The 144,179-nt window shown below is 35.4% G+C and overlaps 3 protein-coding genes across 6 annotated transcripts; 2 read left to right on the forward strand and 1 right to left on the reverse strand.

Annotated features, from left to right (window-relative positions):
• Window positions 1-31,621: 31,621 nt before the first annotated feature.
• Window positions 31,622-32,547, reverse strand: LOC146888368 (uncharacterized). Its single transcript, XM_085670076.1, has 2 exons — window positions 32,375-32,547; window positions 31,622-32,150 (listed from the first exon to the last, which is right to left on the reverse strand). Exons 1-2 carry the CDS (start codon window positions 32,545-32,547, stop codon window positions 31,622-31,624), a joined length of 702 nt encoding a protein of 233 aa, XP_085526202.1.
• Window positions 32,548-43,055: 10,508 nt separating this feature from the next.
• On the forward strand, window positions 43,056-103,723 carry LOC114173409 (DEAD/DEAH box RNA helicase family protein). Of its 4 annotated transcripts, XM_028057781.2 has the most exons (17): window positions 43,056-43,213; window positions 43,320-43,387; window positions 43,466-43,571; window positions 43,959-44,513; window positions 44,611-44,723; window positions 45,449-45,683; window positions 47,828-47,991; window positions 58,628-58,709; window positions 59,813-59,902; window positions 72,652-72,885; window positions 74,794-74,865; window positions 78,541-78,693; window positions 78,872-79,015; window positions 79,927-80,085; window positions 89,757-89,840; window positions 100,203-100,775; window positions 103,274-103,723. In XM_028057781.2, the coding sequence occupies exons 1-17, from the start codon at window positions 43,211-43,213 to the stop codon at window positions 103,364-103,366; spliced, it is 2,928 nt and encodes a 975-aa protein (XP_027913582.1). In that variant the 5' UTR covers window positions 43,056-43,210; the 3' UTR covers window positions 103,367-103,723. The 4 variants fall into 4 exon arrangements, with proteins under 4 accessions (XP_027913582.1, XP_085525938.1, XP_085525939.1 ...); XM_085669812.1 differs by lacking the exons at window positions 43,056-43,213; window positions 43,320-43,387; window positions 43,466-43,571 and having other exon boundaries at window positions 43,959-44,073; window positions 44,173-44,513; XM_085669813.1 differs by lacking the exons at window positions 43,056-43,213; window positions 43,320-43,387; window positions 43,466-43,571 and having other exon boundaries at window positions 43,959-44,073; window positions 44,206-44,513.
• Window positions 103,724-135,399: 31,676 nt separating this feature from the next.
• LOC114174492 (histone acetyltransferase HAC12-like) lies at window positions 135,400-141,252 on the forward strand. Its single transcript, XM_085670077.1, has 15 exons — window positions 135,400-135,602; window positions 135,738-135,837; window positions 135,966-136,317; window positions 136,584-137,086; window positions 137,241-137,522; window positions 137,607-137,846; window positions 138,393-138,521; window positions 138,607-138,807; window positions 138,915-139,057; window positions 139,201-139,501; window positions 139,755-139,894; window positions 140,164-140,221; window positions 140,306-140,698; window positions 140,772-140,998; window positions 141,104-141,252. The coding sequence occupies exons 1-15, from the start codon at window positions 135,400-135,402 to the stop codon at window positions 141,138-141,140; spliced, it is 3,309 nt and encodes a 1,102-aa protein (XP_085526203.1). The 3' UTR covers window positions 141,141-141,252.
• Window positions 141,253-144,179: the final 2,927 nt, after the last annotated feature.

A 144,179-nucleotide genomic window follows, 5' to 3' on the forward strand; every position in this document is an offset into this window, starting at 1 on the left:
GCCCTACCAAGATTAAAATGACTTGGTACAATTTTGCATAAAGGTAGAGCAACACATTTTTAGAAAAAGCTTTAGAAATAACCACTCTAGTTCTTATATCAAGAAAGATTTCAAGAGGGAGGGTATACAAGTCAAAGAAAAACCCACTAAAAGCTTCAAAGAAGGAAAAACCAAGGGAAATGACATCTACACACACTCGCACTAGTGATATTAAGTGTTTTAAATGTCTTGGTAGAGGTCACATATATTCTCAATGCCCCACCAAAAAGATAACGATTCTTAGGGGTGTTGACATCTATAGTAGTCAAGATAAAAAAGAAAGTGAAAGTGAGACTGATAGTGAGGAATCAAGTGAGTCAACTAATGAAGATTCTTACCCTTGTGAAGGGGAACTACTTATGATAAGAAGGGTCCTCAATAATCAACCTAGTCCACAAACACTAATACAAAGAGAGAATATTTTTCACAAAAAGGTGCAAAGTTTTGGAAAGTACTTGTTCTCTCATTGTGGATAGTGGATCGTGTTGTAACTGTTGTAGCACTAGGTTGGTTGATAAATTGGGTTTGACTATTTTACCCCTCTAAAAGCTTACAAACTTCATTGGCTTAATGAAGATGAGGATTTGATAGTTAATCACCAAGTGAAGGTCAAGCTTTCCATAAGGAAATATGAAGATAGTGTACTATGTGATGTAGTACCTATAGAAGCTTGTCATGTTTTATTAGGGGAACCGTGGCAATTTGATAAGAAAACTATGCATAATGGTCTCACCAATGAGATTAGCTTCACCCATAAGGAAAATAAATTTGTTTTTCATCCTCTTTCACCATCTCAAGTGGTAGAGGATCAAGTTCAAATGAGGAAGAGAAAAGAGGACAAAAAAAGTCCTCAAACTCTCCAAAAGTTAAGTAAAAATGAAACTCGGGAGGGAGATATTGGGGTTCCTTCTGCCAAGGTCATTCAACATGACAACATGTTAACTAGAAAATCTTTAGAAAAAGTTCTCCATGTCAAAAACATTCATACCTCCTGCTGTGTAAAGCAACACTCACATGCACTGCCACTTCTCTAGAGTCTAAGAAGTTATCTCCTGAGTTAGAAAAGCTTTTAAAAGAATTTAAAGATGTATTTCCCAAGGAAGGTCCAAAAGGAATTCCACCTTTTATGGGAATAGAGCATCAAATAGATCTTGTGCCTGGGGCTAGTCTACCAAATAGACTAGTTTATAGGACCAATCCATAATAGACTAAGGAGATAGAATCTCAAGTTCAAGAGTTGTTGAAGAAGGCATAAGTTCAAAAGAGTCTTAGCCCTTGTATCATGCATTTCTTGTGAGAATATGTTGTGACTGTAGAGCCATCAATAATATGACCATTAAATATAAGCACTCAATTCCTAGACTTGATGATATGCTTGATGAGTTGCATGGGTCCACTATAGTTTCTAAAATTTGGTGATGAGTGGAAAATTGTTTTTAAGACCAAATTTGGATTATATGAGTGATTGGTGATGCCTTTTGGCCTTACTAATGCACCTAGCACATTCATGAGACTCATCATGTTCTAAGGGATTTATAGGTAGGTCTATAGTAGTTTACTTTGAGGATATTTTGGTGTATAGTCGAAGTTTGCATGAACACATAGGACACTTAAGAGTTGTTATCTCCAGTTTAAGGGACAACCAAATTTTTACAAATATAGAAAAATGCACATTTTATGTAGATAGTGTAGTCTTCTTAGGGTTCATTGTTAAAAAAAATGGGGTTCATGTTGACCCCAAGAAAATCAAGGCCATTTAAGAAAGGCCTACTTCTAAAAATATTGGAGAGGTTAGCAACTTCCATGGATTGGCAAGCTTTTATAGAAGATTTATTCCCAACTTCACTACCTTGGCTTCACCCCTTAATTAATTAGTCAATAAATATGTGTCTTCTATTTGGGGTGAAGAACAAGAGTTTTCATTTCAACAACTCAACGAAAAACTCACCAATGCATCCATTCAAGCATTACATGATTTTTCAAGAACATTTGAACTAGAGTCTGATGCATCCAGTGTAGGCATAGGTGTAGTGTTGTTACAAGGAGCTCACCCAATTGCTTATTTAATTGAAAACCTTCATGGTGCCTTCCTTAACCACCCCACCTATGACAAAGAGTCGTATGCATTAGTAAGAGCCCTTGAAACAAGGGAACATTATCTAGTGTCCAAGGAGTTTGTCATTTATAGTGACCAAGAGTCACTATTTTAAGGGCTAACATAAGTTGAATAAGAGACATGCAAAGTGGATGAAATTCTTAGAACAATTTCCATATGGTATAAAATACAAAAAAGGCAAAAGTAATCTTGTGGACGATGCTTTATCTAGTAGGCTCAACTTGTTTTCAGAATTGAGAGTCTAAATTCTTGGATTTGATCACATATCCGAGTTGTATGAACAAGACTTTGAGTTCTCTTCCATTTTTTCTAGTTGTCAAAAGAAGGCACAATGGGGTTTCTATATTTCCCAAAACCAATTGTTCAAAGAAGGAAAATTTTGTGTGCCTCAATGATCTCATAGAAAAATCCTAATGAAAGAAACACATTAGGATGAACTTATGTTCAATATTTTTCCAACACCAAAATATAACCACTACAACATGTATTCAATATATATTTTGCACTTGAACATGAAACACTCAAAATGGAAAGAAACCTAATAGAAGAAAAAGGTAGAATATGAAACTCAAGCAAACATAATGGAAACCTAACTTTATGAACATGTTAATGACATAATAATAAGTATTTACTCAAAAATGTAAATTAAAAAAACTCAAAAAGACATATATGGTGCAATTTTGAAAAACACAATTGAACACAAATTTTTGAGATTTTTCAAACGTTAAACTAAGATGTAATGACATAAAAAGGACTAAACATGTGATAGACTCATCCTTAAGCTAGGTTGGGCCAAAGCATGAAGATGAGTCTCTAAGGAGATGGTTGGCGTGGAAGAAATGGGGAAATGGAAGAAATGTCTCAGTTTGGATGATGTTATGGTGGGATGAAGGTGTTTGATGGTTCTCTAAGAGGTTGGGCCAGATCTAGAGAAGAATGGCTAAAGGAGACCACATGGGATGCTCTAACATTGACTTATGAAGCAAGTATGATAACAAAATTTTGGCAGTGTACTATACTACACGGATAGAACCGACAACAATGAATACCCGGTCCTACCTGCCAACTTATAGTCCTGTTTGGATTACATCATTGATCAACAATATACAAAACTAATGCATACATAATGGCTAAAGTCACATATCGGCATAGACCGCCTACTCTAAACTTATGAAATAACAGCTAAATATACAAAATCAATTCATAAGCCTGATACTTGGGCCTTGCGTAGGCCCACATAAGCCCAAAGGAGACCCAACAAGCCCAATTAAGGCCCAACCCATGAACCAAGTAATTTGTGATTAATATTCTATAAATATCGGTGGAGCCCAACAATTGAAAACACACAATTCATTAATTCCAAAACTGTGATATGACTTTTGAGCTCTCACTGACTTGATCGTCGGAGTCCTTTTTTGCAGGTAATCTCTAAAACGTTCAATCTGGCAACAAGACATGAAGGCATGCCCAGCAAGATTGAAAAGTATCCGTCTCAAGAAATCTAGGATTGTGTAAGAAATAATTCATGCTCCCTGATACCTTATCATTGTTTTCCGCAGGAACAAGAAACATTTTATTACATGCCTCAAAGTGAATTTACAAGGGGGAGGCACCTTTATTTATAGGAGAAGGTGTCTCAAAAATGTGTAGACATAAAACCCTAAAAATCTCATCTTGGCCACCAAAGGTACAAGGATACATTTCTAGAAATCCTCTCCATTAAGAGGAGGACATGTAGCCATTACTTGTAGAAAATCTTCTCCATTCCTAAAGTGCCTAGAGAACTACTTTTATAAAAAACAACTCCATTAGGAAAGTAACATATGGCCTCTATCTTTGGAAAATAATTTTCATAAGAGCTTGCCACATGGCCAACACTCTTAAAGTGGGACACCCACCACCTTGGTACCAAGCTAGGGTTAGAAAACTTAATCACCCACGATTAGTCTTAAGCTAGGCGCAAATCTTGGGTGAACTTTAGGTGTTGACTTTCGTTGACCCAAGTTTGACCAAAAACCCTACACTAGTTATCCCTTAATACAAGGCTTAAAAGAAAATCCTACACTACTTGAACCTTAAACAAGGTCCACAAATTCCTACACTACTAGATATGCTCCAAAATGGCCTAAGAGAAAGAGTTTTGCTTCACCTTGCATAAATGACTCTAGCTCTTCTTCAATGTGCTTGGTCATGGCCAGGGGGTATGTCATCATCCCCTCCCTTTTCAAAAGGATATGTCCTTAAATCTTCAAGTGTTCATCTAAACATCCTTCCTCCTCTCGGAGGTGTTTGGCTTTCTTCCCCCATGGTTAAATACCCTTTTACAAATAAGAAGAGACAAAGTAAGTGTTTTGAGAATAATCATCTAAAGCATGTAGCTCCCAAGGATCATACATCTTTGATCAAATGAATGATCAAGGAATTGGAGTTGGGGGAGCATTGCCTTTTGAACTCTTATTTGCTTGTGTTGAATCTATGTGCTTTTAGAGTGACTTCCTTTTTCAACACAAGGTCTTATTTGATCTTGTCTTTCCATTCCACTTGAGGAAGATGGAAAGAACCTCTTTTGAATATCCACACAAGCCTTTGGCCCTTAACATGAGTACTATTTTGTTGATGTACTCATTGGACTTGTGTGCATTACTTTTACACTTAAAACATTTGATTTGACTTTTGTGTGTGTAAGAATCATGACTTTTCTTTTTATCTTTTTCCTTTTCTCTCTTATTTTTCATTTGCATTATCCTCTACCATTTGAGATGGTGTTAGAGGGTGAACCACAAAATTTCTATCCTTGTGGGTAAATGTTATCTCATTGGTATGTCCATGTTGTGTGGTTTTCCTTTCAAAAAGCCAAGGCCTTCCCAACAAGATGTGACAAACTTTCATAGGTACTATGTCACATAACACACTATCCTCATAATTCCCTGTGGAAAACTTAACATTCACTTGTTGATTAACTATCATGTCCTCACCATCATTAAGCCATTGAAGTTTGCAAGGTTGTGGACGGGGCATGATAGTTAATGCTAACTTTTCAACCAATCAAGTGTTACAGCAATTTGAACACGAGCTAATATCCATAATGAGAGACATGTATTTTCTAAACTTGATATCTTGTGTGGAAGATGTTCTCTTTTTGTGTTAGATCTTGAGAACTAGGTTGATTGTGGAGAGTTCTTCTTATCATTAATCTTGATGAGTCTCCTTGGGTGTGTGGGCTGGAATGAAGATCCTGATGAGTCTTCTTATCACACCCACACTTATCCTTTTTCACTCCTGGGCAAAATTAAATAATTTCAAAACTTTGTTATGGGTTAGCTTATTTCATATATACACTGGATCAAAGGAATGAACATAATTGGAAACAAATCAATCTTCTAGAAATCAAGTTATCATGCATATACAAACAAAAAGTTTCTATTTTTTACACATGAGTTAATCTTTTGAGTTCACAAAAATAATCAAATTTGAAAAAGAGCACTCAAGTTAAATGTATATTTTCTCACTAAAATTCGCTCAAGTGTTTTGTCTTGTGTTTTCACTCAAAATACTCATGCAAGTAAACACTCCTGATATTTAACAAGACTTTAAAATTCATAAACTTTCAGAAAATATGCAATCAAAGATCATGAGGAATTTTCATAGGTTGTAATAAGGTCAAGGTAAAGGTAGGAAAACTTAAAAGGATTCTTGGATTTTTGAAATAAATATAGAAATAATAAAGAAGCATGATTTCAAATACAACTATTTTTCTTTTTCTAGTCTCTTTTAGAAAGCAATTATTTTTCTACATTTTCTTTTTCAAAAATCTTTCATCATTTTGTCCTTCTTTTGCCATTTTTATTAATTTGTGGTGAGGTACTCACCCACACACTTTATTCCTCAAGCATTCCTAATACAATCCATTAGCTCCTTTCTTTCTTCTTAAGGTAAGTAAAAACATGGTCTTTTTTATTTTTAAGGATTTACAATGGGCTTAAAAAAAAGAGGTTTAAAACTCAAAGGGGCTATCAATGGATTAATATCAATGTGGAATTATTTGACCAAGTAGCTAAAATCAAGCTACTTGTGTTGCAAAACAAAAGAATCAAGCTAAAAAACATTTTGAGTATAAACAAACATGAGCAAGTCACTCAAGAAAAATAAGAATGGCACATGGTGTTCCATCCTTAATATTAAGGCTCAAGACTCACAAGGTCAAACTCTTTCACAAAAGATTTAATCAAGTAATTCTCAAATCAACTCAATTAGCAAATCTTAGAAACAATCCAGTCATATCAACACAAATTTTTATTTCTAAAAAATATGGTCGTCCCAGCTTCTAAATCAAATCCCAAAATCCAATTAAATATGTTTTATTGAAAGCAGGGAAATATTTTAGTAGATTTCTTATAAGACATTGTTTTAAAGTTTCACTAAGTAAACATTTACTACTTTCACAATTTTGTCAAAAAGAAATTATAGTTTTTTTAAATGAAAAAAAAAATAGATACGGTTTGTCTCTCTCACACTTATTTTAAAAGTTGTCCTTGATGGACTTATTCTAGGGAGGAAACAAAAAAATTTGTGACTTCTAGCTCAATCTGTCGATATGTCAAAATTTATTTTCTTTAATTTTACAAAGTACAAGTCAGCTTGTACAATTTTTTTAATTTTTTAATTTTTACTTTTAACAGTAAAAACACATTTTTGAAATTTTATAACTTTTTTATCTAAATCAAAAGTAGAAAACAAATATGCATGCATTTTAACTTTTTTTACCAACAATGTTATCAAAATAATTTGAATCTAACCTCTTTTCCTGTTGTAGCAACCTTTCCTCTTGCTCCACAGTAAAGTCAATAAAGATCACCACCGAAAATTTATTTTCATTGATCATATTCACAAACTTGATGTGTGGAAACTCAATTTCAGCATCATCAGTGATGAAGGCATGACCACCTCCTTAGAAGCTCCATCAAGAAGGATCACTAGAAGCATGTCTAGAGGGGAGTCTTCTATTCCATCACCTTTATCTTTGTTTTGCATTACTTTAGTTTGAATTCCCTAAGTTGGTTTCTAGTTGATTTATTTTGGTTGACTTGTTGACTTTGATCCAAAGTTGACCTTTGACCAAGATTAGATTAACTTAAACCAACATGCTAATCCTTGTTTGTCTTGTTTTGTAGGTAATTAAGAGAAAGTAGAGCATGGCTAGGTGGCACTTGGTGATTGGAGCACTTGGATGAAGTGGAAGAGAGAGGAAAGCAAAAAGCATAAAGCAAAAGCAAAAGTAGACATGTACCTTGTCTCCTTTTGCCTTTATGGTTTATGCCTTAGAAGGTCACTTGGTCTCCTTCCTCTTTTGGCCTAGAATCCTCATGGGAATGCCTCCACCAATCATCTTCCTTCACTTGGCCAAGACTCACTCTCACATTAGGTTTAGGGTTTGCTAGTTAATCCTTTTTCATGTTTTTGTATTTGCTAAAGGACCCCTATGAACTCCTATTTAAAGGGTGCTCCTTGTCTTGTAAAAGGGTTGATCATTTTGTTTCTAAACTATTGTGTTTCAACCTTTAAATTTTCGTGAGCTCTCCTTCCTAGAAGTGAACTCACCTTTGCCTTATCTTGCTTGCAAGTGGCGGCACCATCACTCATCTCTAGGGCTTGGTTGGCTTAGATCCCCCCCTATGAGTGGCGTGCTTCTTCCATGCTTCATCTTCTATGCTTTCCATTTTTAATGTTTCTTCTTTCATTTTGGTTCTTTAAGTGTTGTTAATGTTGTGTGAGTTTAAGCTTGAATCCAACTCTCTTCTTCCTTTCATGAGCTTGAGAAATGAACCTTCACATCTAGATAGCTTGCTATCTTAATGTCCAGTGGGAATTTTCAAAAAGCTTTCTTAAATAACTTCACCATATTCATAACTCTAAAAGGAAACAAGATAATCCTTCATCATTTGGTATCTAGAGCTTTGGTTGTCCTTGAATATGGTGTTTTCATGTTCTAACCTTGTCTTGTGTAGCTATCTTGAGTGGTCCACATAAAAAACAGTGCTGGCAGCAACGTGTGCGTTTTTGAAAAAAATACTGCAGCTAGCTCAGTGGTCCAAAAGTAACGTTCTTTATATCAAAAGAAAGCTCTGTGAGTCTAGTTTCCAACAAAAAAAGAATTAACGCATTTGGAGTTCTGTGGAGAGAGTTATGATCAAATGAGTGAGCAAAGGTCAGAGCTGCCGAGAATACGAAAAACAACGTTTTCAGGTTATGTTGTGGCAATTTTGGCTTCGGTTTTGTGACTCTTTTGCTCCTAAATGTGGTTGGATAACATGTCTTTTGATACTTACTCTTTGAGCCTCAAATCCATGAGTTTAAATGCATGATAGCTACATGTTTGTGTCTTTGTGTATGTCATGTTGAGTCTCTAAATGTGTCTAACTTTTGCTTGAGTCTCTTGTCATATGCTTCTTTGAGTTTTCTTGTTCTTGTTTCTAAGTTTTTGAACTATTGCATGAGATCTATGCCTTGTGTTGTTGTATGCTCCTTGAAATTGATTTTGACCTAATTTTAAGGAACTAAGTGTTCAAGACACCCTAAAACATCCTTCTCATCATTTGAAGTACCTAGTTTTGAAAAGAAAAAGTGTTTTCAAGACCAAAAACAGTTTGGCCGAGAGCTTTTACAATGCTTGGTGAATCCATTTGGCCATTTTTACTAGGTGTTATGCTACCAAAATTTATACTTGGATTTTGGGTGATATTGGCAAATTAGTTCCATGCTTTGACTTGGTTATGATCTTTCATGGTGTATGCATAATTTGAGGTATAATCTTGGCTTGTTCAAATGCTTTCCATAGAGTCCTTAAAAGTGCTTTTCATTGTTTTAGTCTTGTTCAAGTTTTGTCTTTAAAAAACAGGTTTCCTTAGAAGTTAAACTTTCTTGTTTTTTTTTAGCTTTGTTTGCTTGTCTTTAGGTAATCTTTGTTTTGTCTTAGTAGTTTTCTTTTCCTTGTCTTCCTAGAGTGTTGTGGCCGAGCCACTTGTTTGAGCTTTGAAAAGGTTTTCATCTCTTTAAAGGTGTTTTCACTTCTTTGGAAGGTTTTTGAGTGCTAGCCTTGCTTGTGTGCTTTGGGAGTGTGATCAAAAACACTTGGGTGCTTGAGAAGACCACACTTGGTCTTGGGTTTGGAATTATTTGTTAGCTAACCTCTTCCTTGTCTCGGTTTTTGGTGAGTTTTTGGTGTAGGAACATGAATATGGATCCAATCTTGGAGGTAGAAGAAGAGGAGGAGTCGGCCTCACCTTATTCCCCTCCCATGGTGACTCCTATGGCCCAAGAAAGTGGACAAATAACCCTTGCCAACATCTTACGTGAGATGGAAGTGAGTAGGAGAGAAACTTTTGACCAATTGAGGGCGGATAGGAGGCAAAGTGAGATCTTCCTACAAGAGCACATCCAAAGACTTGAACTTAGGGAAGATGAGAGGAGAAGGAGGAGGTCCTCTTCCGAGGACTCTAGCCATGGTGGAAGAAGAAGAAGACACGGCTATGATGGTGGTGGAAGGCGCAATCAACTCCCACAAAGACAACCTCCACCAATCAAGATTCCAAAGTTCAAGGGGGAGAATGATCCAAACCTCTACATAGAGTGGGAGCAAAAAGTGGACCAAATCTTCAATATTCATTTAGTTAGTAATCAAGAACAAGTAGATTTAGTAGTTTTAGAATTTGAAGATTATGCCATGACATGGTGGCATCAATTGTGTATGGACAATATTAACCAAGAGCCACCCGCGACCTCTTGGATGGACATTAAAACTTTGATGCGCGCTAGATTTGTTCCTTCCTACTATAGGAGGGAGACTCTTTTGAAGCTCCAAAGGCTTCAACAAGGGTCTATGTGTGTGAATGAATATTTTAAAATGATGGAGTCAATGCTTCTCAAAGTAGGACTCCAATTTGAAAGTGAAGAAGAAAAGGTAGCTAGATTTGTGAGTGGTCTTAGAAGAGAAGTTCAAGATGTAGTTGAGTTGTATGAGTATTCCACTCTTGACAAAATTTTACACTTGGCCTTAAAAGTTGAAAGTCAATTGAAAAAGAAACAAGAGGCCAAGAGGAATACTTCATACAATGAATACTACTCTAGAACTTGGAAAGGAAAAGAAAGAAAGGATGAGAAACCTCCTTCCAAAGACCACCCACCTAGGACCAATTCGTCTAGAACCTCCCATGAAAATGCAAACTCTTCTCAAAGTTCAAGAACTAGTTCCATCAAATGTTTTAAGTGTTTGGGCTATGGTCACATTGCTTCAAATTGCCCAATAAAAAGGAACATGATCTTGAACCCTAAAGGAGAGGTTGTAAGTGAACATTCTTCTCCCCCCTCCCCTAAAAGTTCTTCCTCCCACACTTCTTCCCAATCTTCAAGTGAGGATGAAATCAAACCTAATGAAGGAGGTTTGTTGGTGGTTAGGCGCATGCTAGGCCAAGTGCCTAAAGAATTTGAAAACCAAAGAGAAAATATTTTTCACTCAAGGTGCCAAATCAACAACAAAACTTGCTCCCTCATAATTGATAGTGGAAGTTGTGTTAATGTGGCTAGCACAAGGGTTGTGGACAAGCTTGGCTTGAAAACCATCCCTCATGCCAAGCCCTATAAGCTTTCTTGGCTTAGTGAGGAAGGTGAAATTAAAGTGGACAAACAAGTCCTTATTAACTTCTCCATTGGAAACTACAAGGATGAGGTATTATGTGACTTAGTGCCCATGGAAGCAACTCACATTTTATTAGGAAGGCCATGGCAATTTGATAGAAAAGCTTTTCATGATGGCCATGCTAACAAATTTACCTTTAGCTTCCAAGGCAAAAAGATCACATTACTACCTCTTTCACCAAGAGAAGTCAATGAGGACCAATTGCAAATGATTAAGAAAAGAAAAGAAGAGAAGGCGCAAAAGAAGGTGCAAGGGCATGAGTCCAAGAAGAGCATGATCACTCTCAAGGGGGTGAAGAAGGTAATGCTTGCCCAAAAACCCATCTTCCTAGCTTATCCTAGTGAATCTTCCCCCTCCTTCCAAAACCCTCACTCTAGATGTCCCTTAGACTTGTCATTAGTCTTAGATGAGTTCAAAGATGTTTTTCAAGAACCTCCAAAGGGTCTCCCACCCCTAAGAGGTATAGAACACCAAATTGATTTCATACAAGGCTCATCTTTGCCTAATAGGCCAGCCTATAGGACTAGTCCCGAGGAGGCTAAAGAAATTCAAAAACAAGTGAATGAGTTGTTAGAAAAGGGGTGGGTGCAACATAGCATGAGTCCTTGTGCAATGCCAGTGATCCTAGTCCCCAAAAAGGATGGAACATGGAGAATGTGCATAGATTGTAGGGCTATCAACAACATAACCATCAAGTATAGGCATCCCATTCCTAGGTTAGATGATTTGATTGATGAGTTACATGGTGCAACCATATTTTCCAAAATAGACTTGAAAAGTGGGTACAATCAAATTAGAATCAAAGAAGGTGATGAATGGAAAACCTCTTTCAAGACTAAGTTTGGATTATATGAGTGGTTAGTCATGCCTTTTGGCTTGACCAATGCACCTAGTACATTCATGAGACTCATGCACCATGTTCTTAGAGAGTTCTTAGGGAAGTTTGTTGTGGTATACTTTGATGACATTCTCATTTATAGTATGTCTCAAGATGACCACTTGCATCATTTAAGGAGTGTGTTAGAAACCTTAAGGAAGGCATCCTTGTATGCTAACATGGAGAAATGTGTGTTTGGGATGGATCATGTGATCTTCCTAGGTTTCAAAATAAATCAACATGGGGTCCATGTGGACCAAGAAAAAGTGATGGCAATCAAGGATTGGCCTCCCCCAAAGAATGTAAGTGAGCTTAGGTCTTTCCATGGGTTAGCTAGTTTCTATAAGAGGTTTGTGCCAAACTTTAGCACCATAGCTGCCCCTCTCAATGAATTGGTCAAGAAAGGTGTGACCTATAAGTGGGGCAAAGATCAAGAAAAGGCTTTTGAAACTTTAAAACAAAAATTGATCAATGCACCACTCTTAGCCCTCCCTAACTTCTCCAAAACTTTTGAAATTGAGTGTGATGCATCCAATATAGGCATTGGGGCCGTGCTTCTCCAAGAAGGGCACCCCATAGCTTATTTTAGTGAGAAACTCAAGGGGAGTCACATCAACTACTCCACCTATGACAAAGAGCTTTATGCTCTTGTGAGAACTTTGCAAACTTGGCAACACTATCTTCTTTCAAAGGAGTTTGTGATACATAGTGACCATGAGTCACTCAAATTTTTGAAAAGCCAAGGCAAGTTAAACAAGAGACATGCTAGGTGGGTAGAGTTCTTAGAACAATTCCCATATGTGATCAAACATAAGCAAGGAAAGGCTAACATTGTGGCGGATGCACTTTCAAGAAGGCATTCCCTCCTTTCCATTCTTGAAACTAAATTTCTTAGTTTTGATCATATTAAGGAATTGTATCCAAAGGATGTTGATTTCTCCCCCATTCTTAGTGAGTGCCACCAAGGGGCTTACAAAGACTTTTACCTTCTCAATCAATATCTTTTCAAAGGTAAGAGACTTTGCATTCCCCAAGGTTCCTTAAGAGCCTCACTCATTAGAGAGGCACATGAGGGAGGATTAATGGGGCATTTTGGGCCAAACAAGACTTTGGAAGTCTTGAAAGAACACTTCTATTGGCCTCACATGAGGAAGCATGTAGATAGGCATTGCAAAGGTTGCATAGCATGCATGAAAGCCAAGTCTAGAGTCCAACCCCATGGTCTTTACACCCCCTTGCCTATCCCTTCCAAGCCTTGGGTTGACATTTCTATGGATTTTGTCTTAGGTCTCCCAAGGACCAAAAAAGGTAGGGATTCCATTTTTGTAGTGGTGGATAGGTTCTCTAAGATGGCCCATTTCATTCCTTGCCATAAGATTGATGATGCAACTTATATTGCAAATCTTTTCTTCAAGGAAGTGGTAAGACTACATGGCCTACCTAGGTCCATTGTAAGTGATAGGGACTCCAAGTTCCTAAGCCATTTTTGGAGAACCTTGTGGGGTAAACTTGGCACCAAGCTTCTTTTCTCCACCACTTGTCATCCCCAAAGTGATGGCCAAACCGAGGTGGTTAATAGAACCCTAGGGCAAATGCTAAGATGTATGATAGTGCAAAACATTAGAGAGTGGGAGGAACTTCTTCCCCACATAGAGTTTGCCTACAATAGGGTTGTGCATTCCACTACTTCTCATTCCCCTTTTGAGGTTGTGTATGGGTTCAATCCCCTAACTCCCTTAGACCTCCTTCCCCTACCCACTCATGAGGCATGGACTTGCCAAGATGGTGAGACCAAAGCCAAGTACATCCAAGACTTGCATTCACAAGTTAAGGAAACCATTGAGAGGAGAGTTAAGAAACAACAAGAGGATGGTAATAAGGGAAGAAAGGAAGTCATCTTCCAAGAGGGAGATTGGGTTTGGCTTCACTTGAGAAAGGAGAGATTCCCTACTCAAAGGAAGTCTAAGCTCCTCCCTAGAGGGGATGGCCCCTTTCAAGTCATTAGGAGAATTAACAACAATGCTTATGAGTTAGACTTACCCCCAAGCTACAACATAAGTAACTCATTTAATGTTTGTGACCTTTCTCCTTTTGATGTAGGGTTTAAGAATTCATGGTCGAATAGTAGACATGTACCTTGTCTCCTTTTGCCTTTATGGTTTATGCCTTAGAAGGTCACTTGGTCTCCTTCCTCTTTTGGCCTAGAATCCTCATGGGAATGCCTCCACCAATCATCTTCCTTCACTTGGCCAAGACTCACTCTCACATTAGGTTTAGGGTTTGCTAGTTAATCTTTTTTCATGTTTTTGTATTTGCTAAAGGACCCCTATGAACTCCTATTTAAAGGGTGCTCCTTGTCTTGTAAAAGGGTTGATCATTTTGTTTCTAAACTATTGTGTTTCAACCTTTAAATTTTCGTGAGCTCTCCTTCCTAGAAGTGAACTCACCTTTGCCTTATCTTGCTTGCAAGTGGCGGCACCATCACTCATCTCTAGGGCTTGGTTGGCTTAGATCCCCCCCTATGAGTGGCGTGCTTCTTCCATGCTTCATCTTCTATGCTTTCCATTTTTAATGTTTCTTCTTTCATTTTGGTTCTTTAAGTGTTGTTAATGTTGTGTGAGTTTAAGCTTGAATCCAACTCTCTTCTTCCTTTCATGAGCTTGAGAAATGAACCTTCACATCTAGATAGCTTGCTATCTTAATGTCCAGTGGGAATTTTCAAAAAGCTTTCTTAAATAACTTCACCATATTCATAACTCTAAAAGGAAACAAGATAATCCTTCATCATTCAGGTGCATTAGGATTGTTATTTGGATTATCAGTAATCTTCATAATCTCATATTGTGAGCAAAAAATTGCACCTTAAGTAGTTGAATTTGTTGCTTTATCATTAACCAAGTCAGTTGCAATAGTAGATGCTTCAGATGCATCTTCCAATATTGTTGTTTCTTCTACTGCACTTGGTTCCTCCATTATATTATTCTCACAACTTTGCTTTTGAAAAAGATCATTTGTACTCATATCATCATTAATAGATAAAACATTATATTCACATTGAGCATCATCATTGTATCCATCAGTAGATATGTTAGTGTGAGAATCTTCAATTTCTTCATCTGTAGGTTCAATAACATCTTTAGTAAAATTGATATGTCCATTAGTAGACATATTAGTATGAGCATCCATGATTGCATCAATATATCCATTAGTAGATATATCAATGTGAAGTGATTCCGGTGTTGGTTGATCTAAGATTTGAATGTTGTACTCGTTCACATCAACGTTCAATTGTTCCATCCTTTGATTCAATCCCCTAACATTTTCATTATATCAACCTTATACTCAACGATCATCTTCATAAAATTTTCTAAAGTGGCTCCCACAACTTTGTCATTCTTTAACTGACTTAAATCAACATACGTTTGTTCTACTCCAATAGCCAACTTTAGAAGCATCTCTTCTATGTCATGACGAACTATTCTAAATTCTGCAGTTTCAGAAAATCTAGGATGGCATTGAAGGGTGGAGTTAACATATACAAGTAATTCTACAAAGTTGTTGTTACTTTCATCCTCCATCATGTCGTATAATACTTGATCATTTTCATACCATTTTTACTCAATATCTTTCCATCGTTGATTAACTTGTAACCTTTCATCTTTGACCTTTAGTTTACCACTCAATCGATCCATTAATAACATAACTTCCCTATAGGATGGTCCATTAGTTGCTACAACTTGTTGTTGCAATGCATGTTGTTGTTGTTGAGAACCAAATGGAACATATGATGGTTGGGGTGGATACTCATAATCTCGTTGTTGCTCATGGTATGGTGGTTGCTCATATTCCAAAAATGATTATCTAGGATATAGATCATTAAATTGACGTATAATTAACCTACTTATATCAAGTGTAGAAGTAGGTGTAACAATTTGCTGTTGATAACCATATGAATCATGTGGTTGTTGTGGATAGTAGTTATAATCCATTTAAAAGTTATGCTTTTGATTATTTTCATAAGAAAAATGATTTGTATCGAGGTCGTACCCGACCAAATAAAATAGTTAAATGTAATACGCAAGATTTAACCAAGGTAATCTCCAGTGACCGAACCTTTCATTCAAAGCTTTCCAAATTATAAATCAACATAAGATAGGGAGTTTGGCAGATTCAAATGCTTACGATAAATGAAATGAAATAGTGATTAAAACGTACTGACTTCCTTGATTCAAATAAAATTCCACTTATCATAGGCCGCCAAATTAACACCTTGGCCTACTCTCAAATCACTAGACAATAACCTACTAAGCGAAAGTTACAATCAAGTTTCATTATGCAATTAAGCAATGCATACATTCATGAATTCGTGACAGCCAAGGTACATACATTAAGCATGAACATAACCCAACCTAAACATATGCACTTAATCTATAAATTATGCATAAATGGATGAACCACATACACTTCACTCCACAAATTCAAGATAAAGAGATGGCAAAATTCACAAAACAAGCAGAATCTCAAAGCTTCACTGCATTTTTCATCAAGGAGTCAATACACAAATTTAACAAGCCATATAAATGGAGCAATTAAAAACTTCAAAATGGAAATGACCAAAACAGAACATCAAACCCTAACTCGGGTCTTATTGAAATGCAAATTCAAGAGCAAATGAGAATTCTAAAGTATTAATGGAACAAAAATGGATGTTGTCATATAAAAATCGAAAACCCCATACATGGGTGTTGTTCCAAGTCAATACAATGAAGAAAATGAAATGCCCAAGCTAGAAAATGAGCTGAAAACGTAAATCCCACGTTGGGTGCTGTCAATAATGCATAAAACCGTTAAAAGTGAGTGCTAAATCGTGAAAAACGAAAAAAGGGGCACTTCCATGGGTCACCAACCAAAGCTCAAGGATGTGAAAATGGAGAATGGGGGAGAAGAAGGTGGCTGCTACTATAAGGAAACCTAATTTTTTCGTAATCCCATCACTATAGACCCACTTATTTACAAAAATGTCATTCTAGTCATCAAAATTACAAAAATGACACTATGGGCTGAAAATGCTGGCCTAGTGCATGGACAGACTCATTGACATGATGTGAAAACTCTCTCTTCATCTTAAGATTAGTTTGCAAGCTCCAAAATTTGCTCCACAAAATACCTAAAAATAATCAGAAACAAAAATTAGACAATTAATGCCAAATTACTCAAAATTAGGAATAATAGCCCAATGAAGCCCAATTGAGAAAAATGCACTAACAAAAGACAATTAAGCACTAAACAAGCATCAAGATGGGCACAAAAAGGCAAAGGAATAAGGGAAAACAATGACTCATTAATTTTGCATTTTTTAAAGAGGTTTTCTAAAAAGAAATAAGTTGAAAGCTTGTTGATTAGATTTCCAAGAAAGAGAGGTACATCTCAATGACAATTTAAGTACCTTATCTTTCCTTAGCCAAAGTGTTCCCCAACTAGTTTCACAAATTGCCTAACAAAATTCCTCAAACAAAAATTATGCTTAAAAAATGAAAATGACTAAAGAAAATAAAATAAATGTTAGAAAAAAATAAAGACAAAGAAAATGGTAGTGATAAACAAAAATAAAAAACAATAAAAAAAGAAAGAAAACTATAAAAATTCTAACTGTGTTCCCCGACAACGACGCCAAATTTGATAATGTTGTTGTTGACGTTATCAAATTAGTACTACTTATCTATTCAGTATTGTTTAGAAAGTAGTCAACAAAATACAAAGGGTAAAGTAACCCAAAGTCGTCTCCCAACGAACACGAAATTGATTTCTAAGAAATTAGTTCTTATAAAAGCTATACAAAAGAGTTAATCAAATAAAATAAGGAATAAAGAAATAAAACTGGAAAAAGATATAAAGCAATGATAAAGAAAATAGATTGAGCCCACTCCTTTCAAAATAGATCCATCATTGGTAATCTAGAGATTATTGCTCAATTAATTATTGTTTTAGATTTGCAAACTAATCATTGTAAAGTCTTAATTAATTTGTTGACATTCTCACTTTTAACCAAAGTACAGTTTCATTCAAAAGTGATGAAGGATCGTCTCAGATTTGGGGTGAAATTCATCTAGAATGAAAATGGGTATGAACCCTAGAACAAATGGGGGAAAATGGAGGACGTCGATTTGGGGGTTTTCGAAACAGGAGGAATTCACGCCACTTGGAGGAGGTTCCAAGATAAGTGAGGAAGATCCGCCACTTTGAATCGGAGATTCAAAGATAAGGATCGGTGATTCTGAGGAGAACCTCGAGACATGAGAGAAAACTCAAATTTTCATATAACTTAAATCTGACTACAAATGTGATGAAGGATTATCTTGTTCCTTTTTTAAGATTATTGAATATGGTGTGAGTTGATTAAGAAAGTTAAGTGAAATCCCCACTGGACATTAAGATAGCAAGCTATCTAGATGTGAAGGTTCCTTTCACAAAGCTCAAAAAAAGAAGATGATGCATTGATTCAAAACAAAAAGGAAATGGAAAGCACATAAATCATAAAAAACCAAGAACAATTAAAGGAAGAAGAAAACATAAAATGGAAAGGAAAGAAATGGTAAAAATGTGAGAAGCACACCACTACAAGGCTAGGCTAGAAGCCATGACAACCTTGAAGATGAGTGGATGTGTGCCACCACTTGCTATGCAAGATAAGGCTTAAAAGTATTCACTCCTAAGGGAGGAAACTCTCACAAATGGTTGAGACACAAGAGTGTTTTTACTTCAAAATGTTCAACCCTTTTACATGTCTAGGAGCACCCTTTATATAGAAGAGTTTAGGGGCCTCTAAGCAAATAAAAGATACCTAAGGATGTCTCTACAAAAACCTAACCCTAGCTTCTAGAAACTAGGTCAAATAAGATTACAAAAATGAGAGACAAAAGACCTAACTATGGTGTATGCAAGGCTAATTTCGTTCTAGCACAAAAGGAGACAAAGAATGTGTCTCATATGTCTCCAAAAAGTGGCCAAAGTGTGCTAAAAACAAAGGAGACCAAAGGTACATAGGTACACTTGCTTCATGCCTTTTACTTTATGCTTTATGCCTTTGCTTTACTCTCTCTTCCACATCATTTATGCTCCCCAATCACCATGCGCCACCTAGCATTGCTTTCTTACTCCTAATTAACCTACAAAGCAAATAAACATAGATTAGCATGTTGGCTTAAGTCAAGTCAACTATAGTCAACAAGTCAAACCTAGTCAAAGGTCAACAAGTCAACTAAATTTGATTCAACTAAGTCAACTTAGGGAATCAAAAATAACAAACACAAATGAAAGGGATGAAGGATTAATGAACTTCCTTTCTAAACATGCTTAGTCTTCTTAAGCATGTGCCTCCATCCTCTGTTGGGGTCAATCCTTCATCAAAATGTGTCTCCCAAGAACTTATATACTATGGGCCGAAACACCAAAAGGCCCAACACAACTAAAGGTCTGATAAAGCCCGAACACAAAAACATTACAAAAATTATAAATGAGTTCCTATTCTACGATCTAAAGCTAATCCGAGATTGCTCTCTAAAGGTCCTTGGCATGATTCCATCAACTGCTCTGACGATCCCGAGCCATGCCTCCATCATTGCCTCCAGGTTGGAGAAAAATTCGACCTCGAATTTTAGCGTTTTATTACCTACAACCAAACACACATACATATGTGCTGAAAGAACACAAAACCTGAATAATCTAAAGATAGAAATAAAATGCTTTCAAAAAATGAGATTGAAATCGTGGGAGAGGTTAATCTCTTATTATCAAGGTGCTTGGAGATTGTCCTCCAAGAACAAAGATAAACCTGCATAACACATTAAAGAGTTTCAACACAACTATACTATTCACAGTGAAACACAAGGGAAAACAACCCATAGTAATCATAATAGAAAAAGAGTGTTTTTGAAATCCCTTAGGATTTTCAAGATAGGACAAACACCATAGAAGATGATTAAAGTCAGGTTCATGTGTTGCCCATGTTGTTGTTGCCTTTTCTATCATCTTGTCCTCACCTCATTGCTTATGCCATTGCTCCTTAATGTATAAGTCCTCCCTAGGCATTAAGACAAAAAGAGAGGGGTTAGTAAGTGTTCCCAATGAAAATGCAAAATCATGGTGTGAATGGGAACAATAATTTAACGCATTATCATCCCCCTTTAAGGATTTCATCTCAACCATGAATTTCAAGTGTGTGAGGAGAGACTTATTCTTGTGTTTCTCTCTTTGTTCTTCTTATTCCTTTGCTCTTTGTTCATTCTCTTCTCGCTCTTTTAGCTCTTGCTCCTTTCTCTCTTTTAGCTTTCTCTCTCTTGTCTTGCTTTTTCCCACATTTCCTTTAGTGCTCTTTCCGCATTTTCTCTCTCTTGTCTTGCCTTTTCACGCTCCCTTTTTGCTTGTTGCTCTTGTCTAACTTCGAGCTTTTGCCTAACACTCATTTTCACCTCTTTCAAGTATACAATGTAATCCTGGAGTTCTTGAAGAGTCAAGTACTTTGCGTTCCAATTAGGACATTGATAATTTTCGTGTCCATATCCTTCACACTTAGTGCACTTAATAGCACTTGTTTTGTTGCTTGGCAATGATCATCTATCATTTTTGTGCTCCTTTCTATGTTCCACAAGTTTGCTATTCAGCTTGATGATTTTGGACACAATGAAGTTGATATCCTCTATCAAGGTCGAACGTGTATTGTGGAGTGCTCAAAATTGTTAATTCCTGCAATGAAAGAGAGGAAACAAGAACTAGCACAAAACACAGTAAGTGATTAGCAAAAGTAATGTAGATAAAATTATCAAATGGGCCTCACCACTCCTTACATGTTTACACTCAATTTCACTCGTGTTTCACTCTCAAAGTGTATTCACTCGCTCTCAAGTTCTTGTTCAGTTCTTCAAAGAAGCTCCAATCAACCCATCAAGAATTCAACATCAAAGTGAAAGATGTAACGAATCTAAGCTCAACTCAGGAGGCCAAGGAAAGGAAAACTCCAAGACAAAACCAAGGAAATTTAAAGACAAACTAAAAAGCACCAAAATCAAGAAATGGCTAAACCAAAGGGAGTAAATATGTGACAAAACTAGGACTATGACAACGAGAAAATCACTTTAATAGACAAGAATAATCTAAACAATGTATTTAGAATTACTCGTGGAAATGTGAAACAAAGTGCTCAAGCTAAAATGTGACGAGCCATTCAAACTCCCACAAACAATATTTCCAACAATTTAGCTCAAGGTACATTGTTCCAGAACATAAGAATCCAAGGGAAAAATCAAACTCAAAGAGAATTGATGGACAAAAGAGTCAAACAAAGTTAGAAATTCAAGAAAAGGACTTATATTGACAAGAATAAATACCATATGCACAATGGAGAGTAATCATAACAGCATCCAAAATAGCCGCAAATCAGCTCAATTCATGTCCAAAACAAAGTGAGACAGTTGCAAAACATGAACAAAACAGCAAGCACGCTTGCTATCCAAACCAGCCAAAAACACGTTCCAAAACGTAGCAGCAAAACTGCACTGTTCAGCCACTGAAACAACACCAAAATTCACCTCAAATAGTGGCCCAAATCTACGGTCAAAAGTGAATGAGACAACAACAACACAACATTCAAGATGGTGGACGCAATGAGTAGAATTCTCAACCAAAACAACACCAATTAGCACCCTAAAAGGGTAATGCTGCTGTCCAAAAATTCAGAAAGGGGTTGCACCAATTTTAAATGTCTTGGATGGTCCACTATGAATAAACCAGTTTGCTTCAACCAAATCCTGCACCACAATCAGATTGATTGCTCCAACTTACTCCGGAAAGTAGTAATGATTGGTACCGTTGGAACTAAACTGGCTAATGCCAATTTCCACAAACAGAATTGGTGTTATTTGGTGGTATTTGACCAATTAACAATTGTAGTTTGTGTGCACCGAAGGAGGCACGAACGATGAGCTGCCACTACCTGAGACCAATTCCTGTCACGCAGCAAAGTTTGGCACTAAAATAGCATGCTAATTGACTGCAACCAATAAAAACCACTACCCCAAAACAGAATTGTGTTGTTATCCAATCAAACTCTACACGGAAGTAGACAAAATTCTGCTGGTGTGAGGATAAATGAGAGAGGCTACTATAATTGCAAATGTTGCCTCAACCGCTTGATGCAGCAAAAACAAAATCTACAGTTTTTAATTTCACCAATTAAACTAGGCCACCACCTTGGACTTGCATGGACTGGAACATGGTGTAGTTAATGCTAGCGATAATTCCAATTGGCTGCTCCATAATTACCACCGCATGAGTTTTAAACCACTTTCACTACACTAAATTGGTTGTTGTTCAATCTAATTTTGCATTGTTGCCACGTACATGAGTGGGCTTGTTCTAAAACAATGGCACCTAGTGAGATTGAAATTATTTTTAAGCACATGGATTGTCACCAGCGTTGGCTATAAAATCAAGTAGAACACGTTCCTCCACCGCACCAGAATGCTGCCAGCCAATTGCGAATCAGCCACACCAAAAACGCCAATCACCAACCATGCTACCACTTACACCGCTTGAAATAAATGTATGTTCTTGTCAATTGGTCCAATCCAACCAGCTGCTGCCACCGTTGGAACAACTGAATGGACTGAGCAAGTTGTTGTCAAGCATAAACCATAGGACGTTGTTACACACTCACGGCTGGACTTGTTGTTCCACCAATTAGATCAAAATGCTTGCATCAAACATCAAATTCTACACCACATGTTATTCTAGATTTTATGTGATAGTTAGCACCACTTCAGAAAAAAATTCCTGATCACGTTTTTCCATAACAACATGCTGACACAGATATGGCTGCTGCTCCCAAATTGGTCCAAGGAAGGTCAATTTTCCTGCACCAAGGTTTAATTCTCCACCACATTCTTTGATCCAACCTACACCAGAAACAACTAAGAGGCATGTGTCAAGATGACCTGCTGCACCAAATTGCATAAAAAGGCTGCCACACAACTACTTCAAACTCCTCAAGGCTGCCACGTAAATCAGTTTGCTTGTTCAAATTCAATTGCACCGAGTATACTAGAGAGGCCTTATGGTGAGGACACGTACTTGGCTATTGCCATTTGCTCTACCACGTGGAATTAAAGACAAAGATCTGGTGATGAAAGCAATATGCTACACTAAGCTCCTGCACCGAGAGGAATGAAACCAAGCTTCAAGCATCAAACTCTGCAGATGTGTCAATTAAAAATTTTGCACTAATTCAGAATTTGCATCACGTTTTCTGCTTCAACATACACCAACAACTTGAATTCTTAGCTTTGTTTAATTGCTAACACGAAGGAATTAAAGGTGGCTGCCAATTTTGTTGCACTGAATGGACCAAAAAGATTTGTTGTGATGGCACCGGGATTCACGCTGCAACCACTCAAACTTCAAGCTACCAAAAACAAAATTGGTTGTTGTTGCTTGATGAAGTCAGCAGAAGATAATAGATGTTACAGCAGTGTGCTTAATTGGATCCTTCTTTGCACCATTTGGCACCCCTTGGGTTGACGATTCCACAGGCTTTTATCACTTCACTTCACTTCGGAATCACCAATAACAACATGTAGCATTCACCGAACCAACTGCACCCTTTGTGCCACTAACGAATTGAACTAGCTTCTAGACTGATTTGTGGACTGCTACCACCGCTTGGACTGAAATTAATTTGCACTTGAGCCAACTTTCTTTTGACACCAAGGGTCGAATCCACGTTAAACCAGCAAACAACCTGCCAACAACAAAAAGAACGTAGCACACACTGGACAAATCCAAGTTGTAATCTCATTGAAGCATTTTCAAAAACACCTTGTATGCATCCCTAACTCCGCTTAGTTAAACTATATCCAAAACAATCCAAACCTCGAAACCGTATGTACAAATAGAATGCTTCAAGCAAAATAATCCAATTTTTAGAAAATGGCTGAATGGGTGTGAGCACAAAACGGAGAACAGTGGTTCTCCACTCCTACGCAAATGACCACAAAAACAACTCGTGACTTCAGTGCATGCCTTAAAAGAAGCAACAATTGTGATTTAGCAATATTGCTTTATAGCACAAAACCAAAGTTCAAAAAGAACGAACGACAACACAACAAACGAACAAGAACCAGAACCAATACGGAAGACCCTAAAACGCGCAACAAATGGAAGTACTAAACTCTGAAATGACGCGAATCAACCGAGCTCTGATACCAAGTGATGAAGGATCGTCTCAGATTTGGGGTGAAATTCATCTAGAATGAAAATGGGTATGAACCCTAGAACGAACGGGGGAAAATGGAGGACGTCGATTTGGGGGTTTTCGGAATAGGAGGAATTCACGCCACTTAGAGGAGCTTCCAAGATAAGTGAGGAAGATCCGCCACTTTGAATCGGAGATTCAAAGATAAGGATCGGTGATTCTAAGGAGAACCTCGAGACTTAAGAGAAAACTCAAATTTTCATATAACTCAAATCTGACTACAAATGTGTCTCACAAGAACTTATATACTATGGGCCGAAACACTAAAAGGCCCAACACAACTAAAGGTCTGATAAAGCCCAAACACAAAAACATTACAAAAATTATAAATGAGTTCCTATTCTACGATCTAAAGCTAATCCGAGATCGCTCTGTAAAGGTCTTTGGCATGATTCCATCAACTGCTCTAACGATCTCGAGCCACACCTCCATCAAAATCTTACTATGCCTACTCATGTATATTCTTTTATCTCCTCACAAAATATAAAGCTTAATTAATCAAAGTAAAGTCTTGACTAATTTTAGTTAGAGTAAATACCTTTAACCGAAGTAAAGTCTCAATTATTGGTAAAAACTCATTTAATAACATGAAAGTTTCTAAATAAAATCAAAGTAAAGTCTCAATTAAATTTCAAAACTCTTCAACTCATGTGATTAGCATGCACATAGATTTAAACACTTTGCATGCATATATATTTTAGCATATGTAATTAGGTTTGATACACAAGTAGAAACACATTAAACTATAAGTAATGGAGAAAGCAATTAAATTAACTATGCTATCTCATGGTGGAATTAGATGGCCTTTAGAACCTTCAAAACCTCACCAATTAAAGACAAATTACTTATGGTTAAGAGGTTCAAGTTAGGAGATGAGATTGAGCACCAAAGACTCCCCTAAGATGCGTAACAAGTCTGTGAGATACAAATTGAAAAGAAAGACAATTTGTATTACAACTTAAAAATTGTAATACAATCAAATGGTGCTTGTTCTCTCCAAGGTGTTTCACTCTTTCTCTTCTTGTCTCCTCCTCAAGTATTCAAGGTGCAAAGAGGTCTCCAATCCCCCAAGATGATATCTTTAGGTTTGGCCTTCATCCAAAAAGTTCCTACACCATAAGCCAAACCAAAATCGAGAGCTAGTAATCCAAGGAGAAATCAAAGAAAGGCTAAAATGAACAAAAGATCTTCAAAATGAATGTTACTTTGACAAAACCAAGAAATATTAAGGAGACAAATAAGAAAATAAAAGCTAAGAACAAAAGATTAGGTAAACAAAAGAAGCACCTATATAAAGACATTAGAATAGATCACAAAAATAAAACATAACTAGAGTAGAAATTGGTGCTTATTGTTTTCGCAAACAATGAGCTAATGGTGCACTATGGACACTCTTACACACACTTTTGCTTTTTTACTTTTTCTTTTGTACCTTTTATCTCTTTTCTTTTCTTTTGTTTTTAGCATACACAAGCACTGCAAATTTGATTTGAAAAAACTCTTTAGAAGCTCAAAAGTTCAAGAGGTACAAAATAGAAGAAAAGCTTGCTAAAATCAAAACATAGCATGAAACTCGGACAAACATAAGAGAAACTTAACTCTAAGAACTTGACAATGATATAATGACAAGTATGAACTCAAAAATGCAAAGTAAAAGCACTCAAATGGATGTACATAGTGTAGTTTTGAAAACCAAGTTGAACATATATATTTTTATTTTTGCAAAGCACAAACAAGGAGAAAATGACATCAAAATTACTACACATGACTCTAGAGAACATGGATGGATTTAAAAATAAAAATAACCCAACGCAACATCAAAGCCGAACCATATAGATGGAGAAAAGACTCAACAAAATATAAAAGTACATAACAACACAAATATATTAAAACTTAATGCAATAGCCAGATGGTTCAAAGGAAAAACAAGAAACTAGAACCATGAAAAGCATAAATATTAGAATAAGGAATGATGGCAAACACCCCAACCATTGTTCAAAGGAACCAAGAAGGTTGGGCTTCATTTAAGTTGAGCAGGCCCAAGTTTATGTTCATTTGGGCTAAGGAAGACCTAGCCTAGGATCCTTTGTAAATATTAGAATAATATTTTTGAGCCTTGTATTATAGGTTAGTAGTATAGGATTTTATTTGGGCTACGTATTTTAGCCATAGTTTGGACTTAAGCCTAGTATTCTAGTTTGGGCCTAAAAGGAGATGGGCCTAGTTTTGGATCTAAAAATGGTGTGCCTAAAATTAGGGTTTCTTAACCCTAGAGGAGTGCAAACTTGTCTTACAAGTCTCCTCTTGTGCGCATAGGAGCACGAAGCATGTGATTGCTTAGGTGGCAAGTCACAACTTGTGCATGCTATCTTTTTGGCTTCAAATACAACATTCTAGACAACTTTTCCCTCATATTTTTTGGAGACACCTTTGTTAATCTCTTTTAATTGCGCTTAGAATTTAGCAAACAAAACCAAAATCCCCCCAATGTAATATAGGGAAACCATATGTATTGAATCGAAGGAAATTGTGCTTATTAAGCCTAGCTTGCAAAATTTAATCTTATTAACAATAAAATCAAACATGCAAAGGGGGGAAATAAAATTAAAGTAAGATTAAGAAAATGTCTAACTATTTAAATTACCTTAAATGCATGGGATCCAAATGCATGTGTTACTTTTATAAGAAAGACGATGTGCAAAACCTAAAATGGAGTGAAGGAGGATCTAGGTGAATGGTTCATGCGTGAATATTGTAACACCCCGATTTAGGATGTCATGAAAGGTTCTAAATTATTCACGACTAACAGAGAAACGAATCCTTAGATATCATCATAGAATACATACAAAAATAAAACTTCATTTTTATTTTTAAACGTGTGGACCAAAACAAAATATGTCCAACAAAAAAACTGAGTAACAACAGCAAACAAAAATACATTGTCCTTAACATGGATTTGAAAGGAAATTGATGAGTTTAAATTTTTGCCCTCTTAATATTTAAATTTGGGGATTTAATAGAATTTTCTTGCTTAAGGATTGATTTAATTAGGATTTGTGATTATTGGATTTATCGAGTTTGTAAGTTAAAAATGGCGTAAAAAGTGATTTTAGTTGCATAAAATATTATTGGATATTTTAACGTTTGTTGATCCAGCTGAAGTTTAATTTGGGTCATCGAAAGTGCGAATCTAAAATATTCAAAGTTACAAAATAAGTCCAAATTAGTCAATTTTGGAAAGAGATAATTCATAAGCTAAATGCACCCCTAGTTTTTTACACACTTCTTCTTCAAGTGGACCACCTAAGAACCTATTCTGCACCCCTATTTTCTACTAAGTTGCACCCCTCCTACCACTTAAACCAAACCAACCAAATCATGCCATGTGGCAATCCTCCACTAATTAAACTGGACAACCAAAAACATGACACGTGTCTAAATCCAAGCACTCATAAACTAGCTAGTTAGAACTTGCCACCTCATAATCTTCCTCCATCTAACATATGAAACCCTAGCTTCCATCTTCAAGTTGTCGCCGTTGTCAACAACCAGTCCCGCAACCGTCAACCACCGTGCCAACATCCTTCAACCTCGCCAACAACCACTGCAGCGAACGTGAACCATCATCGTCTCCACTACATCCTTTAACTTTGCTGCCTGGTTCAATCATGAATGCATACCACCTGCCTCATCAGCGTCGTCAACCATGGAATTTCCTTCCATCTCATGCGCGAACCAGAACGCAGCGCCACCACGACCTTCAAAAGTGGCACTTGTTCGAACTTCCAACACAGAGCTTCATTCACGCATCATGGTAGTGCCTGCACCTGCAACCATGATGGAGAAGGGATAAAGATCTTCACGCACCACTTTCTGCATCTCTTCCACAAACCATATCGCCAGAAAATGACCAGGGCGAGGCCATCATTGCAGCACCTACGTCGCAGCAACTGTGAACCATGGAAGCATCACTTAGTAAACCCTAATTCTAGAAAGAGAGAGAGGAGAAGCCATGTGTTAGCCTATCATGGGGTAGTCAACTGGTCACAGCTGGTCAAATAGTTAATTCTAGTAAAAAATTTGGTCAATATTGCAAAAATATTCAAACAGGAGGGGCAAAATTAGATATTGGACAGAAATTAAGTTGCTAAATAATTCATTATAGATTTTTAATTAACTACAAAGAGATTGGAGGATAAAGAATCCTTTGTCAATTCATGTTTCTTGCTAACTAATATAATTCAATTATTATATCATTCCACAACATGATCACATGTATATATATATATATATATATATATATATATATATATATATATATATATATATATATATATATAAATATAAAATCACATAAATAACACATAAATGGCATACGTAGGACTTGAACCCAAATCCTCTCACACAATCAAAGTACTCTCAACCACATGAGCGAGTACCTTTCCACGTCATACAAATTAGAATTTAATACCATAAATGTTCTTCCTACCCGCATTTATTAATTAATTAATTAATTAAAAAATTCTACGAGTCTTGCATTCCCCCTACCATAAATGCTCTTCCTACCCCACCTTCTTACTAGGGAAAAAGGTGAGGATAAGATTTCCTCATGAGATCCTCCATCTCCCACGTCATCTCCTGGGTTGCCTCATCCTAGATAACCTTCACCGTTCGGATCTTCTTCCCTCTGAGTTGCTTGACTTGAGAATCCAGGATTCTCACTGGTTCAACTCCAATCGTCAGGTCCTCGCGCACCTGGACATCATCCTCCTCAAGTACATGTGTAGGATCCACAACGTACTTTCTCAGCTACGATACATGGAACACATTATGTAGGTTTGCCATGTGTGGTGGCAAGGTTATCTCATACGTTGCAGGTCCAATCATTCTCGTGATCTGGTATGGACCGATGAATCGAGGAGTCAACTTCCTCGACTTGAGTGCTCTCCCAATACCTGTTGTAGGCGTCACTCTGAGAAACACATGGTCACCTGCCTCAAATTCAAGCGGCCTCCTTCTCTTATCTGTGTAGGATTTCTGCCGACTCTGAGTTACACGCATCCTATCTTGTATCATCTTCACCTTCTTAGTAGTCTGTTGTAAAAATTCTGGCCCAAGTACAACTGACTCCCCATCTTGCTGCCAACATAAAGGAGTCCTACATCTCCGACCATACAATGTCTCGTATGGTGTCATCCCAATGTTGGAGTGATAACTATTATTATAAGTAAACTTCATCAGTGGCAACATATCACTCCATGTCCCCAGGTGATCCAGTACACAGGTTCTCAGCAAGTCCTCCAATGACTGTATAGTTCTCTCAGACTAACCGTCTGTCTGAGGGTGATACACTGAGTTCATCCTTAACTAAGTGCCTAGTGCCTTCTGCAACGAGTGCTAGAACCTCGATGTGAATCTCGGATCTCTGTCTGACACAATACTCGCAGGCACCCCATGTAGTCTAACTATTTCTCTGACATATAAATATGCCAATTTGTCCATAGACATCTTCTGATTAATTGGAAAGAAGTGAGCACACTTCGTCAATTTGTCTACTATTACCCAGATCGAGTCATGCCCCCTCACAAACCTCGGCAGGTGTGTAACGAAGTCCACGAAAATGTTGTCCCATTTCCACTAAGGAATATCCAGAGGCTCCAACGTGCCACCCGACCTCTGATGTTCAATCTTCGCCTTTTGGCATACCAAACAAGAAGCAACATAATCGGCCACATCTGTCTTCATGCTCGTCCACCAGAAGGTAGCTTTCAAGTCTTCATACATCTTTGTCATACCTGGATGTATGCAAAGACGACTCTTATGCCCTTCCTCCAAGAGCATCTTCCTCAATACCTGACTTCTGGTTACACACACACTCTCTCTGAAACGTAGGATGCCATCTTTACCCATCCTGAAATCCTTTCTCTTCTCGATGCCCAATTCACTGATGATCTATTGCAGCTCCTGATCCTTACCATGTTCCACCCGCACCTCGTCTAGGAACTCATTAGTGATTCGCAGCATGTTGCACCGTATATGATCCTTTATCATCATAGTAGACACATGTACCCTCTTTCTGCTCAGAGCACCTGCAACGACATTGGATTTGCTAGGATGGTATAAAAGCTCAAAGTCGTAGTCCTTCAAGTACTCCGTCCATCGCCTCTGCCTCATATTCAACTCCTTTTGATCAAACAAATATTTCAAACTTTTGTGATCGCTGAATACCTGAAACTGTGCCCCATACAAATAATGCCTCCACGTCTTGAGGGTAAAAATCACTGCTGCAAGCTCTAAATCATGCGTCGGATAATTTTTCTCATGAAATTTCAACTGCCTCCACGCATAAGCTACTGGTCTTTTGTCTTGCATCAACACACAACCCAGACCCTGGTATGAAGCGTCACAATAGACCTCAAATGTCTTAGTCGTGTCTGGAATAGCCAGTATAGGTGCGATTGTCAACCTCTTTATCATGTCTTCAAAACAGGCCTCACACTCATCGGTCCACGAGAAGGGCTGATCTTTTCGGGTGAGTTGTGTCAATGGACTCACCCTTTTTTAGAACCCTTCAACAAAATGCTTGTAATATCCTGCCAAACCCAGAAAATTATGCACCTTTGTAACTGTTTGTGGCCTCTCCCACTTCACCATCGTCTCGATCTTAGCCGGATCCACTACTATTCCTTGGGCTGAGATCACACGGCCCAAGAATTGTACCTCATCCAACCAGAACTCGCATTTTGATAACTTCCCATATAGATGATGTTCTCTGAGAATTCCCAGCACCACTCTCAAATGCTCTACGTGTTCCTCTTGACTCTCAGAATATATCAGTATGTCGTCAATAAATCCAACGACAAACTGATCCAGGTATGGTCGGAATATCATGTTCATGTAATCCATGAATATAGCAGGGGCATTTGTCACCTCAAACGGCATCACCACATACTTGTAGTGCCCATAGCGTGACCTGAAAGTTATCTTCTGCACATCCTCTAGCTTGACTAAGATCTGATGATATCCAGACCTCAAGTCTATTTTAGAGAACACTACAGCTCCCCTCAGTTGATCCAACAGGTCGTCAATCCTCGACAACGAGTACTTATTCTTTATTGTTAACTTATTCAGCTGTCGGTAGTCAATACACAATCTGGAACTGCCATCCTTCTTTTTCACCAGCAATTCCGGAGCTCCCCATGGTGATGATGCACTCGGTCGTATAAACTTCTTCTCAAGCAGGTCTTTAATTTGCTTCTTTAGTTCAGCTAACTCAGCTGGCGCCATCCTGTAAGGTGCCATAGAAACTGGTCCAGCTCCAGGGATGAGATCAATGGTGAAATCCACATCCCTGCTAGACGATAATTCTAGAATTTCATCAGGGAAGACATCTGTGTACTCATCCACCACTAGAATCATACTAATTTTCTTTGTAGTGCTCTTCTTCTCTGTTTGAGCCACTGTCATGATACAAGTAGCTCTAGCTTCTGCCTCATTCATCGCCCTCTAAGGTGAGATCAACTCCAGCCCTATTGTCTCTAGGAATACCACACCGCGTCGTCCGCAATTAATAACAACATGGTTGACCAACAGCTAGTCCATCCCCAGAATTACATCCAGACCCTCCATTGGCAAGCAAATGAGATTCACCTTGAACTTGCGGCCTGCCACCTCCATAGGACACGCCACACACATAGAAGTGGTGGATACCTCGCCAGAAGCTGGTGTCGTAACTATCAGCTCGCACCCTAGCTCTCGCATCACAAGTCCAAGCCTCCTCACGCATTCATTAGACACGAATGAATGGGTGGCTCCTGAGTCAAATAACACAACCACGTCATGACCAAACAACAAACAATTAAACTGCACCAGGTTACCTAACTGCGTTGCCTTGGTGGTCGTTAAAGCAAAAATGTGCCCCGGTGCTCTAGGCCGATCTCCCACTAGTTTCTTGGCTGACGCACCTCCAACTGGTTTCTTATTAGGACAATGGCGGGCATAGTGTCTTGTCTGGTCGCACACGTAGCACTTGCTAGTGTTAGGGCCTCCTCCAAAGCTGCCAGAGGGTTTTGGGTCGTCCCTCCTCAGATGCTCACCACCACAATTGAAGCATTGTAGTTTCCTGGAGGAAGATGGTGGTCGTTTATATGGTTTCTTCCACTGGCTAGTGTCTGTTGTAGTCTTCTAAAATCGCACCACCTTATTAGGACCCATCTCCAATTTTTCGACTGCCTTGGCTTGCTCCACCAAGACTGGGAACTCCCTGATGCAGAGTGGTACTATGAATCGGTACAGCTCATGTTTCAACCCGCCCTCGTATCTCTTGCACCTCTACTCCTCGGTGACCTCAAGCGAATAGAACCTCGCCAGATATTCAAACTTGTCTGCACAGTCAAGTTCTCCTGCTGGAATGTAAGGAATTCAGCTTCCCTCTCATGTTTTGCAGAGTCCGGAAAGTATTTCTCTAGGAATCTGGTCCTAAAGGAAGTCCAAGTGATCTCCTTTGCCTGAGTCCGCATCAGTTGCTACATTTCCACCCACCAGTACTCAACATCTGCCACTAGCAAGAAAGTGATGAAGGATAACTTATGTGCCTCAGTGCACTCTATGACTCCATAAATTTTCTCACACTCCCTCAGCCACGCATCTGCCTCGGCAAGAATGGCCTTGGCAGAGAATTTGGTTGGCCTGTGTCTCATGAAGTCCTCCATGGTCATAGGATGAACAGATGCCACCATGGCTCTAAGCTGTGCTGCGATAGGCTGCATCGCGTCCACCATGCGATGGATGGCCTAAGCGATATCATCAGCTCCAGCAGTATTTCTCCTCCTCCTGTTAGCCATGGCCTGAGCACGCCACATTTTGAGCTGTTCACACCAAACAGCTCCATTTAAAACTTAAACAACACAAAAGTTAATAATTAAGAATCAAATCAGTCTCGCAAGCGAAACACCGTAAGCTCACTCCCCTTAGACCCCAAAAATCATTTTGAAAACCTTTGCTCTGATATTAAATGTAACATCCCGACAGGATATTACGGATTTTAATAATAAATAAAGAAATAATAAAACAACTTCATTTAATAATACCTCATTTCCCTAAACGCGGGAAATTTAAAACTTCTATTATATCCAATATAGTCCAACAACCATAATTAAAACCATATTCTAATATCCAAAGTTGGAGTAATAAAGGATTACAACTTATTTCCAAAAACATAAAATAAAAATAAAGCTTCCCATGTTATCCACGCTCCGTAGCTAAGTCTCACCAAAACCACCTACAGCAACATCATTTGCTCCCGTGTACTGCGTACACGATCATCGCTAAACACAAGCAGATGGAGTGAGCTTAACAGAACAAACATATAATTATATTTATATACATATATAAATCACTTATATAATTCATGCAATCACACCAAATGAAATCCCTCCTTCAATTCCATATTACTTGGCGACAACCAGGTTATTCGTGTTCTACCTCTTTTAGTGATTACCTCAAGGTGACTTGCTGCCATACCTATCGGCCATAATCAATAGAGCACGTGCGGGAACCATTGCTACAGATCATACACCGTAACACCAGGTGGAGTTCCCAAATACGAACATAGTTCGTAACATCCCAATACTACCAAACTCGTCAGCTATTTACTGAGGAGGGTAATCTATCTGGACCCATCCATACTGGCCACAACAAGCACACTCATCAATTAAGTAGAACTTCATTTTTCCCTGATCAAAATCACCCCAAAACACTCAGAAGATCAAAATTGAGTCAATTCGACTCGCGTCGCCTAGCGAGTGTTCATCACCGTCAGGCAGTTCTTCAAGAAACCCAGACATTGGTGAAATTGGTATTTGTTCTACCGCCAGGCAATTCCTCATCAGGAACCTAGAAAAGGCCAAAATCGTATGTATCGCCTAGCGGCCAACAACGACCCGCTAGACGATTTCTGGAAATTCCAGAAACCCAGATTTCAATGCAAAACGGAAAAAAAAAAAAACCATACACATACATGCTATCAATCATACAATTATGCATAAAGATCTAAATAGAACGTGGTTCAGCACCCCTAACCTGGTTTCCGTGCTAAACTTGAAAATTCTCACCTCCTCCTTTGATCAAAGTATGGCTTTTCGTCCCTCACCCAATTCAGCTCTTGGATGACACACATCTTTCTCCCTTCAATTTGCCTTTTAATTAAGTCTTAATGAAGGTTAATTAGCCAAAAACGAAAATTAGATTTAATATTATGATAATTGTCATTCAAGGCCATTATGGGGTTGTTTTAAAGCCCCTTTGGCTGCCTTCACGCAGCTGTTAGGGTTTCTACCCCTTCCCATCATTGCCAAAACAAAATTTAGCAAAATAAAGTTTTAGTTTAGGTTCTCCAAGGCTTGAACCCACAACCATGAAAATGCCGAGTCAATGCTAAACCATCAAGTCAATTCATGTTTCTTGCTAACTAATATAATTCAATTATTATATCAGTCCACAACATGATCACATATATATAAAAATATAAAATCACATAAATGGCATACATAAGACTTAAACCCAAATCCTCTCACACAATCAAAGTACTCTCAACCACATGAGCTAGTACTTTTCCACATCATACAGATTAGAATTTAATACCATAAATGCTCTTCCTACCCGCATTTATTAATTAATTATTTAATAATTAATTAAATTCTACGAGTCTTACATTTAGGGTTCGTGCAGGTGTAGAAATCTAGGCTAGAACCCAGATTCTGTATGCACTGCCTAGTGGCGCGTGAATTGCTGCTAGGCGACACATCAGGATAGTGGGTGTTCTGAGCTGATTCTGTGAATTGGCGTGATTTGCGGTCATCAGGTGATGATATGCGTAAACTAGGAAAATGACAAATGCGGTATGAAGGGAATGTGTATAAGTAAGACCTCTAATTATATATGTGCAGCTGTGATGATTGGTATCAATTGCATGAAAAAGTAAAGGTTTATTAGATTGGGATGTGATGAGGTGACTACTTTAGTTACTATGGTTGTGTGTATTAGTGATGCGTGCAAAAATACAGTGGTAATAACTTGCATTTTGGAAAAGATAAGTGTATGGTAAAAATGCATATGTTAAGTATGAAATGCTAGTAAATGGATTTGTGCATTGTTATTCATTTGGTTAAATTATACTTTTAGTCCCTATTTTTGTAGCAAAATTTGAATTTGGTCCCTCAATTGTTTTTTTATCTCAATTTGGTCCCTATTTTGGGAAATTTGATCCAATCAAGTCTTTTCCGTTAGTGGTGTAGTAACGGTGTTAAATAGGGTGCCACGTGTTAGCTTCTGGATTTTTTCAATTTTTTTTATTTTTTTTTATTTTTTTTTATTTTTTTGAATTTTTTTATTTTTTAAAATTTTTTAAAAAAATAAAAAATTTGCCATGTGTCAAGATGACATCGTGCCACGTGGACACGTGTCACTATTATGGGAGGTGTGATTTTCTCATTCTCAATTTGGTCCCTGTATTTTAATTTTTGTCTCAATTTAGTTCCAATTTTTGTAAAAATTATGTAATTTGTATGTTCCGTGCTCACACTTAAGAGATGCTACGAGTGGGGAGGTTCGTAGATGGTGGATCACATGTGTTGGACTACGAGCGGGGACGTCCGTAGAGTTGGACTACGAGCGGGGACGTCCGTAGAGTTGGACTACGAGCGGGGAGGTTCGTAGAGGTAGAACCACGAGCGGGCAGGTTCGTGGGAGCATCATATATCCTGGATCCATGGTTAAAGTAATTGCTTGTGTGTTGTGGATGCGCGTGGTCTACAATGCTTCAATGATACCTTAAAGGTCGGCTTGTTGGTGTTCCTTGAGTTGTGGCTCAGGATAGGGGTTAAACATGTGGCATTCCTTGAGTTGTGGCTCAGAATCACATCCCTCGAGTTGAGGCTCGGGATGGCGGATGAACACGAGGAACTCTTGAGTTGTGGCTCGGGTTGGCGAGTGTTGTCGGTGTGAGTGTGTGAGTTGTGGCTCGTACGGCGGGTCTAGATTGATTGCCCTCCTTGGTATGAGACCAACGGGTTTGGTAGTCTTAGGACGTTACGAATGATATTCGTATTGGGAACTCCACCTGGCGTTACGGAGTGTGGTCCATAGCATGGTTTTTCACACGTGTTCTGCTAGTTGTGGCTGGTAGGTGTGGCAGCAAGACATCTTGAGATATTCATTAGAAGACGTAGAACACGAGTAACATGGTAGTGACCATGTGTTATGGAATCAAAGGATGGAAATTCCTTTGGTGTGTTCGTGTTGCTATAATTGTTTTATATTATATGTATGGTTTAAATTGTTAGCTCACCCTATCTGCTTGTGTTTTGGCGATGATCGTGTACGCGGTACACAGGAGCAGATGATGTTGCAGGTGGATCTGGTGAGGCATGGAACCAAAGCGTGACTATTATGGGAACATTTCTATAGAGAGTTTATTTTATGAATTTTAAGGTTTCTCTCTTAATCAATTGAATTATAGAAATTGGTTTTATTATGAGATGGTTTTTAATAATATATTTAATTTTATGATAATTGGTTATGAGTTGGTTTTTGTTATGAAATAAAGTTTTTATATTTCCCGTGTTTTGGAAAATGAAGCTTAATAAATGAGGTTTTAATATTAATATCCTATTTTATTAATTAAATTCGTAATATCTGGACGGGATGTTACACAATCCAGGGCTCCCCTCACAAAACCTAATCATTGCCTTTAAAAACCCTAAAAGAAAAATAAAAAAATCGAAAAATTGCTTAACCCATTTCCTTTTTGCTCAAAACAGAATCACGATATTGAACCCTATTCGTTGCACCCTTGATTTGCTTGACTTCTCCTTCGTTCGTCCATCTCAAATTTGCCTTAATATGCTCACCAAACATCCTTTCTCTCCCTCATATTATAATCTCACCTATCAGATTGCAACATCAGGCTCGCTCTCTCTTGGTCACGCATTAATCTCGCTCTCCCCTTGTGCATCAAGTTCTGGCTCTTGATGGAGCATCAAGGGCGTTCTCCGTTGCATTAGGTTCTACCCCGTGATGGAGTGCTTCTCATGCCTCCCCTGATTTAGCATCACCAATGATCAATCATTTTAAGTAAAATGTGCGTTTTAAGGAGGGAAAGGCTGGTCAAAGATTTTAGTTAACCCTCCAAGGACTGCTTTACAAATAAGAAAAAATTAGAGTAAAAGGTTCAAGACTTAAAATAGCAAAAAGAAAGGTCTTTTTGGAAAACTAAACTATTAAAATGGGTAGTTTAAAAAAACAAAATTAAATCCAATGAAATAATCTTAAAATTAACCTTTTTTATCACAATTTTATGAAAACTCTATTTTTCTAAAGTATCAACAAAAACTAATTAATTCAAGACAAACAAATAATTATTTAAACTAAAACTAAATTTTTAGAAAGGAAAAATACTGAAAAATAGGATGTTATCTACTTTGTTCTCCTTTTACCCTATAAATAGAAGGGCTTACCTCAAATAAATCTAGCTTGAATTTGAGTAAAGAATTATTGTCAAAATGAGTGCACACTTCTCTTGTTTGAGCTTTCCCTAGATTAGTCTTCTCTTCTAGACTATTGTAGGCTTCCTTCCTTAGGATTTGGTCTTACCTCTTCCTAGAAAACTCACTTGCATCGAACTAAACACCGTGTTATCTTCATCTCTTCCAAGCTTCCACATCCAGACCCATCCATGGAGTCATTCTTCCTTTCGTTTTTTTTTTTTGAAAAAGCAAGGGAGCTAGCCATCAAGGGACCTCATGGGATGCTCTAGTATTGACTAAGATACAAGTATATGACGTAAAATAATTTTGGTAGCATAATATTATACATCTCAAAGTGAAAATACATGGGGGAGACACCTATATTTAAGAAGAAGGTGTCTCCAAAGTGGACCAAAACCCTAAAATGCTATCATGCACCAAACCCTAAAAATTCCATCTTGGTGAAGAAGAGCATGACATGTGGCACTCTAACTTTTAGAAAAACTCTCCGCTCCTAGAGTGTAATGTGGAAAGCCACTTTAGCAAAAGTTTCTCCACTAGAAAAATGACACATGACCATTACCTCTGTAAGAAAACTCTCCACTAAGGGCTTGTAATGTGACCATCATGTGTGTAGGACGCCCTCCACCAAGCTACGGTTACAAAACTAATCACCCAATATTAATTTAAGCTAGACGCAAACATTGTCCTACAACTTAAAGCGAGAATGCTCAAAAACGCTACACTACTTGGCCCTTAATACAAGGCCCAACATAAATCCTACATTACGTGCCCTTACTACAAGGTCTAAAAATACTTCATGATGGTCGAAGTCAATAATAGTTTAACTTCACTTTGCATAGATGATGCTAACTCTTCTTGAATTTGTTTGGCATTGCTTCTTGTGATTGGAACCTTGGTCAAGGGTTTGTCTTTAACAACAATTCCAATCTATCTCTAATCTCAAGATTAATACCACTAAGAAACCTAAAGATGGTTGTTTCTTCATTCTCTCTAATTATCGCCCTCACCATGTAAAGTTTCATCTTTTGTCTATACTTCTCTACACTCATAATTCTTTCTTGGAGCCTTTTTGAGTTTTTCCATAAGCTCTTTATGATAGTGGGAGGGTATGTGCCTCCTTTACATGGCACTTCTCAAATAATTCCAATATTGGACATGAAGGGAATCAGGGAGTCTTCTTTCTCTCACTAGGGAAGTCCACCAATACGTGGCATTCCCTTGGAAGCTTAAGGTAGCTAGGTAGACCTTCTTTCCTCAACCACTTGATGGCAATCAAAAAGTTGTTCCACTTTAATTTCTCAACCTAAGTATGCCTCTACATCTTCTTTCCCATGAAATGAGGAAGGTCTACTCTAATCTCTCTTGGTGCATGCTCTCTTTCACGCTCCCTTCTATTCACTTTTGGTGGAGGAGGTTGATAGTATTGATTGACAATTCTACTATCCTCCTCACAGTATGTGAGTTGTGTGGGAGTTTAGGAGCTTCTCCTTAATTGGCTCCTAGTTCTCAACCTCTCTTGAATCTTTTCCTCTTTTTGCCTAAGTATTCTTAGTCCTTCCTCTAGGATGGCAAGACGAGCATCACTTTCAATTTTCTCTTTTTCTTTTAGGATTGCTTCTTGCTTCCTCCAAAGTTTTAGTGATTTTAGTTCTTGGGCCAAATGGCTTAAATTTGGTTGGGCCTCTTCACTAGAATCACTTCTAATTTGGTAGGATGGAGCTTGAGACATGCTTAGGGTTTTCAAAAATATGCAACGCACAAACAAACTTGTATTTCAACAAGAAATTCCTTAAGAGAGTTAAAGATGCAAAATGATCTAAAGTTCACTTCTAGGAAAGGGAGGAGAATAACTAAGGATTACTTAATATCGAAGCCTTTCCTAGCCAAAATTTACCTCAAGCCCTCTTGCACCAAACATCTCAAATGGAATTAGGTTTGATACACAAGTGAACACAAAAAAAAACTATAAGCAATAAAGAAAGCAAATAAAGAAAGTAAGTAAACTAGCTATGTTGTTCTAATGGTAAAGTAAAAGGCATTTAGAACCTTCAGACCTATACCAACTACAAACGGTTCAATATTGTATAAGAGGTTCAAGTTAGGATATCAGATTGAGCACCAAAGACTCCTCAAGACACCTAACTTGCCCATGAGCTACAAAGGTAAAAACAAGACAATTTTACAACTCAAATAGCAATATAATGACAATGAAATTTGGTCCTCTCGAAGTTTCACTCTTTCTTTTCTTGTGTCCTCCTCAAGGCTTCAAGATCCAAATAGGTCTCCCCTTCCTTAGGATGCTACTCCAGGGTCGATTCACTGCCAAAGAGGCTCTTACACCTAAAACAAGCCCCAAACAGAGAGGAAATCCAAGGAAAAAAAGCAAGAAAAGGTCTTTATATGAAACAAGGCTTCACAAATGCCCATTTAACTTAGACAAAACTTTGAGCAACAAAGAAAGACAAGTACGAAAATAAAGGTTAAGAACAAAGGTTAAACACTCAAAAGAAAGTCCTAAATAAAGGCATTAGAATAAATGCACAAAATAAAAAATAACTAGAATAAAATGGGGTGCTTCTTGTCTACACAAGCATTGAGCTAATGATACATTATGGACACTCTTTTAGCATCAAATTTGAGACATATAGCTACTAAACAATGCAATATTCATCACAAGATAGTGAGCAAAATGACTAAAGAAAGGCATTACAATGGATGCATAAAACCAAAATAACTAGAATAAAATATGGTGCTTCTTCTCTACATAAACAATGAGCTAATGGTGCACTATGGATATTGTTTTAGCATCAAGGCCGAGACATATAACTGCTGGACAATGCAATATTCATCATAAAATAGTGAGCAAAATGTCATAAAAATTTCACACAAAACAAGTTAATGGTAGTGGTCAAAAATAAAAGAAAAGCTACTAGAATCAAAATAAAGAGTGAAACTTCAATAAAACATAAGAGAAACTTAAAACTAAGAACTTGCCATTGGTCTAATGACAAATGTTGACTTAAATATCTGAAGGAAAAACACTCAAATGGGTGTATATGGTGCAGGTTTGAAAACCAATTTGAACACATGTTTTTAGTGATTTTCTCAAAAGTTAAACTAGAAAGAAATGACATATAATAAACTAACCATAACTCTAAACAATCTGAATAAATTTAAAAATAAAATAACCTAACAAAACATATAAACCAAATATAAATGAAAAATGTAACGTCCCATTTAAGTAACAACATAATTAAATGAAACATTACGATAATAATAAAAGGGCAAAGTCGTGAAGTATAAACGCTACTCCTTACAGTTATCCAAGAATACTTGGAAGGAAAACTAAGGCACATCACAATGCCAATAATCAGACAAAGAAGGAAATTTAATAGTATTAAAGTAAGTGCTCCAAGAGCAAGGAAATACATGGGCTACAACCCTAAAAGAGAACTCAAAAGCGGGGTCCAACCCAAGATAAGCTATGCAGTGGAATCTCCATCACCCTGGTGACCACGAGGAGTTCTCCCATATGCTCACATCAATAAATTGATGATCATTGCAAAAGGAGAAAGTCACACACACAACATACAAACAAGCAGAAGGGTAAGCTAGAGTAGAAAATGTTTTATCATACAATTTTATAGTCAAAGATACATTCATCAACCAAGCATGTGAAGACTCGCAAACAAGACACTACGACTTAAGACACGATTATCCGGATACATATAATTAGTTGGATTCATCGGATGCTTGCACTTGTGGTGACCTCTACTGCTCTGTAGAGCCAATTGCCAATGGGTTTCACCCTACCACTCACAAGGTTAGCCTTCAAACATCTAAGACCATTATCCTGCCAAAGACTAGGGCCTCCTGCTACTCTCACCACTTGAGTCAGTACGCTCTACGTGAGACTAACTAACTCTTTAGAGTGTTAGGATACAATCCTTACTTGAATCCTTACTAAATTATATAATGAGACACCACCACAAATTTCGTGGAATTACGTCCTGACCATGAGGCACCACCACGCAACCATCATGGTATTACGTCCTGACCAATGAGGCACCACCACGAACCATCATGGAATTACATCATGACCAATGAGGCACCACCACGAACCATCATGGAATTACGTCCTGACCAATGAGGCACCACCATAAGATCTCACCTAGAGATTCATGGAATTACTTCCTGACCATTAGGCACCACCACGAAACCTTCGTGGAATTACGTCCTGACCATACCAAAATCATGTCTCACCAACCAATGTAATATTATCATGCATACTAATCTCATGTCAATGTATATAACCAACCATCCATTCATGTTTCGTACCAAGATCATGCCAAACTCATCCAATCCAGCCCATAAACCATCCATTACATGCAAAATCACTCAATTCATACTTTAACATAGTAATCCAACCAAACATGTGACAATCATCCAAGAATAGAGGGAAAACAACACTTGAGCAAATTCTCACCCAGTTTTAGCTCATGCTAAAAGGTCTCGCTCAGGCAAGAAGGTTCTCTCGCTCAGACAAGCTTCTTTCGCCTAGGCGAGAGCTTGAAAAGTGGAAACAGTGGCCTTCGCATTCTCTCGCTTAGGCGAAACCTCCTCGCCTGAGTGAGATGGACTCTCGCTCAAAACAGGAACTCGTCACCTGAGCGACAACTCGTGCAAGTTCTAGGGAGCAACTTCTGGTACTCTCGCTTAGGCGAAACTGGCTCGCCTAAGCGAAAATACCAGGATTCTCCGCTGTTCATGCGTGCAAAACACAAAAACAGTACCAAATCACAGTTTAACCACTACCAAGCAACCATAACAGCGAGCATACCTCATGAATATGATTTAAACCCATAAAACATGCGAAAAATAATAAAAAAGCTGTAAACCCTAGCTTCCCTTACTTGGAAAATGTTAGTAGAATACCCCGACACCCAAGCAAGTGAGTACGACAGCTCCCGGAACAAATTTGCGAGCTGGAAACACTATTACAGATTGAACACGAGGTTACTACGGGAAACCCTAACATAACCCCGAAAAACCAAACCAGAGAGGTAGAGCATGAGTTGACCAATAACTTACATCAGAGATGAGGTTGAGCTAACATGAATATGAATGAGCTCCAAACCTTAGCAAAGCACTGTTTGAGGGAAAAAAGAGAGAAATAAGGTGACTGTCTTTGATAAAGATAGTAAAATGAAAGCCAAAAGGCTGGAAATGAGTCTTTGGAGATACCCTATAAACTGGCTCTTAGATCCAACATATAGGAATAGACTCTAAAACATTAGGACTAAAAATAAGTGAATCTTAAAAAAAACTCAACAAAATAAAAAGCACACAAACACATAGATATGGTAAGAAAAACCGGTCCTATATATAAATTTATCTTTAATAAAATAGTATATTAATAGCATTTCTTTTAAGTTATATGTGAATATTATATCTTTTAAAATAAAGAACTTTCAAAAGCAATTTTTAATATTTGTTTTCCGGTTCGTTCCTTTTCGCAACAGCTAAAGAAAACGCAGGCACTTCAATGATTTTCTTGCAGTTCCGTTTTAGTTTCTGATTTTTTTCCTCACCGGTCAGGTCCGACGCTGGACACGACGGCTCCAACGACACCGCAATGGTAATTTCTAGGTTTCGCATTCTTATTTCTTTCATTTACCTTCGCTTTACACTTCATTTCTTTGATCTTCTTGTTCCTAAAGTCACTGATTCCGGCGTCCTTTCAGTGTATTTGTGGCAAGCAAATCTCAACTGTTGTGGTCTCTCAAGGCACTTTTCTCAATAGAAGAATGAGGTGCGTTGCGTTATTCTTCGCATTTTAACCTTTTAAAGGCTTATGTGACCGAATTTGAGGAATGTGTCCTTGTTGCAGGTATTGCAATTTTCTACCTTGGAAAATGTGTTACCGGCTAAAACATAAGTTCGCAGAGAAGAAGTTTGTGCGAGGTGTCGGAAGCGGTTCCAAGTTGCGGAAAAAAGTAGGAATAATCCGATATGTAGTGTTTCATTAAAGGTTGATGTGATTTTAATATTAGGCTGAGGGAGGAAATTCGCACATTATAAAAAATAAAGTAAATAACTTCGAGGTCTAAAATCATAGTTTCTAAGGGGTAGGAATTAAACCTATATCGACTGAAGATTGAAGGACCTATAATACGTTTTATCCTGTGAAATGTTGTTTATGCAAGTTAAAGTTGATGGTATCTGATTGATTGGCATTGAGGAGCCTCAAGAAATATTGATTTTTACGCTGATTTTATAGTTTACCACTCTGAATGTCTGACTAGATATGCTAATAATTTGTTTATAAATGTCCATAGCTGCCATATGAATGTACCATTGATTTAAATTAATTATACTTACAGGTAGTTGCTGTTATGGATTACAACCTTTCAGACCTAATTGGTAATGGAAGTGGTGAAATGAAATCTGAAATGAGTCCCAAAGATGCATTAGATGATGTGGACATCTCCTTGATATGTAAGAGGTTTCCATCAATTACTTTGGGTAGCGCTCCTCGAGTGGATTTGTATGATGGGACTACATCATGTTCTGAAACAATGAACTCTTTTGCAACAGAAAATTTTGAAAATTGTTTTTCTAATTCTTCAGAGGCAAGATGGGTTCAAAGTGGTCTTTCTGAAGAATGGCCTTCTCTGTATGTCAAGCATTCTACTGTATCATCTTCCACATCAGGAAAAGATGATTCTTTTCCTTCTTCTTTGCTGCCTGATTTAATGTCTTCAATACAAGAGAGAAATTCAGATCAAATCACCAGGGAAGATTGTCAAATGAAAGTGGAAATGGAGTCACTGCCAAATCCTAAACTGAGTGAGTTATTTCTTGACAAGTCTATAAATTGTATACCTGGATTGAGTAAGAGGCACTACCAGAAGCTGGAGGACTGTGGGTTTCACACGGTGGGTTCCTGAAAAGCTGTGGATTTTGCAAAGTTCTTTGATTTTCTGTTTTGAAAGGATGGCTTGAATTCACATTAATGCCTCTCTTTATGTGTAGTTACGGAAATTGCTGCTCCATTTTCCACGTTCATATGCTAATATGCGGAACGGACATGCTAAAATTGATGATGGGCAATATTTGATTTTTGTTGGAAAAGTCTTATCTTCAAGGTGACTCTATTTCATATGACAATTTGTATCCTTTTCTCTTGGCATAGGGTTTTCTTGGTGCTTGATTTGTCAATTAAATATTTTTGTGGCTGATGTATGCTTGCACTTTGTCATTATCCAATTGTTGATGGCTTTACAGATGCTTATAATGTGTTTGGTTGAGAGGTGGAAAATAGAGGATGACTTTGAGATGATTTTTGACTTGATGTAAAGTACTTTTTCTTCCCTGTGTCCATCTTCTCACATTCCACCTGCTTAAACAATGATTGTAGTTTGCATATTGTCATAGGACTAAAACCGTTATTTTCGTTTGTTTTGCTAGAGTGGAACCTTTCAGGAGCTTAACCCAACACCTTAGTTAGTAGTTCATGACATGGTATTGGGTCAACCTCCTTGACCAAGTGATCAAAATTTTAATCCTTGCTCTCCTTCTAAGTAACAAAAAAAAAAGAATTTCAGTATGTTGTCAAAAAAATGGTTAGCATATTGTCTATTCTTCAAGCCCAAATGGCATTTGTGTGAGGGGGAGTGTAAAAGATGGCAAAACCTGCTAATGGGCCTTCACCTAGCAGCTTAGGCTTTTGGGGGTAGTAAGCCATTGAGGCTCATGACATCACTGAGTCTTGCATCTGTTCACGTGCTTGTTATTGTGTGTAAATTACATTTAGAAACTGGTGGTGATTTATAATGTTTTAAGTTGATAAATTTTAGTCTTTCCTTTGCAGGGGTGTCAAAGCTAATTATTCATTGTCATTTCTTGAGGTGGTTGTGGGCTGCGAAATTGCTGAAAGTGAATGTGGTTTTGAGCATGTGACCACTGATGGTATTGATGTGCAAGAGAGGACAATTTATTTGCATCTGAAGAAATTTTTTCGTGGTTCACGTTTTACCTTCAAAGCTTTTCTTCAAAGGCTTGCAGAAAAGTATCAAGAGGGAGACATAGTATGCGTTAGTGGCAAGGTGAGTTTGGTTCTCCCCCTCGTGCACAACTAGTTTCCTTATTGTATTGCAAGTTTTCATTGTGTGGAGGGATTGTAGTTTCCTCTACTTCTTACAGATATCATAAATATGGGTGTTGAAGAAGGTGATAATGTATGGACTATGAGAAATAATCTATATTCCGTTCTTTGTATGGGAGTGTGTTTGAATCATGTTTGGTTGCCTACGACCTCCAAATAATAAAATTTGCTTAGGTAGAAGCTTTGAATCTTTTATTATGTGAGGTGTGTTTGGAAGAACTTATTTACCACCATATATTTGGATATATTTTGTGGCGTAAATACTTGTGTAATTGTTAGGGAGAACTTATGAAAATAACTTATCATGTGTCATAATACGTTATTTTAGTTTATTTTAATAAGCTCTGCTGTTAACTTATGAAAAACAATTTACAACTTATGAGAATAGTTGTATATAAGTGTTTACATGATTAGTAATTATTAAAAAACTTCTTAATGAAGTTATTTACCCGTACAAAACCTCAATATTAGATTTTATTTTAAAACAAATTGTCATTATTTATTTACCCTCAACACTGTCCCCATTGGTGCCTGTTAAAGTATTTGTCTTGATAATGTTTAGGTGAAGGACCAAAACAAACTTATCCCAAAATTGAGGAATAGAAACATATTTCAGTTTTTTTTGTTAATTGAAAATTTATTACTATGGCTCTGATACCATGTCAAGAGGTGGTCTCTAGATTAGTAATTATTCAAAAACTTCTTAATGGAGTTATTTACCCATACAAAACCTCAATATTAGATTTTATTTTAAAACAAATTGTCATTATTTATTTACCCTCAACACCCTCCCCATTGGTGCCTATTAAAGTATTTGTCTTGATAAAGTTTAGGTGAAGGACCAAAACAAACTTATCCCAAAATTGAGGAATAGAAACATATTTCGTTTTTTTTTTTGTTTAATTGAAAATTTATTACTATGGCTCTGATATCATGTCAAGAGGTGGTCTCTAGTTAATCGTTATTTACAAGGGTGTGGAACCATATACAAATTATACAGCACACTAACAACAATGTAATGAATACGAACACCACCACCACTAGAATAGTATAGATAAAGGATGCTAAAGATTAATACCGTATCATGTATCATCAAGTTCAATATCCACGCTCTAACAATTGTTCTGATACCATCGTACGAAATTAAGCCTACTCAACCTCACAAATCCAACTTTAAACTATGGCTCTGATACCATGTTAAGAGGTGGTCTCTAGTTAATCGTTATTTATGAGGGTGTGAAACCATATACAAATTATACAGCATGCATCGTAAAGAACCTCAATAAAAATAATAATAATAATAATTATTATTACTATTACTATTATTATTATTATTATTATTATTATTATTATTAATGTTGGGTCCTTGTAAGGAACCATAGGCTTTGAAAAATGGGGATGGGGAAAAATGATCTTGAGGTGGGGAATAGTGATCCTGATAGGGTTAAGGGAACAAGTGGAATGTTGATGTGGGAGCTTGGAGGAATCCTTGGCCCTGCTCTCCATGGTGACATGCCTAGGTCATGCTCAAATACCTTGGTCAATTTAGTAAGGGTGTAAGTAACGATGACAGAAGAGATCATTTTTAGAGATAAGTTAATGGGATATTAAATGGGCATGGTGCATTATAATTTGTGATGAAACACAACGCATCAAGATTCAAGTGCTATTTATACTAGGAATTAGATTGAGCACTAGACTCAGAGCCATGATCAAATAAAGAATAAATAACTTATTGAAGATAAAATGAAGTTCTCTAGAATAAGGTATGGTTCTAATAAGATAAGATTCCTAAAAATATTTATTGCTAAGTATAGTAATAATAGTATATGCATGATTCTCATACTCCAAGATGTTCAATATGTCTCTGTGTGTAATATATATTCTAACCTGTCTTATTTTTTTAACTTTGTAGTATATTTAATTTAATATGATTGAGTACTCTTTGCTTTTGTCCAACTTATTCACATACTTGCACGAAGATAAAACCTTATTCTTTCACATGTACAATATATATGAACATTCTGTTTTAATTTTGTTTGGGAATTTTTTAAGAGTGCACATTATTATTGCTTTTTAAAATAGGTCAGGACTATGCGTGCTAAAGATCACTATGAGATGAGAGAATATAATATTGATGTGCTTGAAGACGTAAAAGATTTGTCCTTTTTCGCTAAAGAGAGGCCATATCCTATCTATCCTTCAAAAGGGGGTTTGAACCCAAATTTTCTTAGGGACACTATTGCAAGGTTTGTGGCTTTCAAATTCTTTTATTCAGAATCTTATTTGTAATTTCTTTTTATAAAAAAGTGTTTCTTGTTTAGGAATGATAATTACTCATGATATGGATGTCGGAGTGGGTCAATTTTTTTTTTTTTTTTTTTTTTTTTTTTTTTTTTTTTTATAAAATCAAGTTAGGTTGACATTCCATTGTTCAACAATCATTTCCCATTACATGAAACAATTTATTGAAAAGAAAAAATAAACTAAAATATGGGGTCAAACCAAACTCATGTTAAGAAAATACAAAACAAACTCCCTTAAAACTTAGGCAAAATAAAAAAGGGAGTTGAAATCTATTATGAAAAAATTCTAGCCTAATCCCCAAATTTGCAAGCTTATCAACACAGATTTCGTCCATGAAAAATGTTGGTTACTCTGAACTCTAGCACCACAACTCTTCATGAATGTCTGCCATGTCCCTCGAAATGACCATAGAACAATTTCAGGAGATTAAAATACTTGGCAAACCAAAGTAGAATTACATCCAACCACACCCGAATATAACTATTGGCCCAAGATGTCTCAACAGCCAAAATAACCCTCATAATCTCAAAATATAAAGCATTTTGAGTACCCAAAATTTCAATATATTCCCTTGAATACATCTAAAAATTACGCAAGCAGCATGACCTGGATAACCTTAGCAGCTTCATTTGTATTAATTTGATCCATTGGACAACATGCATATTCAAGTAGCTTGAAGAGTCTTAGTTGCTTTCCGCCTAGTTTGAATATCAAAGAATATCAATATAGAAAAATTAATCATATTGTTCCTCATAGCCTTTTTAGAAGAGTTACCAAATAGCCTAAGATATCCCTTTATAGGTATTAAATATAGTGAAACTAGGTTTGGGATTAATTTTCCTTGTGTAGAAAATACATATAGGGATTGTAATTATAATAAAGAAAATATAAACTACGCCCAAAATACATATAAAGAATAATAACAATAGAAACAGAAAATAAGGTATTAATGATATCTTAACACTCCCCATCAAGTTGGTGCATACAAATATCTGCTAACTGATCATTTGTATTAAAAAACTCAGTCTTGATATCTCCAAACATAACCTTTTCTCGAATGAAATGACAGTCAATCTCAATGTGTTTAGTCCTCTCATGAAAGACAGGATTAGAACTAATATGAAGAGCAGCTTGATTGTCACATATAAGTATCATTTGATTAACGTCTGCAAATTGTAACTCTTTGAGCAATTGCTTAAGCTAAACAAGTTCACAAGTGGCTGAAGCCATGGCTAAATATTCTGCTTCTGCACTAGACCTTGCACAACACTTTGTTTCTTGTTTTTCCAAGAGATCAAGTTACCTTTAATGGAGACACTATCTGGATGTTTCATCAGAAGGAGATTCTGCTCAACCAGCATCTAAATAACACACAACTCTTGTATGGTTATTAGAACCATATAACAATCTTTTTCCAGGAGATCCTTTAATCTACTTTTGTATATGGATGACTGCATTCCAATGATCTTCGAACGGAGAATTAAGAAATTGGCTTACCACACTAACTGCAAAGAAAATGTCAGGACGAGTAACTGTAAGATAATTTAACCCTACAAAACCGTCTTGTAAGGTGAGGTTTGAACCCCACTTATATACTATGAAATTGCCTTATCTCTAGTCGATGTGGGACTTCCAACACACGCCCTCATGCTGAGGTATGTACATCTCAGGCGTGGGACTAAAAATTAATGAGTGGTCCCTTAGCGGTCCGAGATAGCGGGTGGAACAAATTGTCTCCAAGAAATCTCACTAGGATAGACTTTTTTTAAACAATGATTCTGATACCATATTAAATATAGTGAAACTAGGTTTGGGATTAATCTCCCTTGTGTAGAAAATATACATAGGGGTTGTATTTATAATAAAGAAAATATGGGCTAAGCCCAAAATACATATGAAGAATAATAACAATAAAAATAGAACATAAGATATTAGTGATATCTTAACAATAGGTTTTTATAGCCAACTCCAAATCTATACTTTTATGAAATCTAAAGTAATTTCTCATCCTCCACAACTTCCTTATAGAATAGGTAACAACAACCAAACATACATCTTTCACTAAAGTACTACCATCAACTTCCTTAAGATTAATATGAAAGAAAGAAGATTTTTATTTCAATTAATTTATTTGAAACAATCCATTATATAGATAACTCTAATTCTATATTAATAATTACATAGAAATCCCTAAAATCTTCTAACAACTTCTAACCACTTTTAGTAGTACCCTTAATATCTTACTAGCAACAATGCCATGGTGAATAGATATACTTAAGAAAGACACACAAGAATATTGGAATGAATTTGAGAGAGTGTCGTCCCCTCTCTTAGGATTACATATTTATAACTTGGGGACATGCCTCATCAATGACGTGTCCCGTGTCCGACACGTATCAGATATTGACACGCATATTGACACGCTTATGATACTCATGACATGTATCAATAAAGTGTCCAATTTGAAAGACATTTTTTTTTGTCTTTGACATGATTTTGACATGACTCCAACTAATGTTAATAACCACAAATACAATGATTTTCTAAAAAACCCATAAACTGTTGAATTTATCACATAAGTTTCTATTATGATTATAAAAATAAGTAAAAAATCTTATATGATCACTATTTTCACTTTTATGGATATTAGATAGATATATTAGATTCATTTTTGTTTTAGTTGACAATGTGTTAGTTGAAAGTTTGAAACTAATATGTATATACACGTAGTGTCATGTGTCCTATGTTTTTTCAATTTAACCGTTTCTGTGTCCGTGTCATATCCATGTCCATATCCAGGCTTCATAGCTTGGAATACACCACATACAATGTATTAGAGGGAAAATAAGGGAATTCGAAGAGATCCACCTAGGAACTAGTTTTAGGACAAAGCACATAGCACCTTACAATAAATCCTCACTACCCCTCAAGTTGGATCATACAAATTGTATGTACCAAGCCTGGAACAAATAAATTCAATCCGAGGGCCTTAGTATTTTAACTTAGATCCAAATTTGTCACTACCTCAATAGATTGAAAATCATTGTCCAACATTTGCATACAATCTGATTCTGGTTCAACAGTAGAAGTTTCCCCTACTGTATTCAATACAATTGTTTCATCATCTTTTGTGTTAGAGTCTCCTCTTACAGCTTTCCTTAATACTCATCCCATGCAAACCAGGTCGAAATCTGGTATTTTTTAGAACAGAGTTCATCCATCATTGTTGTTATCTCATTCTGAACCTACTAGTGTTAAACAAGCTCATAAAGGTAAAAATTGGATGACTACAATGCAATAAGAATGAGGTTTTAATGAATCAAAAGACTTGGGATCCGGTATCTTTGCGCTTTAATAGAAAAATTGTTGGTTGCAAATGGGTTTTTAGAGTCAATGAAAATGTAGATGGCTCAATTGAATGTGACATCTATTGAAATAAAATAACGGTAAGAGAAGGAGAGAAGCATTTATATCTTTTTTGTGATCTGGTGAATCCTAAAAAGACAAATTTGTGTGACCTAGGAGATAATTTATCAAGAACAGGACTAAAATTTTGAACAAAACATGTAGACTTAAAAACTTTTGGAGGTAAGGGATGAAGATGTTCATAAGTAAACAAAATAGAACGAGGGATTTTGTTATTTAAAACTCAAGATGACATGGGATTAATAAGATAACATGCAATGAGAACACATCACCCCAAAAGTATCAAGGAACCCTACCATGAATTAAAATTGTGCGAATGGTTTCAACAAGATGTCTATTCTTGCGCTCAACCACCCCATTTTGTTGAGGTGTATAAGCACATGAGGTTTGACTTGAAACTGAGACTTTAAAATATATGAGTAGTGGACAACAATACCACTCTCCTTCTCTTCTATTTATAATGAAGCAAGTACATATGAAAAGACTGCTCTAAGATACTAGGCATGATTAGATGCAGCAGTAGATATGACAGTAGATAGTTTCCCACACTCAACACCCTATACATAGGGTTAATGATACAATAGGTAATAATTCTAACACTCCCCCTCAAGCTGGAGCATACAAATTGTATGAACCAAGCTTGGAACAAATGAACTCAATCTGAGGTCCCCTTAATGACTTGGTCAACACATCTGCAAGTTGGTCATTTGACCCAACGAACTCAGTACAAATATCCTTGGTCATCAATTTTTCTCGAACAAAGTGGCAGTCAATTTCTATGTATTTAGTTCTCTCGAAGAAATTGCTTTACCCATATGAGTTCACACGTGAGAGACGCTATTGCCCAATATTCAGCTTCAGCGGTGGATCGAGTCACTACATTTTGCTTCTAAGGAGGACACAATATCCCGTAGTAGAGCGTCTGTCAATAAGAGAGCTTGCCTAATCAGCATCACAGTATCCAGAGATTTGAACATTTCCTTTATCTTCATATAGCAAACCTTGTCCTGGAGCCTTCTTGAGGTACCTTAAAATACGGATGATGGCATTCCAATGTCCAATACATGGAGTCTGCATAAACTGGCTAACAATTCCAACTGCGAAAGATAGATCAGGCCTCGTAATAGTGAGATAAATTAACTTTCCAACGAGCTTCCTATATCTCTCTGGATCGGTGAATAATTCGCCTTCTTCTGTTGTTAACTTCTGATTTGGGTCCATAGGACTCTCTACTGGTCTGCAGTGAATCATACCTGTTTCTTGTAATATATCAAGAACATATTTCCTTTGAGAGATTACAACTCCATCTTTTGACTGAGCTATTTCAATGCCCAAGAAGTATTTGAGGCTTCTGAGATCCTTGGTTTGAAAATGTTTACACAAGTGCTCCTTCAGTTGAGATATTCCAGTAGTATCATTTCCTGTAATAACAATATCATCAACATATACTATTAGGTAGACACATTTCCCAGGAGAGGTATGTTTGTAAAAGACTGAATGATCTGCCTCACTGTGTCGTAACCTAAATTTCTGAACAATGGAGCTGAATTTTCCAAACCAAGCTCATGGTGATTGTTTGAGGCCATATAAAGATCGATGCAATTTGCATACCATACCAGACTCTCCCTGAGCAACAAACCCAGGAGGTTGCTCCATGTCAACTTCCTCCTCAAGATCACCATGAAGGAAGGCATTTTTGATATCCAATTGATGAAGCGGCCAGTGATGAATTGCTGCCATTGCAAAGAAGAGGCGAATAGTAGTCATCTTGGCCACGGGAGAGAAGGTGTCACAATAGTCAAAGCCATAAACATGAGTGTATCCTTTTGCAACCAATCGGGCTTTGAGTCGATCAACCTGACCATCGGGGCCAACTTTAATTGCATACACCCATCTACAACCAACAGCCTTCTTGCCCGAAGGGAGGGGCACGAGCTCCCAAGTATGATTGCTTTCAAGAGCCTGCATCTCTGCAATCATGGCTTGTCGCCATCCAGGATGATCAAGTGCTTCAGTCACATTTTTGGGAATAACAACAGAAGACACTGAGGATAAAAGTGAACAATAGGAAGGAGATAAACGGTGATAGCTAAGAAAATTATAAATGGGATGTGGATTTCGAGAGGAACGAGTACCTTTTCTGAGAGCAATGGGCCAACCTGAATCACCTTTACCAGGAGTCGTGGGATCAAGAGACGAGGGAGAAGAATCTGAAGTAGGGGATTCACCATGTTCTTGAACAACTGGACTAGTCGTCGGCGTCCTGTGTTGGAGAGAATCAATAGGTGGAGATGATGGCTCAGGAGGACTTTGGTCGAGACTTGGAGTGACAGGAACATTGGAAATATTGTACTCAACCACGAGAATAGGAAGGACCTGCTGTATGACATGGACATCTTGAATAGATGGAGAGAAGTAAGGGGTCTGTTCAAAAAAAGTAACATTGGCAGACATGTAATATTTTTTGGTTTCAGGAGAGTAACATCGATACCCTTTTTGAAGTCGTGAGTAGCCCAAGAAAACACATTTGTGAGAGCGAGCAGAAAGCTTGTCTAACCTGGGAGACATGTCATGAACAAAACATACACAACCAAAAACTCTAGGAGAAGTGTGAAAGAGAAGATTTTCTGGAAGCAGAATGGAGAAAGGGACCTTATGATTGAGAGAGGAAGATGGCATCCGATTAATAAGAAAACCTGCAGTTAAGATTGCATCTCCCCAGTGATGGATAGGAACGTTGGCACTAAGCAAAAGGGTACGAGCAGTTTCAACTAAGTGTCTATTTTTTCTTTCTGCTATACCATTTTGTTGCGGCGTATAAGGACAAATAGACTGGTGCAGGATACCATGGGAACTCAAAACATTAGAAAGAGCAGACGAAAAGTACTCTTTGGCATTGTCACTTAAGATTTTAATTACTTGACCAAATTGATTCTTGATTTCATTCAAAAAAGATGTGAAGAGGGATAATAATTCAGAACGATCTTTCATAAGATAAACCCAAGTACATCTCGAATATTCATCAATGAAAGTAACAAAATACCTAAAGCCAAAAGATGAGACACGACTAGGTCCCCATATATCGAAATGGATGACAGAAAAACTAGAAGTACACTTTGATTGAGACCTTTTAGGAAAGGTAGATTTAACATGTTTTCCTAGTTGACATGACTCACATTCTAAAGTCTGGAGACTACTAAGTTCAGGAAACATTTTCTTTAACTTGGACAGGTGAGGGTGACCAAGCCGATCATGTAACATTTTAGGATTGGGAGCTGCAACACATGACACACGTGGACGAGATCCAAAATGGTATAATCCGCCCGCTTCATATCCTTCTCCAATCTGTCTCCCCGAGCCACGCTCCTGTATAACAAAAGATTTGTTATCGAAGGTTACAGAGCAATTCAATGTTTTGGTTAACTGACTTAAGGAAATTAAATTGAAAGGACAATTAGGGACAAAAAGGACAGATTTTAGATTTAAGGACGGAGATAAGATGGCTTGACCGACTCCCTTTGAGGATTTTTTAGAATCATTCGCAAGGGTTATAAAATGAGATTTTTCTTGGAATGAAATGGTGGAGAACAAGGAGGTATTACCAGAAATGTGGTCAGAAGCACCAGAGTCAATTACCCATGAATTGTGACCTTCCATGGATTGAGAGATGCAAACAGTTGATGTACTTGGAGCTTGAGATGACTGTGCCAAGCTGTTGGATTTGAGGCGTAGGTACTCTTGATACTCGTCCTCAGTGAACTTGGAGTCAGTAGTCTCTGCTTGGGAGACATTGGCTGTTTTGGCAGGAAATCCATGTAAAGTGTAGCAGTTTTCTTGGGTATGACCCATCCTTTTACAATACGTACACTGAGGACGCCCACGACCTCCACGTCCACCTCCTCTAGTTCCACGACCTCCTCTTCCTCGGATGGTGACCATGACAGATGGTTCCATTACAGCAAGAGTTTCTGGAGTTTGAAGATCTGGAACACGTATCATGCGGGAGATCAAAGTTTCCATGGAAGGAACCTCATGAGAGGTCAAAAGCTGATCTCGGATATGATTAAAGTCTGGGTGTATAGCGCGGAGGATCATTACCATATAGTACTTGTCAAGCTTTTTCTTCATTTCATCTAGAGAGTCGACTTCTAAAACATTCGAAGTTCTTCCACAGCAGCTTGAGTTCATGAATGAAATCATATCATGGTTAGTCATTTTCATAGATGCCAACTTGTTCGCCAAATCATAGAGGCGCTGAATATCATTTGCTTAGATATTTTGAGTTCGCTTCCAAAACGAGTGGCAAGTTTTGAAGGCCCGTAGGGACATCAAAAGTCGTGGTTCCACCGACTGCCACAATAGAGCACATAGTTGGAAATCTGCTTGTTTCCACTGTTCAGCCTTTTTAGAAGGTACGTGGCTACCATCTTTCTCAAGGTGGTTGTGATGTCCTTGACCGAGAAACCACATCTCGACGGCAGCGGACCAAGATAAGTAATTTTGGCCATTTAGTTTCTCGGAAGTAATGCAGGGGCTTTCGGAGAATGAAATAGCACTCCCAGTACCTCCAGTGGCCATGATATGATCAAGAGAATCAACAAAAATAGAGAGGATCTCGGAAAACAGTGAAACAGTGACGATTTCCACAAGGGGTGCTACTGGACTTCATCGGAACAGAGGTTTGAGGGTCAAAACGGGTAGAGGAGGCTCCGGCGACGGCGACGGAGGTGGCGCGACGATGAACCGGCGACTGTGCGGCGGCGCGTTAGCGGCACGCGCCTGACTGGAGCGAACAGAGATGACGCGCGTGGAGGCGCGTGGCGACGGTGCTGCCTGCGACAGCAGCGGGGTTGGCTGTCGCACGGAGAGGCAGTCCAGATCCGATGGTTTCCGGACGGAACTGCGTCGGTGGACAGCGGCAGACGGCGGCGGATAGTGGCGGAGGACTGCAGACAGTGTTGAAATGTTGTTTGACAGTGTTGGGTAGTTCAGAAACGAGGTTAAACGAACTTGGACAGCCGTGGACAGCAGCGGTGACTAACGGCGATCAACCGCGGGCAGTGGTGACAGACCAGATGAGACAGAAACCAGAGCGGGATCGACTCGCTCTGATACCAACTTGAAACTGAGACTTTAAAATATATGAGTAGTGGACAAGAATACCACTCTCCTTCTCTTCTATTTATAATGAAGCAAGTACATATGAAAAGACTGCTCTAAGATACTAGGCATGATTAGATGCAGCAGTAGATATGGCAGTAGATAGTTTCCCACACTCAACACCCTATACATAAGGTTAATGATACAATAGGTAATAATTCTAACAGTTTGATGAAGAATGCCATGAGAAGCAATAAAATGTGAAAAATATTCGTGCGTGGCGATTATCATTGGGCAAAGTTCGAATTGAAATTCCATATTGATTTTTAACTTCATTATAAAATGTTTGAAATATAGAAAACAACTCAAAATGATTTTTTATTAAAAATAACCTAGTACATATTGAAGAAGCCAAGGTTGATGGGTAGCACCTGAGTCAAGAAGCCAAGGTCGATGGGAAGTAGATTGATTTAGGCCAACAAAAGATGTTCCTATGTGTGCAACAAAAGCAATGGAACTAGGTTTCTGATGATCCTCAGACCATTTGAAAAATTCATTGAAAATAGCATAGGGTCTTGCGATATCAGATGGAGTAGGATCCACATTAGATGGTTGTGAGGGTGGATCAACTTGACTACTACAACAGATTGAGGAGAATGACCATGTAAGGCATATCACCTTTAATCTTATTACCTTGAGCTTGTGAAATGGGTCACACTTGTGACGCACTTTTTCTTGGCTTGCGAGAGCAACTATGCTCACGAAGTTGAGATACTAGAGCAGATGAATCATCTTTAGCGGAAGCAAGTAGAAGCAAAAGTGAGAACAATAGAGGATCCCAAAATCTGATCACGAACATAAGAGTAGTCATCAGAAAGTCCATGTAAAGCCATTAGCATGAAGAACTTTGACTGTTGCTTTAGTTCTTGAGAAGGAGTAGAGGCAGGAGGTAATAACTCATTAAAATCATGAAAGAGAGAATGAAGTTTACCCGAATATTCAGCCATTGGGTATGACATTTGGGAGCAACAACATTAAGAAGATTTGACAAACACCATAAAGATGTTGAATGTCATTGGTGTATAACAATTTTGCTTGTTTGCAAACCTCTAAACATGTTTCATAGGTACGAAACAATTATTTTAATGTTGAAAGAATATTGGATTTGGGAACCATGCCTAGTTAAGCATCAATCTTTACTCAATGGGTAGCTTTCACCAGCTTCAATAGAAGTGACACTTTTGGTCAGATGGTCAACATATCCCTGACTCTTAAGCCAAAGTTTAATGTTTGGTACCCAAGTCGCATAATTAGTGCCATCTAATTTATTAATGGTTAGATGCCCATTAACATAGTTAGTGTAGATTGAGGGATTAGACGAATTGGTAGTAATGACAGAGGTTGAAGTCATTGAAGTGGTAGATTAAGAGGAGAGAAAAACCCTAAAATCCAAGGATCTTCGATCAAGGCAATACGCACAAATCCATAAAGGGGAGGAACAAGCAATCTCGGCATAGGTGATCGCTATAGGAAAGAAGGTCTAACACACTGCCATGTGCGGAGGCAAAAAATGTAGGTGCACAACTTTGAATGGCGTGTGAGGGCACGTTGATGCTTTGATCAGGGCGATCATTGTGTCGTGGTGGTTGCCTGAGCAAGACGATTTGATGGGTGGGGTCATTGACCTAAACGATGGTTGCATCGGTGGTGGCTCTGACGACTTGTGATGACGATGAAAAATTGTAAATGGGTTACCTAGAAATCCTAACTGTAAATACCATATTGAATATAGTGAAATTTAGATATAGGAGTAATTGTTCTTGTGTAGAAAATACACATAGGGTAATATATTTGTGAATGATAAAGAAGATATGGGCTAAGCCCAGATACATAACATTGTAACTAAGATAAGATATTATAACTAACAATATCTATCATTTAGTATACACACTACAATCAACTTGTATAGTTTATTGGCTATAACAATCCTCTTGTCTAAACAATAGAAGCAAAATGCATTACACTAATTTGTTAATCTTTTATCTTCTCCAGAGCTTTACAAGCTTTGCCTGTCAATGTAGATCCAATTCCTAAAGGAATCACAGAGCAATTTGGAATACCAAGTCTTCATGATGTAAGGAACTCTAACTTCAAGAATTCTTTATTCTATTTACAAAATTATTTTCCTACCTGCCATATAGGTATTGTCAAGTACATCACAATATAGATTTTTATTTTTTTAATTTTTTTTATAAAACTTGTGTTAGTTATTACTATGTATTTTGACATTTCAGTTATGTTGACACTTTAAAGGACATCTATCATTTGCCATCACATGAAAATTTATTACACAACGAAAAATGAAGAAATAAAAAGTATGGGGGGACTAGACCAAACCCATATAAAACAGATGAAACAACTTCCCAAAAGGGTATACGAATCTGTCTGCAATAAACATTTTTCCTACTGCTTGCTGTTGAATTGAAAAAGTGTGGTGGTGTTAGAGGAATTTGAAATTTAGTGAGTATTTGGCTTAGTTATAATTATAGAGAGAGAGGGTTGAAGAATTAAGGAAAGACGAACAACTACTCTTGTAAATAAACTTGCAGTGGCCAGTTATGTGCTCTATAAAACCTAAACCTCAAACCATAAATCTTTTATATATTTGTCTTTTTTCTTTGAGTGTTTCTCTGTTTCTGATAGTTCCCTTGTCTCATGTGTGCATTTATTTAGGGGAAGTGTTCTACATATTTTGGGCTGCAAATTTGATTTTAGGAGTAGAACTGCACAAATAAAGGAAATAGGGTGGCATGGACTTGGCGGTTGTGTGTATTTATTATGTCATAATTTAGTTTTAATTATGATGTTTGAAAATCCATGATACTCATCCTAGGACTCTGGAATTAGGCATGGTTGTTTGAACCTAGGAAGGGCTTCTAACTTCCACAAGGGCCCTGATTAACATTGTTAGTAATGCCTTGAGTCTTTTATATCAATCAGTGTAAACTGCACTTGTGAATCTATGAAAATTCTCTAATAACTGTTAAACTGTCTACTAGTTTGTGGTTTATGCTGTGTTGTGAATTTGGTTGGATGACATCAAGGAATGCCCAACATGGATGGTCACTTTTCCTAAGAAATCAAATGCTCTTCCGTTCCTATTTTTCTGAAACTTTATCCCACCTGTGCCTGCATATTTTTACTGAAAGTTAAAATTTTTAAATGATAACCATGTAGGCTTATTTTGGAATCCACAAACCCAAGGACATAAGTGAAGCTGATTTGGCCCGCAAGAGACTCATATTTGATGCGTTTTTTTACCTGCAGGTGAGGTCATTGCTTTATTTCAGATTTTATTTTAACAACTCTAAAATTTTACCGTTGTGAGAAATACTAGCAATGCATTTTCTAACACTCTTAAACATTATTATCGGCAAACATTTGATGAAAAGTTACAAAATTGTATGTGTGCTGTTTGGAACCTGGTAGAAGAATTTGTCCAGATTCATTATATTTTTTTTTTTATTGATGAATATGCAGATTCCTGGATCCTATTTAAGAGCAACAAATCTGAATGAGTCAATTCAGATAAATTCAGAATTATGTGCATTTATTTTTTCTATTCACCTAAGTTTTAGGAGATATGCTTTTTAGTTTATTTCCACATATTTAGCAGATTTAATATTTTAATCAAGATTATTAAACTCGAGAATCCATGTAAACTTGTGAGACCCTAGTAAACTCGGATTGTAAACTCGTAAGAGTTTACTTTGGATAAAAATTTATATTAAAGTATTTATAAATAATATAATAATTTATTATTATATGATATTATAAATAACTTTTTATAAAATATTATTATTATTAGTTTATCAAATTATATATTTTCAAATACTATTTATATTTTTCCAAATATTTTTTAATAATAAATTTATTTAATTATAAATATGATATTTAATATTCAATATTTGATATAATACAGAAGTCACTAAACTTATATAACAAAAAGTGACCGAACTTTTAGAGCTAAAGATTTGAGGCCCAAAAGGCCCAATTGAAACCCTACCCTAACTGAAACATTATCTTTTATCACTCCCACTCTCACCAGTGTCGCAACAGGAGCAAGAAGTTCGCAACCCATGGCAACGAAGGTCATGACAAATGGGAGCACACGAAGGTGACCACCCACGAACACAATTGCGATAGTGACCACCAAAGACAAGGCAACGGGGACCAGCAACTTGCGACCATGGAGAATATGAACATGAACCCTAACACGAGTAAAAACGGATTCGTTTTGGGTTTAAAGGAAAAACACTCTTGACTCACCAACTCGGTTGCAAACTCGCGAGTTGAACTGAGTTCAAGTTAGAAGCGAATCTACCGAGTTTGTTCCAAAAACGAGTTTTCTTCTGAGTCAATTTGCCCAGGGTGAGTGGAAAAGTAAACTCGGATGAGTTAACGAGTTAACTCGCTAGTTTGATAACCATGATTTTAATTACATATGTTTGATGGTTCTGGATAATTGAGAAGAATAAAAATATTCTCTAATTCTACATGGTATAGAGCTATGGCTTTGACCTCTTCAACCATGTTGAATATCACAATGACTAGTGCTTTCGTAAAGTCATCCAGAAAATTAGGAGGTTTTACGAAATGTTCAGGCAGGATCTTCCACATAGTTGGTCGTGGTTTTCAAAGGTGGTCATGCTTTCCAAATCATTGTTGAGGAGATTCAAGAGTCGCCATTCCATTCCAAAGAAATAACTAGAGCACTTATACATTCTATGTTCTCAAATAATGACAATCAACTCTTTTATCTCCTTACCCAGATAGGTATTTATCTTTTTACCACTCCTTCCACCAAAAACCACTCAAACCCATTGGATTATGGACTCAGGAGCAACTAACCACATGACAAATTATTCAAAATTGTTTACCTACCTCCCTATAGTCCCTCCTACAAAGAATACAAGAAATAAGAATTGTTGATGGAGCTCTGTATGCTATAGTTAGAAGTGGATCTATCCACCTCTCCCCTTTAATAACTCTTCAATTCATGTTGGTCAAAGATTGCACATCGGCTTAAGATGTAGTCCAAATTATAGTATATAAGTATTGGAGACATAAATGTAAACATTATGTTATTCAGCTAAATGCTAGTTTTTTTTTTTTTTTTTTTTTTTCTGTGGTAATTAGTGTGTAATTGCTGTAATCTCTTTAGAGTTTATATATGCTCAACTTGATTGTTCTTTCTGATTCAGTGAAATAGTAATCAAATCTCTTTTGTTTGTTTTCTCTGATAAAAATTTGGATAAGGTATCATAGCCATTTAAAGTCTATCCTAGACAAGTTCTTTGGGGCAATTATGTCTTAGACCACCCATAAATATTTAATCCCACACTCTAGATGTTCATTCCTCTCAATGAAAGTGGTGTGTTGGAGATTCCACATAGACTATGGATAAGGCTAGATTATAATATATAAGTGAGGTGTAATCCTTATCTTACAAGCCGGTTTTGTGAAGTTGAGTTAGGAATAAATTCACCTCTAATAATGGCAGTTGAAGCTCTTCTTACCAATGAATCCCGCAGTAATCGATTTCAAAATTTTCCTTCCTTTAGTAAACTACGCGCAATCATATATAAATCTTCACGCTTCAAGCTCTCAAGATTGAAACAATTATTTCTGAGCAAGTTGTTCGTAGTTGTTAGATATTGTTTGATATTATTAAGATATTGTTAGATATTGTTAATCGCAATATCAAACATCTTCTATTTACTTTATTTATTTTCAGTTACTCTTTTTAATTGTACTTCGCTCTATTATAAATAGATTACCCTATGTGTGGTTTATACACAAGGGAGATTAATCTCAAACCCTATTTTCTTTCTTCTCAACAGTAGTCGTGGTGGTCGGTTTGCTAACTTGCAATGTAAGATTTGTCTCAATATGGACATGGCTAATATTTTCTTTTATCGTGTTGTTTCATACTATCAACCTAACAAATATCTTGTCCTATATGATACTACAAAGCATCAACTACTGCAGTATTCTACTAATCTTGGATTGAGTCATTCAGATGCTAAGAGGTTGAAAATTGTATTGACTTGTTGTAAAATAAACCGCATTTAATAAACTTTTGATTTTTTCTCATTTTGTCTAGATTATAGGGACACCTTTTCTCCTGCGGCTAAATCAATTTTTGTTCGTCTCTTTCTGGCTATGGCTGCTATTCATCATTGGCCTTTTCATCAGCTAGATATTAAAAATGCATTCCTACATGGTGAATTGCAAGAAGTTTATATGGCACAACCCCCTGGTTTTCTTGCTCCTAGTGATTCTCGTCTTGTTTGTAAGCTTCAATGGTGTCTCTATGGTTTTAAGCAATCTCCTCGGGCTTGGTTTGGTCCTTTCAGTTCTGTCTTAATTCAGTTTGGCATGACTAGGTGTGAGGCTAATCACTCTGTCTTGTACTTCCATTCCTCTTCTGGCAAGTGCATTTACCTTGTTATGTTGATGACATTCGTCTTCGCAAATCTTTATATGGCTTAAAACAGTTTCCAAGGGCCTGGTTTGGAAAATTCAGCATTGTTGTTCAATAATTTGGTATGACTCGGTGTGAGGGAGATTATTCAGTTTTTTATAGTCACTCAAGTACTGGATGTGTCTACTTGATGGTGTATGTTGATGACATTGTTCTTACCGGCAGTGATAACCATGACATCTCTCAGATGAAACAACATCTTTGAATAGACATTTTCAGACCAAAGATCTTGAAAAACTCAGATATATCTTGGATATTGAGGTGGCATAGTCTGATAAAGATGGTATTATTATTTCTCAAAGAAAGTATGCACTGAATATTTTGGAAGAAATTGGGTTGATGAATTCAAAATCTATTGACACACCAATGGATCCTAATACTAAACTTCTATCAAATTAGGGGATGCCTATGTCAGATCCCGAACAATATAGAAGATTAATTTGGAAATTGAATTATCTTACAGTTACTCGTCCTGACATTTCCTTTTCAGTCAGTGTGGTAAGCCAACTTTTTACTCTCCGTGCGAAGATCATTGGAATGCAGTCATTCGTATTCTGAAGTACATTAAAGAGTCTCTTGGAAAAGGGTTGTTATATGGTTCTAATAACCATACAAGAGTTGTTTGTCATTCAAATGTTAATTAGGCAGGATCTCTTTCTGATAGAAGGTCTACGTCCAGATATTGTGTCTCCATTGGAGGTAACTTGATCTCTGGGAAAAGCAAGAAACAAAGTATTGTGGCAAGGTCTAGTGCAGAAGCAGAATATAAAGCCATGGCTTCCGCTACTTGTGAACTTGTTTGGCTTAAGCAGTTGCTCAAAGAGTTACAGTTTGGAGTGTTATGTGACAATCAAGCTTCTCTTCATATTAGTTCTAATCCCGTCTTTCATGAGAGGACTAAACACATTGAGATTGACTGTCATTTCATTGGAGAAAAGATTATGTCTGGAGACATCAAGATTGAGTTTGTTAACTTAAGTGATCAGTTAGCAGATATTTTCACTAAGTTTTTATGAGGACCGAGAATTGGTTATATTTGTAACAAGCTTGGTACATATGATTTGTACGCACCGGCTTGAGGGAGAGTGTAAAGATATCATTAATATCTTTTTTTCTTTTCTACTATTATTAGTCTTCATATGTATTTTGGGCTTAGCCCATATTTTCTTTATTATAAATACAACCCCTATGTGTATTTTCTACACAAGGGAGATTAGTCTTAAATCCTATTTTCTCTATATTCAACAATTAGCATATGGCAAGGCTCCAACAATTGATCTATACAGAGTGGGACTAGAAAATATATCGAATCTTGTTTTAGATAATGTGTAGGAAGAGGCCATAGGATGATATAAGTTTAGCTTCAGTCATCTTACTTTTGTGCAAAAGATCTATAATATATTTACTGAGTCATCACAACAGTCTTGTTTGAACTATAGTTGATTTCTATTCCCAAAAAATAGTCCAGTTTACCCAGCTTCTCAAGAGAATAATTGGAGAGCAATTTGTGAGTGAGGTACTCAGTAAGAGAGACAAATATACTAGTTATGTTGATATCATCAACATATACCAATATGTTGACATTTTGAGAGTTATGCCAATAGATACATAGAGAAGGATAACACTTGTTGGAACAAAAACAAAACTGCAAAAGAGTTGTATTGCGTTTGTCAAAGCATTATCTAGGAGCTTATTTGAGGCCATAGATGGCTCTATTAAGTCTGGAGATCATGATTTTATTTGAAACCTCAAATCGAGGAGGTTAGACCATATACACTTTTCCAAGAGTGGCATTGAGAAAGGCATTATTGACATCCAAATGAAACAAATCCCATCCATTGGTTAAAGCAACGATAGGAATAATTCTGATGGTAATAGGTTTGATGATAGGAGAAAAAGTTTCATTAAAATCAAACCCATGAACATGATTGAATCCCTAGGCAACTAAAATGGCTTTATATTTGTTTACAGTTCCATTCGCATTTTCTTTCACTCAAAAAACCCATTTACAACTAACTCCTTTCCTGTTAGGAGGTAAAGAAACAAGGCCCCAATTGTTGTTATGAATAAGAGCATCATATTCCTATTTCATAGCAGAAACCCAATTTGGATTTTTCATAGCCCTTGTAATGCTACAAGGTTCAATATTGGTCAGAAACAACGAAGGATGAATTCCAGGTTTATGAATATACGATTTAGATTTTGTTTGCATAGAATGATTAAGAGGGCTAGGCATAGACTCAAATTCAGTAGGTACGGTAGCAGTAGTAGAGGAAGTTGATAACTGAGTGAGAGATATATTGTCAGTATGGGTAGACTGTGGGGAATAGATAATGATTTAGTTAGAGGGAAGAAATTAGGAGTAAGACTGAAATAGTGAGTACTTTAGGAATAGAAGTAACAAAGGGAGGAGAAAAATAAAAATAGACAAACATTATCTCATTAAAGGGAACATCTTTAGATGTGTAAATGTGTCCCGAATTTGACAATGCAACTAAACTTTACGAAAACATTCTTGTGAGCGGAAATCTAATTTGATTGTTATATGGTGTAAGAAATGGAAAGCAAGCACACCCATGCACCTCCAAAATATTGTGATTAGGAGATTGTTTATACAAGACATTGTAAGCAACATAAAAATGTAATGATGCAGTGGGCAATGTATTTATTAAGTAGACAACAGTTTGAAAGCCGGAGTCCCGAAACTTTAAATGACTAGAAGCATTTTGCACTATGGTTGACCCAAACTGAGTTATGTGTATGTGTATGTGTTTTCTTTCAATAACACCATTTTGGTGGTACGAAGAAAAATAAGTCTGTGTAATCCCATTAATGGCAAGAAGGAATGTAAAGGACTTGAATTGAATGTAAAGAATGTAAAGGACTCCAAAGATCACTAAGTATCAACTCAAGGTGAATTATACACATTTTTAGGAGAGGAATGTAGTTGGTGAGATTTTCCAACAAAACAAGATGAGCAAAAATAGATAGTTTTATTGGTGAGATACAATGAGTCATTACAATTTTCAACACATTAGCATTTGGACAAACGTTATCTCATTAACAACTATATCGAAAGTAGTAGATTAAAATTGAGGAATCTTTGACGTAGTTTGAGATGAATAATCTTGAATCTTGAGATTTGGGAAGGAGTATAGACCGTCATGTCCAATAATGACCTAAAGAAGGACTTCATTGGTTGCTTGAGAGTTACCAACCAATACAATAGTGAGGGAAAAACTCAGTAAAAATAATAGGAAGAGCAAATTTACTGACATAGGCTTGATTGGTTACTCCAAAGGCACAATCATCATCAAAAAGGAAGTGTGGAGGACAAAGGATTTACAATTGTTAGAATATAATCAGCGGTTACAGATTTCTATGAAATCAACCATTACATAATCTCGTAAATTAGGATGATTGATTCCATATTATTATGTGCCTTTATTGTTGTTAGATGATATAATATTGTGTTTAATAGTTGGGCTCAGCCCATTATGTATTTCTGGGATTTGGCCCATTATCAATATAAATAAACTGTCCTTTGTGTAGGGTTTACACAAGGGAGATTAATCCCAAAACCCTATTTCATCTTATTTTACATGGTATCTAGAGCTTAGGTTAGTTTACTACAGCCACCGTCCCGCCGCCGCTCATTGCCGCCGCTTCTGTCGTCGTCACCGTCGCCGCCGCCGCCGCCGCCGTCGCCGCCGTCGCCGGAGCTTCAGTTTCGACCGACGACCAGACGGTTTTGTTCGTCTCGGCCAGGCGACTCCAACGCCGCAGAGATCGCCGCCATCGGAGCTCTCACGCGCCTCCACGCGCCGCCGCAAGCTCCGGCAGCCGCCACCTCTCCGCCGCGCGTGACGGCGCGTCGCCGGTCGTTTTCTGCGCCGATCAACTTCGCCTGAATCGCCTTCTTGAGCTCTTTCTGAATCTGTGGTTGTTGTTTCAATCGGAGCACCTTGAATTTTTAGGGTTTCTCCCTCTATGGCTTCTTCCGCTGCCAATTCGAGTGTGTCATCTTCAAGCACTCCGCTGTCTGAACCCTCTGTTTATACCAACTACGTCAATGTGCATTTATCCATTGACAAGTTGGATGGCACAAATTACGCGACATGGGCATCCGATATCAAACTTTGGCTCAAGAGTCAAGGATATGAAGATCATCTCACCCAGAGTGTAACTACAGTTGCTGCAGATGAAGTTTCCCGCTGGACGAAAATTGATGCCCAATTATGCATCGTCATTAAGTCCACCATTAACTCTTCGCTGAAACAAATGTTTCGTTCATATGAAACATGTTCAGACGTTTGGGCACAGGCCAAGTTGTTATACACCAATGACACTCAACGTCTTTATGGTGTTTGTCAGGATCTTTTCAAAGTTGTTGCTCCGCAGAGTCCTGGACCCATGGCTGAATATTTGGGCAAAATTCATGCCCTTCTGCATGAGTTTAATGAGTTATTGCCTCCGGCCTCCACTCCAGCTGAAGAACTTGAGCAACGGTCAAAGTTCTTTATGTTATTGGCATTACATGGTCTTTCTGATGAATATTCCCATGTTCGCGACCAGATTTTGGGGTCTCCTGTTGTGCCCAACTTCACTGCTACTAGTTCTGCCCTTTTACGTGTGCCAAGAAAACAAATCATTGATACATCTACTTGTGCTGATGATTCCTCAGTCTTGGTCTCTCAGCGGGATGATCGCAATCGTTCTCGCAAGCCGGGAAAGGGACGACCCAAGTGTGACCATTGTGGCAAATTAGGCCACAAGATTGACAAATGTTATGCTCTACATGGACGTCCTCCTCGGTCTGCTGCAGTAGTTCACTCTGATCCTCCTCCCCGATCAGCGACTGTGGATCCTGCTTCATCTGATACCGCAGGGCACCCTGCCATTTTCAACGACTTTCTCAAATGGTATGAGGAACGTCAAAGTTCTAGTTCCACTACATCTGCCTCTGTTGCACGCACAGGTACATCATTCGTTGGCCTGACTCACTCTGATTCTCTTGGTCCTTGGGTTCTTGACTCAGGCGCCACAGACCATATTACTGGTAACAAATCTTTGTTTTCTTCTTTGTCTTGTCCGGATCATTTACCCTCAGTTACAATGGCTGATGGGTCTAGAGTCTCATCTCATGGTGTTGGTACTGTTAATATTTTTCCATCCATATCCATTGATCATGTTCTTTATGTTCCTGGGTCTCCATTCAATTTATTATCTGTCAGTCGACTAACTCGTTCTCTTGATTGTATTATTTCCTTTACCAAAGATTCTGTTTGTTTACAGGACCGGAGTTCGAGACACATGATTGGCACCGGATGTGAGTCTCATGGTCTGTATCATCTTCGTCCTCCTTCACATGTTGGCGCGGCTATGGAATCACCATCCCTTCTTCATGCACAATTTGGTCATCCCAGCCTTGCCAAACTGCAACAACTTGTCCCCAGCTTGTCCAAGTTATCTAGTTTGTCGTGTGAGTCTTGTCAATTAGGAAAGCATAGTCGTAGTTCGTTTCCTTGTAGTGTCTCACAACGAGCTTTGTCCCCTTTTGCATTAGTTCATTCGGACATTTGGGGACCTAGTCGTGTTAAGTCTACTTTAGGTTTTCAATATTTTGTTACTTTTATTGATGATTATTCAAGATGTACTTGGTTATATTTAATGAAAAATCGTTCTGAGTTGTTCTCTATTTTTCAATCATTCTTTCATGAAATTAAAACACAGTTTGGGGTTTCTATTCGAAATTTGCGGAGTGATAATGGTCGTGAATATCTCTCTCAATCCTTCAAACATTTTATGGCTTCTCAGGGCATTCTTCATCAAACATCATGCGCTTATACACCCCAACAAAATGGAGTGGCTGAGCGCAAGAATAGGCACCTTATTGAAACAACTCGCACTCTTTTAATTCATGGTGCAGTTCCTTCACATTTTTGGGGTGATGCGGTTCTTACTGCTTGTTATCTTATTAATCGCATGCCTTCTTCAGTCTTGCATAACCAAGTTCCTCATTCTATTTTATTTCCTCACGACCCTCTTCACCCTTTACCTCTTAAAGTCTTTGGGTCCACATGTTTTGTTCATGATTTTAGTCCTGGCTTGGATAAGTTGTCTCCGAGAGCCCACAAATGTGTCTTCTTAGGATTCCCCCGCTCACAAAAAGGGTATAAGTGTTTCTCTCCTTCCCTCAATCGTCATTTTATCTCCGCTGATGTCACCTTTGACGAGTCTTCTTTTTACTTCACACACCCCTCTTCTCGTTGTGAGCCACCATCTACTACTATAGATATCCCTGTTGTGTGTGATCCTCCTAGTGTGCCCACTTCCAGTGCCACCTCGGATTCTCCTCAGCCACCTCCGAGTGTACCTATTGCGGATAGACCACCTCTTCAGGTTTATAGCAGAAGACATCGTTGCCAACCACCAACTCATGACTCACATCAAGTGCCGAGTTATTTGTCTCCTCCGGTTCCAACAACTGAGTCTGATCTTCCCATTGCCCTTCGTAAAGGTATGCGTTCTACCCGTAATCATTCTCCTCATTATGCTGCTTTGAGTTATCATAGAATCTCTCCATCTTTCTATACATGCCTTTCGTCTATTTCCTCTTTGTCAATTCCAAAATCTTTAGGTGATGCATTAGCCCACCCTGGTTGGCGTCAGGCCATGCTTGATGAATTGAGTGCTCTCAGGCATAGTGGAACATGGGATCTTGTTCAATTACCATCCGGGAAATCTGTTGTTGGTTGCAGGTGGGTCTATGCTATCAAAGTTGGCCCTGATGGCACTGTTGACCGTCTCAAAGCTCGCCTTGTTGCCAAAGGTTACACACAGATCTTTGGTTTGGATTATGGTGATACTTTTTCTCCAGTGGCCAAGATGGCATCTGTTCGCTTATTCATTGCCATGGCTGCTCTTCGCCAATGGCCTCTTCACCAACTTGATGTCAAAAATGCATTCCTCAATGGCGATTTGAATGAAGAAATTTATATGGAGAAACCTCCGGGTTTTGTTGCTCAGGGGGAGTCTTCTGGATTGGTTTGTCGTCTTCACAAATCTTTATATGGCCTAAAGCAGTCTCCTCGGGCCTGGTTTGGAAAATTCAGTAGTGTTGTTCAACAATTTGGCATGTCTCGCAGTGAAGTGGATCATTCAGTTTTTTATCGTCACTCCAGTGCTGGATGTATCTACTTAATAGTGTATGTTGATGACATTGTTCTCACAGGAAGCGACAACCTTGGCATCTCCCTCTTAAAGCAACATCTTTGTCGTCATTTTCAGACCAAAGATCTTGGAAAACTCAGGTATTTCTTGGGTATTGAAGTAGCACAATCCAATAGTGGTATTGTCATATCTCAGAGGAAATATGCATTGGATATTCTGGAGGAAACTGGATTAATGAATTCTAAAGCAGTAGAAACACCCATGGATCCTAATATTAAACTTCTACCTAAACAGGGGGAGCCTTTCTCAGATCCTGAACAGTACAGACGGTTAGTTGGAAAGTTGAATTATCTTACTGTTACTCGTCCTGATATTTCCTTTGCTGTTAGCGTGGTGAGTCAATTCCTTAATTCCCCATGTGAAGAACATTGGAATGCAGTTATTCGCATATTAAAGTATATCAAAAGCTCTCCTGGAAAAGGTTTACTATATGATTCCAACTCTGATACAAAAGTTGTATGTTATTCAGATGCTGACTGGGCAGGATCTCCTTCCGACAGAAGATCTACTTCCGGATATTGTGTCTCAATTGGTTGTAATTTGATCTCTTGGAAGAGCAAGAAACAAAGTGTTGTGGCAAGATCTAGTGCAGAAGCAGAATATAGAGCTATGGCTTTAGCCACATGTGAACTTGTTTGGCTTAAGCAATTGCTTCAAGAATTGCAATTTGGAGATGTCACTCAAATGACACTCATATGTGACAATCAGGCTGCTCTTCATATTAGCTCTAATCCTGTCTTTCATGAGAGGACCAAACACATTGAAATTGACTGTCACTTCATTCGAGAAAAAATCCTATCCGGGGACATCAAGACCGAGTTTGTCAATTCAAGTGATCAATTAGCAGATATTTTCACTAAGTCTCTTCGAGGACCTAGAATTGATTATCTTTGTAACAAGCTTGGTACATACGATTTGTATGCACCAGCTTGAGGGGGAGTGTTAGATGATATAATATTGTGTTTAATAGTTGGGCTCAGCCCATTATGTATTTCTGGGATTTGGCCCATTATCAATATAAATAAACTGTCCTTTGTGTAGGGTTTACACAAGGGAGATTAATCCCAAAACCCTATTTCATCTTATTTTACAATTGTAATTGATTTCATTCAATAGTATAAATACATATTGTGTGCTTTGTATTTTACACCATGGTAGTTGAATCGTGAATCATATCGTGTATCGAAGAGCCGATTTATCGTATCGTGAATCGTTTCGTATCGTGAATCGTATGATTCATAAACATTTTGAAAGTTATCTTTTTTTTTTTTTTTTAATTTTTTGGATGTAGTGACAGTTTCTAGAGTAATTTTTTTAGGGATGAAGTAGTAACTTTAGTCACTTTTTTTTCTGGGATGCAGTAACTTCAGTAACTTTAGTAACTTTAGTGGAAGTTACCATTTACTTATTGGATTTTAAAATATTTTAAACAAAGGGGCTAAAATTTAGGTTAAAACAAGCCCAATTCCAACCCACTAAAAATCCTAGGGGTTTTCTGTCTTTCATATGCACAAGATTATCTTTGAGGCTATGCCTCCGTTAGATACGATGATGCCATGCGAGTTGCTGCGAGTTCCTGCCGCCAAGGTCTGTTGACTTCTCTCTCATCGCAACGCGGGGTAGTTAGAGACACCACAGCAAGAGAATGTTGTGGTGATCTAGTGTAGAAGCAGAATATAGTGGTATGGCCTCAACCACTTGTGTACTTGATGGGCTAAAACAATTACTTAAAGAGTTGCAATTGAGATGTCACTCAAATGACACTTACATGTGTCAATCACACTATTCATATTAGGTCCAATGCTGTCTTTCATGAAATGACCAAACACATTGAGGTTGACTATCATTCAAAGGTTGTATTTGGAGACATCAAATTGAGTTTGTTAACTCAAGTGATCAATTAGCAAATATTTTTACTAAATAATTACTAGGACCTAGAATTGATAATATTTGTAACATGCTTGGTGCATAAGATTTATATGTACTAGCCCGAGGGCGAATGTTAGATATTCGTAATTAGATCTAGTTAGTTACAATATCTTGTGTTAGTTACAATATTATTTATATTTAGGCTTAACCCATATTTTCTTGGATGATTCTTGATTATAAATACATGACTGGATGTGTATTTTCTACACAAGGGGAATTAATCCTATTTGAATGCCGTGTATGAAGTAGTTGTTTGACCATATCACAAGTGGTTTATTGCATGCTATCATGTTTTCTTGTAATAATTTATCATTCTTTTTAAATCCTTCAATCATTTATTAACGACATCTTTGCTGTTGGTTGTTAGTTAGGACGCTTATTCCAAATGCTGGAAAGTCTTGGTACACAAATAGAAAAGGATGGATTGCTTGATAAGTATAGAAGACCAGAAAATAATGCTGTGAGCAATGAGGAATGGTCTTCTCTCACCAAGAGGGTTATTGAGGTCCTTCCATATACTCTTACAACCAGTCAACAACATGCTGTTTCCGAAATTATTTGGGATCTAAAAAGACCAGTTCCAATGAATCGGCTTCTTCAGGTGTGGATTTGTGTCCTCTTGTTGTGGCTTTAGTGCCTCCTTTAATTTTTTTAGAGATAGATGTGGTCTCCACATTATAGTCTTTCTTAGTAGGTTTTTGTTTCGTGTCACCAGTTTTGTATTTCTTTTAATTGTATTAAGTATGACGCATGTGATTTATTTAAAAAAATAATTCACACAATATAGTGTTCCCCTAACTTTTTTTTAATAGAATGAGAGTGCTAAGGTATCACTAAGCTGTTTGCCATCGGAACTATGTTGGCACCAAAACAACATCAATACTTCAATCATATGTAACACCTCAAAATATCATAAAAGAAGAAAATACATAAAGTATCTGGGGATCCAAACCTGACCTAATCTCTAACCCAATAAAATGGTAAATCAAATCGATCCTTGAACAATTTGGGACAAATAAAGTTAGGAACATTATCCCATCAAACATAATCTTTAGATCTAGTGCCAAATTCAGCAAGTTTATCAATACATTGATTATCCTTTTTAAACATATGCGAAAAATGAATGCACTTGGTATTACTATTTACAGAACAATTCAGTCATATATTAGGAAGATCCTAAGCAATAATAGAAGCATTGGACCCGGACCGAGCTTGAATAAAACTCAATTCATAAATTAGTATAAACTGTGACTTACATAACCAGAATCACACCCATCACCTCAGCATATAAACTGTTGTGAACACCAAGATATGAAGAGTGTTATAATTATTGAAATAAGTTGATCCTATATAATTAGGAACATCTAGATTGTATATGTATAGGAACATCTTTTATTTATTCCCGTATCATTTTTTCTGAATGTCAAGTTTCCACCATTTTTTACTTCCATCTGAATCTGCAGTTGTATCATTTCCTGGTCACTTAATGTCAGTTTCACTTGTTGATTCGTTCTCATCTGTTTTTTTTTTCCTCTTATGAGAGCCCTTTCCCATGTCCCCAACATTTTTTCCAACATCAATTCTTACCTCATTAATTGTGATTCTTGTTCCGAAAATCTTACTGATAAGATCTCCTTTCCTCCATGAATTTCAACTTGTCCCTCCAGGGCGTTCTTTCTCTTTTTTCATGCACAGCACCCACAGAGCTCCTAGATTGAAGCCTTGATACCAAGAAACAGCAACTAAAGGGACAAGATGGTTTATATTGGTATTAAGAACTTCCTCAAACAGAACAATTCTCACTTGAATTGCTTTTCAAGGAATCTAAACCCTCTCACACAAACCTATACAGTTTTATTCTTCCACCTCGACTTACTAACAACTTCCCCATGTAATAGTCTCTGCTCAACTAAAATGCTCTAGGAAATAGGAGTGGATTAAATATAACCGATGTCATTAGAGAATTGGACATAGAAGCTTGACCTTTTTCCGCTTCTAGTTATTTAATTGTTTTCCCTTTAAACATTTATGTTTTGTAATTTTAGTTTTTTTATTTGATTGTAGTTTGAACCTTATATAGTAGTTATGTGCTACCAAAGTTAGTTATTGTAGTCTTGCAGAATTATTGTTTTAATTTTTTCTTCATTATGGCATTGAACTATTGAATTAATATGCTATTCATGGGTATTATTTTTTTTTTTTTAATGTAACTAAAGTTAATCTTACGAGTTCATTAAGCTCCCACGAGTGTATGTTAGCTATGAGTTTGATAACGTTGCTCATAGGAGAAGGAAATTAAATGAATTGTTAAAATAAAATGAATATGGATCAAACTTCTCTTGTAAGTTAAAATCAACCTACGCTTCTCAACTTTTAGAACTTCCCTCAAGTCAACTTTCGGGCACTAAAGTACTAAATTCTGTCAAAAGTGAGGCATTGTATGTTGACGTGCTGTGGTGAAAAGACAAACATGTCGTGTTATAAACTGATCTTATGTTGTAACTTTTAGGGTGATGTTGGATGTGGAAAAACTGTTGTAGCTTTTCTTGCATGCATGGAGGTTATTGGCTCTGGCTATCAGGTTGGTGTGCCTATTAAATTTTGGTTCCTTTTTGTGTCTTTATTACCTTGATTTCTCATTAAATTCTTGGATGTTTAGCATATGGTAATCGTCTTTAGTACCTGCTATTAGGGTTTTTTGGATTACATTGTTTTAATATTTAAATTATATTTTAAAAATTATGAACACCTATCCCATTCGGAATTGTTCGCCCAACATCTATTCAAATAGTTAATCACTTTTAAAACACAATTAATTATTAGACATTTAAATAATCTTAGATATTATTGACCATTCCGGATGCATATTTAATCACTAGAATGGCAAGCACAAATTGATAAGTGTATATCATTTACTCTGTAGTGAACAACTTGTCGAGCAACACTAACAACTATTTCCATAACCTCAACATTATTAACCACTTATGAGGCATATTTAACCATTAGTGCCACAAGTACATGTTTAAATATGGGTGTAAATATTGCACATTTACTGTTTCAATAAATATAGATTGATTGAATAATAAATTCAGATTCGTTTGGAAATTTATTTCTTTTATTTTAAGAGATTCACAGTCTTTATGTTTGGAAGTTTTTTCTTTTATTTCAAGAGATTTATTTTCTTTTATTGGGATTTCATTTTTCCTTTAGATACCAATGTATTGCTTCTTAAAATCAATTTAAGTAATTCCATGATTATTGCTTACTATTATGAAATATACTCAAACTAGGTTTGTGATTAATCTTCCTAGTGTAGAAAATGCATAAGGAATGTATTTATAATAAAGAAAATATGGGCTAAGCCCAAAAGGCTTATGAAGACTAATAACAATAGAAACAGAAAATAAGATATTAATGATATCTTAACAACTATCTAGACATTTTTTCACAAGGTATTAGAACTTTAGGTTTTTCTCGAGCCTTCGTCTACACATCTTAAAACCTATAACCTTCATTGCCACTTTATCTTCAAGAGGGTCAGTCGTAATTGCTTCAATGTCATTGTACCAGTCTTTATTGCTGTATTCTCTTCTTTTGTAAAATGGCCCATTAGAGTATGCTGATTTGCATCTTCATTTGTCTGATCTAAAATCAACAAAAGAAGATTCTAGTTTTTTGCAAAAGACTAGTGAACTCCTAGGCATCAAAATTGCATTGAGGCTTGTGAATTAGCTAAACACACTCGTGTGTCTTTTACCAATAGCAATAATAGAAGGGCATGATCAACTATACCTAATATCTCTTGGTCACGTTGGGTTGTGATCTTTATTGATTGTTGCACTATAGTTACTTGGCTCTATTTGCTTAATCAAAAATATGATGTAAGCATGGTAGTCAAGATTGCAATTCAGAACGTGAGATTGTATGACTCTACGATATTCTACTCCCTCTTCGATCCCGCTTCACTTAAAATTTGCGATCTACATAGATTGTAGTGGATCGTCGTTGTAAATCGCAACATATTTATAGCAGAAGACACTGTTGCCAACCACCACCACATGATTCACATTCAGTGCGAAGTCATTTGTCTCCTCCGGTTCCATCAACAGAGTCTGATCTTTCCATTGCCCTTCGTAAAGGTATGCATTCTACCAGTAATCTTTCCCCTCATTATGCTGCTTTGAGTTATCATAGAATCTCTCCATCTTTCTATACATGCCTTTCGTCTATTTTCTCTTTGTCAATTCCAAAATCTTTAGATGATGCATTAGCCCACCTTGGTTGGCATCAGGCCATGTTTGATGAATTGAGTGCTCTCAGGCATAGTGGAACAATGGGATCTTGTCCGATTACCATCTGGAAAATCTGTTGTTTGTTGCAGGTGGGTCTATGCTATCAAAGTTGGCCTTGATGGTACTGCTGATCGTCTCAAAGCTTGCCTTGTTGCCAAATGTTACACACAAATCTTTGGTTTGGATTATGGTGATACCTTTTTTCTAGTGGCCAAGATGACCTCTGTTCCCTTATTCATTGCCATGGCTGCTCTTCGACAATGGCCTCTTCACCAACTTGATGTCAAAAATGCATTCCTAAATGGCAATTTGCATGAAGAAATTTATATGGAGCAACCTCTGGGTTTTGTTGCTCTGTGGGAGTCTTCTGGATTGGTATGTTGTCTTCACAAATCTTTATATGGCCTAAATTAGTCTCATTGGGCCTGGTTTGCAAAAATTTAGCAGTGTTGTTCAACAATTTGACATGTCTCGCAGTAAAGTGGATCACTCAGTTTTTTATCGCCACTCCAATGCTGGATGTATCTACTTAATAGTATATGTTGATGATATTGTTCTCACAGGAAGCGACTACCTTGGCATCTACCTCTTAAAGCAACATCTTTGTCGTCATTTTCAGACCAAAGATCTTGGAAAACTCATATATTTCTTGGGTATTGAAGTAGCACAATCCAATAGTGGTATTGTCATATCTCAGAGGAAATATGCATTGGATATTTTGAAAGAAATATGGTTAATGAATTCTAAAGTTGTAGAAACAGCCATGGATCCTAATATTAAACTTTTACCTAACAAGGGGGAGCCTTTCTCAGATCCTGAACAGTACAGACGATTAGTTGGAAAATTGAATTATCTTACTGTTACTCGTCCTGATATTTCCTTTGCTGTTAGCGTGGTGAGTCAATTCCTTAATTCCCCATGTGAAGAACATTGGAATGCAGTCATTCGCATATTAAAGTATATCAAAAGCTCTGCTGCAAAAGGTTTACTATATGATTCAACCCTGATACAAAAGTTGTATGTTATTTAGATGCTGATTGGGTAGGATCTCCTTCCGACAAAAGATCTACTTTCAGATATTGTGTCTCGATTGGTGGTAATTTGATCTCTTGGAAGAGCAAGAAACAAAGTGTTGTGGCAAGATCTAGTGCAGAAGCGAAATATAGAGTTATAGCTTTAGTCACTTGTGAACATTTTTGGCTTAAGCAATTGCTTCAAGAATTACCATATGGAGATGTCACTCAAATGACTCTCATATGTGACAATTAGGTTGTTCTTCACATTAGCTCTAATCCTGTCTTTCATGAAAGGACCAAACACATTGAAATTGACTGGTACTTCATTCGAGAAAAAATCCTATTCGGGGACATCAAGACCGAGTTTGTCAACTCAAGTGATCAGTTAACCAATATTTTTACTAAGTCTCTTCGAGGACCTAGAATTGGCTATCTTTGTAACAAGCTTGGTACATACGATTTATATGCACCAGCTTGAGGGAGAGTGTTAGATAATGTAGTATTTTGCTTAGTAGTTGGGTTCAACCCATTCTGTATTTCTGGGCTTGGCCCATTATCATTATAAATAAACTATCCTTTGTGTATGTTTTACACAAGGGAGATTAATCCCGAATCCTCTTTTTCATATTATTTAACAATAACCATAATGTATTTATGGTAAAAGTAGACAATATCTTATTTATTGGATCACAATTTTCTATAATCAATTGTATTGATTATTTTGAGACTATAATGAAGTATCACTGTGTATGTAGGACATGCTGTATCCACTAATCTGTCCTCTTAGTATATTCAATCACATTCTGTTCTTCTTAACTACACGCGGGACTACTAAGCAACCACATTTACTCATGTGTGACGAGTGGATACACATTGAAGACTTCCCAAGCTTATGAATATCATTAGTCTTATATTATACTAATATTAGACTGTCTTGTTTTATAATAGGCTGCTTTCATGGTTCCAACTGAGTTGCTTGCAATCCAGCATTATGATCATTTGCTTAAATTGCTTGAAAAGTTGGATGATGGCATGTGCAAGCCAACTGTTGCTTTACTCACAGGTTCAACTCCACTAAAACAATCCCGGATTATTCGTAAGGTATGCTTTACTAAAAAGTATGTAATGTCCAATTGATGTGAATCCAATTATTCTTTTCTTGAACCTGTGTGAGTTATGGTTTACTAAATGGTATGTAATGTCCAAATTATGTGAATCCAATTATTCTTTTCTTGAACCTGATGGGCATTGTTTTAATTTTATCTGTCACTGTGTGAAGGGTATCCAGACTGGAGAAATCTCGATGGTCATAGGAACCCACAGTTTGATAGCAGAAAGTGTAGAATTCTTAGCCTTACGTATTGCTGTGGTGGATGAACAGCATCGCTTTGGTGTGATTCAAAGGGGAAGATTTAACAGTAAGGTGGTCCAAAGCTTTTTCTTCAAGATTTAAATATGGTTTCGTTATGCTTGCACAAATGCCCATATTGTGAATGTCGCTAGATGTGATCTTTTGCCTCGGTTTTGACACTGAGCTGGATCAAAATCATGAATAGAATGAAATAATTTCATTTATAGAAAGGAGTGCAGTGCAGTGTACAATTTGATATTTCATCAATCAAGGCAATAACAATAGGTCACACTCCATTCTGCATATCTAATATGGAGATTCCCTTACATCAATTAGATATTGATGTGGCTATATTTCAATTCTAATTGCATAATCAAATGGAATGTTGAGTTAGCAGCTTCTTTTCCAATGTTTCTTATATTATGGTTATTTATGTATGCATATTTCCTGATATAGAATGTTTGTTTTACCATTTATAATTAACTAGAAGGATTTGCATAGTCTAGTAAAAATATAGATTATGCCCACGATTAGGTTAATCCAAATGACAAAAAGACTTATGCTGTTTGAGTATTTTGAATAAGGTATATATTTTTTGAAATATAAGTATAGATATATATATATATATATATATATATATATATATATATATATATATTCATTAACTCACTTATCTAGTCCATTAAACAAGATATTTACTTAAATTTTTATTCTATGGTATAACTTTAAAAAGCTGATTGATGATCATGTGAGTCTTCATAAGAGTTTTACAGTTGCGTAGATTAGAGAACGGTATGTAACTAACTATGTACATTCATGTTATGTTTTTGTGGAAATTACGTGTTCCTTGCCGCTGCAAATTGCAACTTGCATATTGCTTATATCTTTCATTACTGAAGTAATGTCTTAGAGTTGCTCTTTTGCCGCTTATCTAAAATTTTTAGTAACGTTATCATTGTGGTCTCTTAACTTTCCTCTTCTAGTTATACTATGCATCTTCAAATTCAAACATGGAAGAGGCCCTTGCAGATGATTCCGCAAAGAGTGATGCTTATATGGCTCCACATGTTCTTGCAATGTCTGCTACTCCTATCCCAAGAACACTTGCACTTGCTTTATATGGTGACATGTCATTGACACAGGTGCTTAATTTTTCATTTACTCTAGATGTGTTCTTTTGCTCTCAATATGTTTTGAATTTGTGTGAACCTGTGAATTGATTTCTACTTTGCTTGGGAGAACAATTATCAATTATCTAATTTATATGTAAAGGATGTCACAACTATGGTTAGTATACAAAACTGCTTCATAGTAGATTCTCCTATAAACTTATGACCGAATCAAGCGTCAACCTATACTTTACAATAAAAGAAGGATTATCTGATGTTGTGTGTAATGGAGACCATACAGTATGTATTGATACAAATTTACAAAATCAAATACATTAAATTCTTGCATAGTAATCAGTGATCAATGATTATTAGATTTTGAGCAGACAAAGGAACATAAATACACCAGAATTAATGAAAGCTCTGGTTTATTCAACACTTGTGAATATACAGAAAAATGAGTCTTATTAAGAGACTGAAGAAATGAATTTCACGAGACACAACACAAATTAAGAGCCAAATATAAAGACTGAAATAAACAACAGTTATAAACCAATGTAACCACCTAATAATTGTACAATAACTGAATCTGAAATTTTATAGAATATTCAACACCTAGACAAGACTAATACCCCCCATCAAAACTTAAGGTGAGAGATGTGAAAGAACAAAATCCCGAACTTTAAGTTTGGGCAAAAGAAGTTGAAAGCGTGTTGGAGAGAGAGGCTTGGTAAGAGCATCAACCCACTAGTTTATACTAAGAGTGTGATAAACCTCAAGTTGGTGAGGCAAGACTTTATCTTGAACACAGAAAATATCAATTTCCATATTTTTCGTTCTGAAGTGAGAGACAAGAGTGTGAACAATGGCAACAACACTTTGATTGTCACATAACATAACTAGAATGGAGAAGGAAATAAACAATTCTTTCTAATCCCTAATAATATTTCACTAAGAGCTTGAGTCAAAGTCCGATATTTAGCTTTAGTGTTGGAACGAGCAATGATTCGTAGCTTTTGATACCACCATGAAATAAGATTGAGACCCAAAAATAGCCGAGCCAGAGGTTGATTTCCAATCGTCAACATCGGAAGCCCAATCGGCATCAGAGAACGATGTACATGCCCTAACAGGTTGTACATCAAGGCCACAGGAAATAGTAGTATCTTTAAGATATCGTAAAATCCTTTTAACAAAAGTCAAGTCTGTTTTTAGCGGATTAGCCATAAATTGACAATCCTTATTTACAACATAGCTGATATCAGGGCGAGTGAGAGTAGTATACTACAATGGCCCAACAACTGATCGATAAAGAATGGGATCAGAAAAGATATTAGATCTAGTTTTAGACATTTTGCAGGTGGAAACCATAGGAGAAGAACATAATGAGCCTCATCCATTTTAGTTTTATTCAAAAGATCTCGTATATACTTGCTCTCAGTTAACACCAAAGACTTGTTACATTGATGGTTGATTCCAATGCCCAAAAAATTGTCAAGTTTGCCTGGGTTCTTGAAAGAGAAGTGAGAATGCAAACTGTGAGTAATTTGATGGAGCAAAGGAGCAGATGAACATGTAATGATATTTGAATTAACATAAACTAAGATGTGAACAGTGTGAAAATCGTGATAGACAAATAAAGGTGGATCTGCTTTGCTGGGAGAAAAATTGAGCTTCAAGAACGTAGTTTGAAGGTTGTCAAACCACTTCCTAAGAGACTATTTAATACCATAGATAGTTTTATTGAGTCGATAAACTAGAGTTTTATCTGTAGATAGAAATTTGACAAACAGATTCGTCGAGAACCCACTCTAAAAGGCATTGTTAACATCCCAATGAAACAAATCCTAGCTGCAAGTTAAGGCAATCATGAAGATGATTTTAATAGTAATAGGTTTGATAGCTAGGGACAAAGTTTCATGAAAATCAAATCTTGGTACCTGATCAAAGCCTTTGGCAACTTACTGAGCTTTTATATTTTTTAACAGAACCATCAAGGTTTTATTTAATATGAAACACCCATTTGCATCCAGCAGCCTCGCGTTCAGAAGGAAGAGGAACCAAATCCCAAGTATGAATACGAGGAAGTGCGTCATACTCTTGTTGCATTGCAACAACTAGATGGTAATTCTTGAGTCTGTGAGACACTTAAGGTTCAATATTAGTTAGAAACAGTGAAGATTGGCTAGTTTTGGATTGGGTTGCATGGAATGAATATTAAGGAGGGAAAAAATTAGATGCAATGTGAGGGGCGCGATGTGGTGTGAGAGTGAAATGTTTATTGCGATCTAGCTCAAGAATAGGAGGTTTTGAAAACTCTTATAATTTAGGGTAAAATTATTCAATATATTATTCTGAGAATACAATTCCTATATACAAGGCTAGAAACCTATTTTAGGAAGTATAATAATGGCACCTAGACAATCAAATTCCTATGATTCAGGGATACCATCATACACTGTAATTATAATTTGCTAAAGAAGGAAATAATAAAACACAAATCCTGGTAGAATTAATACAGATAATAAAACAGATTCTAACACTTCCCCTCAAGCTAGTGAATAGGTATTTTCCATTCCCAGCTTGGAAACTGTTGAGAAGAAAGAAAATAGGGTTTGAGTTTAATCTCCCTTGTATATAAACCACACATAGGGTAATCTATTTATAATAGAGAGAGGTACAATTAAAAAGAGTAACTGAAAATAAATAGAGTAAATAGAAGATATTGTTTGATATTGTGATTAACAATATCTAACAATATCTTAATAATATCAAACAATATCTAACACTCCCCCTCAAACTAGAGCACACAAATCGTATGTGCCAAGCTTGTTACAAATATAATCAATTCTAGGCCCCGTAAAGACTTAGTAAAAATATATGCTAACTAATCACTTAAGTTAACAAACTTAGTCTTGCTATCTCCAGACATGATCTTTTCCCGAAAGAAATGACAATCAATCTCAATATGTTTGGTCCTCTCATGAAAGACAGGATTAGAGCTAATATGAAGAGCAACCCGATTGTCACACACAAGTGTCATTTGAGTAACATCTCCAAATTGTAACTCTTTAAGCAATTGCTTGAGCCAAACAAGTTCACAGGCAGGTGAGGCCATAGTTCTATATTCTGCTTTTGCATTGGATCTTGCTACAACACTCTGTTTCTTACTTTTCCACGAGATCAAGTTACCACCAATGGAGACACAATACTCAGATGTAGAGCTTCTATCAGAAGGAGATCCTGCCCAATCAACATTTGAATAGCAAACAACTCTTGTATGGTTATTAAAACCATATAACAATCCTTTTCCAAGGATCTTTTAATATACTTCACATGAGGAATTAAGAAATTGCTTACCACATTGACTGCAAAGGAAATGTCAGTACGAGTAATGGTAAGATAATTCAATTTCCCAACCAATCTTCTATACTGCTCAGGATCAGATATAGGCTCCCCCTGATTTGGTAGAAGTTTAGTATTGGGATCCATGGGTGTATCAACAAACATTGAACTCACCAACCCAGTTTCCTCCAGAATATCCATGTCATACTTTCTTTGAGATATAACAATACCATCATTGGACTGTGCCACCTCAATACCCAAGAAGTATCTGAGTTTGCCAAGATCTTTGGTCTGAAAATAGTGACAGAGATGTTTCCACTAAGAGATGCCATGGTTGTTACTCCCTATAAGAACGATGTCATTAACATATACTATCAAGTAAATATATCCAGCACTCGAGTCATATCAAATTGTTGAACAACATTGCTAAACTTTCCAAACCAGGCCCTAGGAGATTATTTTAGGCCATATAGGGATTTGCGAAGACGACATACATCCCAGAAGACTTCCCCTGAGCAACAAACCCAAGAGGTTGTTCCATATAGATTTTTCTTGCAAATCACCATTGAGGAAAACATTTTTAACATCCAGTTGATAAAGAGGCCATTGTTGAAGAACAGCCATGACAATGAATAAACTAACAGAAGCCATCTTTTCCACGGGGAAAAGGTATATCCATAATCCCAAAATGAAAATGCGGAGGCAGGGCTCCCAAGATCGGGCTCTCATACAAACTAGAAAGAATTAAAATAATGAAAAAAGACTTTTATTCTAATACTCTAATAGCCCCCCTTAAACTTAAGTTGAATTTTTTTTTTCAGCAGAAAAATGCTTCACATTACGTTTGGTGCGAAGAACAACAAAGCGGCTAAGATAGGGCCTTGGTGAACACATCAGCCCACTGATCAAGAGCTGGAACATGTGAAACAGTCAATTGTTGGGCCAAAATCTTCTCTCGGACAAAGAAAACATCAATCTCCATGTGTTTAGTATGATTGTGAAAAATAGGATTGTGTGGTATAGCCACTGCACTCTGATTGTCACATAATAGTTGAGGTGTTTGAAAAGAAACTTTGAATTCAGTAAGTAATCGAGTTATCCATGTGAGTTCAGCAGATGTTTGAGCCAAGCTTCTGAACTCAGCTTCAGTACTGGATCGAGCAATAACTTGTTGCTTGTGAGACCACCATGGAATCAAATTTGGACCTAGAAATATAGCTTTTCCAGATGTAGACCTTCTATCATCCACATCAAATGCCCAATCAGCATCACAAAATGCTGTTAAGGGAACTAGACGAGATAGCACAGCAGGTTGAAAATGAAGACCATGAAACATAGTGCCTTTAAGATACCTCAGGATACGGTTTACAACAGCCCAATGAGAATCTAAAGGGTTAGCCATGAATTGACACACTTTATTGACAGCAAAGGCAATTTTTGGTCTAGTGAGAGTAGCATATTGGAGAGCTCCAACAACATACCTATACAAAGTTGGGTCGGAGAATAAATCTGCACCTTGTTTAGACAATTTACAATTGGATACCATAGGAGAAGAGATGGGATGAGCTTCTGCCATGTTTATTTTATGAAGTAAATCACGAATATATTTGGTTTGAGTCATGAGAATAGAGTCATCCATTAAATGTTTGACCTCAAGACCAAGAAAGTAGTCCATTTGACCAAGCTGTTTTAGAGAAAAGTTTGCATGAAGTTTAGCAGTGATAGTTTCAATCAGACTTAAAGAGCTGCCACTGACAAGAATGTCATCAACATACACCAGAAGATAGATAACATCAGAATTATGTTGATAAATGAACAGAGATGTGTCCCAAGAGCTAGAGACAAAACCCAATTGCTGGAGACTATGTTGCAGCCGTGTAAACCATTGTCTTGGAGCTTGCTTTAGGCCATAAAGAGCCTTATTTCGTTTGCAAACTAAGGATTTATCAGACGCCTCGAATGCTGGTTGTTGTTGCATGTAAATTGTTTCATCTAAGATCCCATTGAGAAAGACATTATTAACGACAAGATGGAACAATTTCCACCTATGAGAAACAACAATTGTGAGAATAACACGTATAGTAACTGGTTTAATGACTGGACAAAAGGTTTCATGAAAATCAAACCCATGAATTTGATGAAACCCTTTAGCGACAAGATGGGCTTTATATTTATTAATGGAGACATCAGCATTTTCCTTTACTCTAAATACCCATTTACTACCAATCATTTTTCTGCCAGGAGGGAGAGAAACCAGATCTCAGGTTTTCTGTTTGAGTAAAGCTTCATACTCACACTGCATTGCTACTGTCCAATTAGCATCACTAAGAGCTTGTTTAACTGTCTTGGGCTCAGATATTTTTAACTGTTGATGGGCAGCTGTTTTAGATTTGGTTTGCATAGGATGAATGTTTTTACATAGTGCAGGAACAGAATCTGAACCAGGATGTGTCTCAGGAAAAGAAACAGATTCAGCCTCTAAAGAGATACTTGAGCTCAATGGGGAGGTTTTGTCAGCAGAAACCTGAATTGGAGAAGCCAGAATAGGAGAAACAAAAGATTCGAGTGGTGACAAGTTAGGCTGTAGTATAAAATACTTATTCATATCTTTAATACAATTAGGAAACTAAGGAAACAACTCAGAATAATGAAACCTCTGTTCATCAAATAAAACATCTTTAGAGATAAAGATGTGCCCACTAGAAGCCAGACACTTGCATCCCTTGTGAAGATGTGTATAACCAAGAAACAGACACTCTTCAGATCTGAAGTCAAGTTTGTGACTTTTATAAGGTCGTAACAGAGGAAAACATGAGCAGCCAAAAGTTTTAAGAAAATGATAATCTAGATTTTTATGAAACAAGACAGAAAAAGGAATAGCAAACCGAAGAGATACAGTGGGTAATCTATTGATAAGATAGACTGCAGTAGTAAATGCATAATCCCAAAAATGAAAAGGAAGAGATGCTTGATGTAATAAGGTAAGACCTACTCAACAATGTGTCTATGTTTGCGTTCAATGACACAATTTTTATGATGAGCATGAGGACTTGAGTCTATGAACAATACCATGATGAGCTAAATAATTGGTGAAAGGACGAAACTCACTACCCAGTCGGATTGAACTTGTTTAATTTTACAATTGAGCTGCAATTCAACCACTTGTTTAAAAGTTTGGAAAACTGATAGAGTTTCATTTTTAGTCTTGATAGGAAAAATCCAGGTATATCTAGAGAAAGCATCAACAAAAGTTACATAATATTTATAGCCAGTATGAGATGTAATGTGAGCAGGTCCCCATAAATCAGTAAAAATTAATTCCAAAGGAGAATAGACAGATTTAGAGTCATGAGAAGGCAACCTATGAGATTTACCCGCACAACAAGATTGACAAAAAACAGAATCAATTTTATTAGGGAATGAAAGATTACAATGTTTGAATACAAGATGCATAATATGGCTGTTAGGATGACCTAATCTTGTGTGCCACAAATGAACACTAGTACTGTTAGAAATAGCTTTATTTACATGATTTAAAGTAGCAGAAAAAGAAGGGGACGCAACAAAGCGGAGATGGTGACTGCCAATGGTTTGATTGAGAGAAAATATGAATATTATGGAAGGAGTAGAATCCATCTGGTCCAACACCTCCATGAAGAAGAACCTTATTCGATCCCTGGGATTTTACAAGACATTTATCATAATGGAACTCAGAAAACAGAGTTATCTTTGGTAAATTGACTGGCACTCAACAAATTTTTCATTACAGAGGGAACATGCAACAAATGATTGAGTTTAAAAAGAACACGAGAATCAAAAGGAGATTCAAACAGAAAAGATCCAGCACCAGAAATACTCAAACCTGCACCATTTCCTATGAAAATTTTGTCTGGTCCATCAAAATATTGCATTTGTTTAATGTTTAGAGATTCACTGATAATATGGAGACTAGCACCAGAATCAGGGATCCATGAAGTAGTAGCTTTACCTTGAGAATAAGATTGGACAACCATGGCACTAGGGCCAATAAAAGGAGTGGAGGTTGTGTTTGGATTTGTCCAAGTATGAGAGGCTTTATAAGAACTTGCAGAGTAGGGGATGGACTGTTGTGTGGCGGGATCAATGAACATCAGAGATTCAGGAGGTTGATATGAGGAATTAGACCGAACATGACACACATTTGCCGTATGACCAAATTTGAGACAGATTTGGCATTGAAAGTTGGCAAACTTGCCACCATGACCTCGTGCAGAATTATTTCCTCCATGAGAAGAACCACAAATACCACTGTGTTGATGAGTACCACGGGAGTAGGAGCCTTGAGTGTAATGAAGAGAAGGAGTGACTAAGGACTATGTGTCCTGAACATATTTGTTTAACCGAGTCTCATGATCGCATAGCAAGGCTTCAATTTCTGCTATAGAAGGGACACGTTTCTTGCTTTCAATGACAGAAACTACTAGTGCATAATCAGAAGCGAGACCTTCCAAAATAGCATCAACATGCTCTTCATGACAAACAGGAGCACCTACACTAGCAAGTTCATCCATGTAGTTTATAATCCTCAACAAGTATTCATCCATAGACTTAGAATCAAGTTTAATAGCTCTCATAGATGTACGTAATTGTCTGGCACGAGACTTGGTTTGGAGGTTGAAATACTCATGAATCTCCTCCCAGACTTCATACAAGTGACTGCAACCAAGCACGCGGGACAACACAGACTTTGAAAGAGTAGACTGCAACCAAGCCAGCAAAGTTTGATCCTGGACCTCCCAGGCTTCGTAGTCAGGATTAACCAGGCCGTGTAAGTAATTAGAATTATCAAGTTTTTCTGTCATCGACGTCGAAAACGAAGGTGAAGCCATGAGAAGAGAGCACACGTAAGCAAAATAGAGAGTCGAAACACCGTCAACCACCGATTGAAACCACGCCGGAAGACAAGCGCGAGAAGAATACCTAGCATCAATCAATGAATAGTGAACGAGAGAACGATCCACCGATTGGACCAGATTGCAACGAGAAACGCGAACAATCGACAACCAAATCGGAGAAGAGAGAACGACTCACCGATTGGACCAGATCGCAACGAGAAACGTGAACAATCAACGATCAAATTGGAGGAGAGAGAACGATGCACCGATTGGACCAGATTGCAACGAGAAACGCGAACAATCAACGAGCCTTCTTGGACATTCTTACCATGTTAGAACGTATCCTAGCAAGCTTTCTTGGACATTCTGTTCCACCTGATATTGGGCCGCTAACGGACCTCCCACTAATTTCTAGTCCCACGCATGAGATGAATATACCTCAGCGTGAAGGGGTGTGTTGGAAGTCTCACATCGACTAGAGATAAGGTCAATTCACAATATATAAATAGGTGCAATCCTTACCTTACAAGTCGGTTTTGTGGGGTTGAGTTAGACTTAAAGTCCACTTTTTAACAACCATATTTTGGATAAATCTGACATTGGAAATTTGCACTGCGATTACATCGACCAGTGCCATGAATATGTCTACCACAACAATTAGGGCTTGCTTGAAAGGATTTTCCACGGCTAAAAAATTCATGCATAGCATCAACATATTCATCAGGTTTGACTGGACAACCAATGCCAATAAGATCATCTTCAATACGCTTTATTTGACCCAACAATTTATTCTTAGTTTTGTTATCAAGTGTATGAGCACACATATCAGTATGTAATTGACGTGCACGTGCCTTCATTTGAGTGAATAAATGAACGTGAATCTACTCCCAAACTTGGTAAGAGTTAACAACACCAAGGATTTCATTCATCTCAATCCCTCACCTTGAGTTTGAGGGGGGTTTTTAATGCTATATGTTTTTACTGTTTTTTGTTGGTTTTATTTTCTTTCTTTTATTATAGTTGAATCTGTTCTTTCCTTTTCCCTTTATTTTTTGTAATTTTCGGAGGTTAGACTAATTTGTATCCATCTGATAAGTGCTCCTAACTTCTCTCCTTCTCTCTATATGTCATGTCTGGCAGAACTGCATTTTCTCTGTATTGATCATTTTAAACACTTAATGTTACATACTGATTTGCAGTCACACGATTGTTTTTCCTTGTTTTTAATCAAATCAATTATGTATTAGGACCAATGGCCTCATCATTGAAATACAGAAGAAAGATATTCTTACTAAATTTGAGAATGATATGATATTGTCCTTCCAATTGTCTGGCTTTTCATGTATTTCATTTCTGACTCTAGTATAAAAACTGTCGGAAAAAGAGAAGACTGATATTATATGTTGACTGTTTTCCCTTTGATTTTTTTGTACCAATTTTCACACTTTAATGTGTAAATATTCCAAATGCTTTCTTCCAACACAGATAACCGACTTACCTCCTGGAAGAATTCCTGTTCAAACGTTTACCATTGAAGGAAATGACAAAGGATTTGAGGATGTTTACAAGGTGACAATCCTTCTAAAATTGTCCTGTGTCTTTATTATTCCTTTTTTTGTTGTCTCTTGCCTTTCTTTTCTTTCTCTCAAAATTAATTGATAATTTTACAATGAATTTGATGAAATCTAGATAATGGCTTTATTTAGGTTTGCATTAGAGTCTCATCTTGCTGTCTTACATTCTCTCCCTGAAGGTGAGGTTCCTTGAAGTAGCTCTTTGTTCATTAAAGGTGACATCCATTGACACGTAGAGTCTTCTTGACAAAGGATCAAAAAAACATTTGTATGCCTTTTGTGTAGTCGAGTATCTTAAGAATACCCTTTTCATTACTATGAACATGTACAAACGATACACACCTAAATATTCTAGATTGGAGTTTATTTGTAGGTCCAAGTGTGGGTAGAATGAGGATAGGTTGCATGGGGCTTTTTGATTCTAGGATTTTTTAGGGTAACCTATTGATTAGGTAGGTAGAAGTAAGGAGGGCTTCCCCCAAAATTTCTTCGAGACATGATTTTGAAAAAGCATGGCTCTAGTTTGGTTAAATAGGTGCTCATTTTTTCTTTATGGAATCCCATTTTGTTAGGGTATGTTGACACATGAGGACTCATGGATAATCCCTTCTTTTTGGCAAAAAGAGTTGAGCACATAATTGAAGTAGTCCTTTGCATTGCCAGGCCTAATCCTCTTAACATTGACTTCAAATTGGTTTTTAATCATGGAGACAAACTGATATAAGAGAGTGCCTTCTAATAGGCATTTTAGGATCTTCTATGTAGTAGAGGCCATTCCATTCTCTCGCATGTCCAATCTTCGTCCTCGAGTTCCTGTCCTGTAAATTACAAGTATTATTATAAGAAACAACATTACATGAGAGATCTTCTGTAAGTTTTTGTATAGAAATTAGGTTGGTGGACAACTTAGGGACATGTAGAACATTTTTTAATGTTCTGGATGGATTTATTTGGACCACTCCTTGTCTTGCTACTGTTATAAGGGTTACGTCTGTTAGAATTATTACCTATTGTATCATTAACCCTATGTGTAGGGTGTTGAGTGTGGGAAACTATCTACTGTCGTATCTACTGTTGCATGTAATCATGCCTAGTATCTTAGAGTAGTCTTTTCATATGTACTTGCTTCATTATAAATAGAAGAGGAGAGTGGTACTGTTGTCCACTACTCATATTTTAAAGACTCAGTCTCAAGTTGGTATCAGAACGGGTCGATCCCACTCTGGTTTCTGTCTCATCTGGTCCGTCACCGCTGTCCGCGGTTGATCGCCGTTAGTCACCGCTGCTGTCCGCGGCTGTCCAAGTTCGTTTAACCTCGTTTCTAAACTACCCAACACTGTCAAACAACATTTCAACACTGTCCGCCACTGTCTGCAGTCCTCTGCCGCTGTCCGCCACCGTCCGCCACCGTCCGCCGCCATCCGCCGCCGCCCACCAACGCAGTTCCGTCCGGAAACCATCGGATCTGAACCGCCTCTCCGCATGACAGCCAACCCTGTCGGGGTCGTAGGCAGCGCCGTCGCCACGTGCCTCCACGCGCGTCATCTCTGTTCACTGCAGTCAGGCGCGTGCCGCACACGCGCCGCCTTCCAGTCGCCATTTCGTCGTCACGCCACCTCCGTCGCCGGAGCCTCCTCTACCCGTTTTGACCCTCAAATCTCTGTTCCGGTAAAGTCCAGTAGCACCTCTTGTGGAAATCGTCACTTTCGAATTCGAAAATCGTCACTGTTTCACTATTTTCCAAGATCCTCTTTGTTTTTGTTTATTCTCTTGATCATATCATGGCCAATGGAGGTACTGGGAGTGCTATTTCATTCTCCGGAAGCCCCTGCATTACGTCCGAGAAACTAAATGGCCAAAATTACTTATCTTGGTCCGCTGCCGTCGAGATGTGGTTTCTCGGTCAAGGACACCACGAACACCTTGAGAAAGATGGCAGCCACGTACCTTCTGAAAAAGCTGAACAGTGGAAACAAGCAGATTTCCAACTATGTGCTCTATTGTGGCAGTCGGCGGAACCACGACTTTTGATGTCCCTACGGGCCTTCAAAACTTGCCACTCGTTTTGGAAGCGAACTCAGAATATCTATGCAAATGATATTCAACGCCTCTATGATTCGGCGAACAAGTTGGCATCTATGAAAATGACTAACCATGTTATGATGTCATTCATGAATGACGCTCAAGCTGTTGTGGAAGAACTTCGAATGTTCTTGGAAGTCGACTCTCTAGATGAAATGAAGAAAAAGCTTGACAAGTACTATATGGTAATGATCCTACGCGCTATACACCCAGACTTTAATCATATCCGAGATCAGCTTTTGACCTCTCATGAGGTTCCTTCCATGGAAACTTTGATCTCCCGCATGATATGTGTTCCATGTCTTCAAACTCCAGAAACTCTTGCTATAATGGAACCATCTGTCATGGTCGCCACCCGAGGAAGAGGAGGTTGTGGAACTAGAGGAGGTGGACGTGGAGATCGTGGGCGTCCTCAGTGTACGTATTGTAAAAGGATGGGTCATACCCAAGAAAACTGCTACACTTTACATGGATTTCCTGCCAAAACAGTCAATGTTTCCCAGGCAGAGACTACTGACTCCATGTTCACTGAGGACGAGTATCAAGAGTACCTATGCCTCAAATCCAACAGCTTGGCACAGTCATCTCAAGCTCCAAGTACATCAACTGTTTGCATCTCTCAATCCATGGAAGGTCACAATTCATGGGTAATTGACTCTAGTGCTTCTGATCACATTTCTGGTAATACCTCCTTGTTCTCAACCATTTCATTCCAAGAAAAATCTCATTTTATAACCCTCGCAAATGGTTTTAAAACATCCTCAAAGGGAGTCGGTCAAGCCATCTTATCTCCGTCCTTAAATCTAAAATCTGTCCTTTTTGTCCCTAATTGTCCTTTCAATTTAATTTCCTTAAGTCAGTTAACCAAAACATTGAATTGCTCTGTAACCTTCGATAACAAATCTTTTGTTATACAGGAGCGTGGCTCGGGGAGACAGATTGGAGAAGGATATGAAGCGGGCGGATTATACCATTTTGGATCTCGTCCACGTGTGTCATGTGTTGCAGCTCCCAATCCTAAAATGTTACATGATCGGCTTGGTCACCCTCACCTGTCCAAGTTAAAGAAAATGTTTCCTGAACTTAGTCGTCTCCAGACTTTAGAATGTGAGTCATGTCAACTAGGAAAACATGTTAGATCTACCTTTCCTAAAAGGTCTCAATCAAAGTGTACTTCTAGTTTTTCTATCATCCATTCGGATATCTGGGGACCTAGTCGTGTCTCATCTTTTGGCTTTAGGTATTTTGTTACTTTCATTGATGAATATTCGAGATGTACTTGGGTTTATCTTATGAAAGATCGTTCTGAATTATTATCCCTCTTCACATCCTTTTTGAATGAAATCAAGAATCAATTTGGTCAAGTAATTAAAATCTTAAAAAGTGACAATACCAAAGAGTATTTTTCGTCTGCTCTTTCTAATGTTTTGAGTTCCCATGGTATCCTGCACCAGTCTACTTGTCCTCATACGCCACAACAAAATGGTATAGCAGAAAGAAAAAATAGACACATAGTTGAAACTGTTCGTACCCTTTTGCTTAGTGCCAACGTTCCTGTCCATCACTGGGGAGATGCCATATTAACTGCAGGTTTTCTTATTAATCGGATGCCATCTTCCTCTCTCAATCATAAGGTCCCTTTCTCCATTCTGTTTCCAGAAATCCTCTCTTTCACACTTCTCCTAGAGTTTTTGGTTGTGTATGTTTTATTCATGACATGTCTCCCGGGTTAGACAAGCTTTCTGCTCGCTCTCTCAAATGTGTTTTCTTAGGCTATTCACGACTTCAAAAAGGGTATCGATGTTACTCTCCTGAAACCAAGAAATATTACATGTCTGCCAATGTTACATTTTTTGAACAGACCCCTTACTTCTCTTCATCTGTTCAAGATGTCCATGTCATACAGCAGGTCCTTCCTATTCCCGTGGTTGAGTACAATATTTCCAATGTCCCTGTCACTCCAAGTCTCGACCAAAGTCCTCCTGAGCCATCATCTCCACCTATTGATTCTCTCCAACACAGGACACCGGCGAATAGTCCAGTTGTTCAAGAACATGGTGAATCCCCTACTTCAGATTCTTCTCCCTTGTCTCTTGATCCCACGACTCCTGGTGAAGGTGATTCAGGTTGGCCCATTGCTCTCAGAAAAGGTACTCGTTCCTCTCGAAATCCACATCCCATTTATAATTTTCTTAGCTATCACCTATTATCGCCTTCCTATTGTTCACTTTTATCCTCAGTGTCTTCTGTTATTATTCCCAAAAGTGTGAATGAAGCACTTGATCATCCTGGATGGCGACAAGCCATGATTGCAGAAATGCAGGCTCTTGAAAGCAATCATACTTGGGAGCTCGTGCCCCTCCCTTCGGGTAAGAAGGCTGTTGGTTGTCGATGGGTGTATGCAATTAAAGTTGGCCCCGATTGGTTGCAAAAGGGTACACTCAGGTTTATGGCCTTGACTATTGTGACACCTTCTCTCCCGTGGCCAAGATGACTACTATTCGCGTCTTCTTTCCAATGGCAGCAATTCGTCACTGGCCGCTTCATCAATTGGATAGTAAAAATGCCTTCCTTCATGGTGATCTTGAGGAGGAAGTTTACATGGAGCAACCTCCTGGGTTTGTTGCTCAGGGGGAGTCTGGTATGGTATGCAAATTGCATCGATCTTTATATGGCCTCAAACAATCACCACGAGCTTGGTTTGGAAAATTCAGCTCCATTGTTCAGAAATTTGGATTAAGACGCAGTGAGGCAGATCATTCAGTCTTTTACAAACATACCTCTCCTGGGAAATGTGTCTACCTAATAGTATATGTTGATGATATTGTTATTACAGGAAATGATACTACTGGAACATCTCAACTGAAGGAGCACTTGTGTAAACATTTTCAAACCAAGGATCTCGGAAGCCTCAAATACTTCTTGGGCATTGAAGTAGCTCAGTCAAAAGATGGAGTTGTAATCTCTCAAAGGAAATATGCTCTTGATATATTACAAGAAACAGGTATGATTGACTGCAGACCAGTAGAGAGTCCTATGGACCCAAATCAGAAGTTAACAACAGAAGAAGGCGAATTATTCTCCGATCCAGAGAGATATAGGAGGCTCGTTGGAAAGTTAATTTATTTCACTATTACGAGGCCTGATCTATCTTTCGCAGTTGGAATTGTTAGCCAGTTTATGTAGACTCCATGTCTTGGACATTGGAATGCCATCATCCGTATTTTAAGGTACCTCAAGAAGGCTTCAGGACAAGGTTTGCTATATGAAGATAAAGGAAATGTTCAAATCTCTGGGTACTGTGATGCTGATTGGGCAGGCTCTCCTATTGACAGACGCTCTACTACGGGATATTGTGTCCTCCTTGCTGGAAATGTTATCTCTTGGAAAAGTAAGAAGCAAAATGTAGTGGCTTGATCCACCGCTGAAGCTGAATATCGGGCAATGGCGTCTCTCACGTGTGAACTCATATGGGTAAAGCAATTTCTTCGAGAGCTTAACTTCTGTGAAATTCAAACCATGAAGATGTACTGTGACAACCAGGCTGCTCTCCACATTGCATCAAATCCAGTGTTTCATGAGAGAACTAAACACATAGAAATTGAATGCCACTTTGTTCGAGAAAAATTGATGACCAAGGAAATTTGTACTGAGTTCGTTGGGTCAAATGACCAACTTGCAGATGTGTTGACCAAGTCATTAAGGGGACCTCAGATTGAGTTCATTTGTTCCAAGCTTGGTTCATACAATTTGTATGCTCCAGCTTGAGGGGGAGTGTTAGAATTATTACCTATTGTATCATTAACCCTATGTGTAGGGTGTTGAGTGTGGGAAACTATCTACTGCCGTATCTACTGTTGCATGTAATCATGCCTAGTATCTTAGAGTAGTCTTTTCATATGTACTTGCTTCATTATAAATAGAAGAGGAGGAGAGTGGTATTGTTGTCCACTACTCATATATTTTAAAGTCTCAGTCTCAAGTACGTCTACTATGGAAATTCTTTTGTTGCTAGGACATGGATAATATGTGGAGAAGTATTAGGGTAAGGGTGTCATATGGTCTGTGGCTCCGGAATCTAATATTTAGGAGTGGGTAAATATTGTATCTGAATCATGAAGTCCAAAAGAAAATGGAAAATTACCGGAATATGTTTAGGAGTACATCCTCATGTTTTTTCTCTGTATTTAGAAATCCATTTTTCTTTTGATTAATAACCATGGTTGTTCCTTCTTCAACTACTCATGTTGTGCTTTCAACAGTTGGGGTTTCCAGCATCAAATTTCAACTGTTTCTTCATTCTGAATGATAACTATCACTTCATTAACTCCTGGGACTTTCTTTTTTCCCAAAATTTGGATACATACTTGATAATATTCAGAATTCAGGCCTACCAAAAAATCATAAACCCTATATTGTTCAATGTAATCTTTAAGGATTGCTGAATCTTTCGGACACCTTGCTTTTATAACGCGATAGTGATCCAATTCCATCCATAGAGACTTGAGTTGATTGGCATATTCTGTAACAAATTTGTTTCCCAGTTTGGCTCCCAAAGTTTTCACCTTTACATCATATATTTGTGCAGCATGCTAACATCCTTTGCCTTGGAATAGGTTTGTTCCATCACTTCCCAAATTCCACAACCATTTACAACCATGCCATGCCTTGGCATTTGTGATAAAGGATTATCTTGTTCCTTTTTAAAATTATTGAATATTGTGTTAGTTGATTAAGAAAGCTAAGTGAAATCTCCAATAGACATTAAGATAGCATGTTATCTAGATGTGAAGGTTCCTTTCACAAAACTCAAGAGAAGAAGATGATGGATTGATTCAAAACAAAAAGGAAATGGAATGCACATAAACCATAGAAAACCAAGAACAATTAAAGGAAGAAGAAAGCATAAAATGAAAAGGAAACGAATGGTAAAAAATGTGAGAAGCACGCCACTACAAGGCTAGGCAAGAAGCTATGGCATCTTTGAAGATGAGTGGATGTGTGCCACCACTTGCTATGCAACATAAGGCTTAAAAGTATTCAATCCCTAGAGAGGAAACTCTCACAAATGGTTGAGACATAAGAATGTTTTTACTTCAAAATGTTCAACCCTTGTACAAGTGGTAGAGTGCTCCTTAAATAGAAGAGTTTAGGGGCCTCTAAGCAAATAAAAGATACCTAAGGATATCTCTACAAAAACCTAACTCTAGTTTCTAGAAACTAGGTCAAATAAGGTTACAAAATGAGAGACAAAAGAGCTAACTATGGTGTATGCAAGGCTAATTTCGTTCTAGCACTAAAGGAGACCAAGAAGGTGTCTCATGTCTCCAAAAGTGGCCAAAGTGTGCTAAAAACAAAAGAGACCAAAGGTACATAGGTACACTTGCTTTATGCCTTTTACTTTATGCTTTTTGCCCTTTCTCTCTCTTTCACCTATGCTCCATCTCATCTCCACTTCTCCACTAGTGTTGCGCCACATCACCCACCATAATCAAGCTTACTTAATCCTACAAAACACATAAATAAGTATTAGCATGTTGGCTTAAGTCAAGTCGACTCTAGTCAATAAGTCAAACCTAGTCAAAGGTCAACAAATCAACTAAGGTTGATTCAACTAAGTCAACTTAGGAAATGTCAAACATAATGAAAACAATGAACATGGATGAAGGATTAGTGAACTTCCTTTCTAAACATACTTAGTCTTCTTAAGCATGTACCTCCATCCTTGGTTAGGGTCAATCCTTCATCAATTTGTTTCATCAGGGGCATTGCTAGTAAGGTGACTTGCCCTTCCCTTTTCCCTTCAATATGGTCTTGATGAGTTGATACCATTTAAGATAATTCTTCCTAGTTAACCAATAATGAATATTCTGCAATTCTCCAACACAGTGTGATTTTTCCCTTATTTTAGTAAGGGAATTCTCAGTATCAGCCATGGATGAAGACTGCAATAAGATAGGGAGACAACAATGAAAGTTGTGAGACTAGCAGCGATGAAGGCTGCAGTGAAAAAACAGAGGCAGCGATGAAGGTTGTAGCGCAAAAACAGAGCAATGAAGGCTGCAAGTGAAAAACAGAGTGGCTCAAGGTGGCGCAGTAGTGGCGACCTGTGATTTAGGGTTTTACGCAACGGTCAGAGGCTCTTAGGATCAGGAGCTCTGATAACATCTCAAATTTAAGAAAGAAGATTATTTTATTTCTTATTCAGAATAATTAGGCCATTGGACCTATATATAAACAAGCCTGCTGGTTATGGAAATATCAATCAGCTAATTCACTTCATGAGAGTGAGTTGCACCAAGCACACGTGACAGAACAGACTGAGAGAGTTGATTTATGCCAAAGAAGTAGAGTTTGATCTTGAACTTCCCAAGCTTCGTATTAAGGATTTAGAGTATCAAGTGTTCTATCATGTTTGGTGAGATATTTAAAAGGAATAACTGGATTTAACACAAAAGATTGCAGTTTGTGAGACTTAATCGTTGGTTCAACATACTGCTGCCAGTGAAGATAATTTGTACAATCTAGCTTTTCAGCAACTGGCATTAGAAAATTGACGAAATAGAATTGGAAGTCATAACGTAGCAGCATGATGCAAGAAACTAGAAGATGTAGCTCAAACAATCAAATAAAAAGGTGATTTGCAAAAGGACACGTGAGGCAGAGCAAAACACAAGTATATATTGCAAAACTAAAACATGTAACAACTGCACTGAACGCTAACACGAAACAATTTCACCGAGGACTGCACCAAAACAATTACACCCAATGCGAGAGTAGAACCGAACATGATGTGTGAAAGCAATTGTGAAATAAGTGTCACCGAAAGACTGCACCAAACACGAAGCAGCGAACCAGTGGTTCAAGAGCACTGTTGGAAGGAACAATTACAGTGACGAACATAAGAAACAAGACGCTAGAAGAATTCACCAAATAAGCATCAAACGAGATAAAGCGGAAGCATGATCGGTTAAAAAAGAAGCTCATGATACCATCATAATCTCCCTAAGAGAGAAACAGAACAGACATGTTTAACGAAACTGATTTTATTCGAACTGAACTTACTACAAAGTTTTGTACATATTGACAAGTATTCCCTATGGATTCTTGTACTGCAAGATGTAAAATACAGCCATATAATATGGTCAACTATTGACTATAGTTGACCATTGACCATAGCATAGTTAACCTCTAACTATTAGATACAAGTAACAACTATAATTGTGTACACTAACAATCTTAAGCTAGTTTCTCATAGTTGTGCTTCAAAGTGCATTGTTGGTTTGGTTTCGCTTAAGTGTGTTTCTTCTTTTCACTTAGCGCTCTCCATCATTTGCTTGGTTTGGCTTTTGCTTCATTTCCTACTTCTATTATGAGAAATTGGATAATTTGAACACTTGAAAGAATTAATATGAGGTTATTATGTCACAAAAAAGCTGTTATAAGTATTGTAAAGAACCTAGTCCACCATGATATGACAAAGCATGTCGAGATTGACTGACATTTCATTAAAAGAAAAATTGACCATGGTATTATAAGTGTTGACCATGTTCCATCATGCAGACAAACAACAAGCATCCTGACAAAGGCTCTTCCAAGGAGCACATATGATAGCATTAGATCTCTTCTGGTGGGTATGATAGACATCTACCACCAAGATTTTGGAGGAGTGTAAATCAACTCATAAATGAGATTCTGTTGGAGATGAGGACATATCAATCAGAATTATCCAATTCTGATTTGTACAGCCCATAATAAGATTTAATGTTACCAAGATCAGTTTTATTCCCTTGTATTCTATTTATACCTTTTCTGTATTTTTCACAAATTAGAAAATTGTTGAAGATCTCACATCAACTAGAGATAAGACAAGTTTATACTATATAAGTGGGTACAAATCTCACCTTACAAGCCTGTTTTGTAAGGTTGAGTTAGATTTAAAGTCCACTACTTAACAAAAATATACACCCTATTTTACAAACTTTGTATTTTCTTTCTTTTTATGATATTGAGGTATGTTGTATGATTGATGTTGTTTGTGACATAGTTGGGATAGCAAACAACATAGTGATGTGTTAGCATTGTCATTTCTATTACAAAAGCAGAATGTAAACCAATAGTTATGACTAAATAGTAGCTTATGTGTTTTATTGAGAAATATCTTGTTATGTCTATTGTGTTCCTTGACCTTCGATTGTTTTCTATGTTTTAGAAACGTTTTTCTTTCACTTTTTTTTCTTATGATATCAATTTAAATAACCCTCTTCTGATACAGATGATGTTGGATGAGTTAGAAGATGGAGGAAAAGTTTATCTTGTCTACCCGATTATTGAACTTTCTGAACAGTTGCCTCAGCTTCGTGCTGCCTCTGCAGATTTTGAAGTTATATCACACCGATTTCAAGGATATAATTGTGGTTTACTACATGGAAAAATGAGAAGTGAAGAAAAAGAAGAAACGTTAAGAAAGTTTAGAAGTGGAGAAATACATATACTACTTGCAACTCAAGTAATTGAGATTGGTGTTGATGTTCCTGATGCATCTATGATGGTTGTGTTGAACTCTGAGAGGTTTGGAATTGCACAACTGCACCAACTTAGAGGACGAGTAGGACGTGGTACAAAGCAATCAAAATGTATACTAGTAACGTCAACTGCCAGTAGCCTAAATCGTTTGAAGGTACTAGAACAATCATCAGATGGGTTTTATCTTGCTAATATGGACCTTCTCTTACGGGGACCTGGTGACTTGCTTGGAAAGAAACAATCTGGACATCTTCCTGAGTTTCCTATTGCCAGATTGGAAGTTGATGGGAATATTTTACAAGACGCGCATATTGCTGCACTGGTAATTGTTGAATAACACACTCTTAATTGTTTATGTGGTGATTTATTACTTTTAATTGTCATGCCTGTCTATATAGTAAATTAGTAATTGCCCGAAGTACATGTTTCATTCAACTTAACTTTAATAAATGATCACTTATTGCTGATCTAAAATATTCTTTTTGCAAATCTTTCATTGAGTTTTACCACTTGAATTTTGGTCAAGTAATTCCCTATGGATTCTTGATCAGTCATGGACATCAGCTCATTTAGTTTAGCATAGGGATTAAAAGTACATTTTCTTTGATTAGTCAGCACCTCTGTATGATTTTGTTTAGAATATCCTAGGCTTCTTTAATTGAATTGGCTTATGATATCTTCTCCAATTGTCAGACAACAACAAATAGAAAGTGCAGAAAAACATAAGAGGCATAGCTAAAAGAGAGCAAAATACTCCACCAAAGTCAAAGCATCATACTCTGGACTTTTCTATTTCCAGATTCTCGATAATCCCTATTAGAGAGATGTAAAACATTCGGTTATTCAACTGGATGCTTTTTTCTTTCTTAGTCTGTAACAAGAACAATAGGATTTAATGCCTATATATACAAAGCTTGAACTCTCAGTTGAGTGTGGAATAAGATACAATTTCAATTTCATGTTTCCATTCTTCTCTCATATTCTTTTCTAATAATCCCCAATCATCTCATCTTTCCCCATGTACGAGAAATATTTTTGTTTCTCACTCTAACTAACTTCCACGACCACATATCCATCTAATCACTAGTCTTTGTTGATTTCGACCTATTGGAATTCACATTATTGCACCTATCCCATTTAGAGAATGAATTCCTATCACTCCTTGAGGGAAGTTATCTTATCCTTAAACAAAAGTCACGAAATTCAGGTTGTCAGTTCTCAAGAGCCTTTTTCACAAGCTTAGTACACTTGAACTTTGTGAGAAAATAAAGAATAATTTAATTGGTATCTGTTTAAATAAAAGGGAGAGAGAGACATAGGTTGAATCCTTGATGTAAATACACGCACAGGATAATGTATTTATAATAAAATGCAAACATATAAATCATATAATCAATTCTAGGTCTCCATAAATGCTTAGTAAAATTATCTGATAATTAATCATTTGAGTTAACAAACTCAGTTTTGAAATAGGCTTAAAAAATCCCAATGACCTTGCCTATGGCAACAATGGACAGTGGACTTTGCCAAGCTGATGGGTGGAATACACGTGTCAGGACCAGTGGTGGCATGTGACGATGTGTGACAAGTCCACCGGCAATTCAATTGACAACATTGTGATCGCAAGTGTGAGACATGTCTTTTTGGCCTACCACTGACCTCAATGGTGGTAGCGGACAGTGACAATGACGGTTGTTTACAGAGCAGCAAAAACTGAGCATCCAAAATTGAGAGAGCTGATTCCAACTTGAACTATATAAAAGAATAAAAAAAAAATCATTTTATTGATAACAATCACATATGTTATATTCTTATCACCTTCATTTATAGCAATCAAACTCTCTAAATTAAGGAGACAAAAATGTTAAAATATTTGAAAACTTTTAAAGCTATGTTTTCCTAATCAATATGGAAATGTTGAGGATATTGTTTATTTACATTAACATATTGATGCAATCCTTCCGTGACTTCCTTCCAAAGGAACATATTCCTTCATTATGATGATTCATAGTCCAATTGATCCTCTCTCTATTGAAGATGTTTAGTTTCTTGTTCCAAGAAGCTCAATTTGGCAAGTTTCGTGAGGAACTTCCTTTTTCTAATATCTCTGTCAATGTTGCACAAGCTTCCACTATGAAACCTTATTCTGCTCCTTCTCAATCCTGTGAGCAACAAGATAATGGCAGTTCCCCAGGCTATTATGGCCTTTATGGGTTTGTGGTCGAGTATGTAATGGTGGAGATGGTTTCAAAACTACTTGTCAACTATGTAACAATGGTAGTGATGCATGTAACTGATGGAACTGCTTTTATCCAAATTTCGATCCTCCATTTTTGTCTTCATGCTTTTGCTTTTTTCATGCACTGGCTTGATTTTTTTTAGCTTCTCAGCAGCTGCAACATAACACCTTAGAATATACAAAAAAACATTTATGCAACTAAAAAACTATTTTTAACATGTTTTTATATCTCAAGCTCATTTAGCTATCTTAAAATAAATCCTAATTAAAATAACATTTTAAGCACAAAAACTAATTATGAAACCAAAATTAAAGGTCAAATGAGGATATAAATATGTGTGTGGGGAGTTGATAAACTTTTGATGATTTTATGTTTTAGGATTTAGAGTTTAGGTTTTACTTTCGATGTCGACCAGGGTTTTAGTTCATTCCAGTTACCCCAGTTCCACTGCCCATTATAAGAACGTTTTACCAGTTGAACTACTTTATGCTAGATTTCATTATATCTAGTGATAGTGATATGCTTTTGTTTAACAAAATGAAAAAATAATTTCCATTTGTCCAAAACTTACTGATTGCAGAAAATTTTAAGCGCGTCTCATGATTTGGAGCAATTTCCTTCGCTTAAACTGGAGCTTAGCATGAGACAGCCACTTTGCCTACTAGGTGATTGAATCTTGATCTGGTATTGTATTCAGAAGTTACTGCGCTCGTTGGATTATTTTGGTAATGTAATTTATTTCATAGGCTCTTATTTGTCGTGTAAACATGATTTAGCTATGTGCATTTCGTCCTACATTACAAAATGAATCAAATGAAACCTCGTTTCATTCCTGAAGCGGCTACCTTTAGCTTTTAGGTTTATACTCACATCACATCTTGAAATCCTGCTGTTGTCTATATACCCTGTCAAGTGGCCATAATATGCCTCAATGTAGCAATCTTTGTAATATTAAGATGAATCATAGCCACTCACGGAAGAAAAAATAGAATTAAAAAAGCCGTAGAAAGCTCTCTCATATTTCTTTTCATTTCTTGTTCTTCAACATTTTACAATTGCAATCTTATCGAGATCCATGCAACCAAGTGTATATTAACATTTCTTGTATCTGACTGCGCTGGGGTATTTCTTTTATCACCTTGATACCTTCTTCCTACACTTCCGTAGTTATAGAAAAAGTTCAAGTTTAGATTGCGTAATATAGAACTCAAAAATGTGTAAATGTATTACATATTGGATAATTTCTGAAATATATTTTTGGATCCAAAAATTATTTTGGATTATACAATTTGAACAAATTTCAAATTGTATAACTATGCAATACAATCCTATCCAGAAAAGTTGATGATTATTGTTGACTTTGAATAAGTTGATGATCATTATTGACTTAATTTCTCCTGTAAAATAGATGAAATATTAAAAGATAAATTAGAGTTTATAATTTTTATAATTATAAAGAACATGAATAAGAAATGAAAAAAAAGTCACAGTTTAGAAGATTGATAAGTAAAGTGTTTATATTTATTGTAGGTTTATATTTATAAACTCTTTAATGTTTAAAAGATAAAAGATAAAAATAAAAATAAGTCCAATTTCATGTGTCCAATAAATCTAAGAACAACTAAAAGATGAAAGATAAAAGTCCAATTACATAGATTTAATAATTATGGATTTAGAAATTTATTCATCTAATCTTTAATTCTTCACTTCATCATAGGTATTTTGAATTGTCATGATTCCTTGCTCAAAGTTCCTCTGAATGGGTTCCGAAAATAGTCCTCTGTCGCTATGTAATCTAAAATTCATTATGGATTGTTATTTTAGACTTTTCCAACCCGATGGAGGTGCAAGAGGAAAATGTGTGCAAAGAGTAATCACCACTACTCTCAAAGAGTTCCACTTTATTACCTCTTTAAAAAGCGTTTGGCATGCAGAAGTTTGTCTACTTACAACGACAGGGAAATTGAAAGGTTAAGGAATGTGAGTTATATTTGCACCTTTCTCGACGGTAATGGCACAGGGATAGATTTTATTATTTGATCTAATTTTCGAAGTGAAAATGTATTTTCATATTCATATTTAATGGTATTAAAAGTGAAAATGTATTTTCATATTCATATTTAATGGTATTAAACTCTTATTTCATTCTCATCCTCGCCGGCTAACAAATATATTAATGCTTATGTTCATTTTCTTTTCAATATCAAATAATTAAATTTTATAAAAGAATCATAAAAAAATGACATAACAAGTATTCAATATCAAACTAATATATTTAATATTAAAAATAAATTATAATTGTATAAAATTTAAATTATAATGTCAAATAACAATAAAATAAAAGTGAATTTTAATGATATATATTAGGTTATCTAATAACTATTAATATTTTAGTAATATAAATAAGAACAGAGTGAAAATAGGAATGAATATTGGGAAACTATAGGAAAAGGAACGAGATAGATATACATATCATACCTGTCCTCATACCCAATTAAAAGCTAAGTATTATTCATATTCATATCTATACTTAGTAAATGTGCGAATTTTGTCAAAATGAAAATGAATTCAAAAATACTCACAAAAAAATATTGTGAAATACTCTAAAAAGTTAATTAAATTAAACATAATTCAAATAATTTACCCTTTCACATGAAATTTTTCACATGAAATTTATATGCGAAAATGATATTTTAACATTTGTTTTTAACTATTTTCTACATGGGTGATGTGTCATAACAATTTTGATTTATTTAATATTTTTTAATGCTAGCATGTGTGGATGGTTTTTGGAGGCAAAAGGCAAAAGCAAAACATTTGGCATCGTCTTTGGTAGAAAGTTCGTAGAGAGAAGAGAAACAGAACGAAAACACATCGACGTTAGGGGAATGAAGAGTAGGGGGTTTTGTTGTTGTCATCCACGCTGACGATGGTTGGTGAATTTCCTTTTATTTACTAACAACATGTTCATGGTTTCTAGCTTGGTAAAGTTCTCGCCTTTAGGGGACAAAATTAGTACTTGCTTGAAGTGTGGTTTAGTGTGCAGTTCGTGTTGTCCCCATTATTGGGTGGATTCTTAGTGTGATTGTGTGTAGTTTGGATGGTGATTGGTGTTCTACTTTGGCATAGTTGTGGGCTTTGGGTGACATAGCATATTTGAACAAAGCACTTTTTCAACAAGCGGTTAGTGAATATTGATGTGGGTTGTTTGTGTGTTGTTGTTTGTTGAGAAATTTGTAGGCCATTTACTTCATTTTTGGATTGTTGGGCAACATTCGCGGGTGATTGTAAGTGTGGTGGTTTTGCGTTCAATGTAGTGTGTTCGTGTTTTCTGTGGTGGAAAGTTTAGTCCTTTGTGGGTTGTGTTACAAATGTACTTTGGTTTCTTTTGGGTTATGGGGGTGAATTTGTGGTTCTTTTTAGGTTTGGTTTGGTTTTAAAGTTTCTGTTGTTGCGTGTGTTATGTGTTGTTGAATTGGTTTTGTTACAATTTTGGTGATTGTTATTTATATATATATATATATATATATATATATATATATATATATATATATATATATATATATATATATATATATTTTGCAATGAATGGGATATGAAGAAGTGATGGTTGGTCAAATTACCATTTAATGAAAACATTTTTCCGTTGTGTTTTTTTGTATATGTTGTTGTGCATATTTTTTGTGAAAAGTAATGTGAAGTTGTATTTTTCTGATTTTATTGATTGTTAGGCTTTGTCGTTGTACATTTTGTTATACAAAGTTCATTGTTAAAATGAATGGATTCATCTTGGACAACCGTGCAAGGATTGAAGAAACATCATTCAAATGGTGTTTGCACATGGACAATGCATTACAAATATGCAACCTTCTTTTGTTAGAGATGTTGAAATGTTGGTGTGATGCAATAGTCTGTTCCATTAAGTTGTACTGACATTTGCATGTCTTTAGGATTGGGTGTTGTTGGATTAGATGTTGAATTTAATAAAAATGTGTGTCGAGTGGTGGGGTCACTTTTGAGACACAAAGTAATAACAATTGAAAATGTTATTCAAATGATGAAAAGTGTTATAAAGAGTGAGTTTAATGATGTTGAAAATGTATGTCGTTTGTATATATTTGTTTGTTTTGTGGTTCTTTACTTTCCTAGGAATTTGAAAACTATTAGTAATATTCCTTATAGTTTTTTAGACAATATAGACAATTTGTCAAATTACAATTGGGTGAAAGTTGTTCATAGTTATTTGGTTAAGAGTTTAAGTCGTGCCTTTTTGGCACTAGGCCAGCGGGAGATTTGCCTTAGCGGCTCAGCAGCAGTGTTGTAGGTAAACATGGTTATAAGTTATGATGGATTCTTAGTTGGACTATATTTATATTGATGTAATGGGCAATGCTATTTGTTTTAGATATGGACAGTTGAACAACTTGGTTTATCTGGCCCGGATAGAGACTCGATATTTCCAGGAATATTGGCTTGGCTTGATGTTCACTTAAAGTCAAGACGCATTGAGTTGTTGTTCCAAGAGAGTCAAGCATAAGTTATGATAATTTTTAATTATTTATTTAAAATGTTTTCTATGTTTTAACACTAATTTCTTATGTCTTGTCTTCAATTAGATATTTTAGGAATGGAGTTTGAGAGAAGAGGATTATGGCAATGAAATGATTCGTGAAGTGTTGCATCTTGGTGAGGAACCACAGTTTGAAAATTCGCATTTTGCTGAGAAGTCGACGTCCAACAAAGATTTGTTAAAGAAGTTAAAAACCCATGGAAGATGCATAAGGAAGATCAAGAAGCAGATGTCGCTACTACAAGAAGAGATATTATCCACATGTCATGCAAGGGAGGGAGAAGGTGAAGAGGTAGAGAGAGAAGGTGGTTAAAAGGTAGAGGTAGAACGTGGTCAAGAGGTAGATGTACATCGTGCCAAACATGCTAAGCTAGATGGTAATGACCATGTTGTTAATATTGTAATTACCAAATTAAATTAAATAATTTTGGGTTAAATATGGTTTTGGTCCCTTAACTTTCAGTGAATTTTAGAATTAGTCCATTATGAAACTTTGGACCAATTTAGTCCTTCATCTTTCGAAATACGTGGATTTAGTCCTTTTAATCAAATTTTGTTAAGTTTATTTGACATTTCTAGCATGTTTCATAATAGTATTTGACTTAACATTAAAGCAAAAATGTGTCAAACAGTATAAACAACTCAAATAAAATCCTGAAATGCGTAGGAAACATCAAATAAACCTAACAAAATTTGATTACAATAACTAAATCCGCGTATTTGAAAAGATGAAGGACTAAATTGGTTCAAAGTTTCGAAATGGACTAATTTCAAAATTCACTAGAAAATTAAGGGATCAGAAACATATTCAACCCAATAATTTTTATAACTTTATTGTAAAAAAAAAATTATTTACTTTGCAGGAAGTTTTATCTGTTTGTAATGAGAATCTCTCTTTTCACAATTATTTTCCAAATTTTAAATAAAAATAATTATTTTTTAAAACTTTACTCTTTAAATAAATGTTTTTTAAAATAAAAATAATTATTTTTTCAATTTTCTTTTTCAAGTGTCAATTTTTTTAAATTTAGCTTTCTCCACACGATCGTTGTTTAAACTTAATTATTTTTTAATTAAAAAATTATTTACAAAATAAATAAAAATTATTCATAATAAAATTAAAAATAATTATTTGTATTTAACTTTATAATTATAATTATTATTACAATAATAATAATTTAATTATATTTTATTATGATAGAAAAAATACATGAACATGTGTTTTCATTAGTAATTAAGAAATAATTAATTTTAAAAAACCGGTCAAATAAAAATAATGACAGTTCACTTAAAAGATGAAATTAATAAAATAACTATTTTAATTTTAAAAAAAATTTAATCTAAAAAAATTGAAAGCAAATTAAAAAAAGAATATGTTATAATCATTAAATTAAAATTAAAGTAAAATCCAAAAAGTAGTATATAAAGTGAAAAGGCTAAAATTTCTTAAGAGGACTGGTCTTATATCCGTGCGTACGGATTATGATGTTTTTATTTATAAAATATTTTTATTTATTATTTGTATTAGGAAGGAAAGTGAATTATTATAATATTATAAAATTTGTATTGTTATATGTTTTATAACTATAAAACCCTTTTTTTGTTTGTCTCAAACCATTTTGGGCTTGGCCTTTTTAGATAGGTCCAAGGACAGCCCCCAAATCCCCATAATCCCCCAGTTGCCCTCTTCACCCTCCATTTTGCCTCTCACTCCTAAGACAACTCTTTTACTCACTTCTTTTCTCCAACATAGGCTCTACTAGGGCTTGAGTTGCTCCATCCACCAAGCTCTCTAGATGTTCCAGTTTCGTGTAAGTATAACTCGAAACTCAAGTTCTTTCATGTTCCTTTTCTGCTCCTAAGCTTGGTTTCATGTTGGTCCCAACTATAATCTCATTTTTTTTCATTCATATTTGTTCTATTTCTAGCTTCTTAAAGCTGCTCTTGGTCCTGGTTCTCCTCTACTAAGGGTTCCTTAAGTTTAGCTCCACGCAAAGGTAAGGGAAACTAGGATTTTTTTTAATGTTTTCTTAGTATCTGCCTATTTTTAGTTCAGTTTCGCGTTTATAATGCTTGTATGATGTTGTGGTTGTCTGGAAAATATTGAGATGTTGTTTGGTTTCGAATGCTTGGTTGTTACATGCGTGAACAACAGCGAGAACTGGTATTTTCGCCCAAGCGAGCACGTCTCGCCTAGGCGAGAGTAGCAAAAGCTTGCCCTGGGTTTTGCTCGAACTCTCGCTCAAGCGATGAGCTTCCATTTTGAGTGATGAGTTATCTTGCTCAGGCGAGGAGGTCTCACTTAAGCGAGAACTCGCAAAAACCTACATTGCTCCCTGTTTACAATCTCGTTTAAGCGAGATCAGTTTAGCTTAAGCGAGATCAGTTTAGCTTAAGCGAGATCAGTTTAGCTTAAATGAGATCAGTTTAGCTTAAGCCAGAACTTTTAGCTTAAGCGAGACCAACCTAGCTTAAGTGAGAATTCCTAGCTTAAGTGAGAATTTCTAACTTAAGCGAGAATTGATGTAGAATTTTAATTCCTTACTTTAACTTGTGGATTGATTCAATTAATCTTAAAAGTATGAATCTATGATTATGTATGTTACATGTGATATTGACTTGCTCGGTATGAAATGAAATACGAATGGATTTGGATTGGTTGGATGAGCCTTGGCATTAAATCATAATGCATGAGATACAATTTGGTTTGGTTTGAGAAACATGACTATGATATGAGATAGATGTAATTCCATAAATCTCTTGTTGAGATTTCATGGTGGTGTTGTAGTGTATATAATTAGATAAGATTCAAGTAAGGATTGCATCCCGAAACTCTAAAGAATTAGTTAGTCTCACGTAAAGCAGACTGATTCAAGTGGTGAGAGTAATGGGAGGCCCTAGTCTTTGGCAAGATAATGACCTTAGATGATTGAAGGCTAACCTTGTGCGTGGTAGGGTGAAACCCATTGGCAATGGCTCTGCAGAACAATAAAGGCCACCACAAGTGCAAGCATCCGACGAATCCGATCTTCTTATATATATATATATATATATATATATATATGTATATATATATATATATGTATATATATATATATATATATGTATATATATATATATATATATATGTATATATATATATATATATATATATATATATATAGATAAATTGAGTCTTAGAGTCATATTGTTGTTTGCTATCGCATGTTTGAGTGCATACTGTTTTGTCTGGTTATAATCTGTTCCAATTATCTGCTTGCTATAACATGTTCAAAATTTCTTTTACCTCTAGCTTACTCTTTTTGTTTGCTTGTGTTTGTTTGCTTGTTTGGTTTTTCCCATTTGCAATGATCACTAATTATTTGGTGTGAACAAATGTGAAAACCCCTAGTGGTCATTCAAATGGTGGAGATGTAGTTGTTTAGGCTAGGTCGTGTTCCTACGTACCTTTGGAAGTACTTTTATGGATGGTTATTTTGTAATTGATTGCCCTGTGAGAAATATATGCCAACTTGTGGCTCTTTTTATGTCTTGTTCATAGCACTTTGGTGTGCCTTATTTTGTCTTTCTAAGTATATTTGTGGATGACCGTAAACGGTGAATCTTTTATACTGCTCATCTCGTATGCTCTTTTAATATTATATTCATGTGATGTTTTATTTGGTAGATCTATTCTATTTAAATGAGATGCCACAATAACAACAATATACTTTAAAATAACAATATTTGTTTCGAAAATATTACAAAACTATTGATATTTTTTTATAATTTTAATAAAAATATTAGTGTAATTATTATTATATTTAAATAAATAATGTTATTTTAATATTTGTTTTTTTATATTTAAATAAAATATTATAGTACTAATAATAATACTATTAATATTAATAATATCAATACTAATATAATAATAATAGAAAAAAAGTAGGAGCGGAATAATGTAAACATATTAATAATAATAATAATAATAATAATAATGTAAAATAATATTAATAGTAATAACACTAGTATGATTAGTTATGTGTAATAAAATAATATTATTGTATGGTTAAAATTATAATTAAATTTGTTATTGCATATTACACTAGAATGAGATGAGCATACATGGATAGTTGTTAAAAAAAATGTAGGTTGTGCATTGTGGATCCCCGTAGAAAATAAATGCAAAACAAAGTTGATGTTAATTTGTATACACAGATTATTGCCAATATAAAATCTAGACATATTATGCATTATGGATCTCGATAAAATAATAATAATAATAATAATAATAATATTATTATTATTATTATATTATGTACCGGTATATGTTAATGAATTCATAGATATATAAATATTTGATGTAACGTTTATTTGTAATAAATGATAAATATTATGTAAGGTCCAGTTTTTCCTGCCCTAAAACTTTAAGGGTTGCCCTTGAGCTATTGGGCCTTAGGGTTGGCCCAAAAGATAAAGCCACCCAAGTCTGACCTAATTCCACACTTTTTAGATTTCTTCTACTTGGTGCTTAGAGCCACAGCCGCATTCTCTATTAGGGTTCCGTTGTGTTTTCAGTTCGCTTTCAGTTTGGGCTTCGTCCTTAGTTCACGTAAGTGCTCTCCGACTCGTAGTTTCCTTCTTTGGCCTGTTTTCGTAGTTGCTGTTAGGGTTCCGTAATGACCTACTCTTACACTGTTTTTCCAGCTCCGAGTCTGTTCCTAAAAGCTGTTTGTGCTCCACAGTTTGGGTGTCCAGGTTTCCAACTAGCCTTGCCCAGGTACGGGAAGCTAGACTATTCATGTGTGCTTGATAAAGCGTGTGGTTTGTTTATTTGTGCGTGCTTATGATACTATTGAATGTATATGGACTCGTTGTTGTATGATTGGTATGGGGGTGTGCTGTATTTGGAGTTGTAGATGTCGAACAGTGGGAGGAACCTGTTATTTTCGCCCAGGCGAGCCCATCTCGCCTAAGCGAGATTTACAGGTCCTCGCCCAGGAGTTTTCTCTCGAATACTCGCCTAGGCGAGTGGATGGTGTTTTGAGCGAAAGTCCATCTCGCTCAAGCGAGATGGACTCGCCTAAGCGAGCCTTCACGAAGCTCCCAGGTTCCTTGACGCAGTCTCACCTAAGCGAGAGCCTGCTGCTTGAGCGAGGGCACTCCCCTCGCCTGAGCGAGGGTCTCTGGCTTGAGCGAGACCCGCTGCGGGGTGCGATGTTTTTCTCTGTTTGGTGGCTGTGAGCTGTTTGTAGTATAATTCTGCCCTAATTAAAGTATGAGACTTGTAAAGAGCATGGGAAATCTGTAGATATTGAACTGTATGTATAATTTTGGTATGAGATGAGTATGAAACTTAACGAGATGTTGGTACTAAAGGGACATGGTTGTGGTGTGATGATGAAATTCTGTAATAGAGCTCCAGGAGGAGTGAGATGATATTGATTCCATTGGGATATATGAATGAGTATGAGTTATAAAGGTTGACCTGAGGTTACATGCATGATGAGTATTCCCTTGTTGATTGATTCTTGTTATAGTCCGTGTTAGTGCGTAATTCCTTGGAGTCTCTAGGTGAGACTTTTCAGGGTCGTGCTTTAGTGGTCGGGACGTAATTCCATGGCCCCTGTTAGTGGGTACCCATGGTGGTGCCCCATCTGTATAACTAAGTAAGGATTCAAGGTAAGGTTGCATCCTGACACTCTAAGGAGTCGGTTAGTCTCACCTAGAGCGGACTGACTCCTATGGTGAGGGTAGCAGGAGGCCTGAAATTCATTAAGGGCTAACCTTGTGGTGAGGGAAAATTAATCCATTGTAACACTTGTAACACATAGCTCGGGGGTGAGCAGAGGTATCCACCACAAGTGCAAGCATTCGCTGAATCCGACTAGGTTATACGTATCTGGATGAGTTGAGTCGTGTCATAGTGTATTGCCTGAAGGTTCATAACATGCTTGTTTGATACGGGTATATGATATTGTGAAATTGTATCTGATGGTATGAATGAAATTTATTGTGCTCTAGCTTACCCTACTTTTATTGTTGTGCGTTCTGTTGTGTGGTACTCTCCTTTGCGATGATCATCAACTTGTTGATGTGAGCAGATACGAGGAACACCCGCGGGCAACAGGGAGGTGATGGTTCTACCGCATAGTCTCCATGGACCGGACTTTATTCTCTTTCTTATGGGCTTTCTTTAGGGCTATGGCCCATGTATTGTCTTATTCTTTACTACTCTACTCTCGTATGTTAGACTTTTATCTACTTTCCGTTGGCATCGTGGTGTGCCTCGTTTCGTAGGGGTTGTGTTAAGGACCCCAAGACTGCGCTGTTGGACTATCGGTGTGTGACGTTTCTTTTAGTTTCGCTTAATAATTAAATAAGACGTTACATATTACATTTTTAGAAGAACAATAAATTTTTCTTTATTATATTTTATGAATCATTATAATTTTTTTTAATGGAATGGTTATAATATGTTTGACTATAATATTTTAATTGATTACAATGTTTAATTGAATATATTTGATATATTATAAATAAGATTTATTGGTAGGTAAGATGTATAATAGTGTCTAAATATAATTTTTTTTGTTTAAGCTGATTCTTTTCAAGTTCAACCTTTAGTAAGTCATTCCATCATTACAAGAAAATGCTTCATTAGTAACCAATTTTAGTGACCAAAAGTTGTTAGTTACTATAATTACTAATTTAGATACAAGTTTACAAAGTAAAAAAATTATTGGTTACTAAAATAATTACTATTATGAATAAAAAATTATAATTGGACACTAAATTGGTTTTTAAAATTAGCTACCATAGTTTTGGTTACTAAAGAAAACTGGTCACTAAAAATTAGCTACCTAAGTTTTGGCTACCAAAATAACTTAGTTACTAAATTGTTCTCTAATTAATTAGTGACAAATTTAGTGACAAATTATAATTTTTTATTTATATTAGTGACTATTTTAGTAACCAATAAATTTTAATTTTAAAAATTAGTATATAAATTGGTCACTATAGTGACTAACAACTTTTAGTCACTAAAATTGGTTACTAATAAAACATTTTTTTGTAGTGCATGTGAACTAAGTTTAACACTGTACTACTAATAATAATAAAATAATAATGATAATTATTATTATTATTATTATTATTATTATTATTATTATTATTATAATAATCATGCTAATAACAATACTAAAACCAATACCCACACTACTTATACTAACACTACTTACAATACATAAATAATAGTAATAATAATATTAATACCAACAATAATATATTTCAAAAACTATTGATATTTTTTAATTTGAATACAAAATATTAGTGTTTTTATTATATTTAAATAAATAATATTATTTTAATATTTATTTTGTTATATTTAAGTAATATATTATAGTACTAATAATACAACTATTAATATTAATAATATCAATACTAATATAATAATAATAATAATAAAAAGTAGCAATGGAATAATGTAAATATAATAATAATAATAATAATGATGATAGTAGTATGATTAATTATGTGTAGTAAAACAATATTTTTGTATAATTAAAATTTATAGTTAAATTTGTTATTGTATGTTATACTAAGATAAAATACGTATACATGGATTGTTGATAAAATAAAATGTAGGTCGTGCATTATGGATCCCGTAGAAACTAAATATAAAACAAAGTTGATGTTAATTTATATACACGAAGTATTACCTATTATGCATTATGGATCTCGATGAAAAACATAATAATAATATTATATGAACCCATCTTAATAATACTGACAAGTCAAATTTGTATGTATTAATGAATTCATAGATATTTGATGTAACGTTTATTTATGATAAATGATAAATATTAAATTTTTAGAAGAACAATAAATTTTTCTTTATTATATTTTATGAATCATTACAGTTTTTTTTTAATGGAATGGTTATAATAGGTTTGATTATAATATTTTAATTGGTTACAATGTCTAATATATTTGATATATTATAAATAGATTTATTGGTACGTAAGTTGTATAATAAGTATAATAATATTTGAATATAAATATGTTTCTTTGAGTTAACTTCTTTCTAGTTCATCTTTACCAAATCACTTTGTGTGAGCTAAGTTGGTTCAGTTTACTATTCCTACTAATAATAATAACATTAATAATAATAATAATTTATTATTATTATTATTATCATGCTAATAATAATACTAAAACTAATACCCATACTACTTATACTAACACTACTTATAATACATAAATAATAGTAATAATAATATTAATACCAACAATAATATAAATAATTTTAATAATTATCGACTGAAGCATAAAATCATCGACTTGATTAAGAGTTAACCATTATATACCTCAAATTCATCAACATACCATAATGACATTTGGACAACCAATCTCAAGGTTTAATTTAAAAATAAGATTGAAAAATAATTTTAGATAAAAAAAACAGAATATGTTATATACATGTAAGGGTGGCAATAGGGACATGGATCGTCGAGCCAGTCCGTAGGCCCAGAAGAATAACGCGGGTCAAACCAAGATAATGAACCCATAGGCCTATAATGGCCCGGTCCGTAGAAGCCTGCAGTCCATGCGGACTGGCCTTTAAGCCAGAATTAAAAAAAAAAAAAAAACTTGCACTTGTGTATATTGGTTACTTCTTTTAGGGAATCTTGCATTAACGTTCCAAATTCTTGTATGACTGGAAAAGACAAGTATTATGTATTTTTAATGTGCTAAAATTTAAAGAATATATCGTGTATGTTATAGTACGAATATGAATATGATGAAAATGTTGAATTATCAATTTATCATCCAACTCCCCAAAGTCTTTGCTTAATGTTGTGAACTTCTTAAAGTTTCTCAATTTTTTAAGCATTGAAAGTTTTATCATAACAATTTTTAAAAAAATTGAAAAAAACAAAAAAAAATTAAAAAAAAGCATGCAAGCCCGCTCTTATGTAAGTCGGGCCAAACTTTTCAACCTGTGGTTAAAATGTGGGGTGGGGCAGGCCAAATGCGGGTCGGACCAGTCCACATTGTCACCGCTATATACATGTATAGATAATAATCATAAAATTAACATTTAAGTAATGGTTCAAAAACTAGTATTTAAAGTGAAAAGGCTAAAGTTTCGTAAGAGAACTAGTATGATACATGTGTATTCGTTCGCACGGGTATTGTTGTTTTCTATTTTTTATAAAATATTATCATTTATCACTTGTATTAGTAAGGAAAGTGAATTATTATTACTAGCGAAAACACAAGCGTTATCGCACCTGTGTGTTCACATTTTTTAATTTTTATAAGAATTTGAGTTAAGATCAATAATATTTACTTTCGAAATATATATAATAAATTTTAAAATAGTTGTTAAATAGAATAATTGTTAAAAAAGAGTTTTTTAAAATAACGGTCAAAATAAAAGAGATTTAAAAAAATGGTTAAAGATAAACTAATTATAAAATAATTAATTTTTAAAATAATAATTAAGGGTAAAATTGGAAAATGAAAAGTGGACACAAAAGAGGAAATCCTCTTTATATATTGTTATAGATTATTATAGTATTACGAAAAATGTATTGTTATATGTTTTATAATAACAACATATTTTAAAATAACAATATTTGTGTCTAAGAAAATATTACAAAAACTATTGTTATTTTTTTTTAATTTGCGTACAAAATATTAGTGAAATTATTATTATATTTAAATAAATAATATTATTTTAATATTTCTTTTGTTATATTTAAGTAATATATTATAGTACCAATAATAATAGTACTATTAGTATTAATTAGGAACAACGTAAAAGTCGTTGGACGGGGCAGGGTAGTGAACTTGTAAGCCCACAGTAGCCTAGTCCGCATAAGTTCGCGGTTCGCGTGGACCAACCCGAAAGTCCGTATAAAAAAATATTTACACTTGTGTATATTAGTTACTTTTTTTATGGACTCTTGCATTAATGTTCCAAATTCTTGTATAACTGGAAAAGACGAGTATTATGTATTTTTTAATGTGCTAAAATTTAAAAAATACATTGTATATGTCATAGTATGAATATGAATATGATGAAAATGTGGAATTATCAATTTATCATCGAACTCCCCAAAGTCTTTACTTAATTTTGTGAGCTTCTTAAAGTTTTTCAATTTTTAAACATTGAAAGTTTTATCATAGGAATTAAAAAAAAAAGAAAAAAAAAAGCGGGCCAAGTGATGTGTAGGACGGGCCAGTGATTGCAACTCGCATAAATCGTGCAAGACGGGGCAGGCCAGCCCGCAATGTGCGGGCCTTATGCGGTTCGGGCCTAAACGGGTCGGGCCGGGTCACATTGTCATCCATAGTATTAATAATATCAATATTAATATAATAATAATTAAAAAAAATAGTAGTGAATAATGTAACCATATTAATAATAGTATTATTATTAATCTAAATTAATATTAATAATAATAATAGTGGTATAATAATAATAAATATTAATTAATACTAATTGTATTATTATTAACAATGGTACTATATTATTAGTTATATGTAGTAAAAAAATATTATTGTATGATTAATATTTATAATTCACTTTTGATCGTATATTATACTAAAATGAAATGAGTATACATGGAATAAAATGTAGGTATATTTTGGATTATGTTTGGTAGTGCCAGGCAATTCTGCTGAGGCAAAGGGGTTTTGTTTGCTTTGGATGTGCGTGGTCTACAAGGTTTTCATGATATCTTGAAGGTCGACTTGCTAGTGTTCCTTGAGTTGTGACTTGGAACGTATCCCTTGAGTTGTGGCTCAGGATAGGGGTTAAGCACGTGGCATTCTTTGAGTTGTGGCTCGGAATGGCATCTCTTAAGTTGTGGCTCGGGATGGCGAATGAACAGGTGGAACTTTTGAGTTGTGGCTCAGGTTGTTGAGTGTTGTCGGTGTGAGTGTGTGCGTTGTGGTGTGTACGGATGGTCCAGTTAGATTGCCCTCCTCAGTATTATGCTGACGAGTTTGGTAGTCTAGGGACATTACGAATGTTATTCGTAGTGGGAACTCCACCTGGCGTTATGGAGTGTGGTCTGTAGCATGGTTTCCCGTGTGTGCTCTACCAGTTGTGGCTGGTAGGTGTGGCAACAAGACATCTTAAGGTACTCATCAGAAGATGTAGAATACAGTTAACATGGTGGTGACCATGTTGTGTGGAACAAAGGATATGGATTCCTTTGGTGTGATTGAATTTATATGACTTGTATGCATATGTTTTATTCTGTTAGCTCACCCTATCTGCTTGTGTTTGGCGATGATCGTGTATTGCATTACACATGAGCAGATGATGTTGCAGGTGGATTTGGTGAGGCATAGAGTCGAGGCAGGGCTAGTCTGGAGAAAGTTTTTCAGAGTTTTTATTATGTTTTTTTTAATCAATTCTAAACTTCTAATTATCACACTTGGATATTTTAATGGAAGTTATAATTATAGTTTGTGGAATAAATTCTAAGGTAATAAGTGTTTGATTTTTCCGCGTTTTTGGGAAATATTTCAATAAATGATAATTAATTATTATTTTTTTAGTTTATTATTTAAATTCATAATATCTTATCGGACGTTACATGTATAAATAATAATCATAAAATTAACATATAAGTAATGGTTAAAAAGTGAAAAGGTTCTTAAGAGAACTAATTTTATACTTGTGTATTCGCACGGTTCTTGCTGTTTTCTATTTTTTATAAAATATTATCATTTATCATTTGTATTAGTATGGAAAGTGAATTATTATTATAGTATTAAAAAAATGTATTGTTATATGTTTTATAATAACAATATATTTTAAAATAACAATATTTGTTTCTAAGAAAATATTACAAAAATATTGTTATTTTTTTTTTAATTTGCGTAAAAAATATTAGTGAAATTATTATTATATTTAAATAAATAAAATCATTTTAATATTTCTTTAGTTATATTTAAGTAATATATTACAGTAAAAAAATAGCAATAGTACTATTAGTATTAATTAGGAACGACAATTTGCTACTGGCTTGTTGGGCCAGCCCACATACCTGCGTAAAAAACCCGGGACAGGTCAAGGTAGTAAACATGTAGGCCTATAGTAGCCTGGTCCGTGTAAGCCCGTAGTCTGCACGGGCCGGCCCGAAAGCTTGCATAAAAAAAACTTGCACTTGTATATATTAGTTACTTTTTTTATGGACTCTTGCATTAACGTTCTAAATTCTTGTATAATTTTAAAAGACAAGTATTATATAATTTTTAATGTGCTAAAATTTAAAAAAATATATTGTATATGTCATAGTATGAATATGAATATGATGAAAATGTTGAATTATCAATTTATCATCTAATTCACCAAAGTCTTTACTTAATTTTGTGAACTTCTTAAAGTTTGACATTTTTAAACATCAATACAATAATAATAATAAATATTAATTAATACTAATTGTATTAATATTAACAATAGTACTATATTATTATTTATGTGTAGTAAAATAATATTATTATATGATTAATATTTATAATTCACTTTTTATTGTATATTATACCAAAATGAGATGAATATACATGAATAAAATGTAGGTATATTTTGGATTATGAATCTCGTAAAAAAAAAAAATACAAAACTAAGTTGTAGTTAATTTGTATACACGAAATATTTCCAAAATAAAACCTACGCATATTATGCATTATGGATCTCCATCAAAAATAATAATAATAGTAGTATATGAACCGGTCTTAATAATAGTCACAAGTGAAATTGGTAAATTCATAGTCGTTTGATGTAACGTTTATTTGTAATAAATGATAAATATTAAATTTTTAGATGAACAATAAATTTTTCTTTATTATATTTTATGAATCATTATAATTTTTTGTAATGGAATGGTTATAATATGTTTGATTATAATATTTAATTGGGTACAATGTGTAATTGGATATATTGGATATATTAAAAATAGGATTTATTGGTAGGTAAGATGTATAATAGCATCTGAATATATTTTTTTTGTTTAAGCCGGCTCCTTTCTAGTTCAACCTTTAGGAAGTCATTTCATGTGAGCTAAGTTTAACACTCCTACTAATAATAATAATAAAGAAATAATAATAATGATAATTATTATTATTATAATCATGCTAATAACAATACTAAAATAAATATCCACACTACTTATGCTAAAACTATTCATAATACATAAATAATAGTAATAATAATAATAATATTAATACCAACAATAATATATTTCATAAACTATTGATATTTTTTTAATTTGAATACAAAATATTAGTGTTATTATTATAGTTAAATAAATAATATTATTTTAATATTTATTTTGTTATATTTAGGTAATATATTATAGTACTAATAATACTACTATTAATATTAATAATATCAATATTGTAAAACCCTCTTTTTCTCCCCTAAAAATTTAAAGGGGTCTAGCCCCATCTGTTGGGCCTAAGTATTAGTCCATAGGGTGTCCAAAGCCCGTAAGGCAGCCTAGTCCCTTTCATTTCTGCCTTTCTTGCAAAACAGTAACTTACCTACTATCCTTTCCCTTTCCCAGAGCACTGCTAGGGTTTGAAGTTCAATCAGATTCAAGTTTAGCTCGACCTCGTTTCTACTCACGTAAGTGGTTTGTCAACTCATACTCTTCTTCGCTGGTTTGGTTCTTCGTAATTATTGTTAGGGTTCCTTGTAGTAATCTCGTACCCCTTTTGTGTTAGGGTTTTCAGCTCTTAAATCTGCTTCGGGAACTTTCGTGCTCATTTGCTTAAGTGTCGAGGTCGTTTGACTAGCATTTTCCAGGTAAGGGAAGCTAGAATCCTTTCTATTTAATGTGCTCGTCGTTTGTCTTGCTTGTGTTTCATGATTATTGAACTAGTATGCTACTATGAATGCATGGGATGGTTGGTACTATCGTTTGTGTGTGAAATACAACTGATATAGTTATGAACAGTGGCGAGGACTGATAATCTCGCCCAAGCGAGCTTGTCTCGCCTAGGCGAGACTAACAAGGGTTCGTCCTGGATTTCTGCGCGAGAGGTCGCTTAAGCGATGAGTCCCCATTTTGAGCGAGATGCATTCTTGCTTGGGCGAGGAGGGTTCGCCTAAGCGAGATCTCGCAAGAAGTCACTGTTCCCACTCCTCGACTTCTCGCCTAAGCGAGGGGAGTCCGCCTGAGCGAGGGAAACCTCTCGCCTGAGCGAGCACCCTCAGCCTGAGCAAGACATGGGCGAGGATGCGCCTTGTTCTGATTTCTTCTATGTTATTGGACGAATGACACATGTATGGTTGGATAATTGTATTAAAGTATGTTCTGATTGTTTATGCATGAGTGATGTGGTTCATGGGTTACGAATTGAGTGACTTTGTACGCATGAGATGCTAATGATTGTGATTCACGAGTTTTAACATGATGTGAGTATGATGTTTGTATGGGATGATTCATGACATTAAAATGATGAGTTGGTTAATGGATATGGCATGGTGTTGGTATGAAATACACTTATACCTTCGTGGTTTGGGGAGGATGAATGAGATGGATTCAACATGGAATACAAATGAGGATGGATGGTAAAGTTCGGCATGAGATATTTATATGTGCATGTTAAATATTATTTGTTTGATTATGATTGGTCCATGGTCAGTGCGTAATTCCTTGAAATCTCTAGGTGGGGTTTCAGGGTCGTGCTTCAGTGGTCGGGACGTAATTCCATGGCCCCTGTTAGTAGGTGTCTATGGTGGTGCCCTATCTATATAACTTGGTAAGGATTCAAGGTAAGGATCGCATCCTGACACTCTAAGGAGTCAGTTAGTCTCACTTAGAGCGGACTGACTCTTGTGGTGAGAGTAGTAGGAGGCCTGAAACTCATTAAGGGCTAACCTTGTGTGTGAGGGAATTGATTCATTGTAACACTTGTAACACATAGCTCGGGGGTGAGCAAAGGTATCCACCACAAGTGCAAGCATCCGTTGAATTCGAACATGTTATATGTATCCGGATGAGTCGAGTCGAGTCTTAGTGTATTGATTGAAAGGTCATAACATGCTTGGGTGATATATGTTTATTGGACTGTGAAGGTATATTTGATTGCATGATAAAAATCTTTTTGGCTCTAGCTTACCCTTTGCTTGTTTGATTGCTCTGTATGTTGTTCTTCTACTCTTGCGATGATCATCAATTTATTGATGGGAGCAAATGCGAGAGGTACTCGTGGTCAACAGAGGAGAGATGATTTCGCCGCATAGTCTGCATGGGCTGGGCTTCATGTTCTGGATGGGCCTTCCTTTACGGTTATGGCCCATGTACCTGTCCGTCTTTTTGATTTCTATATATTCTGTTAAACTTTTTATCCAGTTTCCTTTCGGGCATCGTGGTGTGCCTTGGGATGTAAGGAGTTAAGTTTTAAACTCCAGGATCGTGCTGTTATATTATCTTTATGTGACGCTTCCTTTAATTTCGTTGATTGAATTAAATAGGGTGTTACAAATACTAATATAATAATAATAATAAAAGTGGTAGTGAAATAATGTAAATATATTAATAATAATAATAATAATAATAATAATAATAATAATAATAATAATGATGATGACGACGACGACGATAATACTTCGATTAGTTATGTGTACTAAAATAGTATTATTGTGTGGTTAAAATTTATAGTTAAATTTTTGATTGTATTTTACACCATAATAAAATGAGTATACATGGACCGTTAATAAAATAAAATGAAGATTGTGCACTATTGATCCCGTAAAAAATAAATATAAAACGAAGTTGATGTTAATTTGTATACACAAAATATTACCAAAATAAAATCTAGGCATAGTATATATTATATATCTCGATAAATAATAATAATAATAATAATAATAATAATAATAATAGTATTATAGGAATCGGTCTTAATAATACTGATAAGTCAAATTGGTATATGTTAATGAATTCATAGATATTTGATGTAACGTTTATTTGTAATAAATGATAAATATTAAATTTTTATAAGAACAATAAATTTTTCTTTATTATATTTTATGAATCATTATATATTTTTGGTAATGGAATGATTATAATATGTTTGATTATAATATTTGAATCGGTTACAATGTGTAATTGGATATATTCTATATATTATAAGTATGATTTATTGGTAGGTAAGATGTATAATAATATCTGAATATAAATATTTTTGTTTGAGTTAACTCCTTTCTAGTTCATCTTTTACGAAGGTGACTCACTTTAACACTTTTACTAATAATAATAACAACAATAACAATAATAATAATAACAATAACAATAATAATAATAATAATAATAAAAAAAAAAGAAATAATAATAATAATAATTATTATTATAATCATGTTAATAACAATACTAAAACAAATACACATACTACTTATACTAACACTACTTATAATACATAAATAATAGTAATAATAATATTAATACCAACAATAATATAAATAATTCTAATAATTATAGACTGAAGCATAAAAACATCGACTTGATTAAGAACTAACCATTCTATACCTCAAATTTATCAAAATACCATAATGGCATTTGGACAACCAATCTCAAGGTTTAATTTAAAAATAAAATTAAAAAATAAATTTAGATAAAAGAAAGAATTTGTTATATATATATATATATATATATATATATATATATATATATATATATATATATATATATATATATATATATGTAAGGGTGGCAATAGGGCCCTAGACCATAGGGTCGGCCCGGAGGCTCACAAGAATTGTGAGACGCTTTCTTTTCTTCTTCCTTTTCTCTCTGATTGAAAGCAAAAGCTAGTTCCACCACCAAACCATTGTCACTTTCCACTCCTCCCTCTCTACTTCCTCATTTCTTCCCCAACAGATGAAACCCCTGTCCACTATCTGAAATTACCTTTCTTTCTTTGTTGCAGCAAACATAATTGGGGCTAGTGCAGACACTTCCATTCAAACAAAGCATTCCTTCCTTTCACGTAAGTTGAATTTTAGTTTCCAATTCCCCTTAATTCCCAGTTCATGGAATTGAACCCTATTCTAGGTTGAAATTGAAGTCTCATTCTTTCCCTGCGTTTCTGTGTTCTAGTCCCATAGGTTTTGTGCAGTTGTGGTACTCTTCTTGTGGAAGTTTCTTCTTTGCAAGCCGGTGACTGTGTAGAGATAAGGGGAGCTAACTGATTTTCTTGAATTTTGTATAGAAACCATCCTAATGACTTTGATTGCATGAATTTGTGCTTGTTTGATGCTTGGATCACCTGTTTGTGTTGAATTGGAATTTTTGGTGTGAATTTTTGGGCTTTGCATGTAAAAACAGATTGGGAATCTAATATTTTCGCCCAAGCGAGTAGCTCTCGCTTGAGCAAAAACACTAGAAACTCATCCCTGCCACTGCGTGAATTGTCGCTTAGGCGAGCAAGATGCAATCTCGTCTAAGCGAGAATTCGCCCAGTTTGTGGGTTGCTCTCTATTTTGAGTCTTGCTCACGCGAGAATGATCCGCTTAAGCGAGAGAAGCCTTTCGCTTGGGCGAGACCTTCTAGCTTGGGCGAGAACTACTGCAGTTAAGTGTTTGTTTCTCTGCTTGTGATGGATGAAATTATACCTGAAATGTTAAAATGTGAAATTAGATAATGACATACTTGAGTTGGTGTGGTTGACAACATGTGTGGTACCAATGCATGAATTTTGATTATGAGAAGATGCGGTTGGACTAGAATTTCAAGGGAAATTCTAAGGGGTATGTTTTAGTGTCGGTAAGGACATAAGGACTCACTATTGGAGGTATCCTAAAACTCCAATAATTATTCAGCTCAGATAGAGCATAATGGATTATGTCGTACGGAGTAGCAGGAGGTCCCAGTCTTTGGACTTGATCAAGTCTTAGACGAGAAGGGGACTTACCTTGTGAGTGGTTGGGTGATAACCCCTTGAGGCCAAACTCTGCAGAGTTTGGGAACCATCACATGTGCATGCCACCAAGAGGTCCAATGTCGCTTAAGTGAGTCTAGAGTCATCTACCTATCATGTGTTATGGTGATTTAAGTGATTCTATTGGAAATGTGAAAATTAATATGGTGTTTATAATTGGATTGTATGTTTCTTTTAATCAGATTAGCTTACCCTTGTTGCTTGTGTTTGTTTCTTTTGTGTGGTTTTTCCTTTGCAATGATCATCTGTCAATTGGTGTGAGCAGGGAAAGATACAGGTGAAGATACCCCCTCTTGGATAGGATTTGAGTCAATAGCATGGGATATTCGATATTAGACTCTGTTCCATGTTTTTGTTTAAGATTTGGAACTTTCTGTTAACTCTTTTCTAGCATAGATTGTAAATATAGTTGGTACTTCTATAGTTATTTGGATGACTGTATTAATACTCTATATTGACATATTTCTACTATCTACTTGTTTTATCATGATAAAATATTTTGTTTAGTAGCGTAAAAACTATTAAGTGGGATAACAACAAGAATCAACACTGTCGTGAAGCGATCAAATTAATACTATTTATTTGTAACAACTTCAGTATTGTTAATAAAGTAGCCAAAAGATTAGTATGGGTAAAATAAACCATAGGCATCTCCCAACGAACACGAAATTAATTTATAGGAAATTAGTTCTTATACAAACTATACAAAAGAGTTAGTCAAATAAAATTGAAAAAAAATAACAAAAGAAGATAAAGATAAAAAGATATAAAAAAACATTTATATTGAAAAATAGATTGATTCCACTGTTTTTTCAAAATAGATCCATTTATCGATTATCTAAAGATTATTGTTCAATTAATTATTATTGTAGATTTGCAAATTAATCAATATAAATTCTCAATCAATTTGTTGGCGTTCTTAGTATTAACCAAAATAAATTCTCAATAAAAAGCAAGAACTTTGTAGATTAATCACAGTAAATTTAACCAAAGTCCATTCTCAATTAAATATTACTATCCTTAATCATGTCCATTCTTTTACCTCTAAAATCATGCAAAAAGCTAATTAAGCAAAGTACATTCTTGATTAATTCTAGTTAAAGTTTTCACCTCTAATCAAAGTATATTCTCAATCATTCACAAAAACTCATTCAATCACATGAAAGTTTCTAAATTTAATCAAAGTACATTCTCAATTAAAATTAAAAACCCTTGAACTCATATGGTTGATATGTTATGTAGATTTAATACCGTGCTAACTTGCTACAATATAAAAATCATTACTTTTACTTGATTAAAAGTCAAAAGACAGATGAAAATAAATCACAAGAAGAATCAATAGAAAAAACAATTTATTCATTCTAACCTCAATATCCATAGTAAAATTACATTGGAACCAACCATTGAAGCTTAACCCTCCATGGAATGCAAAAGTAAAATAAAAATTGAAGAAAAATGGAGATAGAGGAAACGAAATTAGTCCCTTCTAAGAGTTCCTATATTCTGAAGTTTCGAGTTTTTCTTTTATGTTTCCCCTTGGTATCTTTATATAGGACTTGAACTGAGCTTTTCTATTGCTAAAATCTCTCAAATATCTTTAAAATAATTATAAATATCACTTATATTTATATTTGTATGAATATCTAAAAATATTTGGAAAGATATAACCAATTTTAAAAATATTTAAAAAATATAGTTGGTAGATAATATCAATATCTGATATAATTAAATAAATTAATTATTTGAAGATGTTTGATAAATTATCACCAAATAATATTTGCATTGATTTTCCCAAATCAACCCTTTGTAATCTCCTCCAATTATCTTTTAAATAATCCAATATCTTCAAGATATATTTGTTTGTTGTGGAGATCTATAAAGGTTCAAGAAGATCTTGTCATATTTAAAAACATTTGGTAGTTATTATCTTTTGATATTTTATGATATAATTAAATAAGATAATTATTTAAAAATATCAAATAAAATATCTAAAGATATATTTTTCCAAATTATCTTTTATAATAAATATTTATGAATTATCAAAATCCTTCTTCTGGAAAAAGATAGAGAAAACCGCAAGGTCCAAATTTTATTGCCCGTTCCCTCTTCTAGGCTTAACCAAACTTCTTCACTTTTTCAAGCTTTTCTTGTCGTCTTCATGCAATGTTTGGCTTGGATTTTTATGATTTTGATAATTTCTTATTCTGGGATTTATCTTTAAGTGTCGTGAAGTTTTAAGCAATTTATTTTCATACCTCCATGACCTCAACTTAGATGCAACTTCACTAACATACCTCAAAATATCCAAAGAACATTTATGCAACTAAAAACCTATTTTTAACATCTTTTTATATCTCATGCTCAATAAACCCAATTATAAGAAATCTTAATTAAATCCATCTTTTAAGAACAAAATTCAATTAAAAATCCAGAATTAAACATTAATTAAGGGTAAAAGTACGCACTCATCACATTGGTTTTCTGACAAATAATGCAAAATCATGATGACTAGCAACAAAACCAAAAGATACAATTATTGTAGAAAACTTTTGAAACCAAGCACTAAATGCTCATGACAAAATAAAAGTCTTGAATGATCATGTCATTTTACTTTAGTGCACAAATATATGTCTCAAATTGATATTGTTTGGAAAAATTAGATTGTATATACAATCGAGATAACTGATCCTATACATCCTTTGTGGTATCATATTTTGCCAATTGAGCACCAATCAAGTGTGTGACAAAATTACCGACCCAAGTGGTAGTTTTAATGTTATCAACTTCCCATACCTCTAAAGCAGTACCATAATCATCAATTTTGGTGTCAATCGGTTATGCCTTAGCACTTGAAATATAACACCACATGGCTTGAGGTTTAAGAAAGAGGAACTACTGCAAGAATCTCTTCTCAATCATAAAATTTGCGAAAGAGGCTTAAGGCTAAGGACTTAGGGTTTAGGAAAGAGGAACTAGTGCAAGAATCGTTCCTCAATGAGGGATCATTTAGGGCTCTTGAGACCATGTAGAAAACAGAGAAATATATGAAGAAAGGGATTGTGTAGTATTGAATGTGAATAAAATGTTACACGAGGTGTGTTATATATACACACAAAACTAACCCTAGAAGCCACAAGTAAATGGACCTAAAACATGGGTCTATGCTAACAGAATTCACATCAAAAGATCAGTTATGAAAAGAAATAATGCATGACCTAGAATGCCACTTGCATGAATGCAAACACAAGAAAACCTCAAGTCCAAGTGTCACAAGGTTCATTTTTCATTTAAAATTTTTCATGCAATTGATTTATCGTGCACAAACCACTTAATTCGATGTATGAGACTGTATAAACATAACTACAAAGTTATCCAGTCAAACTAGACACCCTATCTATTATCTACAAATTAAGAGCTAAGCTAGCAAGATGGAAAATGTGCAAATCTGAAAAAATGAGTAAAAATAGAGGCAAAATCTATTCAAACAAGTTTAAACTAACTAAACAAAACTAAAGAAAAGATCAAATTCCTAAAGTTATGTAAAACTCAAAATTTCATTACTCAAAACCTCAAAAACTCTACTAAAAAAAGTCTAAATTTTGCAAATTATATTAAACTATCCTAAGGAACTGTCAAGAAGAAATTGTCCTAGATATTTTAAAATACTAAAATCTAATTAACAAACAACTCAAACTACAAAAATTACCTAAAATTCAAAATATGACTACCTAAAACATAAAATTAGAACCAAAATAGGTTAAAAATGATAAAATAGGAAACTTAACAAGATTACTAATTAGAACTGTTAAGAAACTATCTAGACAACTTTTGAATACTAAAAGAAAGGTAAAATCTAAGCTAAATTCGAAGAACAACAAAAAAGTTTGTTTCATTGAAAGAATGTTTGGTTTGTGCTTGGTATTTATTTTGTTGATGAAAATGTTGTTTGGTTTGTTGGTAGCTTAATGTGTCATAAATACTTTGAGAACTTATTTATCTTATTTAACCTTTTCCAAAATACTTCTGAGATGTTAATTGCAATTTTTTGTTACTTTTCCTCATCATGTGTTATTCCACCAGATTATTACAATAATTTATATTATCTCATGTACAGGGTTTTACATGCTTTTGGTGTTATTCTTCAATCAGAACTAGATCACATCAATGATAATGAAGTTTGGTATTGGCTACCAAGGTGTATCTTTCAATGGTAGGAGAATAACATCAAAAGCATCGTAGAAACTACATATAAGTTTTGTTCATAACAGGAAATGTAAATGGGATTGTATAAGATCTTTGACTGTATTCTTATTTGAAAAAAAAAATAATACATAACAATAAAAACTTTATTTTATGATGTAGTGTTGTGTATTATATAACTAATTTTAACTATTATGTTTTATGTGTTTTATGTACGGTTTATACACAATGCAAAATTACTGGATTTTGGTTTTTAGTACATTGTTGGGTTCTTTTCCCCATTTTGGCTCTATATTTTTTGCCATAGTTTGTTGCATAAAATTATGTTGACATTTATATAGTGTATAATGTTGTAGTTGCCAACATTCGAGGAGAGTGGAAGAAAAGAAGAGTCCATTAATTTATATATAGTCTTTATTTACATAAGGGTGTAATAATTCATGGCATTTTAGCTTATTCGTTATTATTCCAAATTTAAAAAAAAAAAATTATCAAGATCTTGAATTTAGTAATAGCAATTATGTAAAAATACTCTTGAAAAAATAAAATAGAAATATTCACTTGGTACTTAAAATTGTAAATTGTACCAACCGAATTGTTTGAGTGGATGGAAATTTTGAATTCTACCTTTAATTTTGTATTTAATTTCAATATTTTTATAAGGTTGATATATTTTTCATCATTTGTAAATTTATTTTATATATTATTATTTATCCAAATATTAAAAATAAAATAAGTACTTTTATTACAATTTTTGTATACTAGATATATTTTTAATTTTAATAACTATTATAGTTTTATTTAATTTTAATATTTTTATTATAATTTTATATAGTAAATATATTTTTAATTTTAATATTTGTTTAGTTTTAATATTTTTATTACAGTTTTATATAGTACTTATTAGAGCTGTCAAAACAAGTAACCCGATCCGACCCGGCACAACCCACCACGGGTTGATAATTTAGTGAGCCAACCTAACCAGGCTCACTTTTTAGCGAGTCAAAAAAGTTTGAACCCGGCCCGACCCACTACGGATTGGTGGGTTAAACAGGTTGGCTCACGGTTCACTTAATTAAAAAAAATACAATTTATTTATTTATTTTTCGGTCAAAATTAATTTATAATTCTAATTAAAATCTAAATAAACTTTAATACAATCCAAATACAAACCAAAATAAAAAAAATACAAATTATTTATATCTTGGCTAAAAAACATAACTTAACATGACCCAAATGTAAAGTCCAACTTAATAAAAAAACTTGTTGACCCTTTTATCTGCGGGTTGGTGAGTCAACTCGGCTCACTACGGGTTCAACCTGGATGAGCCGGGTAAAAAATCAACCCATATTGAAATTTGTAAAAAAATTTCAATCCAACCCGACCCAAATCCATGGTGAGTTGGGTTGACTCGCGGGTTCCAACACATTTTGACAGCTCTAGTAATTATATTTTTTTAATTGAAATAATTATTACAATTTTATTTAATTTTAATTTTTTTATTATATTTTTATAGAATAAGTATATTTTTTTATTATTTATTATTTATTTTATTTATTTCGATATTAAAAATATAATTTTTATTATAGTTAATATATTCTTAATTTCAATAATAACTGTTACCGTCTTATCTAATTTTAATATTTTTATTATTGTTTTACATAATGGACATATTTTTAATTTCAATAACTATTACAATTTTATATAGTTCATACGCAATTGAACATCATTTTTATTAATTAATATTTAATTATTCAAAATAAACATAATAATGCATCTATATATTTTTTTTTCCTTTTTAATTAACTTATAAAAAAAATCAGAGCTGTGAAACTTTACTTTTACATAACATGTCACTCAAAATTAGCCCCAATTTTATGCAAGCATGATTTGTCACGAATTATTTTCTTAATATTCACCATCTAATCCATCACGAGCTGTCACTTGTTACTTCACTTAAAACTCTGTATAATTACAGACCAGCCACGTGATCTCCGTCTCCTTCCCTAGACCTCACCGGAGCAGCTAGTCCACCCACCTGTCGGAGATCAGACCACCACCATCAGGCTCACCAAAACAATAGAGGACTTCGTTAACCATCGCACGACGCCGGAAAATGCGAGCCCCAAAACGCGTCAGCCACGCACTGCAACCACATCACCGGAAAGCGCGGCTCGCGACATCAACCGAGCCACGCGAGAACCAATCGCAACCTCTTCTGCAGCTTCCCCACGCAGACCGCGAAGCCATGGAAACCCTAGCGTCTCCATCGAACCAGCAAACGCAACACACAGATCACCGACCCTCAATATAGTAGCAATATAGTTGCGGAGCGCGCTTAACCACGCGTTACTGGAGCAGATCCGCACGATCTCAGACGATCAGGGGAGGCTTGGTGGTGAACCAGTCCGTCACGGAGAAAAAGAGTCCAACGGAAAGTTGATCGGAAATTTGTGCCAAAATTAATTGTTGATTAAATATTTTTAATTATTTTATTTATTAAGTTATATGAGTAAATATTAGATTTGTTAAAAAAATTTAAAATTGATTAAATCTAAATCTTTTTAGATTTGTAAATATAAATTGTCTTTTATTTTCTTGATTCTTTGGATATCCAATGTTAGATAATTATATCACGAAATTACTTTCATTTTTACTCTCGTCAAATTATTTTTAATTTTTGTAAATTGGCTCTTATTTTAATTTTTTTTTATTAAAGAATTTTTCTCAACAGTATGATTGACTCCTGATTGATTTTAAGATTTTTTCTTTATCTCTCTTTATTACTGATATATAATTTATTATTTTTATTCTATTCTTTGATTGTTTTTTCTTCGTTTATCTATTTCTTTATTTTTTTCTTGTCAAGTCTTGTCGGAAGTTTGTTTTCTCCCAAGTTCTAGTTCTCTTTTTCATTTGTTTGTTTTTTGTTTTTTTTTTATATTGAAATTAATCAAATAAAACCAACAAATGAATTTTAGAATTAATTTATGCTTGCGTTGATTATAATAGTGATCGGTGTAATGTGCTTAATTTTAAAGAAATTATTTTATGATGAAATAAAATATATCTTGATTAGGTGTAAGATTTAAGGTTTAACTCAAAAAATAAATTTTATATAAAATTATTATAAAAATACCTTATTTTTAAGTTTATTTAACTAAACATATTTATTTAATTACACGAGTAAATATTATATTTGTTAAATCATTTTAAAATTGATTAAATCTTTTTAAATTTGTAAATATAGATTATCTTTTATTTTATTTCACTCTCGTATGTAACATAATAATAGAAAATAAAAGTTTATATCTTTTAAATTTTAGATAATTTACAAAATATATTATCTTTTACTTTATTTAATTGTAATGAGTGTATAGATAATTATATAACGAAAGATAAAAATTATATATTTTTTGAGATTTCAAAAAAATTATCAAATTTATATAAATCTTTATTTAAACTATCCTAACTTTTAATGATTTTATATTTTTAGCGTTTCTAAATAGATTATCTTTTTCTATTCATTCATCTTCATTTTTCTCCAATTACTTTGTTTTAAAGAAGATCTATGACCTTCTTTCTCAGAACTCTTCTCCAATTACATATTTATTGAAGAAGATTTCTGACCTTCTTTCTCAAAGACTACGATTGACGATTGATTCTAAGGTTTTTCTTTTCTTTCTTTATTATGGTATTAAAATTTATTATTTTTATTCTATTTATAGTTTTTTCTTCTTTTTTCTATTTCTTTCTTCTTCATTTTCTTATCAAGCCTCGTTAGTGTTATGATTTCTTCCTAATTCTAATTCTATTCTCCATTTGTTTTTTCTTTCCGATATTCGAATTAATCAAATAAAATCATAAATTGAATTTTAGAATTAATTTGAGTTTGCTTTGGGTTGATTATAATATTGGTTGCTGTAATGTGTTATGATTTTGAGGAGATTATTTTTAATGGAATAAAATATATTTTGATTGAGGTTTAGGACTTAGGGTCTTTGAAAAATAAATTTTAAATAAAACTATGATAAAAGGATAATGATATTTTAATCCATTTTTTTATTCACTTTTAATCCACCACTCCCATCATCCTTAGATCATCTATTTTGATTATTTTTAATGATGTGATGGGATGATCGAAGGGTGATTGAATCATCCTTAGATCATCTATTTTGATTTTTTTATAATGATGTGATAGGATGATCTAAGGGTGATTGAAATGGTGAATTAGAAGTAGGTAAAAAAAATGGATTAAAATATCATTATCCTTTACATCAATCTTTATTTAAACTATCTTGAATTGTAATGATTTTAATTTTTTTTGCCTTCTTAAATAGACTCTCTCTTTCTATTTATTCATTGTAACCCTTGTCCAATTACTTTTAACTTCTATAAACTATCCCTTATCTTAACTTCTTTTTATCTAAGGGTGATATCTTTTTAAAATTGATGAAATCTTTGTAAATCTATTTAGATTTGTAAATATAAATTATCTTTTATTTTATTTCGCTATATAATAGAAAATAAAAGTTTTAGATCTTTTAAATTTCAAAAAATCCACAAAATAAATTATCTTTTACTTTATTTAATTGTAATCAATGTGTTAGCTAATTATATAAGGAAAGATAAAAATTATATATCTTTTAAATTTCAAAAAATTTATTAAATTTACGTAAATCTTTATTTATATTATTTAGAAGTTGTCCCTTATCTTAAATTCTTTTTATGAAGGAATTCACAAACCTTTTATCTCAGATGACGCGATTGACTGCTGATTGACTAGTGATTGATTCTAAGGTTTTTCTTTCCTCTCTTTATCACTGTTCCATAATTTATTCTTTTTATTCTATGTTTCTTTTTATCTATTTCTTTATTCGTTCTCGTATCAAGTCTAGTTGACGCTTTATTTCTCCCAAATACTATTTCCCTTCATAATGAGTGTTTGGTTGCACATCCTTTTGACGTATAATTGATTTATCAATATAAAATCTGTGTTTGTTTGGTCTTAAAATTGATTTAAAACTAAAAGATTCATGTTCACATAGAAGCAAATAATATTAGTTTTTGTGTCCATAAAATCGATTCAATCAATATTGATGTTTTAAACGCATGTCCAAACACACTATCAATCGGTTTCTTGTTTTCGATTGGAATTAATTAAATAAAACACATAATTGAATTTTAAAGTTAATTTGTGCTTGCTTTAGGTTGATTATAATATTGATTAGTGTAATGTGTCTTGATTTTGAAGAGATCTTTTTATGACGAAGTAAAATATATCTTGATTAAGTTTAGGGTTTAGTATTTAGTTCGAAAAATAATTTTCAAATAAAATTATGAAAAAATGTTTGATTTTTAAGGTTGTTTTAGGGGGTAGACTCTCGAGCCTTCCTTGATTATATTCATGTTTGTTAGATCATATAGCATGACGTTTGTTGATTTATATGGCATAATAATTTTTTTACTTCTATTTACTTGCTGGAATATTCTGCATTTCATTTCATGAGTACGCAATGCTAATTCTACAATTAAAAATAAAAGAACCCATTTTTTTTTATTTCGTTGTGATCCTTAGACTATTTTAATTGTTTATAACGTAGGCACTTGTATGCGATAAATTTGACCGCTTTATGTCTTTAAGATCAATTATATTTTCACCATTAAATTTTGATAATTTTTTTTATAATTAAGATGATATTTTCTAAGTAGTTTAAATGGAGAAATGAAAAAAATAAAAAATCATTTAAAAAATGTCACTTAATAATTTAAGAGAAAGTTGTCAAAATTTAATTGTTAAAAAATTATTTTTTTTTAAAGAAAAGATATCATATTAAACTTAGACTTTATTTCTAACAGTGCTAAATAGTTTATAGTGGCTTATATTTCCTGCAGAATCAATATTTGTAATCAAGCTTTCTAACACTGCTAAATAGTTTATAGTGGCTTATATTTCCTGCAGAATCAATATTTGTAATCAAGCAAGATGATGTATATCAAAGGTTCCGATGTCGGGAATTCCAGCAAATGTAAACGAGAATATTCTTCATCATTAGTCTCAAACCTTCCTGCGTATGAAGATTTGGAGTTAGGGCATCAATATAATATAAGGAATCAAGTCACTATGCTTTACGACTGGCGTAAGCATTCTGAAATAAGCAACTGCCGTAATAAGATTAGAAATGACGTGTAAGTTTTTACATTAATTTGAACTTTATAAATTTTATCCTTATAAGATATAAAGAAGCTAAAGTTATTAGTGCTGACTTTTGCTTCATCATAAAAATAGTCATTGAGTTGATACTAACTGAATTTTACTTGTAGTTTTGGAATTTTAATATCCATAATGCACTGGGAGCAGAGAAAGTCATCTACAATTGCAAATATTCTGGAAAGCGAGCTATTTATGGATGCTGCTTCACAGGTATGTTTTGAAACTGTCTGAGCATGTTAGCAAGGCAATGATAGGATTGAAATGCAAATTTTTCCCAAAGTTTCTTATTTAAGCATCCAGGGATTTATTGATGAGTTTTCTTCATGTTTGGCATGCAGGAGGAGTATATGGACAGGAAGACATTGGTTCGGCGGTTGAAGACAAAAGTCAACATGTTTCGTGCAAATAAATGTTGTCAAGTAGACAATGCTGTTTCTCGCACATCGAATATGTTGTCATCTTCTTCTGGCTCATTGCATTCTTGGTCTAATGAAAGTGTGCCCGGACATGCTTTTCAGAGAGTGCTCGGTCCTTGCATTAATGCAACTGATTATGGTGCAGTTGCTGCAGATAATAAACATCACTTCCCAAAAGGAGGGCTGTCATCGATCCCGAAATGTACTGATTTGGATGTGCTTTCTGAGTTTCCTGCTGCTTCTGTTGGGGGAAGCAATTTGGAAGCTTCATTTGGTTGGTACTTTTGTCAAAAAAACATTTCTTTTTTTTTTTTACAATGATATTTTAACAACTAAATTTTGATAAATTTCTCTTACGATATGATATGAGATGACATCTTCTAATTAGTTTTGGAATATAGAAAAATGAAAAAATAGGAAAATAGAAAATCACTTAGAAGATGACAACTCAAATTGTAAGAAAAAGTTGTAAAACTTTAGTTGTCAAGAAATAATTTTCCTTTTCAAAATTTTTTTATGATGCATGGTTTGAATTTTCAGAAGTACCCAATCGTTTTCTTGGCTCCAGTAGCATTGGAAATCAACAGAACTGCAAAGATTTTGAACCTGGGGTCCTGACCAAAAGAAAAATTGATTGCCCTTCTGAAGTTATGGAACCATTCATCAAAAGAAGAAAAGTGGACTATGAAAGTATAGAATTCAGAGGTTCACAAGCTGATAATATTTTAAATCCAGAGGAACCAACAAAAGACCATGATTTGATAGTCAACGATAAGTTAGTGGATTCTATCACTGGATCTGATTCTAATATGGAAACTGTTTGCCAAAAATCTATGCCTTCAAATACAGAGGACATACAAGGCAAAAGCGGATTGAACCAAGATGAGTCCAATGCTACAGAGAAAGTCATTGAACCAAAATCTCAAGAAAAGGAAATGAAGTCCACAGATCAAACCGCTAATATTGTTCCTTCAACTGAATCTTTAACAAGAAGTCGAATAAAGGAACACATTAGAAGTCTTGGAAAACAAGATAATAATAAGGTCATTATACCATCTTCTATTGTCTGTTCATTACCCTGATCTCTTCCAATACTCTTACGAGTATCTGTGAGCGTATATGTGAATTTCTTATAGAATTGGCAACTTTGCTTTTGGATTTTTCAAGCATATATGAACTGACCCTTTCTTTTAATAGGTTACAACGGACGGAGAATCAGGAAATGATGTTTACAAATGCCAATTATGTTCAATGACAACGCTGTACTTTGCCCCTAAGCCAATTTATTGTCTTTGTTGCGGCATCAGCATCAGGCGTAATGCATGTTATTACTATAAAAGAGAAGAAGAGGACACAAATAATTGCTTTTGTACTACATGCTATAAGAATGCCCGAGGTGGGAACATCTCATTCAACGGGACAACTGTTTCCAAGACAGATCTTAGCAAAAATAAAAATGATGGAGAATGTGAAGAAGCGGTAAATTAAATAATGTCTTTGTACTATATTCATCTCAATGTAGCTAACTTCAAACTCACTTTTGATTACCATTGTTTCTTCCAGTGGATCCAATGCAGTAAATGCAAAAGTTGGCAGCATCAGATATGCGCACTCTACAACAGTAAAAGTGATTTGGACAACACTGCTGAATATATATGCCTTTTATGCTGCCTAAACGAAAATAGAAACGATGTGCGTGTACCCTTTGACGCTAAAGACTTGCCTAGAACCAAACTTAGTGACCACATAGAGGGGAGGCTTATGAAGCGCCTCGGTCAAATTGAAAGGAATAAGATTCCGGAGGTAAGACTTCTCAAGTAAAGAATTTTAATTCGCTATGTTTGAGCATGCATGTGCCCAATTTGTTTAACATTTTCTTACTCTTATGTAAACAAGTAAACTGCAAATGTGATATAAATTATTAATTTGTATCCTTAAAGAACTCTGGTACAGTTTATATTAAAGTAGCTATATGCTTCAGCCCCAAAAAGGCCTTAAGGCAATGGGAAGCGTGTAGCCATTAAGAGATTATGACTTTGCTATCATGGTTGAGTTTATATATATTTCATATGGATTTATATATATGACATTAGTTTTACGTATACAAGACATTCGTCACCACTTTTAACCAAAAATCTTAAGATAATGGAGTTATAGACCTATCATGTTATATAGTGTTTAACTTTGTCTTTTCTACTTAATGTGAGACTTTGACTTACACTTGAACTATTCCCGACCGTTATTACTGATCTTTATCAATTACTTCTTCCTACTTCCTTTTAAAAATCTTAGATATTAATTTATAAAGTTCATATTTTCTGATTTGTCTCGTGTGAATCAAATTGCTAGGTTTTTGTAGCAGACAATCTTTCTGTTAGGGTTGTGCTATCTGTGGACAAACATATTGAAGTGAAGAAACAATTTCTCAATATCTTTGAGGGGAATGATTATCCTGCAGAATTTTCTTACGCTTCAAAAGTAAGTAAAGAGGTTAATCAATGAATATATTAACTTTTATTTACACTATTCTATTACGAAGTGGCAGCATTTTCTTGTGTTTCAGGTTATTCTTCTGTTTCAAAAGATTGATGGAGTGGATGTGTGCCTCTTTGCAATGTATGCTCAAGAGTTTGGCTCAGAATGCGGCTATCCAAATCAGCGTTCTATATACATTTCATATCTCGATTCGGTTAAGTATTTTAGGCCGGAAATACATATCTCGGCCAGAGAATCTCTCCGTACCTTCGTTTACCATGAAATATTGGTATGTGTTTTCAAATTTTGTTTCTAATTACTTGCATTTTATCTTTGTAAAGCCACATGTTTATTATATCAATTTTTCCATTCATGTTTTGCTTTCTTTGTTCTCAGATTGGATATCTTGATTTTTGCAAGAAAAGAGGTTTTACAACTTGTTACATATGGTCCTGTCCGCCTATAAAGGGAGAAGATTATATATTCTACTGTCACCCTGATTCTCAAAAAACTCCAAAGAAAGATCAACTACGACATTGGTACGTCTTTCTTTCTCCTTATCTGTTTTTAGTTTTCGTGTATGCACTATAGAACTGTCATGTTATATATCTTCATCCTCTGGAAAATTAGCTCTGCCGTGTAACCATCGAGTAATTTATACATGTTTGTTTAATTCATGAAGGTATCATTCAGCTCTAAGAAAGGCTGGTGAAGAGGATATTGTTGTTGGTTTATCTAACATATACGATCGTTTCTTTCTTCCTACTGGAAAACGTGAATCCAAGGTAACTGCTTCTCGTTTGCCTTACTTTGACGGGGACTTCTGGTCTGGTGCTGCTATGGATAAAGCCATGCAGATTGAACAACACACTGGAGGAAACCGTGAAAAGATGCTGAAATTAGTACCAATTAGATCTTTGAAGTCCATGGGATGTGTAAATCTTTCAAAAGGAACTGCAAAAGATATCCTAGTGATGCAAAAGGTAGGTTTCTAATCTTCATAGTTAGATCTTCTTTGGTAGTTTAGTTTGTTTGTCAATCCTTCTGAAGAAAGATTGATCTGGTTATTAAATTTCTTCTGTCCATTTTTATTAATTAATCCTAGATCGACATGATATTTACCTGCAACAGTGTTATATATTTACATAAACGAATCTCATCCAGCGAAATATGTGCTTTTATACATGTTTGAATGAAATGTTGATCTATGTTAATTTGTTATTTGATCTATACCAGCTGGGACAAACCATATCACCTTTCAAGGAAGATTTTATGGTAGTTCAACTTCAGTATGTTTGCATCCACTGCCATAAAGTGATACAGTGTGGGAAGCGATGGTTTTGCAAGGACTGCAAGATATTTCAGGAGTGTGAAAGGTGAAGACCCCTTAAACATCAAATATTTGAACTGTTTTTTCCCTTTTACCCATATAAATGTGTTGGATATGATTGAATTGGAAATTTGATATAGAAAAACATTTTTGTTCTCTAGAATACAGACTCTGCATATTTTTTATGTCGACTATGTACATGTAAATGTAAATAAGTGCTTCATTTATATGCTAAGCTTGCTGGCTTTATATTTGGGAGTTAGATAAGTAACAAAAAATGGCTTACGTCTTTTGCTTCTCATATGAACATTTCAGATGTCACACTGCTGATTCACACACTTCTGTCAAAGGCGAGAGACATAAACTTTGTCAAGTACTTCCTAACCTAAACTTTTAAGATTAATTCATGAGTTTTTGAAACACTGTACATGTTTGAATTGTGTGTCTCTACTTCCAGGTCCTTACGGAACGCATCCTTCCTGATACAACTGAGGAGAAAGATATCATCTTTAATAAAGGGTTATTTGAAACCAGATATAACTTTCTTAGCTTTTGCCAAAAGAATAGGTTTCAATTTGATTCACTCCGTCAAGCGAAGTATTCCTCAATGATGATCCTCCATTTTTTGAGCAACCGTACTCACATGACTGTCGGAATAAGTTGCCAAGTTTGCTGTAAACGCATTGTTAGCCAATCTTACTGGAGATGTGAGACTTGCCCTGAGTTCACTGTCTGCTCTGCATGCTATATCGCCAGAGGTGCCAAATGCCATTCACACACGTTGAGTGAAACTTGTTCAACCGCACAATCTCCTTCAGGAAGTGAAGAATTAAAGCAGAACACAACAGTGGTATGATGAGTGAACCTTAGTTTTATTTTCCGTTCTTATGATATAATATGTCTGAGCCAGCTTTATCATGCAGTTGCAGGAACTGCTGGAAGTTGTAAAGCACGCATCACAATGTCATTCAACTCAAACTCGACCATGCACCTACCCCTACTGCCTTAAAATCAGAAAGTTGTTTTCTCATGCCAGTAGGTGTACTGTTCGAGTTTCTGGAGGATGCCAACATTGTAAGAAAGTTTGGCAAGCAATAGCTTTACACTCGAAGAATTGTAGAGACTCAGCATGTTGCATACCCCGCTGCATGTAAGTTACTTTTACATCTCACAATCTACACTCTTTTTTTCTTTTCTTACTCTAAATTTTGCATAAATATTTATTCTATGGTATATATTTTTCTACAATTTGCAGGGATATGAAGAAACAAGCTGGATGGCTTGCGTCGTAGAGCTGTAATCTTGAAAGATAACAAAGACGTGTAGTTGATTGAAACCTTTTTCTGTATGTATTGAATAAATGAAATGTTGTACATGTAATTTTGTAAAGGATAAAGATATCGTTTACAGCTATTTTTGACAATATTTTTCATAAACTGAACTGACTTTTTTTAATTGGTTTTGAAATATAAAAAATAAAAAAAAATAAAGAAATAGAAAAATAGAAAAATAGAAAATTACTTAAAAAAATATTAATTTAAATTATAGAATAAAATTGTCAAAAATTAATTATTAAAAAACCATTTTTTTATAAATTTTTATATTAATTTTAAACTTTTTGTGTGTGTTATTTTTGAGGTTTAATAGTTTAATAATTTAATAGTTTAATAATTTAATAATTTAATAGTTTAATAATTTAATAATTCATAATTGAATAATTGAATAATTAAATAATTTTATGATTTTATTATTTAATAATTTTATGATTTTATAATTTTATGATTTGATAATTTGATAATTTCATTTAAGATTATGAAATTAAAAAATTAAAAAAATCAATAAATCGTAAAATTGTGAAATTATAAAATTATAAAATTATAAAATTATAAAATTATAAAATCATAAAGTCTAAATTTTTAAAATTGTAAAAATCATAAAATTATAAAATTATAAAGATTTTCCTTTTAAACTTGAACTTTTTGGAATTGTATGTTATTTTTTAGGTTTAATAATTTTATAATTTAATAACGTAATAATTTAATAATTTCATTCTCTCATTTAACCATCATAAAATATTAAATAAATATAGTATACCTGATAGGAGCATGGAATAAGATAATAATGTATAAAGTCATAAAGTTATCCAAAAATTAAGATGAACTGAATATAAAAGTTATATAAGGTTATCTAGAACTACCAGAAGGTCTCTCGAAAGGGAATACTAATAAACTCTAAGAGGAACAAAAATCTATATAGCAGAATCACCATTACCTTGTCCTGATCTAGCCATCGAATCTTCAACTACTAACACCATCAGATGATCATGGCAAGAGAAAGGAAACATAAGAAAACAAAACACAATAGAAAGGGTAAGCTAGTGAAGTTTTAAAGAATTTCATCAATTCACCATATAAGCATTTTAATCCTATAGAATCATTCAACTATTCACAACCAATTATAAAAATATGTCTCAAATGATCTGGATACAAGCATCAAGTCTTGTTAAGTTGTGCACTTGTGGTGGCATCCATTACTTTGTAGAACGGTAGACATTTGACCACTATTTTTGAACTCAATTGAATGAAAAGAAGGGGTAGAATGTATTCAATTTGACCAACCGAATCAAGTCAATTATCCTTTTAGTGGTTTGTTATTGTCATGGCATTGGGCTGCATTGATGAAGCGTTGGGCGATAGTTTTGGAAACCCAAAACAGAAGCTACTGTATGTGTGGCTCTAGGTGCCACCCTCTCACAACCGAGTGTCAGTTTGACTATGGTTCATTGTCTCGCTGGTGTTGGGCGCTACCCAGTTTTTCAACACTACGTCATCTTGGTAAAATGAAGATTCCCGCTTCGTTAACTGTTGAATCAAGTTAAAATTTTGACAACTGATCCTAGATACATGATTCTTCACTTTGATCAGTTAGATCTTTATTTTGAATTTTTTGGTTAGAGAATTGGTTTTCACCGTTTTGATGTACTTTATGTTATATATATGTTTGAGGTTGTTAATTGATTGAGATGAAATTATTGATACGTGAATATGAAATATGATTAAGGATGTATATGATTATGAGATGGAAATATCATTTTACGAACCACCATCCGTAACGTCAAGTGGAGTTCCCCAATACAAACCACAATTCGTATTCTCAACACAAGATTTCCAACATCACAAGGCGCTACCCGTGAGTGTAAATCAAGTGGAGTCAACCAATACGAGCTCATGTACTTACACTAGATTTCCAATACCACCAGGCCACTACCCAAGATCACCACGTGTGTAACCTCCATTCCGAGCCACAACTCAAGGAATGGTCTCAACAAGTCTACACCCCAAAGCCATCATCCAAATCATTTAAAATTAACTCAAAACCTTTCTGAGGATCCCACCCTCTTGTACTAGAAATCATAGCCACCACTGTGCGTATCCAGATTTTACACACTCTAATGATATCCTTAAGATGACTCTTGCTATGACAAAATCAAACTCATGGTTCCACCATCTATCGGCTACCACCTGTAGGTCACATGTGGGAATTATCCAGTTATGGACTATAATCCACAACACCGAAGTGGAGCTCCTTAAACCTCAATTCATATCTATCACAAGACTACCAACCTCACTTGGACACTACCAGTGAAGGGCAATCAAGTGAAACCAATCCATACGAGCCACAACTCACACACTCACACCGGAATTCCAATTATCATCAGGCTCCAACCTAGAATAATCATGTGTTTAACCCCTAATTACAAGCTATAACTCGTAAATGACCCTCCAAAAGGTCATCTCCTCAAGGCCTTCATCCAAAGTTATGTAAAAAACCTCCAACGCAATTCATCCCTACACGTTGTATGGCGTGACTCCAGCGTCGCCAGGTGGAATATTGTTCCAAACTACCTAGCGGAACACCTGCCACCGCTAGGTGCCAGCCCACTAGATTCAGGTTGAGGCTCAATTTCACGAGAAACCGCCTGGTGGGACCCCTTTCATCGCCAAGCACCAGCTATCAGGTTTTGCCTAGAGTTTTTGTGGTGCCTATCGCCTGGGAGTCCAATCTGCACTGCTAGGCGCCACACCAGTAAACTCGAGACTACTAGTTTATGTAATACATAACAATTTCTCAAACATCGATGAACACATGCACACATTCCAGCAAACAGGTTACAAGTATATATACTCCAACTAATTCAATCAAGCACCACTGTACATAGATTTTAACCAATATATACCTATTCATAGGTCTATGCATGCATTCTCGCTTTGACACAGATTATACCAACCCTGTATACATATAGGCATATGCACTCATACATGAATAATGCA

This window comes from Vigna unguiculata, chromosome 2 (assembly GCF_037176805.1).
Source record: "Vigna unguiculata cultivar grain cowpea cultivar isolate G323 ecotype 2 chromosome 2, ASM3717680v1, whole genome shotgun sequence".
In the NCBI taxonomy this organism is placed as follows: domain Eukaryota; kingdom Viridiplantae; phylum Streptophyta; class Magnoliopsida; order Fabales; family Fabaceae; genus Vigna; species Vigna unguiculata.

Excerpts from the sequence above, each read along its gene's own strand:
- LOC114174492 (XM_085670077.1), top strand. The coding sequence starts at position 135,400 with ATGATGTATATCAAAGGTTCCGATGTCGGGAATTCCAGCAAATGTAAA. Across the intron at positions 137,523-137,606 it reads ATGGAGAATGTGAAGAAGCG|TGGATCCAATGCAGTAAATG; the intron begins GTAAATTAAATA and ends TGTTTCTTCCAG. Across the intron at positions 140,699-140,771 it reads TAAAGCAGAACACAACAGTG|TTGCAGGAACTGCTGGAAGT; the intron begins GTATGATGAGTG and ends TTTATCATGCAG.
- LOC114173409 (XM_028057781.2), top strand. Across the intron at positions 43,388-43,465 it reads TTTCTCAATAGAAGAATGAG|GTATTGCAATTTTCTACCTT; the intron begins GTGCGTTGCGTT and ends TCCTTGTTGCAG. Across the intron at positions 74,866-78,540 it reads TTATTGGCTCTGGCTATCAG|GCTGCTTTCATGGTTCCAAC; the intron begins GTTGGTGTGCCT and ends GTTTTATAATAG.
- LOC146888368 (XM_085670076.1), bottom strand. The coding sequence starts at position 32,547 with ATGCGGACTCAGGCAAAGGAGATCACTTGGACTTCCTTTAGGACCAGA. Across the intron at positions 32,151-32,374 it reads CGAGGTTCTATTCGCTTGAG|GAAACTACAATGCTTCAATT; the intron begins GTCACCGAGGAG and ends ATCTTCCTCCAG.